The sequence below is a fragment of the Callospermophilus lateralis genome, chromosome 10, assembly GCF_048772815.1.
Source record: "Callospermophilus lateralis isolate mCalLat2 chromosome 10, mCalLat2.hap1, whole genome shotgun sequence".
Taxonomy (NCBI): Eukaryota; Metazoa; Chordata; class Mammalia; order Rodentia; family Sciuridae; genus Callospermophilus; species Callospermophilus lateralis.
In genome coordinates, this window is record NC_135314.1 from 75,822,649 (window position 1) to 75,966,827 (window position 144,179).

Here is a 144,179-nt window from a genome sequence, read left to right on the forward strand (position 1 = left end):
AGATTAGAATAAAGAAATTGTCTCTCCCCATCTGTTCTAATTAGCTTATCTCGTCTGCTTTCATAGCATGCTGGTTATTTCAGAAAAGAAGTGAGAGCTACTTTGAGAAGACACCATTTTATTCACACTAATTTATAATGATTTTGGAGTGGTTGTCCATTCTCAAACACGAACTTTTAAATCTTGGACCTTTCCTGTAACAATTTGTTACTGGAATTTTCAAGGCTTTGTATGCTCAATTAAGGATTTTGCCCTCTTTTTATTTCTTTGATTTTGGCTCAAATGATTATGTTTCCTCTTTTTGGGAAGATTTCTCTGGGTGTTTTGATATTTGTTCTGATAGAAGGAAACCTTCCATCATTAACAGGTAATTTAAAAGTCTGTTTGTTTTATCTACATAGCTGTAGTATATTTTCTTAAAAATAGCATTATTTGATGTGATTGAAATTGAATAAATAGTACTCTATTAAATAGTCTTTGATATTTCTTTATTTAAAATATTCTAAAATATCTGCAGTAACTTGAGTCTTCCTCTTGATTACTAATTCCTGGCTCAGTCCCACTTCCCCTTATTTCTTGTGTTGCAATTGGATATATACTTGATTTCAATAACAATCTTAGAGTAAAGGAATAGAAATTAAATGGAAAATATTGAAAACTTCACTTCTTTCCTTCTTAGACATGCAAGCCTGTCTATAATCTGAGTATCAATTTCAAAATCCAAATGTGGCACAAGTGTCAGTTTTGTTTTTAGTTGCCTTTTTTGCCCTATCTTATGCCTCATCAAACGCCTTGATTGTGCTTTCACTCTATAGTACAAACCTACTTGTTTTTTGAAGAGATTCAAGAAACCAAGAGTGCAGTTTCTTTTCTCCTGCCCAAAGAATCTACAGACCGTTCTCTACCTACTGAGAAGAAGCAGCTTCTGGACCACAGAGAAGCTGAAAGACCTTGGTTCCTTAGAAGGCGGCGATCTATTTTGTTTCCTAATGGAGTAAAAATCTGCCCAAATGAAAGTGTGACAGAGGCTGTGGCAAACCATGTGAAGTATTTTAGAGTTCGAGGTAAGAAAACATCCTAATCCTTGGGATCCCATAAAGAAATTCAAACATTATTCCATTACATTGATTAGTATCACATTGTAAGTCAAAACTTGTGATAATTTAGACAAAACTGAGCCAAATATTATCTATTTGCTATGAGCAAAGAACTAGCTAAGAATATAGTAGTAATATGATTTGAGAGGGAAATTTACGTCACTCTGAAATATGAAAAGTTTTAAATCTTTTAAGCACTTCAAGAATACCGGTTTGTATTGCTGGAGGAATTAATTTTGCTTCTCTCCATTACAATAATTTACCTAAATACACTCACAGATTATATTTGCCAAGGTATACTCACCTGCCTCCCTATTGATGAAAATATAATCAGTTTATTTTGTAGTTTAGACATTCCACAGATTGCTGTTTAGTTAGGACATATAAAAATTTTTATGTCTGAAATGATAGCACTTCTCATGGTCCCTAAAGCATGATAAGTTGGATTTTATTTTATTTTTTTAAAACAGTATGAGCCTTGAACTTATGCCTTTTTGTCATGTGAATTCACTCTCTTTCTTACATTTACTAACATTGCTTAGTTGACCTTACTATGTCTCTTAGTCCTTTGGAGGATTTCCATGCTCTGCTTTTTGCTGTTCAACAGCCAATAAAAAGCCATAATATGGAAGCAATGTTAGTAAGCTAAAGTGGAGATAAATGATGAAATGATAATGAAATCAGGCTTGTTCAGGCATGCATTCATTCATTTTTATAACAAATGTTTAGTAAGCATTTGCTATCTTCCAGGCACTAGGTTAGATGAGCCTCTGTCTGAGCTACTATTATCAAATTATTTTTCTCTTCTTTGTCCTTATTTTCCATACCACATTAATAAAATAAAAGAGAAATTTAGTATCAGATATTATGTATATTTGATGTTTTTGTTTGTAAATTGGTAAAATGTATAGCAGCTCTTTTTTTTAGTATATTTATATTTCTTCATTGTATTTGGGGACCATCAAAAATTAATAAGTAATATGCTTTTCTTTTACTTTGTTGTTCTTTTTTATAGAACCATATCAAACTCAGGGACTCATGCATGCTAAGCAAGCACTCTATCACTAAGCTTTATCTCCATCCCTTTTCCTTTTCCTTTTCAAATGAGATTCATTGACCTGACATTTTGTAAATAGGACATAACCAGGAATGGGAAATTTCAAAGAGAATAGAAAGAGAATAAAGGAACTGAAAGTGAATTAGAAATACAATGATTTGTGCTATCTGAATTTTTATTTTGTATTATTTTTAAATAGATTATCATATTTAGATATCTCAGCTGCTGGTTAATAGTGAAGAGAAAAGGACCAGTCACTTAAGGAACTAGTAATAGTTTGTGGTTGTTTTGCTCTTGTTTTTATAAATTCAAGAGATACTATTGAAAAAGAAGCCAACAAAAAGAAAAATAAGTCATTCTTGGAATAATAGATTTTAAAATATATATGGTAGGAATGAAGTCATTGAAAAGAGACTTCATAAAACTAAAATGATTGGCCTAGCACATCAAGATTAAAACAAGTTTATATAACTGTTACTGTCGTGATAAAAAAAAAAAAAACCCAATATTTCATTTGTTTTTCATTTGGGGAAAATGAATATTTCAACTAGGTCTTGATTTTGAAGAGATAATTTGGATTATAGCCTTAAAGTCAAATATTTGAAACTTGAAGGGAGGGATATATCTACTGTTCAATTTGTCCTAATTATTTGCCCAGTTTTTCCTTAATAGAGAATTTGGCATCAATTGCTAGTCGGTGCAACAAATTTGAACAACAACAAACTTGCATATTCCATATTAGAAAGCAATTGCATTTAGATTAATATTCAGTAAAATCAAATGAATAGGGTACTTAGAAACGAATGTCATTGTCTCCTTTTTTAAAAATCATATTTGCAGCTGAAACTTTTAAGACAGCTTTGATAGATTATAGGCATTTAAAGTAAACTTTGATTAGTTTTGACAAATATATTTACTCTTGAAGTCATCACTACAATTAAAATAAGGAATTTATCTTTTCTATTACTTCTAATGATTCTTCTTGATCCTTTCTAATTCCTCCTTCCCTTAACTGCATCTCTTCCAATACTGAGGCTATCTATCTATCTATTATCTATTATCTATGTATCTATGTATCTATCTATCTGTCTGTCTTTATGTATTAGTTTGCATTTCTATAGTTTCACATATAAATAAAATAGTATGTGCTCTTTTTGTCTTTTTTACTCAGTATAATTATTTTGAGATTAGTCCATGATTCTTTTGTGTAGCAATAGTCTATCTTTTATTTTTGAGTAGTATTCCATTTTGTGAACACACCCCAATTTGGGATATTTGGGCTGTTTTTAGTTATTAGCAATTATGAAGAAAGCTATTATGACCATTTGTATTCAAGTTTTTGTTTGAACATGTTTTCATTTCTATTGAGTAATTGTAGCATGGCTAGGTCACATGACAGGTATTTATTTAACTTTTTAAAAAATACTTATTTTTTAGTTGTAGTTGGACACAATACCTTTATTTTATTTATTTATTTTTATGTGGTGCTGAGGATCAAACCCAGGGCCTCACACATGCTAGGCAAACACTCTACTGCTGAGCCACAACCCCATCCCTATTTATTTAACTTAAAAAAAAAAAAAAAAAACTGTCAAATTGCTTTCCAGTATGACTGCGTATTCTCACAGTTTTAGATCTCTAGTTTTTCTACATCCTTTCAACACTTGGTGTGTGTCAGTCTTTTTTCTTTTTAACCTTTATTTTATATGTTTATTTATATGAGGTGCTGAGGATCCAACCTAAGGCCTCATAAGTGAGAGGCAAGTGCTCTACCACTGAGCCACAACTCCAGTCTTGTTGTCAGTCTTTTTAAATGTTAGTCATTCTAATGCATGTATTTTTTTGTGGCTTTAATTTGCATTGTCTTAATGACGAATGGTTTTGACCACGTTTTTATTTATGGGTAGAGCACATTTTTATATCTTTTTTTTGTATATGAAGAGTGCATTCAAATATGTTGTCTATTTAAGATATTGGACTGTAGATACTTGGGAGGCTAAGGCAAAAGGATCCTAGTTTTGAGGCCAGCCTCAGCAATTTAGCAAGAATCTGTCTGAAAATAAAAAATAAAAGAGACTGAGGATATATAGCTCAGTGGTAGAGCATCCCTTGTTCAATCCCAGCACCACCACCACCACCAACAAAAAGCAATGAAGGCTATTATTGAATTGTAACAATTCTTAATATATTCTGAGTACTCGTTCTTTGATATATGTTTTGCACACATTTTTCCTAATGTTTACTTTTTATTTTCTTAATGATATCTTTTGAGGAGCAGAAGTTTAATTTTGATAAAGTACCATTTATCATTTTTGGTTGGGGGAGGATTATGTTTTTGGTGTTGGATCCAAGTTTGTTTAACCCAAGATCATGAAGTTTCCTCCTATTTTTTCCTATAGAAATTTAAATTTTTAGGTCTGTATATTTAAGTCTACATTCTACTTTGAGTTAATGATGTATATGATACATATGAATCAATGCTGATTTTTTGTATATACATGTAAGTTGTTCTAGCATTATTTACTAAAAAGATCATTTGTTCTTGCTAGTATACCTATATAATCTTCTGCATAAACTTCTATATATTTCTATATTCTTCATTTTGTTCCACTGATCTATTTGTCTACTTTTGTATGGATTCCCATTATTTTTTTTTTTTCTTTTGGGTACCGGGGACTGAACTCAGGGGCATTCAACCACTGAGCCACATCCCCAGTACTAGCTTGTATTTTATTTAGAGACAGGGTCTCACTGAAGTTCTTAGCACCTTGCTGTAGCTGAGGCTGGCTTTGAACTTGTGATCCTCCTGTCTCAGCCTTCCAAGCAGCTGGGATTATAGAGTGCACCACTGTACCCAGCCAATTCCCATTATATATTACTGTAAACATTAAAATAAGGAAACCATATAGTTAAATTCTTCTATTTTATTATTTTTTAGATTTATTGGTTATGCTAGATCCTTTGTACTTTATACAAATATAAAATCCTTGTACTTTTTATAAATATAAAACCAATATTCTAATTTATACAAAAAAGGTTGCCGAGATTTTGATTGTGATTGCAAGTTTAAAGATCAATTTGGGAACCTGTCTTCTTAAGAACATTGAGTCTTCTGATGTATGAACATGATATATTTTTCAATTTATATTCATATTTTCAATTTTTCTCAACAATGCTTTATAATTATTTATATTTTCTTTTTTGTTCATTTATTTGTTAATTCACACATGCAACCTTAATTCATAATGATTCTGCCAGTTACTGTAATAACCACAATAATAAAGTCAGTGTAGAATATGCAGAAATAAAGTATGTACAAGGTGTATATGTGGGAAGGACATATGTGAGAATATACATTCATGCCTGGGTTAGTAGAAGCCAGTTGAACTGAGTTTTGAAGAATGAGTTGGTATTTTCCAGAGAAAATATGCAGGGTCTTGAAACTCAAAAGCTAGGTATAGTTCTATATATTTAAAATGTACTGTGCTAGGGGTAGAGTCCCAATGGATAAGGCCATATCTGACCCACACATAGTGTTGCCAGATTTAGCAAATAAAAATTCAGGGCACTGAGTTAAATTTGAATTTCAGGTAAATGACAATCTTTTTAGTGTATGTATGCCCCATGTAATATTTAATCTGCAGGTTTGCTGGCTCTATGTCTTTAGGAAAATTGTTCTATTTTTAAAATTCTGTTTTTTCTTTATTGAAACAGGAATAACTACTACTACTACTGCTACTACTACTAATAATAATAATAATGATAACAATAATAATAATAATAATGTCTTTAAGGATATATTGGCTAAGAGTTCTGGGGTTATTGTAGATCCTAAGTAAATGACATTGTCATTGATTAAATGGTAGGAGTATATAACTAATGTTTTATTCAGTGCATAGATCATGCACATTTTATCAGATTTTGTCTTTAAGGATTTCACATTTTTTTCCTGCTATTGTTTATGATTGCAGGAAAATTTTAATTTCTGATTGGTCCCTGCTAGTATGTAGAAATATAACTGATTTTCATATATTGATCTTTAATCCTGCAACTTTGCTAACCTCCCTTATTAGTTTTAGTACCTTCTTCATGTATTCCTTAGGGTCTTCTCCATGGATGATTATTTTATCTGAAGAGTTTTCATGTTTTCTAATATGTTTGCATTTTATTTCATTTTCTTGCCTTAATGAACCAAAATTGAATGTTCCACATGCTTTGGTCTTTACAATTCCAAAAGGAAAATATAGCAGCCCTAAAAAAATGACTGCTCCTTACTGAATTTCTAGATTTATATGTATTAGATAAGAAACCAGCCTGAGACCTAGCAGTAGTGTTGAAGACAGATTAAATGCTGGCATTTCCTTCTTCAGAATATTGTCATTACATTTTCCCTTTCTCTACTAGTCCAGGGCAGGGATTATCTCTGTCAGAGGAGAAGCGTTTTTAGATTGGTTATCTTCTCTAAGACAGAAGGTTATCATGAGCAGTAACTAAAGGCTAATGAAACTTTTTTTTTTTTTTTGGCAAGGATGGTGTTCTAAAGAGGCCTTGTTGTGATAGGTCAAATAGTGAAGTATGTGGCATTTGTTGAACCATATCCTCAGAAGTTAGGTGTATATTTAGTTATAAAAGAAACTCTTAATATTTATTCCAAAGTGGTTGTACTATTTTACATTTCTATAAAAAAATGAGGGCTATGTTTGCTCTAAATTCCTGCTAAATTTTGACATTGCCCATGTAAAAAGTTTCAACCATTCTTGTTTGTACATGGAGACTTTAATTTTCTCTGAAAGACGAATGATGGTGAACACTTTTTTTTTCTTAAATTTTTTTTAGTTGTAAATAGACACACATATCTCTGTTTATTAATTTATTTTTTAATGGGGTGCTGAGGATCAAACCCAGTGCCTCATGCATGCGAGGCAAATGCTCTACCACTGATCTACAGCCCCAGTCTGTTGAACACTTTTTAACATGCTCATTGGCTATTTTATATTTCTTCCTTTGTGCAATGACTGTTTTAGTCCTTGTCTGTTTTAAAAATTGCATTGTTTGAGGCTGGGGTTGTAGCTCAGTGGTAGAGCACTCACCTCACACGTGTGAGACCCTGGGTTTCATCCTCAGTACCACATAAAAATAAATAAGTGAAATAAAGATATTGTGTCCAACTACAACTAAAAAAATAAATACAAAAAATGCATTATTTGTTTTTTAATTAGGGAATTGTAGCAATTTTAGAAATATCCCAAATATCAATTCTGTATTAGATATATCTATTTTGAATATTATCCTCCATGTATAGCTTGCCTATTAATTTATACTAATAGCATCTTTTTTTTTTTTTTTTCAGTACTGGGGATTGAACTTGGGTTCTAAGACACTGAGCCACAACCCCAGCCCTAATAGTATCTTTTGATAAGGGGAGACTTCACAGTTTGATAAATTCTAATTTATCATTTTAAAATAATTGTTGTTTTCTGTATCCTGTGAAACTTCTGCATATCCCCAAGACATGCAGATATTCTTCCATATTTTCTTTTAGAAATTTTATAGTTTTAGCTGTCATATTTCAATATTTTTACATTTAAAGTATGAAGTAAAGGTTGAGATTAATTTTCTTCTTTCCCTATGGATATATAATTATTTCATCTAACAATTTTTTAAATAATTTCTCTGAATCACTTCATTTCAGAACCAGATGTTATAGGCATTCACTTTTTTTTGTTTTTGTTTTTACTGATCTAGATGTTTACCTTTGCATTATCTTTTGGTATATACTTAACTTTTGTTTGAATTTTTTAAAAAAATCTAATAAAACTTATTTTTATTAATTTAAATCCAGTATGGGTAAGGATACAAAATAATGAAATAATAAATATATAAATAATTTCCAATAGTAATGAATTCTCTCTCTCTCTCTCTCTCTCTCTTTTTAGATTCACTGTGGTATGTTCATATATGTACATGGGAAAGTTATATCAGAGTCATTCCACTGTCATTCCTATTCCTTCCCTTCCCTTCATTCTCCTTTGTCTAATCCACTGAACTTCTTCCCCTCACCATCCCTGGTTTTGGGTTAGCATCTATATAACAGACAGAACATTTGACCTTTGGTTTTTTGGTATTGACTTATTTCACTTAGTGTGATAGTCTCCAGATCCTCCATACATTTACTGGTGAATGTCATAAAGTCATTCTTCTTTATGGCTGAGTAATATTCCATGGTGTGGGTGTCTGTGTATGTGTGTGTATGTGTGTGTGTGTGTGTGTGTGTGTGTGTGTGTGTGTGTGTATTGTATATGGACACAATACCTTTATTTTATTTATTTACTTATTTTTTGAGGTGCTGAGGATCGAACCCAGTGCCTTACATATGCTAGGCCAGTGCTCTACCACTGAGCCAAAACCCCAGTCCTACCACAATTTCTTTATCCATCTATTGATGGGCATTTGGGTTGGTTCCATAACTTAGCTATTGTGAAATGTGCTGCTATCATATTAATGTAGCTGCATCACTGTAGCATGCTGATTTTAAATCCCTTGAATACACGCTGAGGAGTGGTATAACTGGGTTAAATGGTGATTCCATTTTTCGTTTTTTTGGAAGAATCTCTGTTCTGCTTTCCATAGTGGTTTCACCACTTTTCATTCCCACCAGCAATGTATGAGTGTACCTTTTCCCCCACATCTTTGCCAATATTTATGGTTACTTATATCCTTGATAATAGCCATTCTGGTTGGAGTGAAGTGAAATCTCAATGTAATTTTACTTTGCATTTCTCTAATTGCTAGAGATGTTGAACATTTTTTTCATGTATTTGTTGACTGTTTTAGTCAGCTTTTTCACTGCTATGACTAAAAGATCTGGCCAGAACAATTTTAGGGAAGAAAAGTTCTTTTGAGGGCTCGCGGTTTCAGAGGTCAGAGTCCATAGAAGGCTGGCTTCATTCCGTGGGACTCGAGGAGAGGCAGAACATCGTGGCAGAAGAATGTGGCAGAGGGAAACAGCTCACATGATTGTCAGGAAGCAAAGAGAGAAGTTTCTATTTGCCAGATACAAATATATAACCCGATACCATGCCCCCAATTCCCACCTCCTCCAACCACACTCTACCACTTCAGTTACCACTAAGTTAATCCATATCAGGGGATTAATTCACTGATTAGATTAATCAGGATTAATTTGCTGATTGGGTTAAGACTCACACAACCCAATCATTTGTCCTCTGAACCTTCTTCCATAGTATAACATGAGCTTTTGGGGGACACCATCTCTAAACCATAACACTGTTCATGTTTTTTCTTTTGAGAAGCATATTATTAGTACCTTCGCCCATTTATTGATTGGGTTTTTTGTTTTATTGGTGTTAAGCTTTTTGAGTTATTTGCATATCCTGGAAATTAACACCTTATTCAAGGTGTAGGTGGCAAAGATTTTCTCCTGTTCTGTAGGCTCTCACATCACACTCTTTGATTGTTTCCTTTGCTGTGAAGAAAATTTTTAATTTGATACCATTTCATTTATTGATTTTTAAATTTTACTTCTTGCACTTTAGGATTCTTGTTGAGTGGTTCCTAAACTGATATATTGGAGTGTTGAGCCTACATTTTCTTCTAGTAGGTGTAGAGTTTCTGGTCTAATAATTATGACTGTGAGCCACTTTGAGTTGAGTTTTGTGCAGGGTAAGGGAGTTAAACTTCATTCTACTACATAAGGATTTCCAGTTTTCCCAGCACCATTTTGGAAGAGACTGTCTTTTCTCCAATGTATGTTTTTGGCACCTTTGTCTAGTCTAATTTGAGATATATCCTGTTTATATGGGTTTGTGTCTCTTTTATTCTATTTCATTGATCTTGCTGCCGGTTTTAGTGCTGACCCTGCTGTTTTTGTTACTGTAGCTCTGTAGTATAATTTAAGATCTAGTGTTGTGATGCTTCCTGCTCTGCTTTTTTCACTAAGGATTGATTTGGCTATTCTGGGCCACTTAGCTTTCCAAATGAATTTCATGACTGGTTGTTCTATTTCTACAAAGGATGTCATTGGAATTTTAATATGAATTGCATTAATTCTGCATAGCGATTTTGGTACTATGGCAATTTTGAGAATTTTACTTTTGCCTATTAAAGGGCATGGGAGATTTTTCCATCTTTAAGGTCTTCTTCAATTCCTTCCTTTTAATTTTTTTAGCTTTTAAAAAATTAGTTCTAAGTAGTTATACACAACAACAGAATATATTTTGGAACATGACTTTTCATTTCTCTGATTGTATATGATGTACAGTCACACCACATGTTCAGTCCTACATGTACCTAGGGTAGTGATGTTCATCTCATTCCACCATTGTTCCTGCCTCCATGCCCCTGTGCCCCACCCCCACCATTATGGATCATCATCATCATCTTATCAGAGAGAACATTCAGATTTTGTTTTTTTGGGATTGGCTTTCTTCACTTAGCATGATAGTCTCCAACTCCATCCATTTACCTGCAAATGCCATAATTTTGTTCTCTTTAAATTCTGAGTAATATTCCATTGCATATATGTACCACAGTTTCTTTATCCATTCATCTGTTGAAGGGCATCTAGGTTGCTTCCACAATTTAGCTATTGTGAATTGAGCTATTATGAACATTGATGTGGCTGGGTCACTATAGTATACTGATTTTAAGTCCTTTGTGTATAGACCAAGAATTGGAGAGCTGGATCAAATGGTGGTTTCATTTTTTTTTTTTTTTTTTTTGGTGGTTCTGGGGATTGAACCCATGGCCTTGTGCATGTGAGGCAAGCACTTTACCAACTAAGCTAAATCCCCAGCCCTTCAATTCCTTCTTTAGTTTTCTATAGTTTTCATTGTAGATATCCTTTACCTCTTTTGTTAGATTGATTCTCAAGTTTGTTTGTTTATTTGTTTTGAGGCTATTGTTAATGAGATAGTTTTCCTAATTTCTCTTTGAGCTTTTTCATCATTGCTGTATAGGAATGCAGTTGATTTATGGGTGTTGATTCTGCTACTTTGCTAAATTCATTTATGAGTTCCCCCACATTTTCTGGATCTTCTAAATATGGGTCATGTTGTCAGCAAACAAATAGTTTGAGCTCTTCTTTTCCTATTCATATCTCTTTAATTTCTTTCTTTTGCCTAATTGCTCAGGCTAGAATTTTAAGGACTAGGTTGAATAGAAGTGGTAAAAGAGGGTATCCTGTCTTGTTCCAGGTTTTTAGAGGGAGTGCTTTCAGTTTTTTCCATTCAGAAAGATGTTGGCCTTGGTTTGTTGTTTAAGGCTTTTACAATGTCAAGATATATTCCTACTATCTCTAGTTTTTAAAACATGAACAAATGCTGTATTTTGTCAAATGCTTTTTCTGCTTTTATTGATAATCATGTGGTTCTTTTCTTTAAGTATAATTGATGTGGTCAATTATATTTATTGATTTCTGTATGTTGAACTGATCTTGCATCCCTGGGATGAACCCCGCTTAATCATGGTGCACTATCTTCTTAATGTCCTTTTCTATGCAATTTGCCAGTGTTTTATTAAGAATATTGCATCTATGTTCATCAAGATTATTGGTATATAGTTTTATTTCTTTTCTTTGTCTTTTTTTCCTCAGGGTATTAGTAGCTTCATGGAATGAATTTTGAAGGGTTCCCTCCTTTTCTACTTTGTGAAATAATTTGAGAAAGATTGGTGTTAGTTCTTCTTTGAAGGTCTGGTATAACGGCTGAGAATCTGTGTGGTTCTGGGATTTTCTTTGTTGATAGGATTTTGATGGCATCTTCAATTTCATCACTTGAAATTGATCTGTTTATATTTTCTATATCCTCCTGATTCAACTTGGATAGGTCATACCTCCTTAGAAATTTGTCAATGTCTTCTAGATGTTCTAATTTATTGAAGTATAAATTTTCAAAATAATTCCTTATTATTGTCTGTATTTCAGTAGTTTCCATGGTGATATTTTCATTTTCATCACAAATTTAATAATTTGAGTTTTTCCTCTCTTTTTTTGGGCGGGGGATTAGCTTGGTGCTAAGGGTTTATCAATTTTATTTATTTATTTTCAAAGAAACAACTTTTTGTTTGGTTGTTTTTTTCAATTTCAATTTCAATTTTGGGTCTAATTTAATTATTTCCTGTCTTTTAGTAATTTGGTATTGATTTATCCTTCTTTTTCTATAGCTTTGAGATATAATGGTAGATTATTTATTTGGTGACTTTCTGTTCTTTTAATGAATGAGCTCAAAGCTATGAACTTTCCTCTTAGAACTGCCTTCATAGTGTCCTGAGATTTTGATATGTTGTATCATTATTCTCATTTACCTCTAAGTACTTTTTTATTCCACCCCTGATTCTTCTGCTATCCATTGGTCATTCAATAGCACATTATTTAGTCTCCAGGTGTTAGAGTAATTTTTTCTTCTAATAATAGATTTCTAATTTTATTACATTGTGATCTGAAAGAATTCAGTGTATTATCTCTGTTTTTCTTGTATTTTCTTTTATATTTGATTTAGAGACAGGGTCTTATTAAATTGCTCCGGGCCTTATTACATTGCTGAGGCTGGCTTTGAACTCACACTCCTCCTGTCTCAGCCACCCCAGCCACTGGAATTACAGGTGTGTACCACTGTGCCCAGCTATTTTTTTTTTTTTTTGTATTTTCTAAGAGTTGCCTTGTGTCCTAAAATGTGGTCTATATTAGAAATTGTTCTATGTGCTGCCGAAAAGAAAGTGTATTCAGCCACTGAATGAAATATTCTATATATGTCTGTTCAGTCTAAATAATTATTAATTAATTTTTTTAGTTACGTAGCTTTTTTATTAAATTTTTGTTTAGAAGATTTACCTAGTGATGAGAGAGGTGTGTCTTGGCTTATTTGATTCTTGATATTGAGAAGGGTGTGTTTATACTCAGATATTTCATTATGATTATTATTTCTAGTTGTTGTCTGATTCTCTTATGCATTATGAAGTAACCTTCTTTGTCTCTTCTGATTAACTTTGGGTTGAAGTCAACTTTATCTGATATGAAAATAGAAACTCCTACTTGTTTATGCAATCCATATTAAGTGATGTTTTCTTCCCATCCTTTTACCTTCAGTCTGTGATATCTTTGCCTATGAGTTGAGTCTCTTGGAGACAGCATATTGTTGATTCTTGTTTGTTTTTAATCCAGTCTGCCAGCATATGTCATTTGATTAATGAGCTTAGTCTAATAACATTTAGTATTATTATCAAGAGATGGTTTTTATTCCCTGTCAATTTGATTTATTGACATATTTAAGTTGAATTAGATTTTCATTAGCTTGAATATCCTTTTAGTATATTTTTGGTGGTTTTTATTTTTATTCTCCATATCATATGTTTTGTAATACAGGCTTTTTAGTTGTGAATTCTTTTAACTTTTGTTTTTCATGGAAGGTTTTTATTTCATCTTCAAATCTGAAGCTTAATTTTGCTGGATATAGTATTCTTGGGTGGCATCCATTTTCTTTCAGAGATTGGTGTATATTTTTCCAAGACCTCCTAACTTTTAGGGTTTGGGTTCGAAAATCAGCTGAGATCCAAATTGTGACAACAATTAGAGGATTCAGATCCTCTAATAGATCATCTAATGGATTTAGATCCTCTAATTGTGACAAGTTGTTTTTCTCTAGCAGCTTTCAAAATTCTATCATTATTCTGTATGTTAGGCATTTTCATAATAATGTGCCTTGGAGTGGGTCTGTTATAATTTTGTATATTTGGAGTCCTGTATTTGATTTTCCATTTCATTCTTAAATTTTTTGAAATTTTCTGATATTATTTCATTGAAAAGATTGCACATTCCTTTAGTTTGTACTTTAGAGCCTGTAACTATTCCTACGAATCTTTTATTTGACCTTTTGATATTTTCCATATTTCTTAAAAATTCTGTTCAGGATCTCTTAACATCTTTTCTTCATGGTCAACTTTATTTTCAAGATTATAACTCAAACTAAACAACTACAGTTCATAACCCTCCTTCGGCATTTATTTCACATCTTTCTCTATCTCCTACCCACTACTCCCTTCTTTTCACTTTCTCTCTCCCTTACTCTCTCATTTCCCTTGTCCATTGAGCTATTCCTAACCACTCTGGAGTCAAGAGAAGGAATCATAATTATAGCTCCATCAAAACATGTGCGTGCGCGCGCACACACACACACTTTGTCTTCATTGCCTGAAAGTCTGTCTTCCAAGCATCCAGTCTTTTAGTAATGCTTTCCATTGACTTTTTAATTTGGTTTATTGACTCCTTTATTTTGAGGATTTCTGATTGATTCTTCCTCTGGATCTCTATCTTTTACTTCTTGTATTTTCTCTCTGATTTCACTCCTTATGTTGTCTTTTACCTCATAGATCAGTTTGTCTTGAATTTTCTAAATTTCTGATCTGATATTTCCTCCACTATGTTGTCAATGGATTCTGTAATTGAGATATTTTGGTTTGTTTGTGATGGTTTTTTTCCTTGCTTTTTCATATTGTGTAGCTACCCATCTTTTAGTATGAATCTGAGACAGCTGAATTTCTACTCTATGAAATTACAGTGTCCCATAAGGTTTCTAGTACCTCATGATTAGGGGGAGACAAATATTAACAATAACCAATGCAAACAATATACATCATTGAACTAAGTAATTAGTTCCTACTATGACATCTACAATGTGAATTGGCACAACAAACAGAAATGGTATGATAAGCAATTTCCAATAGTAAAAACAATAAGTTTGCAAAAGTGTTTGCAATTTCAAATGGTGGACAGGGAGAATGCAGAAGAGATGTAGGATGATTATGATGAAGGCATAGAGAAAATAGAAGTAAAATATTAAAGGAAGAGCGAATAGAATTTGGCTGTTAGCAAAGAAAGGAAAAAGAGAGAGAATCAAGAGAATTAGGTAAAAACAATATAAAACCAAACCAAAATACCCTAATAAAACCCCCTAGATCTGAAAAGATAGCGTCATCAAAAATAGCTGCCTTCAAAAATGCTAGAAATAAGAAAAGAGACACAAATATGTATATGTATAAATGTCCATGAAACATTCAGCATACAAACAATCCAAAAATAAATAAAGAAAGAAAGAGAAAGAAAGAAGGAAAGAAAGAAGGAAAAGAAATTAAAAAAGAAGAAAAAAATTCTTAATGAAAAATTAAGGAATTGTTTCTGTTACAGTGTTCAAAAATTGTCAATTGAGAATATATGTTCATTGTCTGTTCCCAAATGTCTTTTCATTTTTTTTCTTGAAGTATGTATTGTATGTAAGAATAGGGGCCTCAGGTTGTCAAATCCTTCCTTTGTTTGTCAAGTTGCTAGTTGGAGTTCAAAAATTCTCAGTTCCCTTCTCAGCAGTATGAGGTAGAGAGGGTTGGAGTGTGTTATCTGCTCTACTCTCAGGGTAGAATCACTGTAGACTTCTGTAAGAGGAGTTCCCAGAGACAGACCTCCTGAAGACAGGGGTTAGTTCTAGGTAGGCACAGGGTGCTTCCTGGAGTGCCGATTGGTCTGAAGATTTTAAATCAGTGTACCTCCAGGGCCCAGAAACTGCTGATCCATACTTGGAGACTGTACCCCTGGAGTCTACCCTGAGTTGCACTCATACCTCAGAGGAGCCAATCCTTTGCCCCCTTCTCCACTCAGGAATCCTGCCCTTCCTGGCCTCCTGGGCTCAGTCCCCAATCACAGTCATTCCTGGATACCCAGTCAAATCCTGACCTGCCCCAGCTGGTTCTGAGAGCTGCCAGACTCAAAGGGAGGGAGGGACCTGGGATCTCTCAGGTCTCTACTCCCCTTATTCTCTTGGTTAATACACCCTCTATGCTTAATTTTCTCCTGGTTTCCTAGGGTTCACTATGAGTTGTGTGGCAGGTGTCTGCCAGTTTTACTTTTTGGACCCAGCTTGGCTTTCCAGATATGGGCTCCTAAACTCACTCCTACAGCCACTGGTGTCCTTAGCACAGTGAAAAGATGGCTCTTCCCTTGGCTCTCCACACACAACTGGGAGATGAGTGGTGTCTTTACATGCAAGTATAGTGTAGTATGTCCTCTGGATCAGTTCACCAGTGTCCTTGATCTCTGATTTCTCCATACCAAGACACACCATAGTGCCATCTGAAATGCGAATTCTCATAGTCTTACTTTGTCCAGTGCGGATCATCTCCTGCAGGTGTGGGTGTGGGCTGAGGGCTTTCTTCTTTTATTTTATTATCTACAACCTATACAACCTTCTGAGTTCATAAGCTGTTCTGAGAGTCCAGTATTAAATCCCAGTAAAATCCTTCTTTCACCCACCCTACTGTGAAGCTGTTTATCCTCTTTTCTGGTCTCACGCCAAGGAGCAGCTTGGAAAGCAAGCTCTTCTACTCCACCATATTCCCTGGGTCATGGAAAGCCTCATTGTTGAGGTGCAGAGATCCCAGCTATGCTATGGTAGGTCCAAGTAGAGAACCCACAGCAACCTCTGCTTGGAATTTTTTTTTAAAATAGTTGCAGATGGATACAATATCCTTATTTTTATTTGTTTATTTTTATGTGGTGCTGAGGATTAAACCTGGGCCTTAGGTGTGCGAGGCAAGCACTCTATCATTGAGCTACAATTCAGCCCTGTTTGGAAGTTTTAAGAGGAGAGGAAAGACTATAATCTATAGGTTGGTTAGCTCTGCCTCATTCAGTTCCTGCTGAACTCTTCTGTGCTGATTGGTTAAAAAGTTTTAAATAGCGATAATAAGGATGCAGTTAGTTCAATGAATGATAAATTGTTTGTAGCAAAAGGTTTATATGTTTTATAATGTGTTAAAGTTGAAGAGTTGGTGGGGGGTTTTTGTGGGGGAGGATAGGGAGGGCTTAGACTGTCTTGTTCCATCAATCAACTGTCAGACAACCAGAATCTAACATAACACAGGTTAAGCATCTCTAATCTGAAAATCGGAAATCTGAAATTCTCCAAAATTTTAAACGTTTTAAGTGCTAACATTATGACACAAAAGGAAACTTCAAAACCTGACCTCATATGTCAGGTTGTAGTCAAGATGCAGGCACATTAAAAGTATCATATAAAATTAGCTTCAGTCTATGTGTATAAGGTATATAAGAAACAGAAATGATTTTTTGTGTTTAAATTTGGGTCCCATACCCAAATTATCTCATTACATATATGAAAATATTCCAAAATTTTGAAAAAAATACCAGAAATACTTTTGGTACCAAGCATTTTGGATAAGAGATATTCAAATATAATAATGTGATAACCATGTAGCACTTCTCATTTTACAAAATACTTTTACAGATAAGGTAAGGTAGTAATTATTCATTCCATTAAAAAAAAAGATGTGTATATGGATGCTTTGAATCGGTAAAAGTTACTCATGGTTATCCAACTACAGTGCATGGTGAAACTGGGGCTAGGACTCTGTGAGTCCAGAGACTTCACCTAAATATGCTGTCTGATGAGTACTCAATCTTCTTGTAATGAAAAATAATTTCCTTGATATCTGCTACATATTTTCTCCCTTTCCACTGTCCTTCTCTTCCCTCTCATTTCAGTCTGTTCATTGCCTTGAGTCACCTACACCTCTGAATGGATGCAGAATAGCAATATACCCAGTACTATACAAAATAGGCAAATGCCCTGTTTGACAGCCTTTCAGTTTCAAATCTTTGAATTAACTTAGCTGATGGATTCAATTAGTTTTTGTCTTAATACAATAATATATTTCTCCTGAATATTCTTTTTCTCTTTTGGTTCTCCTATATATTTTAAAATTAATGCACATTAATTTTTGAGTGGCTTTAGGTTTAGTGAAAAAAATGATCAGAATGCCCAGAGAGAATACCTCCTCAAACTCCCAGCATTAATATTTTATATCAGGATACTACATTTGTTAGAACTCTCTTGCCTATGTTGATACATTATTATTAAGTAAAGTTTGCAGTTTAAATTAGGGTTTATTCTTTGTGGTGTATTTTCAATGGGTTTTGACAAAATTATAGTAATATGAATGCACAATTATAGTGTTATACAGAGTAATTTCATTGTCTTAAAAAATCTTCTGTGCTCTAACTATTCATTTCTCCCTCTCCCCCAACCCCTGGCAACCACTGATTGTTTTACTGTCTTCATAGTTTTACCTTTTCCAGAATGTCATTGGAATCATATAGTATACAGCCATTTCAGATTAGCTTCTTTCACTTGGTAATATACATTTAAGTTTTTTAATTTTTATTTTTATTTAGTTGTTGATAGACCTTTATTTTATTTATTTATTTTTATGTGTTGCTGAGAATTCAACCCAATGCCTCACACATGCTGGGCAAGTGCACTACCTCTGAGCCCTAGCCCCAGCCCCAGCCCCACATTTAAGTTTTTGAATGTCTTTTCATAGCTTGAAAGTTCATTTCTTTTTAATCACAGAATAATATTCTATGAAATGGTGTACTAAACTTTGTCTACTCACTTGTTAAAGGAAATCTTCATCATCTCCAAGTTTTGACAATTATAAATGAGGCTACTTTAAACATTTGTGTGCAGGTTTTTGTGAGAGCATAAGTTTTCAGTTCATTTAGGCAAATACCAAGGAACACAACTGCTGAATTTTGTTTTACTTTTAAGTATAAATAAGGACTCATTATTATCTTTCCTTCTTAGATGTGAAATATAGTAGCTTAAGAGTAATTGGGACTGGGGTTGTAGCTCAGTAGTAGAGCACTTGCCTAGCATGTGTGAGGCAAAAGGTTTGATTCTCGGCACCGCATATAAAAGAAATAAAAATAAATGTCCATTGACAACTTAAAAAAATATTTTTTTAAAAGTGATTACTCCAGATTAACATCCCCTTTTTGATTTTATGAAATACTTTCAATTTCCTATAAGCTCTCAGGTGTTTTCATTACTCCTTATTTATTTATTAATTTATTTTTTCCCAGACACAACTTTTTTATTTTTGCTTACACTTTGACTCTCGGGCTGGGGTTGTGTCTTAGTGATAGAGTGCTTGCCTAACATGTGTGAGGCACTGGGTTCAATTCTCAGCACCACATATAAATGAATAAATAAAATAATGGTCCATCAACAACTAAAAGAAATATTTTTTTAATTTACTTTTTAAAAAATTTACTTATTTTTTGTTTGTTTTCTAATTGATTTTTTAAAAATAAATGACAGCGGAATGTACTACAATTCTTATTACACATATACAGCACAATTTTTCATATCTCTGGTTGTATATAAAGTATGTTGACATTAATTCATGTCTTCATACATGTACTTTGGATAATGATGTCTATCACATTCCACCATTTTTGCTAACCCCCTGCCCCCTCCCTTCCCTTCCCATCCCTCTGCCCGATCTAGCGTTTCTCTATTCCTCCCATGCTCCCCCTCCCTACCCCACTAGGAGTCAGTCTCCTTATATCAGAGAAAACATTTGGCATTTATTTTCTTGGCCTTGGCTAAATTCACTTAGTATTATCTTTTCTAACACCATCCAGTTACCTGCAAATGCCATGATTTTATTCTCTTTTATTGATTTTCCAGTGTGTCAGGAAGCTGTCTGGGAAGCCTTCAGGACTTTTTGGGATCGACTTCCTGGGCGTGAGGAATATCATTACTGGATGAATTTGTGTGAAGATGGAATCACAAGTGTGTTTGAAATAGGCACCAATTTTAGTCAGTCTGTGGAACACAGAAACTTAATCATGAAGGTAAGTGTCGCAAGGAGGGGAGGAATTGTTGCACCTTCATAGAAGCACACAGTGCACAGCTAAGTTCTGAGGAAGGAAGAGCGAGTGACAAAACCCCATATTATTTTGTTGTTGTTGAATTGGGCTGTCCTAATGAGCTGCCTGGGGTGTAGCTTAGTCTTTCATCCCAGTCTTTTATCTTGCCTTTATAACAAACATTGATGACTCAAATAATAGCCCCAGCTTTGTTTATAGATGTAAATAGTTGGAATAGTCAACAAAAGCTTAGTAAAAAAGTATGGATTTTTTTTTTTTAGTTGTTGATGAACCATTATTTAATTTATTTATTTATATGTGGTGCTGAGAATCGAACCCAGTGCCTCATACGTGTTAGGCAAGCACTCTACCACGGAAAAACAACCCACAAATATTTGACACAAGAGTCAAATATTATGAAATATTATGTGCATATTAGTCAGAGTGAATACCAATGATTTCAATTAAAACATAGGATATAGTCCATTGAATAAACATTTAGTGAAGCATACATATGATTCTTATTAATTATTTGCTTACTTATTTTCCTTTCTCATTGTTTTCCTTTAGTTTCTTCTTAGCAAAATATAAATAAACATGCATACTGACAAATTACCTTCCCACTTTTCCCTTTTCATATACCTATTGCACATGTATTTAGAACGAGAAAATTAAACTGCAGACAAATGTGGCAAATTGTTCATGCTCTCTAATGACTCCTATATCTCTTTGTCCAAGTCCTATATGTCCTCAGCTCAGGTATAACCTCCCCTGTGAAAAAAACAACCCTTAGTATAGCAGATTTAGCTCTTCTAGTCTCCTGAATTCCCATCATTCTTTACTTTTTCTTGATGTTGTAGTTCTTACATTTGATTATTACCAGTTGTATATTGAGTGAACTAGACTATAAATCAGAAGCCAAGGATTATGTCATATGTTAATTTTTACATTCCTATGATATAGTAATATGCAATAGATAATTTACTAAAATAAAAGTTTATAAGCAATAGCTAAAATATCTTTTTCCTGATATTATTTATACTTCATGAATATTATTTCAAATACTAGTTGTATTATGTACTTGGAAGGGCTGAAAATTATGTAAATAATAGCTATTTTTATTTGGATCTAATCAAATCATACTAGTACAACTTAGAGTGGTAAAGTAAATTATATTCTATTTTTGAACTTTTATTTCTAGTAAAGGCATTCTATTATTTTCTTTAATATTTGATCTCACAGACAGATGATCTCATTCAGTGGGCATAAGCTGGTGAGAAAAGAGTGATCTGATAAACATGGGTAAAGACACATTTTATTGTGTCATAAATATTTTGAAGGCATGCAGATTTTTGTGTTTTAAAATTATGTGTAGTTGTAACAGGGAGAATGGGTTTAATTTAAATGTGTTTATTTGAGCTGTCTGTGTGAAATTTGAATTGCTTGATATTTAGCTATGAAGCCAAGGAGAATGGTCCAGGTTTTACATATAGCTATAGGAATCACCAGACCTGAGGTAGTAATTGTAACCTCAAGAATGGCTGAGATTATTCTGGAAATCTGTAGAAGAAGGGCAAGAGTGAGTTGTTTGTTCATATCATTATAAATGTTTAGATTAATAGCCTTTCCATTTTACAGACAAGAAAACTAATGCCTGGCACCAGAAAGATTTGGAGATTTGATGTATTGCTAGGGAGGGTGAAACTGAAACTTGAAATTAAGTTAGTGTTCTGATTCTAAGTTAGTGTTCTTTTTATCATATTGGTCTCAAAATAAAACTAAATTAGAAGAAATTTGGTGACAATTTGATTTAGAAGACCCCCTGAGGAATAACCCAATTACTGATTTGTCTCTTTGTTTAGATTCTGGAGAAACAGATTTATCAGTTTTTCAATCTACATGTTTGTGATATTATAGGATGAGTATTATATATAAATTCATTAGATCACAAAATTCTTTTATTATAAGTTTATGGCAGGTTAATGTGAAACTCTACCCATCTCGAGCTGGGCATGGTGGTGCATGCCTGTAATCCCAGCATCTTGGGAGGCTGAGACAGGAGGATCGTGAGTTCAAAGCCAGCCTCAGCAATGGTGAGGAGCTAGGCAATTCAGTGAGACCCTGTCTCTAAATAAAATACAAAATAGGGCTGGGGATGTTGCTCAGTGGTCAAGTGTCCCTGAATTCAATCTATACCAAAAAAGAGAGAGAGAGAAGAGAAAGAAAGAAAGAAAGAAAGAAGGAAGGAAGGAAGGGACGGAGGGAGGGAGGGAGGGAGGGAAGGAAGGAAGGAAGGAAGGAAGAAAGAGAGAGAGAGAAAGAAAAAGAAAACTCTACCCATCTCGATAACTTACAGACATTTTTGGAATAATTAGCAGGTAAAAATTTAATCCAGGCCCATTAAGAGAGAGCACAGAAACTATTGGGCACATAAACAGAAACTGAGTATTGGGATGTTCTCACAGTCACCAGACCAATTTGGCATTATCAGTACTTGTTCTCATTGTCTGCCTAACCATGGAGCATCATAACATACATTCTACCATGTTTGGGTATTAGAGTTCATTATGGAATAAGTTTTATTTTCTGCTTTGTAACTATTGTTATCTCACTCATTTTTATATCTTTGTTTTCCTTAGAAATTATCTTACACAAAGGAAACCATAAGCAGGTGAGGATCTCCCCCCACCCGCCACCCCATACCCAAATTCATGTTTGACAATGTAGATGTGTAATTCCTACTTTAAGACCCACTTCAAATTTAATGGTTCCTTTTCTGTTTTACCAGTTCCTGCAAGGACCAGGCCTGTGGGTAAGTCTCAAATTGTTCTTCTTCATCGGAGTCTACCTCCCTTTCCAGAACACCACCATAGCCATTAATTTATTGACTGACCTGATCAAGGGGCAGACTTGTTCCTCTCTCTAGAAAATAGATTTGTGGTTTGACCTATTGAGATTGTTGTTGAGGTTTAAGGCTAACAGTGAAATTGTTCTGAATGGGAAAAAGTCTTCAGCCTATAAATATTAAAATGAAATGTTGTCCATTGTCTAATACTCTTTTTCCAGCTGAATTCTTTTTTTAAATTTTTTTATTTGTTTTAATTAGTTATATATGACAGTAGAATGTATTTATACACTTTAATATATCATACATAGATGGGATGTAATTTCTCATTTTTCTGAGTATACATGTTGCAGAATTATATTGGTCATATAGTCACATATCTACATACAGTAATAGTATCTGTTTCATTTTACTATCTTTCCTATCCCCACATCCCTTCCCCTCCCCTTCCATTTCTTCCCTCTACCTAATTTAAGGTAATACTATTCTTCCTTAGTGCCCCTGCCTTATTGTGAATTAGCATCTGCATATTAGAGAAAACATTCAGCATTTGTTTTTGTGGGATTGGCTTATTTCACTTAGCATGATATTCTCCAACTCCAACCATTTAATGCCAAATGCCATAATTTCACTATTCTTTAAAGCTGAGTAGTATTTCCAATGAGTATGTATATCACATTTTCTTTACCCATTCATCTATTGAGGGACACCTAGGTTAGTCCCTTCATAGCTATTGTGAATTGAGCTGCTATAAACATCAATGTGGCTACATTACTGTAGTATGCTGATTTTAAGTCCTTTGGGTATAAACCAAGGAGTGGGATGGCTGAGTCAAATGTTGGTTCCATTCTAAGTTTTCTGAGGAATCTCCATATGGCTTTCCATAGTGATTTGCACCAATTTGCAGTCCCATTAGCAATGTATGAGTGTATCTTTTTCACCACATCCTTGCCAACATTTATTGTTGCCTGTATTCTTGATGATTGCTATTCTGACAGGAATGAGATGATATCTTAGAGTAGTTTTGATTTGCATTTTTCTAATTGCTAGAGATGTTGAACACTTTTTCATGTATTTGTTAATCAATTGTATTTCTTCTCCTGTGAAGTGTTTGTTCAGTTCCTTATCCCATTTATTTGATTTATTGATTGGGTTATTATTATTAATTTTTGCTGTTTTTTTAATATATCCTAGAGATTAATACTTTATCAGAGGTGCATGTGATAAAGATTTCTCCCAATCTGTAGGCTCTCTCTTCACATTATTCTTGTTTCCTTTGCTAAGAAGAACCTTTTTAATTTGAATTCATCCCATCTATTGATTCTTGATTTTACTTCTTACTCTTTAGGAGTCTTATTAAGGAAGTCAGATCCTAGGCTGATGTGGTGAAGATTTGGGCCTGTTTTTTCTTTTATTAGGTGCAGGGTCTCTCACTGTTTTAGTGCCTAAGTCTTTGATCTACTTTGAGTTGATTTTTGTGCAGGGTGAGAGATAGAGGTTTAATTTCATTTTTATACATATGGATTTCCAGTTTTGCCAGCACCATTTGTTGAATAGGCTATCTTTTCTCCAGTGAATGTTTTTGGCACCCCTGTCTGGTATGAGATAATTGTATTTATGTGGATTTGTCCTCTGTGTCTTCTATTCTGTAACATTGGTCTATAAGCCTATTTTGGTGCCAATATCATGCTGTTTTTGTTACTATAGCTCTATAATATAGTTTAAGTCTGGTATTGTGATGCCTTCTGCTTCACTTTTCTTGCTAAGGATTGCTTTAGCTATGCTGAGTCTTTTACATTTCCAGATGAATTTCATGATTACTTTTTCTAGTTTTTGAAGAATGTCATTGGGGTTTGAATAGGAATTACATTAAATCTGTATAACACTTTTGGTGGTATGGCCATTTTGACAACATTAATTCTGCCTATCCAGGAGTATGGGTGATCTTTCCATCTTCTGATTCTTCAATTTCTTTCTTTAGTGTTTTGTAGTTTTCATTGTAGAGGTCTTTCACCTCTTTTGTTAGATTGATTCCCAGGTACTTTATTTTTTTGAGGCTATTATGAATGGAGTAGTTTTCCTAATTTCTTTTTCAGTGGATTCATCACTAATATATAGGAATGCATTTGATTTATGGGTGTTGATTTTATATCCTGCTACTTTGTTGAATTCATTTATCAGTTCTAGAAGTTTTTAGTGGATTTTTTTTATATTCTAAGTATAGAATCAGGTCATCATCAAATAGTGATAGTTTGAGTTCTTCTTTACCTATTTGTATCCATTTATTTTCTTTCTTTTGTCTAATTGCTCAGGCTAGAGTTTTAAGGATGATGTTGAATAGAAGTGGCAAAAGAGGGACATCCTTGTCTCGTTCCAGTTTTTAGTGGGAATGCTTTCAATTTTTCTTCATTTAGAATGATGCTGGCCTTGGATTTAGCATATATAGCTTTTACAATGTTGAGATATGTTCCTACTATCCCTGGTTTTTCTAGTGTTTTGAACATGAAGGGGTGCTGTATTTTGTCAAATGCTTTTTCTGCATATATTGAGATGATCATATGATTCTTGTTTTTAAGTCTATTAATATGATGAATTATGTTTATTGATTTCTGTATGTTGAACCAACCCTGCATCCCTGGGATGAATCCCACTTGATCATGGTGCACTATCTTTTTAATATTCACTCAGTGGTAGAAATCCCCTGGTAGGTGAGGATGGGAAGAAGAATGGATACGAGGTTTTACCTTCAAGTGGTTTAAATGTAATTTTAATAATTATGTAACTAGAGGTTTTTCAACTTAATTAAAAAATAAAAATAGCTAACACTACTATAGAAATTGTAGGCCAGCCACTGTTGCAGGTACGTCATTACTTGTATTCATTTATTTAATCCTCTAAACAGTATAATGAAGTAGGCATTGTTATTATTATCCTTTGTTGTTGTTGTAGATGGACATAACTTATTTTTTTAATATGGTGCTGAGGATTGACCCAGTGCTTCACATGTGCTAGGCAAGCACCCTACCATTGAGCCACAACCTCAGCCCTATTATCCTTTTTAAAAAAAAAAAAAAAAAAAAGAATATTAAGGCACAAAGAATTTAATGGACTTATAGAATGTTGTAAAACTACTAAATGATAGAGCCAGGGTTTAGCCCTTATATTCTATCTCTAGTCACATTATCTGAATTTTATAGATCATTTAGGAATAAAAATTTGTTTTCCTTTGTTGCATGTATATGTGTGTGAATGAGAAAGGGAAACATGAATAATGAAAATAAATTTCTACTTTAGTAGTTTTAGTGATTAAAAAATGATGTAACGAATTTTCATGCAGATCTTTGCTACAATTTCAAAATATTGTCTACTGAAGTTAAAAGAAACTAACTTCAAGTGATTTAGAAAGTAATTGTGTCATATTTAGAAAAAACTTCTCTATAATAATACTTCTTAATTAACCAATCTGTCATCATATTGAATATCCATCATATGGTCTGTCTGAGTCCATGCAGAAGGCAGAATGTGAAACAGACAGTGCTGATCTCATAGAGGTTCTGGGTCTTACCAAGAACTTGTTGCAAGCCTCAGCTGTTTCATTTTATAGATATAAAAATAAATTTGCTCCTGAGGCTTTGGGGAATCATCAAATGATCAAGGAGAAAATAATTCCTCCTAGAAGGTCAGGAATGCCTCCTTTATCTTTTTGTGTTCCTCAGGAGCACATTCATGAGTGTGAGGGCCAGATGTACTGCTCCGTGTGCTGTGCTTCTGTCAGTAAGTATTGGCTAGTGCAGGGTTACTCTTGTGGAGTGAACTGGTAGTATTCTCAGTACAAACAGTAGAGGGATGGCAGTGACATTCCCTGAACTTTAATGAAATTATATGTCCCTAAACCTACCTTCAAATCTTATATGTCAGTATGTATATATACACACAGTGCTTTATATTTTAACAAACTTTTTTGTACATTTAATCTTTACAATTATCCCATGAATTTTACAGAGTGAAATTCTCTGAATAGGAGATTTATTCAAAATTTCTTCTGTTTAGTGACAGAAAAAAATGGAACAATCAAATTAATTAGTAGGCTCTGGGATATTTAGCAATGCCAGGAAAAGGAAAGTTAACTAGTTTGGTAGTATAAACATTTTGAGTTGGAGTTTATTAGAAAGCACCCCAATCAATATTCAGCAACAATTCTATTTTTAAAAATATTTTTTTCTCTGAAAAAAGTTGAAATCATGAAAACTTTCAGACACATAGACAAGCTCCAAGTTTATTTTGACTCTGTTCATTTTGTCTCTGTGGACAAACTGTGGACAAACTTATAGAAGCAGATAATGATGGAAGAGCATTGACATTGTATGGCATTGCTTAGAAAAGTAATTTCATTTGTTTTAGGAAACCATTAGGCCCAGATTTTGAGTCTTTACTAAACATACATAGATGATGTTTGTTTGATGCCTAGACAAGATATTAATACTTTTTCCTTTTGCCATTCAGAAATTTTGGTTTTCAAAATTTGTTTATATTGAAAAATAGATCTAGATTTAGTTTTCTGGATTGAATATTAGAATTTGTTTACCAGTGCAAAATACTAATTCATCAAGGATTTATTTAAAAATGAGTATTTTTTTAATAGAAGGTAATATACTGACTGGGAAAGTTTACTAAGAATACCACTGGGAATCAGGAGACCTTTTCTTTTCTTTTAACTAGCTACATGATTTTTCCTGAATTGCCTAAGAAATCTGGATTTGAGGCTAGCAGTATATCTCAGAGTAGAGTTCTGTGTCAAGGGGAAGCTGATCAAGAAACTGATTCAGGATCCCAGCAGGTGGAAGAAGATGTAAGATGCAGTTGCGATAGTAGATATTGTTTATTCAGAGGTGGCAGCGACCCCCGCCCGCCCTCTCCCCTTGTTGTAGGGAAAGTCGAGGGAAGACACTGAAAATAGCAGGAAACAGTTTTATTTGGCTGCAGCCAGGTTCAGAGGGCACAGCTTTTGCTGTAATCAATCAATCCCCAGAACCCTGATCTGCCATGCAAGCAGTGCTGGCTTCATTTAGAAGGTTCGATTTATGAGTAAACACTAGGGAGTTTTAAATTGAAGAGACAAGACTCTAATTACCTTTAATACCAGCTCCGGGAGAGCTTCTCCTAGCTCTCGCCTCCAGCCACCTAATGCGATATCGAGGTTTACAGAAGAGACAAGAGAGAGAGAGAGAGAGAGGAGAGAGAGAGAGAGAGAGAGAGAGAGAGAGAGAGAGAGAGAGAGAGAAACACGCCAGGGAGTGGACTCTTATTGGGGAACAAAAAATTCAAGGGAAAATCCCATCCAATGAAGGTTGAAGGGGGCAGCATCCCAAGGTCAGGGGCGACAATTGGGTCTTCGGGGGCAGTAGCCAGACATGCCTCTGCACGGACAAGCCCTCGGACCTGGAAAAGGGTGGGGAAGGCTCTGACACAGCTGTGTCTAAGCGCCTCTCACCCAGCCAGGGAGGTAACTCAAATCACATGCGAGGATGGCCTCCCACACCCTGAATTCAGGTAGTTTCAGAGTTTTATACCCAGCATGTAAGGGGAGGGGCTCAGAAGTTCACAGTCTGCAGAAGTTCAATAAAAGCAACTTTTTCTTTCACTGCTTTGGGCAAGTTAACCCTTAAAGGACAGTACCTGAGAATGAGAGAGCTTCTTCTCCATTTTCTTTCCTCCCCCTGTCAGCTGTTACCATGGAGCAGGATTGGTAACTACTCTTATCTTAAAAATGTAAACATCTCTGTGAAGCCCAGCTCAAGGCCAGAGGCCTTGTTTGCACATTTCTACAAAGTACTATACTGGATTTGTTTATGAAAAACTAGTAAGGGGGTGTCCAGCACCTGGAGTGCTGGTATCTTCCCAGCCAGTGGCCAAGAAAAACAGGGCAACACGAAAATAGGAAGTTTATCTACATTGAACTCTTTTGCAGAGACTCTTTTGCTGACAGTCCCAAAATCAGCCATGGTGAAGATTTCTGGAGAAGCCCTGTTAAGACTTTTCTGTGGAAAAAGGGGGTGCCACTTCACCCTCTCTCCCAGCCTCCAGCTTCAGCCTCATTTTGCCCCACTTTCATTTAGCTTTTTTTAATATGCAGGCCAAACAAAGAAGTCTCATTGCCAACAGGTTACATAAGTGGGCACATGCTCACAAGCAAATATTTATGACCTTGAGTACATACACTGAATCAGTGTGTTCATGACCTTGGCTACATACTGAAAACATAGCCTACCAGAAAACCTTAACAAGGAAGCCTAAATACAGCCATTTGAGGCCTGCCCTACAGTTCGCCTACCTTAAAAAAGGTAAAAAATGATAGCACAGTGTACACATGCCACATAATGAAGAAATGCATAAATACCAAAATACATATAGACCTTAACCTTAAACAAGTCCTAAAGTTGGCTTGTGAAAGTAGGTCTTGGAAAGGATATTATTCATGAGGTCTTAGAAAATAAGGTATATATAAAATAACAATACATATGAACTAGAATATACATGGATTTTGAGAATTTGCAAGTTTGTTTCCTTCCCATGAAACTAAAGCAGATTACTTTGGAGTAGGATAGAGACTGGTAACTGCGGAAGTTGCTGAGAGAAAGTAACCCAGGTTTTAGGTCATCCTAGGAGTTATATGGGAGTGGCCTAAGAATGCACAAAGCCCATGTTTCTCCAACTTATTATAGTTATTCATTGCAACCCTTAATTTGCCTGCTGATTTTCTATATTCAGACTAATTTTTTTATTTCTTTGAGCTTACACTTGTATTCTTTGCCTTAAGAGATTCTTGTGTTAGTTTTCTACTGTTGTTATAACAAATTTATACAAAACTTAGCTTTGTTAAACATCAGAAATTTATTATTTTATAGTTATGTAGTTCAGAAGTTTCACATGGGTCTTAAGGTGCTAGTAGGGCTGCATTCCTTTCTGGAGACTGGAGAGACTTTATTTTCTTCTTTCCGAGCTTCTAGTTAATACCCTAATTTCTTGGCTCATGGACTCTTCCATCTTCAAAGCTAACAATGGCTGGTTAACTCTCTCTCACATTGTATCATTCTGACTTTCTTCTGACTCCATCCTCCACATTTAAAGGTCTTTGGGATTACAGTTGGGCTCACTGGATAATGCAGGATACTCTATCTATTTTAAGGTCAGCTGATTAACAACCTTACTTTTAACATGACCTCAATTCCTCTTTGCTGAACACCCTAATATATTCACAGGTTCTGGGGATTAGGAGCTGAACATCATTGTTCTGCTTTCCACAGTGATTCTTTTTTTTCCCACATGATACAATTTTATTGTTGCCTTCAAAGATACTTTGCTTCTAGATCAAAGACAAAATGCTGCTGTGTTTGTGGTCCATTAAATGTCTTGAGTATTTTTCCTGTTTTGCTAATCCATACCTCTTTATTAAATTGGGACACAATATCTGCACATATTTATAGGATACCGTACGAGAATTCAGTACATGTACATGATGTGTAATAATCAAATCAGGGTAACAAGCATTTACCTCTCCTCAAACATTAATCATTTCCATGTGTCAGGAACTTTTGTATTATTCTGTTATCTTGTAACAAATTGTAACAAATAGCTACCCTACAGATTATAACAAATAGCTACTCTACTATGCTACAGAAAATCAGAACTAATTTCTCCTAACTGTATTTTGGTGTTCCTTATTTAACTACTTTCCATGCCCACTCCCCTGCCCTTCTCAATATCTAGTGACCACTGTTCTACTCTGTTCTTCAATGAGATAAATTTTCACCATAAATTTTCTCTGTAATTTTAATAGCTTCTTCTGTGTGAACACTATGTCTTTTGGCAAATATTTCACTATATTCTATTTTAAGTTTCTACCACTATCATTTGCCAAGTCTCTTTAATCTGTATTTAAAGCCTTACATCCCCTCTTCTCTCTTAGAAACCTCTACCTGTTATTGTATCTCTTTTTCCTCTGTAGTTTTTAACTTCTCCCTTGAATAACTCCTTCCTATTGGCATTTAAATATGCTCAAATCTCTCCTGTTATCTATTTTTTAAAAGACCCTCCTCCAGCTCTTGTCTCCATTACAGTCAGACATCTTGAAAGTGCCTTTGTGTAGCTCGGGTCACTGCCCAGTTCCTTTCCATTTGGTTTTACTATCACATCCTCAGTAACCAATACAAGATGTGACCTAGGATCTGCACTCACTAAAGATCTGTTAAATGCATAGCTGAATGATTGCATTTCTACCTAGCAACCAAGTCTATTATCAGGTCTCTGGTGATGTTCTTGTATAAGAACTGGTGTATAAGAACTGGTTTGGGGGATTTATTTATTTATTTAGCTACATTTGCAGTTCATAATGTTCATCATGGATTACAAAGCCAAGTACAAATTTTTCTTTTCTTTAGCAAATGTTTTATTCTGTTTGGAATGACATGTTCCACTGATCCATTAACCGCTGTTTTCTCTTTTAGTTCTTTTCATAGTGCTTCTGCATGTCATATTTTATTTTGATTTCCTTAACACCTTTTGAGATAGGACAAGAAGGTACTCATATTTTAGAGATTAAGTTCTTGGAAGCCAGACAAACTATTTTCCTAAATCATATACAAAGCTAATCATAAACCTGGTATTGGCTGGCTCCGTAACCCTGAGCAAATTCTTAACCATTTCTATCATTAATTTCCTCATGTGTTTAAATGGGGATAAAACTATCTCCCTCTTTAGGTGGTTTCCGGAATTAAGGATTCTCAACTTCTTGCCTTGAGGGTTTTAAAATTTTCTATTAAATGCTGATTATAAAATGGAAGCAAGAGCAAAATGTAGAAAATTAAGAGAGTAGTAATTGAAATATAAACCTATGCTGTATGCTTGACTTGCTTCACTTTTGTTGGGGATTAAACCTAGGGCCTTGAGCGTACCACTGAGTGATACCCACCAACCCCACAAGTTTTTAAACTTATGTTTAAACTTATATAAGAATCTTTGGACACAATTCACCTGGATTCCACTGACATGATTAGGTGGTAGCAGTGAAGAATGAGTAATGAGCTGGATGAGCTGAGCAAATGAGGCAGTAGGGGTTGTTTGCTGCTGGTATTAAGCTAAAAGTCTTAGCTGAACAACTTCAAATTTGTGTTTTGGCCTAGAAATGAAGTAGTAGTTCTGTCTCCAAACTCAGCACACCTCTGTGTTCCAGTGCTTTGGTGAGTGACATTTTAAGGGATCCCTGCAGGAGACATAACTAATGCGAACATATGAAAGGATTTTTGTTGTCAAGTGTTCTTTAGTGTCTTCTGAAAGGAGAGTGAGTGGGAGGGTGAGGGATTAACTGTTGGAGTGTTAGACAAGTGATTTGAATTACCAAGAATTTCCTACTTTCCATCATTAAAATAATGTTATTTTGAATTCAGTAAAGTAAAATCTTGTTCCTCTAAGCAAGCTTTTCCATTCTGAATGCTTACTTAGTTAGAGAATTAGTTTAAATTTGATGTTGATGTGGGGACTTTTTGACCCACATCAGATAAGGTCTGTGTTTTCTGCCATCTCATTCCAACATCCTGTTCTGGTAACCATGCTGCGTTTCCATCCCTTTTCCTTACTCTGCTCTGACCTGGTTGCTTTCTATAGGTTTCCAACTCTGATCAGGCTCCCTTTCTTCTTTCTGGGTCATTTAGGACAACTTTTAGGTTATTTAATTTATATAGACTACTATCATTAACACCAAATGAAACTCTTCTGAAGCAAGTGTGTCCCTAAGGGCCATGCATGAAGCAGTGAACTGCGGTGGGTAAAAGTGAGGTTTCTGAAACCCAATGGCTGGCTCCATAAACCTGGGCAAATTCTTAGCCACTTCTAGCATTAATTTCCTCATGTGTGTAGATGGGGATAAAAATATCTCCCTCTTTAGGTGGTTTCCAGAATTGAGTTAATTAAGATAAAGCACTTAGTGCCGTGCTTAACACATGATGAAGGCTCAGTAAACTTAGTTGTAATATTCTTACTGTTATTATTATTGAAAGGGAATGGGATATAGTTAGAAATTTTTGTGTGACCTTGAAAACTTCCCACTTGAACCTCATTTTTTTTTTTCTATCTGTGCTGTGAAGGTACTGAAGAGGGTATTACACCTGGTGGAAAGGTGATAGACTCTATTCAGGCTGATTATGTTAATGTATATTTCAAATGTATCTGAATGCCATTTTTTTTTAGCTCCACCTCCTGCAACAATTCTCTCTTGATGCTTTCTCATCACTCAGGCCTTTTTCTGCTTATCAAAATAACCAGGAGTCATATTCCTTTAGGTTCTTCTGGATGATAGCTCACTTAGTAAGAAATTTCATGCAAGTATGTTCTAAATAACCAATAGTGATAGGTTTAGTATAGTAGTTCAATTTGTTACTTGTTAGATATTATTTTTAAAAAACAGAAGAATCTTAATGTGAAATTGTTTTTTTAACCTGAGTTTCTCAAGTTTTCTTTCTACCAAAGCTTGGGAGATGTAAGGAACATGTTAGTCAATCTTCCCAGTCTAACTCTAATCACAAAATGTCTTTGGTTTATCATATTTAATCTCAATAGTCATTTATTTTATATTACTATTTTAAATTACATATCAATTCTTTCTTAACTCTCTGTCTGCTTAAGCTTCCAATACAACTGATGTTTCAAGGATGTATGCCTTGTATTTCTAGTGGCTTTCAGTATACCTTCTAATCTAGTTTACAGCAGCAAGCTATCTAAAGGAGTGGTTCTGAAGATGGGACTTATTGATACCTGAACACATATATGAGGGAGACATTTTTGACTGTGATTAAATCACTTTAGGAAGGCGACTTGTATAACATTGAAAAGAGTTTTCAATTGGTATGAGTTGAAAACTTGGTACAGTCACCACTGACCAGCACCTTTGGAAACTCTTTCCCCTTAGGACATGTATATAAAGTTCTGAACTATCTCCAAGTTACTATAATTTAACTTTCCTACCACTGAATATGGTAGGAAATCTGGATTTGTGGAAACCTGCTTTCTTTATTGTATGGGCAGGGGCTTTCTCAGATTGTTTTCTGATCTTTGTTTATATTTGCAAGGTGACATGGTAAAAGGACAACCAGGAATCTGAAATCTGTTAGCAATGTGGTCTACAGCAAGTTTTAAAAAGTTTTATGATTATGATTTCAAATGGATTAAGATTTGTGGTTATATTCCCCACCCCAACCAGTTCTTTCCTCTCTATATACGCTTGTTGCATTGTTCATTTGGCATAATCATTTACTTGGTCACTGTACTTTTAATGCAACTGTAATCTTCATACACCATAGGTGTTTTACTCACAACTTTGTGCCAGTTACCTTCTACACTTCTTGGCACACAGCATTCATTCATTAATTTATTCCAGAAACATCTAATTAATGCCTACTAAGTGGTAGGTACTTTTATAGACATTGGTGAAATTAGCAGGAATATGGTAAAAACAAGATCCCTAATCTCACGGAATTTAAATTTGTGCCTGTCAATTCACAATATCAAGACTGTGGAACCAACCTAGAATGCCCTTCAATAGACGAATGGATAAAAAAAATGTGGCATTTATACACAATGGAGTATTACTCTGCATTAAAAAATGACAAAATCATAGAATTTGGAGGGAAATGGATGGCATTAGAGCAGATTATGCTAAGTGAAGCCAGCCAATCCCTAAAAAACAAATGCCAAATGTCTTCTTTGATATAAGGAGAGTAACTAAGAACAGAGTAGGGACGAAGAGCATGAGAAGAAGATTAGCATTAAACAGGGATGAGAGGTGGGAGGGAAAGGGAGAGAGAAGGGAAATTACATGGAAATGGAAGGAGACCCTCAGGGTTATACAAAATTACATACAAGAGGAAGCGAGGGGAAAGGGAAAAATAATACAAGGGGGAGAAATGAACTATAGTAGAGGGGGTAGAGAGAGAAGAGGGGAGGGGAGGGGAGGGGAGGGGGGATAGGAAAGGATAGGAAAGGCAGCAGAATACAACAGACACTAGTATGGCAATATATAAATCAATGGAAGTGTAACTGATGTGATTCTGCAATCTGTATACGGGGTAAAAATGGGAGTTCATAATCCACTTGAATCAAAGTGTGAAATATGATATATCAAGAACTATGTAATGTTTTGAACAACCAACAATAAAAATAAATAAATAAATAAATAAATTTGTGCCTGTGGCATTTGGGATTAAACCCTGGGCCTCATGCATGCTAGGCAAGCCCTCTACCACTAAAGCTGTACCCCCTCCACCACCTGGAGTTTAGATTCTTTTTTTTTAATTTTATTTTTTAGTTGTAGTTGGACACAATACCTTTATTTTATTTATTTATTTTTTATGTGGTGCTGAGGAACAAACCCAGGGCCTTGCACGTCCTAGAAGAGCATTCTACCACTGAGCCACAATCCCAGTCCTGGAGTTTAGATTCTTAACACAGTCTTGTTCAATAGAATTTCCTGAGATGTGGAAATGTTTTATATTGTCTTTTTCAAGATGATAGCAATTAGCCATATGTGATCACTGAATACTTGCAGTGGCTGGTGTGAATAAAGGACTGAATTTTTAACTTTTTAAAACTTTAGTTTACTTAAATTGCTAATGTTCAGTGGTTAACATATAGGATAATACCATCCTAAAGGAAGGGGATAGAGAAAGATAAAGCACATAAATAAACAAAATAATTTTATGTAGTGATTTGAATTGAAGAGTGAGAAAACACACTAATAAATGTAAAACAAATTATGAAGTTATGAATTTTTAAAACTTTGCTATTTGGTGCTTAGGTTTAGGGACCCTTATTGGTGATCTAGTGATTTACTTTTTGAAAATGAACCCCAAATCTCATAATAAACCTGCATTTTGTTTTTTTTTGCATGTTTCTATCATTTTATTAACTGCACAAATTTATTTTCTAGCCCTGAATCGTCATCCTCAGTTCCTGTTGGTGATACCTCTACATTGGGAGGTACGCTTTGGTGCCATTATTCACTTTTCTGTTTGGTATGGTTTAAGATAATCTTAAAAGCAAGTGTTGTTTTTCAGATCAATTTTTTAAAATATCAAGTTTTCTCTATGTATTGTTCAAGAGTCTCTAGAAAACATAATTTTCTCCCCACTTATTTTATGGCATTATGTTGTAGGTACTCAATACAAATCAGAATACAGCTTTAAAAAATGTATGAACTGATGAATTATTTTAAGGCAAGTACTTGGTAGTCACTACTTATATGAAAGGTAGAAGAACCTGTCTAGTGCCACTTTTTGTCATTTGTCCTACAGTTTCCCAGAGTAGGGATTTTTCTAACTGCATTCTGTAACATGTTCCTTTGACCTCTGTATTTCTTCTAAATGGGTAGTTGTTTCCTATATTTATTTATTTATTTTAGTTACAAAATGCAAACTTCTTTGTATCAGAAATTTCAAACATACAAAAATAGAATACTATGATGTGGTTTAGTTTTAGTGTTTGTTAAATCATGGCAGTCTCCAACCTTCACCCACTTCCCCTTTCTAGTACAGTTAGTTTGTTCAGTATCTGTTCAGTATCTCCTTAAGGTAGAAACTTTGTATTTCCAACATCTAGCATAGAGCCTGGATTAGAGTAGGGGGTTCAAACAATGCTTGTTGGCTGAGTGATAATCATTTCTTATTCTGGGAGGACTCTATACAAATGTGCCTGAAGATTAAAGTAGACTAAATCTCCAGTATGAAAAAGCAAAGGACTTGCAAGAATGGTTTCTGAAGTCAGTTCTTTATTTCTCAGATACCAATTTTGGGACTAAACTCATGTGTTTGGTTTTTTGCTTAGGTACTGCTCTCAATGTTCCATATCCAGGAGTGGATTCCTATGAAGGTGCCTCAGAGAGCAGCTGGGAGTCCTCAGAGGAGAGTGTGAGTCTTGCTCTGTTTTGTTACTTAGTTTCTATACATGCAGGAAGGGAGTTTAAACAAGAGTTAAGAGAGAGTTATATTTCATTGCTCTAACTACCAGGACTTCATGTGGTGTCTGCTATGAAAATATCACGAATTTTAATACCAATACATTAAAAAAGTCTAATATTGCTTGGAGAACCAAGTAACTCTTGGGAGAGTTTGGGTGAGAAAGGGCTTCAAATTGCAAATGAAATGACGTGAGGCCCGGGAACTCTCATCATGTTAAACTTAATCCTTAATAGATCATATCTTAGTATTCTCTTCTTTAGACGGAAAGAATATAGGTTTTAATAGTTTAAAATTCAAAAAGCACTGTGCTTAAAAATGTACAATTAGTATTAGCCTTTCCACTAAACAACATTAAGTCCTATAGCCAAGTATTAAAGAAGAATAAAAAATTTACACATTACCCAGGAAGATAGAAACAGTTTATTAGAAATATTGCTTAATTTTGAGGATCTGTATATCCCAGATTATTTAATATAGAGCAAATTGACTGAACATATTTCCTGGAGTGATGTAATTTAGTTACCTTGCCGGTTCCTTCTCAGTATGAACATTTTAATTTATAGGAAATCAGACTGAGTCATCCTGCTTTGGCGCTCTACCTTACCTGTCACCAAACAAGTCTGATAGTAACTTGGGATCCCTAGAGTGGATGCCCAAATCAACACTATCCCCCAATGTACAATTATGTCCAAAGTAGACGGTGCTGGAAGATTCTGGCATTCAATAAAGATTAGTAAATGAATTGATAAAAAGTGAGAGTGTAGTAGAATAGTGAAGATTTAGGTCTGGAAACAGTTATAAAATGAGATAGAATTAACTATAATAGAAATGGAGGAACTATATGGAGTCCACTGGAAGGTTAATATCCAAAAATGGAGAGGATAATTTGAGCCAATTAACAAAACCAACAGGAAAACAAAACAGTACAGCTACCCTAACAAGAATTAGACTCTCTGCACCTCTAGTTCAAAATAAACCCCAAGGTATGTCCCTATTTACTATCCCAATGCATGCCCCTATTTACTATCTTAGAAATAATATACTATGTTTCTGTTTTGTTGATAGATACCCTATAAATTATAATATGTATTTAACTTTACAGGATTTAAGGTTTTAAAAGTCTTTGTTTTTATATTGAGCCATATGAAAACATTAGAACCTTGTAACTTAAATGATCTCCCTGCTGACTTACATGATAATTTTCAGTAGTTTTGTTCTCTTTCTCTCCCTCTATCTTTTTAATTCAACAAATTGAAAGTATTGTATTTGATTTGCACAGTTAAAGTTTGTTTTACATTTATAATTTTATTTCTTAAAATTGTGTTTCTGTATTTTAGTCCTTTCTTCTGGGACAGTTTTCTTCCTGAAATATATACTTCTGACATTATTTCAGTGACTATCTGTTACTGGTACAATTTCAGTTTTTGATCACCTGAAAATTTCTTTACTACTCTTTTATTCTAGAAAGATATTTTAAATACATATTCAATTCTGGCTTGAGGTTTTTGTTTTATCGATCTTTATTTCATTATCTTCTGGCTTTTGCTGTTATTACTGATAACTTAGCTGTTAAGTTCAGCTGTCACTCCCTTTTGGGTATCCCGATTGCTTTCTCTGTTGGCTTTTGAGATCAATCTATTCATTCATGTATGTGTGTGCATGTGTACTTTTCTATTTTGGATTCTGTAGCTTCATAAAAATGAGTATAGATGTGTGTAGGCATCTATGTTGGATATACAGTTCCATACCACAGCAATAAAATGCATGTCAAAGAAAAGGAAGTAAATGGATATTTTTGTTTCCTGGTGCACATAAGTATGGTATAAATATGTTATATTTATACCATACTATAGTCTATTAAGTGTGTAATAGTATTATGTCTTAAAAATAGTGTATGTACCTTAATTGAAAATGCTTTATGTTAAAAAATGTTAGCAACCATCTGATCTTTGGTGAGTCGAAATCTTTTTGCCAGTGGAGGGTCTTGCTTTGATTTTCATGGTTACTGACTGATCAGAGTGTTGGTAGCTGTGGGGTTGGGGAGACCCCTTGATTCATGGGCTGCAGTGTGGATATTAAGATGACAGATGAAAACAACATTGTACATCTCCACTAGAGTTCTTGGATTACTGGGTATATTTTCAATGAGCAGTAATAGTCTGAAAGGAATCTTTTATCTGAGTAGCAGACTCAAAAATGGGCTTAAAACATTGAGTAAACTATGTTGTAAACAGGTGTGCTGTCTCCCAGGGTTTGTTATACCATTATAGAACATAGGCAGAATAGATTTAATATAATTCTCAAAGACCTAAGATTTTTCAGAGTGGTAAGTAAACAGAGTTAACTGCATTAGAGAACTAAAAAGAGAACCAGTCTGTCCTATAAAGTTTTGAAGTCAGACATTGACCACTCCTCTATAACCATGAATATCCCAGATGGCATCTTCTTCCAGTATAAGGCTATTCTATCTACACTGAAAATCTCTTGTTAAATGTGGCCACCTATCTCAATTACCTTAGCTAGATCTTCTAAATGCTTGCTGTAGTTTCTATATACTTGCTGCTTCACTTCTTACTTTTATTTTTATTTTTTAATGTATGTAAATTTACATATAGTATAAGTACTTATTTATAATGTGGTAAATTATGTACATACATACAATGTATAATGATTAAATTAAGATAATGGGCATTTCTGTTAGCTCAAACACTCATTTTTATGTGTTGAGAATCTTTAAATTTTTCTCATTATTTTGAAATATATTACAAATTTTTATAGACTATATTTACCCTACTGTGTTGTAGAACATTAGACTAATTTTTTCTCTCTAATTATATTTTTGTACCTGATATCCAACCTCCTTTCTCCCCACCCTCTCCCCTTTCTTGCCTATGGTGGCCACTATTCTACTCTCTGTTTCTATAAGATCAACATTTTTAGTTTACACAAATGAATGAGAACATGTGGTTTTTGCTTTCTGGGCATGGCTAATTTAATTCAATATAATTTATCCAATTACATTGACTCTGCTGCAAATGACAAGATTTAATTCTTATTTATGGCTGGATAATATTCCACTGTGATTCTAATCCACATTAAAAATTATTCATTCACTCTTGGACACCTTGGTTGATGTTATAACTTGGCCATTGTGCATAGTGTTGCAATAAACATGGACATGCAGGTGTCTTTTTGAGACAGTAATTTCATTTTCTTTGTATTTATACACATAGTGGGATGCTGGATCATCTAGTAATTTTACTTTCCCTTTTTTGAAGAACTTCCATATTGTTTTCCATAATGACTGTACTAATTTACGCTGCTTCTGATAGCACATCAGAATTCCTTTCCTCCACATCTTTGTCAGCATTTGTTATATTTTATCTTTTTGTTAATAGTTATTCTATCTGGGATCAGATGATACCTCATTGTGATTTTAACTTGAATTTCCCCAATGATTAGCGATATTGAACATTTTTTCACTTATGTGTTGGACATTTGTATGTTTCCTTTTGAGAAATATCTCTTCAGCTTCTTTGTCCATTTTAAAATAAGATTTTTTTTTTGTGTATTTTTGGCTGTTGCCTGAGTTCCTTATATATTCTGAATATTAATCCCTTGTCAGATGAATTCATTTTAAATATTTTCTCCCACTCTGTGGGTTGACTTTTCACTCTGTTGATTGTTTTCTTTGCTGCACAGAAGCTTTTTAATTTGATATAATCCCATTGTCCATTTTTGCTTTACTTGCATGTGCTTTTTGGGGTCTTATTAAAAAAATCTTTGCCTATACCAACGTCTTTAAGTGTTTTATTCTGGTAGTTTCATTGTTTTAGATCTTACATTTAGGTCTTTAATTATTTCAAACTATTTTTTTATATGAAGAGAGAGAGACAGAGAGGTTTCTAGTTTCATTCTACTACCTATGGATATCCAATTTCCCAGCACTATTTATAGAAGAAACTGTCCTTTCCCCAGTGTATGTTCTTGGGACCTTTGACCAAAATCAATTGATTTTATGTAAATAAATTAACTTCTTGGTCTCTCTTCCATTGGATTGTATTATTTTTATGCTTGTAGCATACTATTTTTTAAAAATATATTTTGAAGTCAGGTACTATGATACGCCTTCAGCTTTGTTCTTTTTACTCCACATTGCTTTGGCTATTTGGGGTCTTTTGTGGTTCCTCATGAATTTTATGATTGTCATTCTATTTCTGTGAACAGTTTCATTGGCATTTTGATGGTTATTGCACTGAATCTGAGATTATTTTGAGTAGTAAGGACATTTTAATAATATAAATTCTTCCAATCCATGAACACAGAATGTCTTTCTAATTTCCTTCTTCAGTATGACCTTTGACCAAAATCAATTGGCTTTATGTAAATAAATTAACTTCTTTTTCTTCCACACACTTGTTAAATTTAACCCTAGATATTATATTTTGGTAGTTATTGTGAATAAGATTGTTTCTTTCATTTATTTTTTAACAAGTTTATTGTTAGTATGTGAAAATACTACTTTTTTGTATGTTGTTTTTGTATACTGCAGTTTTATTGAATTGAGTTCTTGCAATAATTGGGGTGGAGTCTTTAGTTTTTCTATTTATACAATCATGTCATCTGTAAACAGGGATAATTTGACTTCCTCTTTTAATTTTTCTTCTAAGGCTTCCTCACCTCTGTCAATCAGCCTTCATAGAATTGAAGAAGTTAGAGCCTTGCTGTGGATTAAGTTTTGGTTTAAGTGAATGTTGTGGCTAGTTTGTTCTTTAATCAAGATCACTAAAATTTTCTCTACATCAGCAACAAGGCTGTTTTGCTTTTTATCATTTGTGCATTTACAGAAGTAGCATCTTAATATTTCCTTCAAGAATTTTTCTACCATTCACAACTTGGCTAAATCTTTGGTACAAGAGACTTACTGTTGAGTTCATCTTGGCTTTTGACATGCCTTCCTCACTAACCTTAATAATTTCTAGCTTTTGATTTAAAGCAAGAGATATACAATTATTCCTTTACCTGGGATGTTTTAACCTGGCTTAACTTCAATATTTTTGTGTCTCAAGGAATAGAAAGGTCTGAGGAAAGAGAGGAATATGGGGGAATGGCCAGGTAGTGGAGCAGTCAAAACATACACATTTGTTAATCAAGTTCACTGTGTTTTGTGGATGGGGTTCATGGTGCCCCCAAATAATTACAATAAAAACATAGGGATCATTGACTATAGGTCACCATAACTGATATAATAATATTGAAAGAGCTTGAAATATTGCAAGACTTACCAAATCGTAACACAGAAGCATGAAGTGAGCACATGCTGTAGTAGAAAAATTGTACCAATAGACTTGCTTAATGCAGGTTGCCACAATCTTTCAATCCATAGCAAACACAGTATCTGTTAAGCACAATAAGGCAAAGTTCTATAAAATGAGATATGTCTGTATTTCTCTTTATTTAGTTTTCTTTGGGTTTGTTGTACTGTCTTAATATGAGAGTTTATGTCTTACTTAAATTCTAAGAAATTCTAGGCTGAATACCTCTCATGATTAGATGTCTGACTTCCTTGCTGTATCCCTTCTATGTCTTCACTGCTATAACTTTCATTTCTTTGTTGAAATGAAACTCAATGTTGCATTTAATTCTTTATTTCACGAATTATTTTTGCAATCTAGCCTAATATGTTGTTTAAACTGACCATTGATTTTTTAGAATTCTTGCAATAATATGTGGTAGTTTTGATTTGACTTTGCAGAGTGTACATGCCTTCCACTTTGTGTCTTATCCCTTTTTGGAATTTTAAACTAAAGACTATATAATGAAGGAAAAGAAGGTGCTTCTTAGAAGCTGCTACCTTTAATATTATATTACCTGTCCGGATTTCTGTAAGCTATCCTTTTTGATTTCTTGGTTTTTTTTCTTTTCTTTTTTTCTACTTTCTTGCAAACAAGTTAAAAACATAAATAAACAAACAAAAAACCAAAACATCTTCTTCTTCAGCATTTTTAGGTGTTCTGCAGCAGTAAGGTCCAAGTATTTTCTTTTGTAATATTATTAGAATGGAAGTCTCTGCCCCAATTTAGTGTGAGATACAGTTTAATATAGAACATCCTGTACAACCAAAGAATTGAAATGTTGTACTCTATTTGTGTACAATGAATTGAAATACATTCTGCTATCATATATAACTAAGTAGAACAAATAAGAAAAAAGAAAAAAGTTTAATATAGAAAAATGCAAAGTCTTGTGCAAAATTCCATAAGACTATTGATCTCAGTATGCATCAACAATATGATGCAGTTAATGAAAAAAAATAAGGAAAGCTAGTTTTATTTTTTAATATTTATTTTTTAGTTGTAGGTGGACACAGTATCTTTATTTTATATTTATATGGTGCTGAGGATCGAACCCAGTGCCTCATGCATGCTAGGCGAGCACTTTACCTCTGAGCCCCAGCCCCAGCCCCAAGCTAGTGTCATTTTAGGTTACATTAATAGAAACACAGAATCTGCTATAAGTAAGGTGGTAGTCCTACCATATTTTAATTGATTAGACCTCACTTGTGGTGCCACAACTACAGAAAATAATAAGATCCTGAGTTTTGAAAGGCTCTCTGGGACTGCAGTTTGTATTTATATCCCAGGTTATAGAGCTTGGATCAATGGTGGAACTTACAAGAAGGTAATTAGGGTTAATGTTAAAAATTTCCCAACCATTAAAACTTCATGGAAGTATAAAAGTCTGCCTTTGAAAGGCAAGCTTGTTTCTTATCATAGCCATTCAAACAGATGGTGAGCAGCCATTTGCCAGGGATATTGTACAAAGAATTCAAGCACCAGAAAGGATGATGAGATCTTTGAGGTTCTTTTCCATTCTGAAGTTTCTAAGTTTTCTGATTATATGATCCACCAAGGAGGAAAAATGATACAATTTTTAAAAAGCACCTGAATTCTATTCCCAGTTGTCTTGACTGGAGTTTTCAGGTTAGTCTTATCCTGGTTTTCTAATGTATCAAAATAGAAGGACTTAGATTAAATGGACTTGTGTGTATATTGCATGCAGCAGTTATTACTATAGTGTTTTAGTAGTGAAAGCAAAATTCTATCATTTCTACATTTATTAAATAGAGTTTTCTGTAAGAAATATTGTTACTTTACTATCTTTTTTATTCATTTATTTATTTATGTCAGTGTAGATTCATGGATATTTATTTTATTCTTTGTATTATAATCTAATATTTACTTTATTGATCAATTTATTTCAGCTTTTCCCATGTGAACACCTGGATTAGGGAGAACTTAAAAAATTTGTTGAATATAGTTTTTGACTCCACAGACCAACTAACATTTAAGAAATTACCACTTTTTGACTTGGTATAGTATCAAAAAAGAATATTCCCAATTATCTCAAAAGGCTATTAATATATTCCTCCCTTCCCCAATATATATCTGTTTGGCTTGATTTTTTTTTATGTACTTCAATTAAAATGGCATATTGGAAGTAATTGAATGCAGAAGTAAAAATTCAGCTATTTTGTATTAAGTTAGGTGTTAAAATGCAATATCACTCTTTCTCATAATTTTTATTTGGTAAATATTTATAGGCATAATCCATATAAATCAAAATTTTTGATTTTCTCAATTATTTTTAAGAGTTTAAAGGGACTCCACTATTCTAGGCTATTTTAGATGATAACTAATTATAGTATGGTCAAATCTTTTTTCACCCACTTTGATGGTTTCCTACGGAAAGATTTCTGCTTTCTCTTGAACTTATTAATGTGTGTTCACATATGGGGCTGAGGTTATGGTTCAGAGATAGAGAGCTTGCCTAGAACGTGTGAGGCCCTGGGTTCAGTCCTCAGCACCACATAAAAAAAAATAAATGAAAAAAATAAAGGTATTTAAAAAAAGGAAATATATAAATGCAGTCATTTTAATGTTAGGTCATATCTTAAGGCCTACCCAGTGTATTCTAAAGTGGAATACTACATAAAGAATCATGATCAGAAGTTGGCTTTGATTTGGCAAATTTGGCTTTGATTTGGAACTTTGTGGGCAATTAATAAATATTTGTTAGCCAGGCATGGTTGTGTTTGCCTGTAATCCCAGTGGCTCTGGAGGCTGAGTCAGGAGGATTGCGAGTTCAAAGCCAACCTCAGCAAAATCGAGGTACTAAGCAACTCAATGAGACCCTGTCTCTAAATAAAAATACAAAAAATTGGGCCAGAAATGTGGCTTAGTGATCAAGCGCTGCCCCTGAATTCTATCCCCAGTACCCCAAACAAACAAACAAACAAACAAATAAATATCTGTTAATGGAATGAATAAACACTGACATTTATTGCTCTTTTCTAAAAATCCAGATTAGCAATGAAATTGAGAATGTGACAGAAGAGCCCACAAAACCAGCAGCTGAACAGGTTGCGGAATTCACTATCCACCTTCTGGGAAAGCAGTACAAGGAAGAACTACAGGATCCCTCCAGCTCCTACCACCAACACCTTGCAAAACAGTTTATTTCAGAGGTACGTAATTTGCTGTTTGTTTTTGTAAACAAGATAGTTTCTTAAGGATTAATTTTTCCACATTCACAATAATATTTATGGATAGGTTTAGTTGTCAATCTGCTTTGTTCTGGGGTGGTGGCATAGATGTTTCTTCAGAATGCTTTATGAAAGATACACAGATAAGTCCTTTACTAGAAACAGTATCCTTCCATCTGCTAATAAATAAATGCTCTTTCCAGCTTTTGCTACATAGCCAAGGAAGACAGATTTATGGCCTGGTTTCGACTTGACAATATTAGCAGAAATGAGCATCTCTGAGAAACTATGTGCACTGTAATACTTTTCTTGAGGAAACATTAAATTTGATTTCTTTGAATTTTATCTTTAGTATTCTTTTTTTTCTTAGGCTGAAATTTTTTGAGTAGTTAACACATAAATAATCTGTAGTACCAAAGTTTAGAGGCACAAAAAGGTATATAGTGAAAGAAATTTCCCTTCTTTGTTCCTTTGTAAGGTGTATTTTTTTTTAAAAGGGACTATTTAAAGAATGATGAATTAGAATCTCTCATAAATTTAGTTTCTGGAAGAATTCTGTATAGGACTTGAACTCAAGATTCTTCCAGTTAAAAATGACACATACTTGGCCCCCTTCTGGAGTGTCTTGGTTCCTATGGAGTAAGGTATTGAATCCCATACACCCCTCTCTGTCTGATGACAAGGTACATCATTCCTTCCTGTTTATCTCTTTTCCAGTCCCTCTTGATTGGGTTGTCCTTGGCTAAATTTGTCAATTCCATAACCTTGGATTAATTTCCTTCCCCAGGCACTATGTCCAGATGGGAATAAAAATATGCATCTCTCAGCCAAACAGCATCATTGTAGCCACCAGACATGGGGAGTGCAGGCCAGACAATCCATTTTCCTAGCTGTGCAGCCAAGTTGCAGGCTGTATGGTATGTGGAAGAAATGTCAGCCAGGCCGGTGGCCACCTGGCATCAGATAGTATCTTGGATTGGTGTCTGGTTCTTTTTGCCTTTGGATTAAGGAACTTTTAATAAGTCTTAGTGTTTGGGTAAATAATTACACAGAACGACTACAGATTTAGAGAAAGTCTAGTATATTCTGAAAACACCTCCAGGAGAGAATGATAGTGGTAGTTAATGGAATGAGGTGATTTGAGGATGTTGAAAGGCCTGGGCCCACCATGAAATACCTTTTCTCTGCCTCTCTCTCTCTACCACCATCCCCACCTTACCTAGAGAGAAATGTCAATCAATAGTTACTCCTGTAAAGAACAGCAGAAGCAGGGGTTGTGTCTCTGAAGAATCTTGTCATGGTATTTCCTGAAAACTGAAAGGGCTCCTCCAAGTCTTTCCTTTCAGGGTATAGTCATACTGATTTTTTTTTTTTTTTTTCTCAACCTGGCTTCGAAAACACACTAGGAGAAAGAAAGCCTGTTTGGAGGAGATAAAGTTAATGTTGAGGAGCTATTACACATTTCCTTTTCTTTCCTTTCTTCTTCTTTTTTTTTTTTTTTAAAGAGAAAGGTGAGAGGAAGAGGTGGCATGATGAACTTGGGACAACACTAAGTATGATGTCAGAGTTTAAAAAGATAGCGTGATGACTTTGGGAAGGTACCTTAAGGCAGTCACTGTATCCATGCAGTTCCCTAGCATGGCGCTTTTTATAGAAGGATACAGTGCTTCTACAAGCTGCTTCCTTTTTGTCTGTCCACAGCATCCATGTGGATAAGTATCTTCATTTAACAGACGAAGTTCAAGAGGCCCAACTTGTTCTTGGTTCTCTTAGCTTCTTTTGGAGCAGATTGTAAAATCAGGTCTGTTTCTGCTTTTCAAAGGGTTTCTTCCTTTATATTGTACAGAGCCCCCTTTGTTTTAATTCAAGGGAGAAGTTGGGGTGAATTTCACAGTTTTTCCAGTTCTGATCCTAATTCTAGAATATATTCACCATGAAGAAGAGAAAAAGGAAGATAAAAAGTTTAATTCAGCGAAAAATATATGGGCTTTAGTATTAGAGAGATTTGAGGTTAAATAAATAAACTCTGATTCAGTCACCAAATATGTGATTCTGGCCAAATTGATTGACATTTTAGTGTGTCAGTTTTCTCATCTATAAAATCAGGTTAATATATATATGTCTTGGCAGTGTTGCAAGAATCAGAAGTAATATTGCAAAGACACAGTACTCAACTCAATAAATTGTGCCTATTATTAATATTGGTATTAATAAAGTGGAATGACTTATTGTCCTGGATTCCTGTGCAGTATTAACTGGATGTGAAGAATTAGAAGACCTTTACATGTTTAGACTTAAGAGATAGCATGGCCCAGGCCTTAGATGGGTTTTATAATAATAATAATGTGTAATAGGACAGCATTTTGAGGACTTCTTGTACATTCATGGTAATATTACAAAAGCTAATATGGTAGATTTCAGTATTAGTGTTATAAAGGAAGGCTTATACATGGCCAAATCTACCAGCAAACACAGAGCTGGGCCCAACTCTCAGACTTATGATTCCTAGTTCTACAAATTCCACCTCTGTCTCCATCCTGCAAGAATTTATTCTTTCTTCTAAAAAAATAAAACAAGGTAAGTTACTATAGACAAAAAGTTTCATGAGTTTAAATTCTTTATTTTTAAGACATGATGGTCTTTAGTGAACCAAAATTTTAAAAATTTCCCCTTTTCTGATTATGTGAAAATTTGGTTAAAAGCAGATATCCAGAGACGGTCCAAAATTTGTTAACTTATTTCCCCTGTTCTACTGATGGCCCCATAGTAACCTATATGTTTAGCCATCTTCTGAAATGTTATGGATAAAGTGTTTAGTTTTGTTAAAATATGTGTTTTTTTAGTTTTGCATAATCTGATCATTTTTAGATCTTAGTCTTGTCTAGCATTCCTTTTAACATCTCCAGCCACTAAGCTCACATGGAGTTAAATGGCTAAATTTTAAAGACTTAGTATGAAAACCAGTTCCTGTGGTGTGATGCTCATAAATTGATCTTTTGACCAGTTGGGTTATCTGGCTACTACTACTTAACTACCTCCTTGACAGCCAGTTGGCAAGGCCTCTGTCCTGTGGCTAACTCAGGGCTTGTATACTCCATTTAAATGCTGAACTGTGTTCATGGTTCTCTTGTGTTGTAGGAACAGGAAGTAGATACCACCAGACACTTTCACACTTACAGAAAGCAGACACTTGACTCTTTGTCAATTTGTGTGCTGGGGCCAAATTTCTAATCCAAAACAATATTTTAAAATGCTTATATTATAGCTTCTTTTGAAATGAATGCTTTTCTTCAACATTTTACCACATGAAGGAAAAATATCAGTGCATTGCCAATAAGAAGTGTTTTTTTTTATAATTTGGAAAAATTAATATTAAAATACATTAAATCCTTAAAAGGCAAAATTAAAAAGAAAAAATATAGCAGTTTTCTGATAAATGACATTTTCTATCATTCTAACTATTGTTTTATATATAAAACAATATATATAACTTATACATAAACATAGATATGTTTATGTATACATATCTATGTTTATGTATAAGTTCCTAATAGTTGTAAACAGTATATTTTTTATTCTACTCTTATAAACCTTTTATATGTACTTTCCCATATTTCTCATAGTTATAATTTTTACTTTCAACAGGTTGAAAATGCCTTTACTGGATTACCAGGCTACAAGGATATTCATGTTCTTGAATTTAGGTAAATGGATTTACTCTAAAACTTCATGTGGTTAGTAGTAGTCTTTCTTCCAAATGGACTATCCTTTTTATTTATCACATGGACTTTACTAGGTAATGTTATAATTCAATGTTCTTATGGCAAATTAGTATTCATTTTTAATGCTAGATTTTCAAGAGTGGAAACTGAGTTAGAAATAAGTTAAAATAACATATTTAAGGAAACACCCTAGGCATGTATTTGGGTCAGGGTAAGAGTTTAGGAATTTTGGTCTGCAGCTTATTGCTGACAAGTTATACAGCTCTTATTTGGCTCTGATGGGACCCTAGGGCAGGGTTGGATGTGATCTCAGCATCCTCCTAAAGATTATCAATTTTCTACTAATATGACTATTTATGTCTTGATATAAGGCCATTCTGGAAGCATTAGTCTTCATTTCAAACATAACAGTTCCAAGTAAATCAGAGCAACCTCTTTCAAAGACATTTCTTCCCTGCTTAAGACTCATAGCATGATACTTGGGAATATTTATTGGCTAATGACTTTGTATGGGGAACTTCACATATGTGATGTGGTTTAGTCTTTAACCTTCTTAGGACAGATATTTTTAATATTCAGAGGATTAAACAAGTTTAAGAGGATGAAATAGCACAAAAAGAGCTTGTTAAGTGGGAGTGGAGGAAGAACTTTGAAACAAGGTAGCTGACATTATCGTTCTTGCTCTTAGCTTTCATCTTAGGCATAGACATAGTACTGTGAGTTGGGCAGTTGGGTGATAGCTGTGACCCAGTTACTGGATTCTGGGAGCACAGATTGGGGCACTGTGCAATATGACAACATAAATAACAGTGCAACCATCTCAACTTTGGCATGTTTTTGTCCAAACTTCTGAGTTTATGAGAAATACCACTAAGCACTTAGTGTTCCAAGCAATGTGTGTGTGTGTGTGTGTGTGTTTGTGTGTGTGTGTGTGTGTGTGTGTGTGTCTGTCTGTCTGACTGTCTGACTAGTTTGTATAGAACTTATTCTGTCTATATATCTTCACTTTTTCTTTTTCTGATAAGAAAACCAGAGCACAGGAAATTTAAATAATTTACTTAATGGCCCTCAGCTAGATAGTGGCACATGCTTAGTGAAGAGAGACCCTGCGTGCTAAATTGATCTACCTACTCTCTTACCAAGACCAGTTCTCCCAATTCAACTTTAACAGTTTTCACAGATTGCTTCCTTTGCTTGTGACTAAGCTTAAGTGGGAACCTAAGAATGTGAGGCCTTTGAAGATCTCTCTCATTTGGCAGCATGTGAAAGGCAACAGGGCCTTTGGAGTGAATTTGCCTGGCTTTGAATTCTGCCTTTGTGCTTCTGGCTGGATGGCTTGGGTATATTATTAGATGTTAACTTTTCATTTGTAAAAAAAGATAATTTATTAACTCTGCTTTGCTTAAAAATGCTTTTGAAATACTTTGGACAAATTCTTCGTTTCTTTGTTCCTTAGGTTTTTATGTGGAACATATAAATGTATCCTTAATGAATCCTGATGAGCATCCAGTGAATTAATTTTTGTTAAATGCTTAACATATTTTTGGCACATGGAAAGTTCTATTTTTTGGTGTATTTTATATAAAATAAATACTAAGGGCTGGGAAATATCCTATCAGTTAGTCTGACCTTTTCCTACTCTTAGAGCCTTATGGTATAGCACCTGATTAACTGAGTTTTCTCTTTCTTTACATTCATTTGTCATTTAAATTTAATGTCATGCCATTCCATGAATGAGTCTATTAACCACAAATGTCCCTCTAATCTGTATTTCTCAACTGGGAATATCCCATTAGAGACAAATTTGTGTTTGCCTTCTTTTACTGTTATTGCAGAGACTAGTTTGTATAGAACTTATTATGTATTTTAATGTCTCCATGCCTGGGTTTCAGGAGATGATCTGTGATTCCTTTGTTCTCTGTTATGGTCTATATAAACTTCTTTCTGGATATGCATCCTCATTTTGGTGAAGCATTAAAGAATGTATGGAAGAGAATTTCATTGCTTTTGTGCATGTGTGAAAGTATCCATAATTGACCCTTCTGTGGGGTAAAGTTTCAGTAGGCATGGAATTCTGGTTGGAAAGTAATTTTCCTTTAGAGTTTTAAAGTTATTGCTCTATTTTTTTTTGTTATTCTAGAAAATGTTCATTTCAATTTATGAGTCCCTTTCCCCCAGGGTTATAGGATCATTTATTTTTTAGTAAGGTTCTGAAATTTCTGAATGTTTTATTTTAGTACAGATCTGTACATTTGATTTTCTTTTCATTTATTATAATATATTGCATCCCAAAAAAGAAGATTCCCAATTTTAATGCCCCAAACAGAAATTCTAATGATCTACTGAAAAGTTTATTTATAAACCACATATTAATTATTCAAATATTTTAAAACAAAGTTTAAAAGACTAAAAACTATTGGTTTTAAAGTAGAATATTTTCTTCACTTTTTTTTCACTTTCTTTAATCTGTAGGAATTTGTTGATACTGCTACTATATAAGTATTTTCATTTAAGAAGGCATTTCAAAGAAAATCAGAAGAAATATATAATTAACTTGTACCTTGAGTAATTATGTGACAATTACAACTGTCTTGAACTCTGATTAACACTTGTCATCTTCATTTTCAGGTTCCCTAAGGACAATGGCAGGTAAAATACTTTTGGCACTTTTTGTGTTGTCCTTCTAATCAGGAGGTAGTTTAGAAAACATGTCAGCCATAGGTCCAGGGGAGCATGACTCAATTCTTCAGTCACTTCCAGTTTCACTGCCGTCTCCTTATAGATCAGGGGCTGGCAAGTTTTTTCTGATAGAATTGTTGGTAAACTCTTGATAAATATATAAGGCCATATAGTCTCTGAGGTAGAAGTAGACATAGGCAATATAATGTTAACTAAAGAACCTTGTTGTGTTCCAGTGAAACTTTATATATGCTAACATCTTAACTTCATGTAATTTCAAATTTCACAAAATATTCTTTTAAAAAATTATTTTCAACCATTTAAGATGTAAGATCCATTTTTTTTTTTTTATGGACAGTAGACTGAATTCCACTCACAGACTATGTAGTTCATTAACTCCTTGTATAGACTGCTGACTGCCAAGTACTTTAAATATTGAATTATGCTTAATTCAAATAGGAATAATAACTTGCATTCATGAAAATGTCACTCAATAATATAGTCAAGGGTACTTTAAGTCATAAATGAAGGTGAGAAACTGATACCTATAATAGTTCATTTGTAAAAATATCTGATCCCAGAATTTTTTAGAAGCATAATATAAAAGCACAATTAATAACCTTTTGAAGATTTTTTGTCATTTTTATTTTTGTATTCCAAATTTATTTTTTCTTGGAAGCCTAATAATTTGGGAAAGTGCATAGAAAAATGAGTGACTCTTGGTTTCTATTCTCTAGGAATGTACCATCTAATGAAAAGGGCTTTCAGACTTATGTCAAAGTGCTAGTTCTTATTTTTTTTAAATTTTATCATCTCAATATCCCTATGAGTTAGTAAAAATGAGAATAAATATTTTCTCTTTGGAGTGGAGGAAATTTTACTTCAGTAAGGCAAATTGACTTAAGGCAAATTGTTGCCCTAAGTTATATGACTAGGAGATATCAGATATTTTGACCAAGTTAATCAGAATTTGTTTTTTCAGTGTATGCAAACTGCTCTGTGTATATGTATTATAGGTATATCTGCTGAGGTCTGCACTCAGCCAAAAGGCCATATTGTTTAATTGCTGTCCTCTTGGAGTGATTAGAATGTTAAAACAAACCTAGATCTTGGCGCTAACCATATGATAAAAAGAATGGTATCCATTTATTGAGTGCCAGTAGCCCTGTATAGGGGCACAGACAACAATTCAATATGAAGCCATTAGATTTTATGATAGAATTCTTCGAACCTTTTGGTTTACTTTTAATCTGAGTTGTATATGAATGACTAAGTGATACAACAATGTTCTTTATAGGACACATACCCTTTCCTCTCTCTCCTCTAAGCATTTGTACTTGCTCATTATGTTGTTAGCAGGATCCATTTGAAGTAAATCAATAATGTAAGTATGGTAAAGACACTATAACTTCAGCTTCAGGCTTTGAAAGTGTATGCCTTCTTCCTAGAAGAACCAGGAATGTCAGAGTTTCTCTGAAATATCCTTATTTTGGTTGATCTTGATGAAATGTGATACCACTATTTTTACTTTAAGAAAATCTGCAATCAGGGCATTGAGATGAGAGAACAAGAAAGGGTGAACTTCTCCACATGACTGAGGTCTCTGGAAGTAGCTGTCAGACACAAATTCTTTTCTATATATAGCTGTTTCAGACCAGTTCAGAAGATGAAACACACTGGTATGGTGTTTGTTGGTTAACTTGGAGTTACTGAGGGCAGAGAGCCAGCACAACTGTCTTCATTCAGATAGTAGTTTACCTACCAGTATGTATTCTATGTATGGATTTCCTTGTCCTCTTGGCTTTCTTTTGATCTGTCCTTCATCCTGAGATATCTTTGTACCCTATCACTGGGTCAGAATTCAGCCTGTTCTAGGTCACAGGGAAGTTCTTGGCCTTAGCTAAGAATACATTTTGGTACTTCAAATATTTCTTTGAGTTCTCTTTCCAGGACAAAAACATGGTAGTAAATTACAGCACCTCTCTGAGTTATATTATCTTTTTTTTTTTCCTGGCACTGGGGATTTAATCCAGGGTCATTTTACCACTGAGCTACAACCCCAGCAATTTTTATTTTATTTTTTTATTTTCAGTCACTGGGATTACAGGCATGTGTTACCACACCTGGCCTCATTTTATTTTCTTTAATAAATTTATCATTAATAGACAAGTTTGATTATAATAGAAGTATTATTTTGAGATGTCCAATAGAAACAGTGGATGGCAAATAATATTTTGCCAGCAAATAATAAGGCTAGTAATGTAACCTGGATTGCCCGATTTGCATAGATTTCTGCATTTGGGGGCATTTCTTTTGATCTCTTCCTTGTAATATTTAAAATCCACATAAGGCACATGGCAAGCCTCTATAAAATGCTTGGCTTTACTTGTCTGATGCCCTACATAACTCGGGAACCAATTCAAGTACTAATTGGCATAGCCTTTCCTCCCTTCATCTCTGTTCTCTCTTCCTCCACCCCTCCTTTTCTTTCTTCTTTCTTTCTTCCTCCCTTTATTTTTTCCTTCTTTTTTCCCCTTTTCTTCCACCCCTTCATTCTGTTGTTGAGATATGTTAACACTACAAATAAATTAAATAGGTCATGCACGCATCCCAAGGAGATGCCCAAATTTTTGGATATGGTGGTATGGTCTGTCCTATTGAGCTTGGAAAGAGAATGTACATCCTCACAGAGTTGGGCTATGGCCCTAAAACGACGTCTCTAAAATGACTACCAATAAGATACACACGTCTGAAGGTAATATCCATGCTCTGTATGGTGAAAAATTATTCTTTTTATATGAAGAGAGTGAAAATGCTTCAGATTAATTACATAATACCATTTAAGTGGTACAAATCCTGTTCAATTATCTACCTGTCTTAGCAAATAAAATTTACAATTGTTTTCTTTTCAAAAGTATTTATTGAATTACTCTGAGCCAGGCATAAGTTCTAGATGTTTGGGACATAGAGATGAATAATTATTGTGCCTATATAGTTGATGGGAAAAATAGAACAGGATCATAGACTCGTATCTTCAGTGCTAGAAAGAGGGGATAGACAAGACAGTGGAATGAGATGACATCATTACCCTGAGTACATGTATGAAGACAAGAATGGTATGAATATACTTTGTATGCAACCAGAGATATGAAAAATTGTTCTCTATATGTGTAATATGAATTGCAATGTATTTTGCTGTCATATATAATAAAGTAGGATAAAAAAATAAATTAATACAAAAAGAAAGAGGTTTCCCAGGGAGGTGACATCTGAACTATGACAAATAAAGAAATACCCAGATGAAGAAGGGGTGTGTATTTTTGTCCATGTGTATGTGAAAGATATATGAGATGAGAGGTAATAATAGGTATTGCAGAGAGAAGGAAACAGGACATGCAAAGATCCAGAGACAGAGCAATGTGTGGTACCTGTGGTCAGCCAGTTCATTAGAATGACTGAAGGCTTATAAAGAACAATGGGAAGTATGGTGTGGTAAGTTCTGACCAGTAGATGTCTCTCTTACTATTTGATTCCACCTTGGAACAATCCCTTGTTTATTTTAGCATATTTTACTGTATTTCTTTCCTTATAAAGAAAGATTAGAAATTACTCATGGCTCGACATATTTTAATGTGCAAAATTAAAAGGATTTAATTGTTAAAAGGATTAAGGGACGTTCTAGATGTAAAACAAATTTTTTTGTTTTAAGCACTTAGAGCATCAGTGTCAAGAGGAATCAGCTATCATTTTTAAAATCCCTATACCACCTCTGTAGAAGAGGCAGCTTTTCAGGTCTGGAAGGAAAACAGAACTGAAGAAACTCAGTGGTCCTCCTCCCTGATTAAAAGAAACTAACTTTAAAAAAAAAGCCTTTATATGCTAACAGGGACAAATGCATCAAAGAGGTTTGATTGTTGGTATAGCAGGTGGGGTGTCACCTTCATGGCAGCTCCTGTAATCCAGAGTGTCATTGGCACCAGGCAGGTCTGGGCAAGTCCAAAATAAGTCAGTACTCTCAGGAAGGAAAAGTCTCTTAAGACCAAGCATGCTTCCCAAGCCACAAAAGACAGAGAATTCTTTAGGATGTCCATTGGCTTATCTAGAAGGAGGCATGCATTTGCCAACTGTCCAATTATAGCATTGACTGGCTCATGCATTCTCTCTCAACAGGAAAATTTATAGGGATTTACAATTGAAAGTTCACTTTGCTAATTTGAGATCAGGAAGAGGAAATTAGATGATCTTAAAGACCAGTCTCCTCAAGCTGTGAGAGCTTGTTGTATCTGTCTACAATCTAGAGTTGTACCTTATAAGGAAGCTTCAGTACTCTGGTCAGAAATTTTACACTAAACAGTAACATAAATTATTTACCAATTCTTTTTTTTTCTCTCCATGATATCACCCTCATTTTTCTGATACTTTTTCTTTAGATATGTAAATAATTTGGATAGTCTTAAGTTTTCTTTTTTTTCAGATAAGTATAGATTTCTGTTCATCTAGTAGACTGTGGTGCTTCTCACTGCCAGGACCAAGCTGCATATTAGGGATAGAATCTGAAAAAGAAAAAGGTAGTCATGTTACCTAGGCCCAGGCTAGAGGCTGCTGGAGTCCCAAATAACTGGATTTGGTTGCCTGCCTACAAATCAGAAATAAAGAAAAAGACATAAAAAGGAAAAATGAATTTAATCACAGTTTGATCAAAACAGCTGTCTTTTCCCTTTCTACAGAGAGGTTACAATTTATAGGAACAAAATTCAGAAAGTGTACGTATGAAGGTTTAACTAGACTGTGCTAGCCAGAGATAGGTTATAATTCCAGTTTTGTTGGCGCCCTCCAGGGCCAGGGGGGCACCGTCTCAGTTTCCATTCACAGGAAGCTGGGATGGAAAAAATTCAGGTTACCAGGAAATGGGGGAGGAAAAAAGAAAAACAATTTGTGGTTTTTAATTTCAAAGGGGCCCCTTTATAGTCACTGTAACAAAATCTTTTTACAAAACAATGAAGACTATAATCAAGGATATATATGAATATATAAATAAGTTAAGAGAAAGATACATTTAATTTATTCTTATGCTTTGAGAGACATTTTGCTGACATGAAATGTCTGAAGTAACAGATGGCTTCCGTTGCACATCTGTTTGGCATTGCTTACCTCTGGAAGGTACTTGTCTCCTTTGCTCTGGAGGGATCTTGGTATGGCTTGCAGGCTACTGTGTGATGGCTGTGTAAGCACAGTGGTGACTTGCAGGCTACTGTGTGATGGCTGTGCAAGCACAGTGGTGACTAGCACAGAGCCGTCCTCATAATGACTTTTTCTGATAATAGTTTTGTTAAAGCTACTGAGAGTGTAGCATAGTAGTTCAGAATTCAGGGGCTGGAGTCAGACAGATCTGTGTTTAAACCCTGACTTGACCACATCTTTATGATGAATTTTAAAAAAGTCTTTTAATTTCTTTAAAGCTCAGTTTCTTTAACAATATGCTGAAGGCAAAGCCTTTTTTCTTCAAGTTATTATGAAAATAATAATGTAAAATGCCTGTCACATTGTAAGATTTACAAAATGTTAGGTTTTAGTTAGGAGAAATTTGACTGAGAGTCAAGGAATATTCCTATTTGCTTTAAAATTTTGTATTCTGTGTTATTTCTCCCAAATGACTATTTAAGAAAATGTCAAATAACATGTTAACTCCTACTTAATTACATATGTTTTACTTTCTCTCCTTTATTCTCTTTACTTATGGAAAAGTGGATAGTAAGAAAGCCTAATTCCCAAATTTTTTTTAGCACTTATTAAGGTTTCATGTAATTAATTAATGAGAATCAGCAAAAGAAAAAGAGAGAGTTTCTAGAGCATTTGAAAAGCAGAAATTTTATATAGTTAATTGGGAAAGGATATGTAAGTTAGACACAAAGCTATTTAATGCCATGAAGGGCAGTGAAGTCATAAACTTTGGAGTTATCTTTCCTGCCAAGTTTTAATTTTTTAATTTAAAGTTTTAAACTTTTTCTTGCACAATAATTAACTATGGTTTAGTACTTAATTTTCAACAACCATAATAAAAATTTATGAGACGATTTACCATTACTGGGAGGACTTAGACTTTTTGAAATCAGGGAGGAGAAATGCTAATGGGGAAAGAGCAGAGAAGGCTGGTAGTGAAGAGAAACTAGTTGGCTTTGAAGGAGAAGATAAAAGGTAAGAATTAGGGGATAAAGAGGTTCAGGTGATTCTTCAGAGCTGATTGTGTGGCTTCATTAGAACTCTTGCTTTGTTCTTAGAGCTGTGACCTCCATTCTTTGGAAAGGAATGGATGGCAAAATGTTGCCCAGCGTCAGAATTTTGAAGGGATTCATATCTTTGAGATTCCCTTTTAGGTTTAATGTTTGCTCTTTAAGGATTCAAAGCTCCTTTCTCTGTCCTTCCTTAGCTGGACCTAATCTGTTCTCTTTTCATCCACAGTGGTTTAGACGTTCATTATGCAGTTACCTTCAATGGTGAAGCCATCAGCAATACCACATGGGACCTAATCAGCCTCCACTCCAACAAGGTGGAAAACCATGGCCTTGTGGAACTGAATGATAAGCCCACTGCTGTTTATACAATTAGTAATTTCAGAGATTATATTGCTGAGACCCTGCACCAGAATTTTTTGCTGGGGAATTCCTCCTTGAATCCAGATCCTGATTCTCTTCAGCTTATCAATGGTGAGTTTGATATCCATCATGAAGTCCTTGTATATAATTTTAGTTTGCTCTGGGAAAAACTAATTTCCCTAATTACATGCGGTTCTGAGCCTTCCTAGACTACATAAGACAGGAGCTATCTTGATACATATGGAGCTTTAGACATGCTGCAATCTTGGATAGAGTAATTAGGATTTTGGTGGGGGTGGGGGGAATATTTGTAGCTAGGAAGGTCACAAAGTGGGGAAAGTGGAAAATAGCATGGCATTTAGAAATAGTTTGGAGAGATTAGAGCAAAGTATTTTTTTTTTTTAAAAGGAAAGTAGTACCTGGAATTATGAATTGAAACAGACTATGGGTTAAAGGCAACCAAGGATGAACTCTCTAGAGGAAACTCAGCTGGTTGAAGCTTAAAAGCCAGAGAGTAGATGAGAGGAGCAGTTCAGAATAGCTGATGGGCGATCATAGTCAAAGAAGAACTGGGTTCTGGCTGTCCAGAGAATTCAATACTATGTTTAAATTCAGATGGCTGTGGTGGGCTGGCTCTGATCCATAATGAGCAGGTGGATCCAGGATCATCAAGGAGAGGGTGACTGTTCTGGATTTGGGGACTAAGAGTGACCCAGGTGACCTGGGAATACAACTTGCTTAGAGTTGGGCTGCTAGTTCTTAACATCTTAACTCAGCAGGACACAAGTCCTGTTAATCTACTTGCTACTTCATGCTTGCTTCTCATGATTTCTTCACTCATTGGTAGTTTAGCTTTTAAAACTTCAGTAGAGTATGTTTACTGAAGTGACAGCATGGGGCACATACCAACTGCCAAAGATAGAAATACATGTGTGAGAGGCAATATTAATAATAATGCATTTTTATAGCTTCTCCATCTCCCACAGAGTTTAAAGAGAAATGAACCTGTATTCTTTTTTAAGAGAAAAAAAACTTTAGACAAATTAAATTTAACAGGTTAATTAAACAAAGAGTGGTTTCTTTTTAGTTAGATAGCCCCTAGAAGACTTTGAAAAATTTTGTAAGACTCCAGGGTTTCCATATGGCTGGGTAATATTTATAGATAGAAAATGAGAAATGATATATGGCAAATGAAAGTGAGGTATAGAGATAGATGGGTTGGTTAAAAACAATGTTTACCTTATTTGATGATTTGATGGAAACTCAGTCACTGTGACTGGATGACACTTTGCTATATGTTACAAAAACAAATTCCTGAGTTAGGTTTTCATTTTGTTTGTATACTGAGTTAGATAGTAGCTCTGTATGAAAGGACTCAGGTATGTGAGTTCAGAAGCCTGCATAGGCCAAATTTAGTTTATTTAATATCTTTCAAACAGTGACTATGTAAGCCCTTGTGTGTGTATGTGTGTGCATGTAAATAAACAGACAAAAATGGACATCACAAACCAGAAAGTTTTGTTGAGTCTATATAGGAAGAACAAATAGTTATTAATAGAAGAGAATAGAATAGATTAGGGAACCAAGATTTGAATGATTGGGGTTTGAAGAAAATAATATTTAGAGAGAAAGGAAGATCTTTTCTTTCCAGGTAGTACTAATTTGTGTGTGTGTGAGTGTGTGTGTGGGTGTAGGCTTATATGAATGTATTTGTGACTGTATCAGTGAGCTTTCTGTTGCTTTGACAAAATACCTGAGAAAAAAACAACTTAAAGGAGATCAGATTTATTTTGTCTCACTGATTCAGAGGTTTCGATCCATAGTCAGCCAGCTCCATTGCTTTAGGTCTCTGGCAAGGCATAGCATCAGGGCACAGACGGTGTAGTGGTACAGAACTGCTCACTTCATGGTGGCTGGGAAGCAAAGAGAAGATGAGGCTGGGGACAAAAGATACCTTTTAAGTGCCCCAGTGCCTTCCTTCCTTGAATGAGGCCCCACTTCCCACAGTTTTTACCACCTCCCAATAGTCTAGTCAGTTATGAGCCCATCAGTGAATTAATTCACTGATGAGATCAGATTCCTCATGATCTGATCACTTTCCAAAAGCTCCACCTCTCATTGCTGCATTGGGCAACCAAACTTTCAACACATGAGCTTTTTGCAGACATTCCAGATTCAAACTGTAAGGTGTGGTGTGTGTGTGTGTGTGTGTGTGTGTGTGTGTGTGTGTGTGTGTTTGAGAGAGAGACAGAGAGAGAGAGAGAGAGAGAGAGAGAGAGAGAGAGAGAGACAAATACATTGATTTACTGTGTGTGATATGTGATATGATCCCTTAGTACCCAAGTAAGATTTTTAGAAAGTTACTTGGCTTGACTAAAACTTCAAGTTGCTTTACAACTATTTTGGCTGCCAGACTAATTTTTTTTTTTTTTAAATTTGACACACTGTGCTGAGGAAGTCCTTTTAATGAAGGACTTAGAGGCTTAAGATGGAGAAACCTTTCTCTTCAGTGGGTGATAGTGACAAAGTTATTAGTTCTAAAACATTAGAGAGTATTTGTATTTTGGAGCAGGGTGGGTACCCTGGGCTCCCTTTTTCATAAACTCCTTTTTCTTTGTTAAATCTTGTTGGAATGTTTGGGTCATATGAAATATCAAATAGAAAAGAAACTTGTAATCTGAAACTGGGGGCTAACCAAGGGGATAGCATATGGGCGAAGACTTCAGAAATGTGGATATGGGGTTGAAACAGAGAAAAGATACTTATGAAGTAAAGACGTCAGAGGGATTGAAACCTAGACTGAGCAGATAAGTGCAAATACCAAGGTCAGCAACCATGAGGTAGGAGTATGCCATGAGGATTAATGGATGCAGTAGGCTAAGTGGTTGACTAGGAAGCTAAATCTACAAACAGCATTGTAAGATCTTCCTCTTATGTGGAGCCTGGAAGTGGAACTACCTCCTAAAAGGTGTCCTAAAAAGAGTCATCAACTCTCTTAAAATTTGGAAGAAAGTTCAACAAAGGTTTAAGATATTCAGTACCAACTTATTCAAGTGCTTTGGTCTTTCATTAGATGTAGGTTTTAATTATTCAAAATTTTGTTCCTAGAATACATTTCTATTGTTATACCAATTTCAGAGTTCTATACTTTCTAGGAAACTTGAATGTGATCATCCTCTATCTTCTATTTCCCATAGAAGATGGGAAAATTATGTATACATTTGAAAAGAATTTTGGAAAATTTGTAAGCCAAATAGAATTTTTGTCTCTGCTTGATCCCTCTATGGCTGGCCAGTGGGTACAGGTGAATAAAGAAACCCTGTTCCTATTTTAACAGTATACACCAAATCTTCCTCCTTATAATCACCACTTTTTAGCTTTTATGATTCCTATTCTGCTTCAGACAAAAAGCCCAATTACTTCTTTGTCCATGTTCCCATACATTATATATTTGTATGTATATGTATATATATATATACACATATCCCTCACATTGCTTTATAATTTCCAGTTTGTATTTTTCTCTATAACAGTGCTTCCAAAAGAGAAACTCAGTTTTATTAATATTTATAGCTTTAACTTTGGCAAAGTCTATGGTAACTAGCAAGGATTCAGTAAATCTTTGTTGAAATAAATTATACAATCTACTCTTTTTTATTGCCCTTTATTATTATTACATAATAAACCTTTTTGGTTTTGAAGGCCATTTTTCAAAGTCTCTTTCTGGAAAAAAGGGAATTTTTTCATGCTTTTTCTACCATTCTTACATTGTTCTAATTAATTAAAAGGTTGGTTTAGTTTTCTTAAAATGAAAAAAAAAATCAACTTGAAAATAACTGTTTCTTAGGAATCGAAAAAGAGTGAAAGCTGTCATGAGGAAGAAAAGGAAATAATATGAGGGTCCTACATATAATAATGGGAAGAATCTTTGTTTTATGTTAGATTCTTATAATTCAGATAGATTATGCTAATATAAGTAAAATACCTAAACAATGTTGCAAACATTTTGTGAGTCTACCTCATCTGTTCTGCTAAAATCTAAACTATAAGGAGGAAGAACTTGGTTTTTAGTTGTTGCTGCACTTCAAATAAAATAGTGTCACAATTAAATGCTGTTTACTATTGTTCTTTTCTCAGTGAGAGGAGTTTTGCTTCCCCAAACTGAAGATCTAGTTTGGGACACCCAAAGTTCAAGTCTTCAGGCAACGCCTCCATCTATTCTGGTATGTGTCTATGTCTTGCCTAGACCAGGTTTTTCTCCTTTGTGTCCTCACCTGCTTACTTTGGCATCATGAGCTTCTCAAGCTGTTCCCATTGCAAATATTCTCTTGCATCATCCCTGGAACATTACTCAGAATTGTCAGATCATGGGTACTAAGTGTTGATTCAGAAAATTTAAGCTTTCCATGGTAGTTAAATGAAGTCTTACATTGCCAAACTCGACACATGGTAGAAAACTTAATATTTATGGTTCATACTTGTTTGGTGATAATTAAGCTGTATGTGTCCAGTGAGTTGTTTTCAAAGTTATCCAGACATAGTTTTTATAGATAAGACTATAAATTGATGTACAAGTTTAGAATATAGACTTTAATTTCAAGGATTGTATTGCAGAAAGTTTGGACACCATAGCATATAGAATAGTGTGTGAGTGTGTGTGGAAGGGAGAGAAGGAAGAGTAAAAATATCAACTAGCTGACAAATAACAGGGACTATAAATCAGGTCTCCTTTTCAACTGGATTGAAAACACTTCCATTTGCACATCAACAGCATGGAATGAATTTTACTTTCTGTTCTCACTACCAACTCCAGGAGGAATTCCTCTTCCATCTCTATGTCTCTAATTTCCACTTCACTTATAGGGAAGCATCTAGTAGAGAAGAAAATAACATCCTTGAGTGCAGTTAAAACATCCACAGTGCAGCCACAATGGCAGTGCCCTACCTATCTACAATGACTACAGGGATCACTTACTATCACAGATACCAGAGGGGGACTCCTCATCTATGCTCCCCACTCCTTCTACTCTCTTAAGACTTCTTTTTGTCTCGTGTCAGCTGTATGAAATACTTGTTTCTTGGCATTAAGCCAGCAATGGAAATTTGGAAAATCTGCCCCCAATTCATTTGATCATTGATCTAGGTAGACAAATCTTCTACTCAGCAATAGAAGAACTCAATTTTGAAATATGGAATCTCTGGAAAGAATCTTTTCACAGAGTTCCATTTTGGAGAAAAAAAGGATGGGAATATTGACATCAGAGTGTACATTCATTTGGTGTTTGTTTATTCATTCATTCAAATACATTTATTTTGTACTTTTAATGTGCCAAGTGCTGGGGAAACTTAGATGAATAAGGTGTGGCCCTGCCTCCCAGAATTTTCCAGTCTGGTAGTAGACAGACTTCTAAATAAACAAGTTGATGCAGATGCTATCCTGGATGTTCATCCAGAGTGCAATGGCAGAGAGAGGTGAGGGCACCACTTGTTTTCACTCCTTCTAATCACGTTCAACCTGGGACTTCTGTAACCACACGTCTGTGATGCTATTTTAGAATCATGGTGTCAAGACAGGATTCCTATAGCAGGCAGAAGTTGCTAACTGGAGACCAGCTGGCTACATCTAGCTATAGACATGCATTTTGCAATGAAGTTTTAAAAATAAGCCAACAACTAAAAATTAGATTTTTACATGAAAATACAGATTTCCAGCTTCTTTTGAAAACCAAGAAGATCTGATGTTATTAAATGCACTTTTTTTTTGTGTCAGAAATGGCTGCTACTTTAATGATGGCAAGCATTGACTAACTGGGCTTATTGCTCATTTATGTTGCTGTGGTTCCCTTTTCATTTAAGCCAAATCCTTACTTTAATGAACAGTGATAACTGCAGAGCATTCATTAACAATTTAGGAGACATTGGAATATTTAAAAAAATTTTATTGATATATAATGATTACACATAATTATGGGGTACAGTGTGATATTTTTATATATGTATGCAATGTGATCAAATGGGAGTGAATTATATCATCACCTCCAGATTTTTCATTACTTTGTGTTAGAAATATTCATATCTGTCTTCTAAGTATTTTGAAGTATACCATATTGTTAACTATCATCACACCTCTGTGCTACAGAAGACTAGATAGTTCCCTTTAACTGACTTTAACTTGGATCCTGTTAATCAACCTCTCTCCCCCTGACTACCGCCCTCAGTCCTTTCCCAACCTCTGGTAACTACTATTGTGCTCTCTGTATCTATGAGATCAACTTGTTTAGCTTCCACATTTGAGTGAGAACATGCAGAATTTGAGTCATTAGAATGTTAATGAGTGATAATAAGATATAAACAATTGTGAATTAGAAATGTCTGGTCTGTCTTCTCTCTCTCCCTCCCTCCCTCCCCCCTCCCCCTCCTTTCCTTCCTTCCTTCCTTCCTTCCTTCCTTCCTTCCTTCCTTCCTTCCTTCCTTCCTTCCTTTCCTCTTATTTTAGCAAGATTTTTACTATATTACAGAAGTGAGTTTTTTAAAATAAATTGGATTTTTAAGAATTATTTTAGAGTTAGGGATATTGCATGATTGAATTTGTCAGTTTTCTGGCATCCCACTTTGAAAATCTTCATTTGTTGTACAATAAGTATGCTTTCTGTAGTAGTAGCAACCTTTTTAGCTGGCATTAGCAGATGTGAAACTGGCCAATATAATATTAAACTTGTCAGTATACTACATTGAATTAAAAAAGAATTCATAAATTGAATTTGTTACTATGGGAACATCTATCAATATGAAAATAAATGAAGTGCTGCTATTCCTGGCATGTATAATATTCACCTTTGAAAATGTATAAGAAAGTTTCATTACCAAGCAGTTTTTTTAAAATTTTAGTTGTAAATAGACAGCATGCCTTTATTTTGTTTATTTTTATGTGATATTGAGGATCAATCCTAGTGCCTCCCATGTGCTAGGCAAGTGCTCTGCTACTATCTATAGCCCAAGCCCCCATGCAGTTTTTTTTTTTTTTTTTTTGGTGCTGGGAATTGAACTCAGCGGCACTCAACCACTGAGCCACATCCCCAGCCCTATTTTGTATTTTATTTAATGACAGGGTCTGATTGAGTTGCTTAGTGTCTCACTAAGTTGCTAAGGCTTTGAACTCATGATCCTCCCGTCTCAGCCTCCAGATCTGCTAGGATTACAGGCATGGGGCACTATGCCCAGCTCCCATGCAGTTTTTTTTTTTTAAATTTTAATGTTTATTTTTTAGTTTTCAGCAGACACACATCTTTGTTTGTACATGGTGCTGAGGATTGAACCCGGGCTGCATGCATGCCAGGCGAGCGCGCTACCGTTTGAGCCACATCCCCAGCCCCTCCCATGCAGTTTTTTAAAGTAGTATTTATTTGGAATAGATGATCTTCCTTCCTTATTTGAAAAGTCCTACTGCTTACTTTAATACTTCATGTTGCCTGTTGGTAACTTGAGTCTTATTAAAGATATTGTTCTACTTTTACTTTTTATAAAATTAAAAAGCGTTAATTTTTTATAAAAATTGTGTATTACAAGGTTCAGGGTCTTGCCCAAGTTTCCATAGCTATGAAGTAGACATGGCTACTTAGAGATGCTAAAATACTCTGCTTTGAGGACTTCTTTTTATTGAGAATTCAGCTGCTTTTCTAATAAGCATCAGGCCCTGTCTGATGGAACTCAATTCCTGAAACATGGGCTAAATGGCTTATGATATCTCATTTGGAATTTTTTTAAAAGCATATTTGGAATTTTCAAGAATGTGAATCTTCCTGACCTAGATGGAAGCATGAGTTGCTCTGACACATATCTAGAGGTAGTTTTAGAAAAGAGGACAAAAGTGAATTCCCTGATGGGCGACATCATCATCACCCTAGCTACTTTTCTGAAGAAAAGAACTTGATATTGAGCAAATGGCTTTCTTACTTTCCCCCAGAAATATATATATAATTTTTGAAACTAGAAATAGTTGGGGGTAGGGAAAGAAGAAAGGAACTTCTCTTTATATAAAAATAGCCAACCTATTCCATAGAGCAGACGTTTAAATATTAGAAAATGGCCTCTCTGTCTCCCTCACTTCTGTGTTCACCTGGGTCTTGGAAATGCTAAGCCTAAATGCCTGATTAACCAAGTCTGTTCTGGTTTCTCCTTTGGGAATCCTTTCACCATCTGGATATATGCACTCAAAGAGACCTCTGAATGAATATCCTGTGGTAGTGGGGAAATCACAGGAAAATCCAGATGCTCAGCTTCTAGTTCTGATTTTTTTTTTTTTTGCATTTTTTTGCAACATTGGGCATTTCACCTCCATGAACCTCAGTTCTTAATCTTTAATAGGCATGATAGGACTATATGATTCTGAAGTCTAACTCTAAAAATTAATTGACCTTTGTTTTGCTCACACTTGTGCATTCTCAGTTCTTCCTCCCACATAAGATTTTTATAACCCATAGAATGGCCCTGTAAAACACCTGAGCCTTTGGAAAAGACAAGTTGCTATTTTCACTTAATTTTTTTTCTCTCTCACATTCTAGACTGTATCTTCATATTTATCTGGAATTGAACTCTTCTCTCTCCATCAGGTCTATTCTTAAGGACAGAGGATAACTTAGATATGATAGACAAAAATATGAGGCAACTGTGTGTGTCTATTTGGTGCCAAGTTATGTAGGAGCACTACATCCAGGCCAGTGATTTGCAAGCTGCCTCCACTATGTGCAGTTATTTAAGGTGAATTCTGCTCCAGATGATAATATACTCTATTCTTAATATACTAAAATTTACTAGGTAAATGCTGGAAGTAGTTTCCTCATTTTAGTCACTTTTTCACTGCTGTGACTAAAAGGACCCAACCAGAACAACGTAGAGGAGGACAGGTTTATTTGAGGACACAATTTCAGAGGTTTCAGTCTGTAGACAGTAGGCTCCACTTCTTGGGGCTCAAGGTGAGGCAGGACATTATGGTGGAAGAGTGTGGAGGAGAGAAGCAGCTCATATAATGATCAGAGAGCAGAGAGAGAGACTTCACCCGCTAGATACAAAATATATACCTCAAAGCCACACCCCCAATTTCTGCCTTTTCCAGCTACACCCTACTACTTTAGTTATCACTCAGTTAATCCCTATCAACAGATTACTTAACTGATTGGGTTAAGGCTATAACCCAATCATTTCTTCTCTACACCTTCTTGCATTGTCTGACATGTGAGCTTTTGGGGGATATCTCATATCCAAAACATAACCCTCCTGGATTAGATCCTACCTATTTGTCTGACTTGGGAACCAAGTCTTACTATCCTCAGGCTCACTTCAGATGAAGGATTCCTGAAGAGTGAATTGATTATCCTGAAATCTTTCTTTATAGCTCATTTGTAGTTGCATCTGGTCATTTGAGGATGGCTTTCAGCTTCCTCTTTCTTTACAATACAGTACACTTCTCTCTAATACAGTTCATTTACTTCAACATTAGACTACAGTGTTAATGCCACTGTAGATTAAAATATATCAATTCCCACAAATGCCATGTCCATTTTGCTTTAACATCATCATGATACTTTTTAATGTAGACTTACCTTCATAAGATTAAATATTTACATGGTCAAGGGTTGTATTTCTGTTTAATTCTACTCTTGAAACTAAATGTTTAGCGGAAATCAGTTCCACATTAGTTAAAAAGCCACTAGAAAGAGAAATTTGTTATTTTGTCGGTGTGATGCCATTTCATAGGCCTGGCTGTTTATTTGAGATAGATCACACTTTAATGTGGTGACTTTTCTGATAAAAATGAAGGATCATAATTGTCTTTCAGAATAATGAATGAAATTGCTAATTGCTTCTTCCCACTGTGAGCAATGAGCTTAGGTCTTTGCTGACAAATTATAGATTAGTAATTTCTATGAATTAAAGACATTTAAGCTAAAAACATGGGGAGAAAATAACTATTAAAAGCAAAAGAAATAGTATTTTCTCCCACAAATTCACTATGTAGGTTTTTTTTTTTAAATAGATGCTCTCATCTGTGTCCCTTTTACAGGTGAGTTTTGAACAGTTACATAGTTTTTCTCTAGATTCTCCAACCCGTAAGTGGCCGAATTGGGATTTGATATCAGGTGTTTTGTTCTGGAGCCCTTATCTCTCTACCCTCTAATTTTATACTGCCTCCTTGTTCCTAGAAAATCCAGGAATCTGGATAGATTGGTGGTCTTTGAAATTATTTATATGTGTGTGTTTTATGTATGATGTGATAGAGCCTTTTTCTTCCCCCAGGACAATACCCTTCAAGCTGAATGGCCCTCAGCAGATGAATCTATCCTCATCGATGCTTCACCACTTGATTTCAATTCCAGTCCTCCCTCAGCCACTGGAAGGGAATTCTGGTCAGAAAGTCCTTTGGGCGATTTAGTGTCTACACCTAAATTAGCCGTTCCCTCGAAGGCAGTCCGTGGTTCTTCCCCGGAAGTGTTAGAGGTTAATAGCTTGACTCTTCATTCTGTCACCCCAGCAGCACTTCACACTGGCTTGTCTGTGGCTTCTGAGGAGAGGACATCTGGATCCCACTTATTAGAAGATGGTAAGGACCTTTAATCACTTTTCATGATTCTTCTTTAAAATTTTATCTATTTTTAAAAGTTTGTATTGGTGTTTACAATTACACGTTAGTGGGATTTGCTTTATATATTCATACATGCACACAAAATAATTTGGTCAATTTCATTCCCCCAGTACTTCCTGTTTCTTCATGTTTCCTTATGTGTCAGATGGCAAGGGTTTTGAAGAAAGGAAGAGACTGTGGTGAAAAGAAAAGCATAGTAGCATTCATTTAGGAGAAAATGTCTTAGGAAACCTGTGTTAGAGAGGAAACAGATTTTATTGGTTAGAGGGGGGAGGGTCCACATCTGTAAATAATAAAAAATGAACTTGAAAAGGTAGGGTAGAAATCACTTAGTAGATATGTTAAAGCTCATTGAAAACTATATAATTTAACTAAGTTACTGTTACCACTACTATTAAAGAATTACTTTGCTTGCTTGAATATTAAAGTGGTAAAAAGAAGCATCCAAGAAGATTATTCTAGTAGCTTCTAATAGGATTAATATAGGATTCTAGTCTAAAGATTTTAGTAGCTTAGAGCAATATTTGAGAAGATAAAAAGAAATAAAAATGATCTTCTGGATATTGTGGAGAAAACAAAATATCAATGTTGCTTAGGGTTGGTATATACAGGTGAAAGAGGTATGTGAACAAAGATATAAATAATGAGTGCAAGAATCTGAACACAAGGTGAGTCAGATGGTAAATATTTTAACAAAGAAAATGGGAATTCAAAGAGAAACCCAATTTCCAAGAAAATTTCTCCCTAAGTTCCTAGAGAATTTGGTTTTTGTTGAAAATATGTCTACTAGCAGTTCTTTATTTTCATGGGAAAAAGTCAAGTGTTTGAAGATTAATTATTTTAATAGTCAATCTTATCCTTAGAGAAGTAGGATATATTCATGAGTGATTGCCCCACATTACAAACAATTACTGTATCTTCTTATTTGCTAGATTTAAAAGTTAGCTATAGACCTGCTAGCTTAACTAGAAAAACAGCAGAGAACTATGAATATATTTTTACAACTTTGTAGATTAATGAATGGAAAACTTTATTTTTAGGATTAGCCAATGTTGAAGAGTCACAAGATATTCTTTCTATTGATCCATTGCCTTCAAGTTCATTCACTCAACATGTGCCAAAAGAAACAATACCGTCCATAGAAGACTCTGGTGTGTCCTTGACATCCTCACCATATCTGACATCTTCTGTTACTTCAGATCTTGATAAAGAAATACCTTTTGGCTTGGACTCCTTGGATTCTGAAGTCAAAGATCAATTAGAAGTGAGCCCTTCATTTCCAGATACATCCATGGAAAAAGAGTTCATATTTGAGAGTGGTTTAGGTTCAGGATCTGGGCAAAGGGTGGATCTGATTACTTGGCCATGGAGTGAGACTTTATTGGAGAAGAACACTGAACCACTGTCCAAGTCATGGCTTGAAGATGAAAATTCACTTTTGCCAACTGAAGGTATAGATGAGAAACTAGTTATGAATGACAAAATGGATTCCACCTACCAAATTATTGAGCATTCAAAACATAGGCCTGAGGATGGATCCACAAACTTTGCAGAAGAAGAGCCCCTTGGTGGACCTACTGTGCGCATTTTTGCAGAGTCTGCAACTCAATCTGCATCTCTGAATTTTCCCAAGCACACATCAGAGGTACCTGACATTGATTATAATTCAGTTACAAAAGCATCTGTAGCAATTTCTGCTTCTACTGATCACATAAATGCCTTCCTGAAAGAGAATATAGAGCAAACTACAGATTTATCTAGCCCTGAGCAGTTTGACAGCAAGAGTTCAGTAGTAAAACCAGATGTACAGCCTGTGTGGACCGTATTGCCAGAATCAGATACAAATGGAGCAAGAACGTCTTCCCTAGAAAAATTGTCCAGGGGCACGTTGGCAAGTACACCACAGAGTCCTGACACATTCTGGTTGAAAGCTTCCATGACACAGTCCGCCAAATTTCCTCCAACCACAAGCTCCACCCTGCTGGAAGATGAAGTAATTATGGGCGTACAGGACATTTCATTAGAACTGGACCGGGTAGGCACAGATTACTATCAGCCTGACCTAATCCAAGAGCAAAATGGCAAGGTCAGTGGTTATGTGGAAATGTCTACAAATATTAACTCCACAGAGATGGCTATTGTGGCTCAGCCCACAAAAGGAGATGACTTGAGTTACACCCCGACTGCTGGGGCTTTGGTGGTTTTCTTCAGCCTCCGAGTGACTAACATGATGTTTTCAGAGGATCTGTTTAATAAAAACTCTTTGGAGTATAAAGCACTGGAGCAAAGATTCTTAGAATTGGTAAGTTCAAAAAGTGAAACATGGGCATTAGTGAACAATCATGGTGACTCTCTCCAACCCTTGACACCCCATGTCTGAGCACAGGAAAGTGGGATCTGCTGTGTTCATTCATTTTCTGTCATCCACAGAGAGCATCATGGCCTAGGGTTGATAGAAGAATAACACAGATGCATTCAAGAGATGGAAAACACAAATGTGCCATGAGAGTGATGTGATAGGCAGAGAGTTTAGATACTGAAGATTGTATTCCTTGACTTCTAGGCCTGAAATAACATGAGAAAAAAAATCTTACTGTGAGACCAGTGTTTTGTGGGCATCTATGCCCAACTTTAGTAAAACAAAATAAACTTCCTGGATGTCTAAAGCTGTTTATGAATTCCATGGCGTTCCCAAATGTCACTGTGAAAATCTCATGACATTCTTAGTTTAGACTCTCAATTCCTAACTTATAGCTTTGTTCATTAATAGTTCAAATGCAGATAGAATACAATTAGGAAAAGAAGGAGAGGGGCTCATCTTTGTTGTTTTTGTCTTTTGTTACATATTTTTAAAAATGCAAAGCTGTGTTTATCATTTATCATTTATCACTTTTCGTGTATTGTAGCTGGTTCCCTACCTCCAGTCAAATCTCACAGGGTTCCAGAATTTAGAAATCCTGAACTTCAGAAATGGCAGTATTGTGGTGAACAGCCGAATGAAGTTTGCCGATTCTGTTCCTCCTAACGTCAACAATGCTGTGTACATGATTCTCGAAGACTTCTGTACTACTGCCTACCAAACCATGAACTTGGCTATTGATAAATATTCCCTTGATGTGGAATCAGGTAATGATAGTGCCCACCATGCTACTAGTTTCTTAATGGAATACAGTGATTATACTTGTGTTTTTGTCTGAATTGAGGGGAAACCAAGACTTGTAGGAAAGAAAAAAAATACAATTCTTCCAAGGACATCAATAACATTCACTTTTCATAAATGTTATCTTTATTGGTTCACCTCCCTCCCTTCTCTATAACTTTGCCTGGATCTCTCTTTGATTTATCTATTGCTCTTATTCTATGTTGCCAGGCCCCTTAACTCCACTGTCAATTTGAATATGTAGATACAGATATATGATATTCATTCCCATTGTTTTGTTTTATGTAAATGTCAGCTATTCTCTTCAAAGAGCAAACTTCCCTTCTGAGCTCTAGAACCATTATCTAACTACTTACTTTACAGACTCCACTTGAATGTATTTAATGTATTCTATGTGCATCAAACTTCAGATATTTAAAAGTGAACTCTTGTTTTCTGTATCTCCCTACTTTCCAGTTAAATCTACTCCTTCTCTCAGCTTCCTCATATCAATAATTAGAAGATTTATCTACTTAGCTAAACCTTGTTAGTCATTCCTGATGTCATTGTTTTCACCCCCACAACTTTTAGTTGATCACCAAACTTATTTTGATTCTAAATTCTAAATATATCTCTAATACTAGCTTTTATTTTATTTTATTTTTTTACTTTATAAATTCCTAAAATTTGTTTTAATTAGTTATACATGACAGTAGAATGCATTTATACTCTTCAATATATCATACATAAATGGGGTATAACTTCTCATTTTTCTGATTATACATGTTGTAGAATCACATTGATCATGCAATCATATATGTACATAAGGTAATAGTGTCTGTTTCATTCATCTGAAACCTTCCTATCCCCATAACCTCTCGGCTCACTTCACTCCCCTCTACCTAGTCTAATGTAACTCATTTCTTCCCTAGTGCCCCCCCACCCCTTATTGTGAATTAGCATCCACATATCATTTGGCCTGTAGTTTTTTGAGATTGGCTTATTTATGTAAGCATGATATTCTCCAACTCCATCCATTTACTGGCAATTGCCATAATTTCATTTTTCTTTAAAGATGAGTAATATTCCTTTGGTAGATATAAAATAAAATATCTATCTCACATTTTCTTTATCTATTCATCTATTGAAGGGCACCTAGGTTGGTTTCATAGTTTAGCTATTATGAATTGAGCTGATATGAACATCAATGTGGCTGCATCACTGTAGTATGCTGATTTAAAGTCCTTTGGGTATAAACCGAGGAGTTGGATAGCTGGGTCAAATGGTGGTTTTATTCTAAGTTTTCTAAGGAATCTCCATACGGCTTTCCATAGTGGTTGTACCAATTTGCAGTCCACCAGTAATGTGTACCTTTTCTCCCACATCCTTACTAACACTTATTGTTGACTGTATTCTTGATGATTGCCATTCTGACTGGAGTGAGATGAAATCTTAGAGTGATTTTGATTTGCATTTTTCTAGTTACTAGAGATGTTGAACATTTTTTCATATACTTTTTGATGGATTATATTTATTCTGGGAAGTGTCTGTTCAGTTCCTTAGCCATTTATTGATTGGGTTATTTGTTTTTTTGGTGATTTTGAGTTCTTTTTATATCCCAGAGATTAATGCTTTGTCTGAGGTGCATGTGGTAAAGATTTTCTTCCAATCTGTAGGCTCTCTTTTCACATTATTGTTTCTTTTGCTGAGAAGAAGCTTTTTAATTTGAATCCATCCCATTTATTGATTTTATTTTTTATGCTTTAGAGGTCTCACTAAGGAAGTCAGATCCTAGGCTGGCATAGAGAAGATTTGAACCTTTTTTTTTCTAGTAGTAGCAGGATCTCTGTTCTAATGGCTAATTCTTTGATCCACTTTGAAGTGGGTTTTCATGCAGCGATTTTTCCTATCACTATTTGTTGAATAGGCTCTCTTTTTTCCAGTGAATGTTTTTGGCACCTTTGTCTAGTATGAAATAACTGTATTTGCATTCATATTTTCCTTACAGATATTTTCTATTTTATTGGAGTATAAATGTTCAAAATAGTTTCTAATCACCTTCTGCATTTTAATCATGTCTGTTGTGATTTTTTCCTTTTCATCATGTATTTTAGTAATTTGAGTTTTCTTTCTTTTTTCCTTCTTTAGCCTGACTAGGGGTTTATCTATTTTATTTATTTTTTCAATGAAACAACTTTTTGATTTGTCTATTTTTTTAAATCCAGGCTTTTCTATCTCCACTGCTACTATGCAGTCTAATTCACCATTATCCCTCATTTGGATCAGTTTTCTTACTTTTCCTTTTTCTCCCTCTTCTAACCGTTCTTCAGACAGCAGCCATGGTACTCTTTTGAAAACATCCATCACATTATTTAACTTTGCAGTTTAAAACATTTCAATGACTGCCTGATTCAATAGGCATAAGACCTGGTTCCCAACTTCTCCCCCAATATCATCTAATAACACTAACCCCTCTGCTTTCCATATTCCAGTCAAACTAACTTGTTTGGTTTTCTTATATGCCAGAAATGTTTTGTGACCTAAGCCTTTGCATATAGTGTCCCCTTTGCCTGAAACTCCTTCTACTCTTGGCTGACCCCTGTGTACCCTTAATGCTTCAGTTCAAATATTGCTTCCTTAAGACTTTAGATAATCTACCCATAGTAATCTGCATTAGTTCTTTCCTTTTAGTCTATTCTTTTCTCCTATGGAGTTTAGCACTGTTTGCAATGTTAATTTATGTGCATAGTTGCTTAATGGCTATTTTTCCCAATAGAGTTTTTCACAAGGACCAAATATTAACCACTTTCTAGCCAGACTTTAGCACATAGCTTTGAATACAGGAGGTACTTAGAAATACTGTGAATGAATGAAATGAAACATTATTTTGATTTGGAAGCCTTGGATGCGGAGCGTATTGTTGGAGCCTGAAATTTTATTCTTTTTTCCCTTCTACATACCAATGGACAGTGGTTTTGAGTAGGAGTGAGATGGAATGTCTAGGTTCATATTTCTCCAGTGGTTTTTATTCTCAAACTGGTTTGAAAGTCAGCCCTATTTTTCAACTGAGAAAGAAGCAAACATTCTTTCCTTTGAAATCCTTGAAGGACCATTATTCACTGAAAGTGAAGAAAATGATTTGGCTAATCCCCTGATAGCCAAATCTTTTGCCACTTGAGTTCTCTAGGATTGCATGCAAATTCTTTGCCAAGTGGTGTAGTGGAAGAAGCAATTAATTATAATTTGGAAAGCTAGGTTTCTCTTCTCTGCCCTTAATCATTTGTGTGACTTTAGAGGAGCTATTTTATCTTTGAGATTTAGTCCCTCATGTATTGTATGGGGATAATATTACCTGACCTGTGCATTTCACAAGGCTAGTCTAAGGATTAAACAAAATATCTAAAAGCTATTGACTAGGTTTACAAATGTAAGTAGTTTTACTTATAAAATTTTTGCAAAAGTCCACCTCCCACCCCTTTTTTGGTGGCTCTGGGGATCAAAGTCAAGGCCTTACACATGCTAGACAAACACTGTACCACTGAACTATATCCCAGTCCCTAGTCCACTTCTTTTAAAAGAGAATTACAATAAATAAGCTCATTTGCTTCAATTTATTATGTAACTCACACGTATCTGCATGCCAAGTCATCCAGTTTTATAGTATCACCATTTTAAAAATTTTTTTTAGTTGTAGATGGACACAATACCTTTATTTTGTTTATTTATTTATTTTTATGTGGTGCTGAGGATCCAGAACCCAGTGCCTCACACTGGGAGGCAAGCGCTCTGCTGCAGAGCCACAACCCCAGCCCCTATAGGATCACCTTTTCCTTTAATAGTCAAATGAATGGGCAGTAATCTCTCCCACATACAGAAGAAAATATTTAATGTTTCTCCACCCCTCAATACCCATAGGCATTGTTAGGGAACTTAACTATGTCTTAATTACTTAATTACTACATCTCTGAGTTTCTTTGTTTCTTTCTTTTTGGTACTGGGGATTGAACTCAGGGGTGCTTAATTACTGAGCCACATCACCAACCCTTTTTAAAATTTCATATTTTATTAGAGATAGAGTCTAATTGCCTCTCCAAGTTTCTGACTCTGGATTTGAACTCTTGATCCTCTTTCCTCAGTCTCTGGAGCTGGGAGCCAGAGCCCCTGGGATTACAGGTGCGCACCACTGCAGCTGGCTTCCATCTCTGAGTTTCTTAAACTATGCTGAATTTTTGATCTCCCATGTGTCTTAACTCTGTGTCTGTTATTCCTGTTAATCTAACACAGTTCTTAGTCCATTTTAAAGTTTTTCCAAAGCATCTCAAATGTAAGACATTGATTCTATTAGATATTTGCTGATGATGTGAAGGTCATTAAGAAGGCTTTTTTGAAGCACAGAAAATGGTTAAAAATACTACCATTAGCATTCCTTAGCCACCCTCTCATGGGCATCTCCTATTGACCCGTTTCCCCCCAGGACCAGCCAGCTCCCATGTTGCTCTGGCCAGGAAGCTTTTTTCCAGACCATCTTCACATTCTCTCCACTCTCATTTTCCTTGGCCCATCAATCCTTTTTGTAGGCTGCTCCTGGAAAGCCAGAGTTGTGTAATTCATTGACAATTTAGATCCCTGTCTCCCATTCCAAGTTTAGCTCCAAATCTGCCTTTGTTTCTGCATATATCAAGGTACTTTCCCACAGGGGCAAGCTGTTCTCCACATCCAGCTTTAGTCTTCTGGGTCAGGAAAGAGACTCTATTTAGTCTCTTTTATAAATATTAGGCTTGACCTCTGGGAGCAAAAGGGGATAGCATTTATCCTTTCCCTCTATCTATACCTTTCTCCTAATATATAGAAAATGTAAATTGTTTTCTTTTGCCCTCTTACACACCCACAGAATGGCCACAAAATTTTTAAATTTTCAAATAGAATTTTCCTTCTACATGTATACCTTGGGTAAGAGGTCCTCAGATGATCATTCTTATGTCAAGAGTGGCTACTATAAGACTGATTTTTTCATTGGGTCCAGTGGCCCATGCCTATAATCCCAGAAATTTGGGAGGCTAAGGCAGGAAGATCACAAGTTTGAGGCCAGCCTGAGCAACTTAATGAGACCTTATCTCAAAATTTAAAAATTTAAAGAGCTGGGAATGTAGGTCAGTGGTAAGTTCTCCTCAATTCAATCGCACTGTGCAAAAACAAAACAACTGATTTGTCTCTTGTGTAACTCTCCCTCACCACATACAGTGTCTCAGAAAATTCGCTTTCATCAACAAAAGAGATCTATAAAATACCACCCTCCCTACCCACTATATACACCTCTATTCCGCACTGGCTAGCTCAAGATTAGATTATTTTAGTAACAAAATGATTAGTAGGACAAGGATGTAAAGACTGAGGAAATACGCAGTGGAATCCTGCTGTGCGATCTTCTTGTCAGTGGAGGTCAGCACATCTGTATGCTCGCCTTGTTACATGAGCTGCTTGGCAGTGTCTGCTCTATTGTTCTTCTAAGGCTGTTGAACAAGGTACCACAAACTGGGTGGCTTATCACAACAGAGTGTATCCTTTCATAGTTCTTCAGTCTAGAAGTTCAAAATGAAAGATTGACAAAGCCATGCTTCCCCCAGCAGTGTAGAGAAAAATCCTTCCTTGCTTTTTCCTAGATTCTGGTATTTTCTGGCAATCTTTGACATTTTTTTTTTTCACTCAAATCTCTGTTTATATAATGTTGTCTGTGTCCAGATTTCCCTTTTCTTATAAGGATATCTCAGTCATTAGGTCAGGGACCCTCCCAATCCACTGTTACCTCTTCTTAACTTAATTATATCTGCAAAGACTCTATTTATACATAAAGTCCCATTTTGAAGTTCTAGATGGACATAGACTTTTAACTTAATATATCCCCTCTCTTCCCACCTGGGAACTTTGGAGACTGGTTTCAGAGATCCTCCTCTAAACTTCAAGGGCATAAACTTATACAAAATTATCTTTAATTTCCAGAGCAGCAAGAAACTCATGGCTTTTCAAAACAATATTAATATCTCTGAAAACAAAGAGAGTATGCTCTTTTTATTTTTATTCTTTTCTTTTAGGTTAACTTCATACTTTTTCATATAGATGAGTCTATGGATCATTTCTACCGGTTTCCTTCTTTTCCAGTATCTCTGTCACCATTTGCCTATCTGACATTCACAGATTGAAGAGCCTATGATGAGACCATGATAGGTGGAAGACCCATTATAGTTAGTGTCTTATATCAGTTTTGATGGCTTATTGTCCTAATTAATTTTTTGGCATTTTTCTTTACCCTATCAATGAAAAATGAAGTTACTAGTTACTGAAGCCAAGATATTGTTGCGAATGGCCTGAGGAGGATGTAGGGATAGTTTATTTTTCTAATATTGGCTTCCACAAATCTAGACTGTCCTCTTAAGACTCCTCTTATGGGGCTATATCCATCCCTGAGGCTCCTCCCAGTTCTCCTCTGGGCTCTCACTTCTCACCCTGTGGTCTCAGTGTGGGGAAGGCACATAGCTGTGTGTGCACGTGACCTATAATAGGGTAGATTTGGTGAGAATGAATGGTCTCTGAAAACTGTACAATTCAGATCTATAGTTACACGACATTGATTTTAAAGCTTCTATATACTCCCTCGATAAAACACGTAGGGGCTTGCTCAGATCATGGAGTTTTATGATTTGGCTCTAAGTTTCAGAGGAACTGAGAAACTCTCAGTCCAGGATGTTTCAGAACTTTTTGTGTTATAGGTCGGGTGATGGTGTACTTTGATGGTGCAGAATGAGTGTTGTCCTGTGTTATTTGAGGGAGGAGCTTTAATGAGGGGCTTCCTATACCCCAGTTCCTGTGCTTTGTCTTTCCTTGTATCATTTTCTGGTTCATTTGACGTTTTAGGTGATGAAGCCAATCCTTGCAAGTTTCAGGCCTGCAATGAATTTTCTGAGTGTCTGGTTGACCCCTGGAGTGGAGAAGCCAAGTGCAGATGCTACCCTGGATACATGAGTGTGGATGAACTGCCTTGTCAGAGTCTCTGTGACCTACAGCCTGACTTCTGCTTGAATGACGGAAAGTGTGACATTATGCCCGGGCATGGGGCCATTTGTAGGTATGCTGTAATTAGAGATTTGGGCTTCAAAGGTTATAGATACTTTTGAAGAAAATGGGGGGTTAACACCTATGATTTTTAGGTAATCCTTATGATATTTATCATAGAAATTATTTCCAGAAAGTAGATGGTTGCTGCCTAATTCTCTTGTAAAGACTGGGTCATTTAATAGTCCTAAATTATATACCCAGTTTCGTTTATTATTTAAGTTTGGAACTTTAAAAATTTTGTCTAAATATGTGCTATTGAGGTACTTAGAGTAACTGTGTTAGGGGTTTCAGTGATGATTATAAGGCCATCAGTATTAAAATGAGCTTTATTTATTTATTTTTTAAAAGTTTTTAATTTGTTCTAATTAGTTATACATGACAGTAGAATACATTTTGACACATTGTACATAAATGGAGTGTAACTTCTCATTCTTTTGGTTGTTCATGATGTAGAATCACACCTTTTATGTAGTCATATATGTACATAGGGTAATAATATCAGATTCATTTTACTATCCTTCCTGCCCCCATACCCCTTCCCCTCTCTTCACTCTCCTCTGTCTAATCCAAAGTAATGCTAATCTTCCTTAGCTACCCTCATTGTGAATTAGCACCTGCATATCAGAGAAAACGTTCAGCCTTTGGTTTTGGGGGGATTGGCTTATTTCACTTAGCATGATATTCTCCAACTCCATCCATTTACCAGCAAATGTCATAATTTCATTCTTCTTTAAGGCTGAATAATATTTCATTCTGTATTTTACATTTTATTTTTTTATAGTGCTGGGGATCAAATCCAGGTCCTCACACATGTTAGGCTCTGAACCACTGATCTACATTCTTGGCCATATATTTGATTCTTCAGTGAAGCTTCACATGATTGGCATTTATATGTGTACCTTTCCCCAGTCCTACCAAAGGTTCTGCTGTTTTGTGCCACTTTGAACAGAGTGATTCAGAGTTTGCATTTGTTACAGATGCCGGGTGGGTGAGAACTGGTGGTACCGAGGTGAGCACTGTGAGGAGTTTGTGTCTGAGCCCTTGGTCATAGGTATCGCCATAGCCTCTGTAGTTGGACTTCTCCTCGTCTCTTCGATTATCATCTTCTTCCTTGTCAAGACTCTTCAGGCTCAGCATGTCCCAAGAGAAGGAGAGCGGCCCTTCCGGTAAATAAGGAAGAGAACTCCCTGATGGAAGAAAATGTTCTGTTTACTCATTTACTTGGCATTTACTGTGTGTCAAATATTGGACAGAGAGCTGTAAAGTTGAATAAAACTTGGTCCCTGTCCTCAAAGGAGTGTCACATTGAAAAGAAATATAAGTAACACCATCAGTGAGATGCTAAGAGGCCTAGGTGAGGAACGAACTCATTTTTGCCCCGGGGAGAGCCTTTTAAAGTTATTTAAATATTGTGGTATTTATCAGACAGAAGGGAGTAGATGAGACTTCTCAGTTAATTGAATGAGCATGATTCAAGTCAGGGAGGCATGCCTGAGCCTTCTGGAGGAAGGGCACCTGGAGTGTGGCTGGAATGCCTGTTTTGTAGTGGGGGAGATGTGGAGCGGGATCGATGGAGATGAGATGGGAAAAGTGAGTTTCCCTTGTCGAAGGTCAGCTCTGTTACATTTTGTTCTCCTTTAGCTCATACCCAGGGGTGATTAACCATATTATAAATCTGGGTAAGGATCTGACAAGAAATGAAATCTGGTTCTCTGTTTAATTAAACATGGCTTCATTAATGGGGGAAATAAAGCCTGACCCATGTGTTAGACAAGGGATCCAAAGACACTTTGGGTTGTTTTGTGGTCATAGTCCCTGATTGTAATTGATACAGTGCCAGCGCTGGAGTCTACCAGCGCTACCCAAGGGCATCCTTCCTTCCCTCTCCCTCTGCCTTGGCTAAGGAGGTACCCTTCTTGGGTCCCTAGAGCACCCAGGACATACCTCCATCATTGTTCTTATGCTTCCTGTTGACTCTGATTTTTCACCAGACTATCATCTCATTCAGGGTAAAAATTTCAGGGTTTTTTTTTTGTTTGTTTGTTTCATTAGCATCTAGAACAGTCCTAGGTGTACAATCAATGCCCGTTAAATATTTTTAGATCTGAATTGAATTTGAAGCCCAGATGCTCCCATCTCCCTATAGTTGTATTTTTGTCAGAGTCTCAGTGTGGTTATACACTAATTTTTGATATGTTTAACTCTTAGAATGATGCAGTTGTATTTGTTTAATGAAATAGTATCCACTGACAGACAGTTCCCATCAACATGCATTGAATCTCAGGCACTGTGAGAAAATAAGATGAATGAAATAGTGCCACAGGACACTTGCCATTTAGCTGAGGAGATAATAATGATGAAACTTTACAAATAATTTTTGAGATCTGGATACTTCATAGTTACCCCATTTGTGTCTATTACCTTTCCTTTTCTACCCCATCAGAAATCTTATCCCAAATAGTCTTCCAAGTAATAAAGTATCCAAAGAACTTGAATCAGTCATATCTTTTTTCTTTTGGCTCCAGCAGGCAGCCAGACAGCCTCTCATCCATTGAGAACGCTGTGAAGTACAACCCTGCGTATGAAAGCCACAAGGCCAGGCGTGATCAATATGAGGAGCCCTATACTCAGCATGCCTTCCGCAGCTCTGCTAAGGAAGCAGTGATTGGTGGTTTGAGCAGAGAAGAAATCAGACAGATGTATGAGAGCACTAACCTTTCCAAAGAGGTAGGAAACTTTTTGCATTTCTGTTGTGGAGCAGCTGCTGCTGCTGCTACTACTGAGGTATGTGTGTGTATGTGCACAGGCTTTGAGAGAGAATGAAAAATATTTCACAATTCATTCTCACCTTATGATATCTCCCAGCCAATGTGGTATGCAAAAATATTCAACTTTGAGCTGTACCTTATTTCCCACCAAGTGACTCGTTTCCATTATTAGTAAATACTCTTTCCTGCCCCACTTACTTTCTTGGGAATGTATGCTGGGGTTAGAGCAGTCCATGCAATATTTAATAGTACATATAGAACCTTCCATTTTGAGAATGTTTTCTTATAGCTCTTCCCTGGATAGCCCAGAATATCAAAATTCCTTATAATAATTAAATCTTCCAAAAGACTGATGAAGTTTTTCTAATGCAGTATGTGACTTTTTTGTTGTTTAAGGAAATTCAAGAGAGAATGAGAATTTTGGAACTGTATGCCAATGATCCTGAGTTTGCAGCTTTTGTGAGAGAGCATCAAATGTAAGCATTTACCACAGCCCCCGATCCCTGATCTTAATAGCTGATCTTAGAGTAGTACAGCCAGCATGTGCATGTAATTCCTGTTCATGTGACAGAGGTCTTGGTAATAATCAACGTTTATTGAGCTCTTTACGTATATAAATATGGATTATCTCATTACTTCTTATAATTACTGTATAAGTTGGATATTCCTTAATTGAGGAAAGGAAGTCTTGGGCAGATGAAGACATTTACTTAAGATGATAATGATAGCCAGTGACAGAGAAGATTTCAGACTAAGACCTTATCTATTTTGGCCTAGAGATTCCTGAGCTATGTTATAGTTTCTCTCTAATCTGCATAGATCTTGCCAGTAATCCATTGCCATAAAGTAGTTTTCATAGATGGTTTCTATGAAAGGCATTTGAGGAGACATAAATCCTCACATATTTCAGCACATCCTTCCATTTCCATCTCTATATACATTTCAGTATGCTTTGAATAACAATCTCATTAAAGTGTACCTCCTCCCTCTATCAAGATTATTGCAGTTTCATTCTGTCTCTTTCCATTTGCTTTATTCAGTATGAATTTTGAGCAAGTTCCTGCGAGTTTTTCTTTATTCTCCAGAATCCACAATAAGACTTAGGTTACAGAAATAAACTATCTTGAAAAGAGACCACTGTGGGCATTAGTTGACTGTAGTGGTGAGATTTTTAATTTGGTATTGATGTTTGGTCCCAATGCTGCCCTCACAGAAGTGCTTGCTCATGGATGGGTCCTAGTCAGATACCTTCACCAGAATGATCTGTGTGTAAAAGAAGTTGTCCAATGGTTAGATAATAGTCATGGCCCCGAACTGATCCTCTGCTCTTTTGCTCCAAATACTTTTTCTCCAATGGGTAGCCCCTTGACTCATGATCCCTCTCTTCTAGAAAGAACAAATGGCCATCAAAATAAACGGAGTAAGTTGCTTTTTAAATTCCATATGCATGGTGGAAACACCTCTAATAATCTAGGCATCTGGTTTGGCTCCCAGGAAGCGCTTCCAATCCTTGCTGAAAGCTGTCAGTGCAATAATCCTGGTGTTTACCTTTTAAAACTGGGATGCTCATTCATCTCTGCATCTCTAGCCAGAAAATGTCCCATGGATCTATTTCAGTAGTATGCAACAGAAAGAACATCAATGATGTTTTTGTCTTTTCTAAAACCCATTGTAAGTCCTTCAGAACCACCTGCCCAAATGTGCTACCTGAATTAAAAATACATCAGCTCTTGGCCAAGACATTCCAAGAAAGGATTCATCCTAATTAGGGATAAGCAGATGATGACATGCTTGTTTCTATGATATACTGCCTCACATTAAAATACACAAAAAAATCCATGAAACAGAGATTTAAACAAGAAGATCTTGTGAAACAAAAGAATTTCCACACAGATTCTACAGCCTTTGTGAGGATGTTCACAGGTGGAAGATGGCTTTGAAAAAATGGAGGCACATAGTCCATACAGCATTTTCAGTTTTTACTTAGTCTCACCATTCTTGTACACAAAGCAGCCCAAGAAAATGTTAATGGACTTAATTTAGGATTCTGTGAAATCATTGCATGGTCTTGTAGTGGGTTTTTTTTTTTTTTTTTAACTTAGAGGAGTACAAAAAGATGTACTCCAAAGAAGGAAAATAGAAAGCATTGGTGATTTTAGGAATGTAGATCATTGTCTTACAACAAGAACACATTTCAGTATATTCTTGTTTCTCCAACAAATTTCTGTCTCTTTCTCTTTTTTAATGACAGGGAAGAACTTTGACCCAAACACCCGTTTTGACACTAATTGGATCCTACAGAAGATGGAGACAACTTGTTATCTATGTCATATTATTAACCTGGATTTTGAACACTGTTGAGAGAAGAGTTTTCCATTAAAAAATTTAGTAAATGTGGGGCATACTTTTTTTTCCTAGCTTAAATTTTCAGAATGTAGTTGAGATGTGATGATTTTTATTTCTACAAAGACCAAGAACTGTGTTTCCAGAAATTAAAAGCTGCACTCATTCTGAAAAGTATTATGGAAAAAAAAAAAGTCGGACCTGAGACGTAAGGCTGCAATTTCTGTCTGCTTCTGTATCTTTGAAGGTGTCTCCTAAGAACTGTGCCTCAGGTTTCCCAGTAGGAAAAAAAGGTGAGCCTATTACAAGGAGTCAAGCTTAGTAAGTCAATATTTTGTATCATGTTTGTTATTTTCAGGTTGAAGGGGAAAGACATTTATTTAAATAGAATGGTTCTTTTTGTTTTTGTAAAAACTGCCGAAGAAAAGAACAATCTTTTGCTGCAAAATAGAATTAGGCGTATATTTGATGCTTCTATCAAGATTTTGAATTTCTTGGGTATATTTATCCTGGGCATATTTAACAGTATTATTTAATTTTATCAATATCCTATTTTTTAAGCTTTCCAGAATAGTACATATGTATAACATTTAGACAGTTGCTATTAGGCAGGGAGGGGGCGGGTATGGGATCAAGGCCACAGCATGGACAGCATGTTTTGCTGATGGATTGATGGACTGAGTTAGTACCAACAGGTTCCCTGACTGCTTCTGAAATCAAAAAATGTCTCAGACAAATCCTGGTTCTTCTGTAGTTGCTGGCATATTAATTTGGAAAACAGCACTTCACTACCTCATGTTAGATTAGCTCACTGGTGATGCTTCTCTTTTGTGTAATATCTCCTGTATATATCCCTACTTACACAAAACAGGATGAGACTTTCATTGCAACTAAAACATTCTTAAAATTGTATAAGTTGGAAAAGTCCACACTGTACATACATTTTGACTGAAAAGAGAAGTTTTCCTCTTCTTTGCTAGTTTGTTTGTTTTTTTTTTTTTTTGAATGGGTAGCTTCGGGAAGGGGCAAGGAGAAGGCTAAATAATTAATACAAAATTCATAGTCAGTAGGTTATTATTAATGCAAATATATTATGTTGGACACCTTCATGTTTGCCAAAAATAATCTTGAACCTTTTGATTAATTTCCTGACTGGATATAATTAACCAGAGGTAGAATAACTATAAGATAAAATACTTGCTTCACTTATTTTTCTCAATTTGATTACTGCCAATTTTACTTGTTATGCGGTCAGCATAAACTAAATATTAGGACCAGCTACATGCATTGTTAACCTAGGGAAAACCATTAAGATATCCAGGTATTTTGCAAAGTACATATGGGTAACATTGCCCTCCCCTCTCCTCCCCGTGGTGTGTGTGTGTGTGTGTGTGTGTGTGTGTGTGTGTGTGTGTAGCTTCCTAATCTCCATTTAATATTTCTTTTTGTTTCCTAATCACAAAATGGATCCTCAAGTAGTTTAACATAGATACAAGCCATTGATGGGACATTTTCTTCTAGACGAATTTGAAAATTAATTGATAATTATTTTAAAAATATTATAAGTATTATAAAGATAGTTGTCACTACTAAATGCTTGATTTTATTTGTGAAACTTCCAAAATTTTCTGCTTAAGATTTTAAAGTTTTTTCCCCAAAACTTATTTGTGTTGGATGAAATTAGATGAAAAAAAAATTTTTTTTAGTCATAAATTAACCCTAGAAGGCAACTCTTTGAATGAGTGCTTGCCACCCATTTGAATTCTAGGTGGACATAAAGGTTGTCCAGAGTAGGTCACCATGTGAAGCACTTAGGAGAAGTACAGACTGAGCCAAAGTAGGATTCATTGTTTTCCACAAGCCAAGCAGTGAAGAGGGGATTTGGGAATTCTGACACACATCACTATTTCTGATTTCCATTTGCATGACCTTGTCATGAAGAAGCAAATTACTTAGCCCTACATTAATGTCTGTTCCATACCAGTGAAATGGAAGAGTGAAGGAATTAGGAAAAAATAACAAAAAACAGAAGGCCTTAGTTTAGGAATAAAGAGTTTCATCTTACCTTTTCTGTAGCTGAACTACATTGAAAAAGACTGCAAAATGCAGTTTCCCCAGCAACAATCCTCTGTTCTGTGAGTACAAGAGCTTTCCCCAAGGCAATCTAAGTAGTTATTTTAAAATCTTAGGCCAAACTCTCATTTAGGCTGTATGAATGAGGTTTGAAATATTTTGACGATTGTCATTAACCTACCAATATAATATTTAGTAAGACTGTCACCTTATTTGAAGACAATAAAATGCAGTAAAGTACTAAAAATGTACGGTAAATAACTCAAACTTAATTTTTTTCCAGATTTATGAGGTATTATAGATTATTTAGTCTTATAGATGCAGCCTTTATCATTGAGTTACATGATGCTTTTTTCATGGGTTCTGGGTAAATGGAAATTTATTTGGTAAACAGGGCTCCATTTTCACCATTGCAATGACTGAAGGGTATTTGTTCACATTATGTGGCCTAACGTCATATTTACATATTTACATAATAAGACAAGTGCAGGTTTTACCTGATTTTATTTCCACCTCTATTTTTAATTCTTCAGTATTTAGTCACTCTGTATTGGCTTCCCATGTCCTGTTTTTTGTTTTGTTTTGTGGCTGCTTAGTGAATCGTAATGTAGGTGAATAGCGCTGACTTAATATTACCTCTGACAAAACAATGGAAACTACACAAGTATTTTTTGTAGACTCTAAAACATAAAAATATGTTCACTTATATGATACCTGAGCTAGTTATTCATTTGTGTGCTCGTTTTCTAAGTTTGCCTTCCATTTCATCCAACACAAATAAGTTGGCAGCTAGTACCTTTGTGTCATTTCATGTTTTCAACCATGGGCACCTTGACGTCTCTCAGTTCTGGAGTGGATTTCCATTTTGCAATGGGAAGGGAAGACAACATATTTATTTCATAAGGAAACAGCTGATTTAGGAGAATAACTTATATTTATTAAATTGAGATGTTTTAGCCAAGAATAATATGGGTCAGGCTTTTTCCCCCCCTAATATGTTTCTAACAATTCCCAGTAGAAACGGGTGGGGCCAATCTTCTTCATTTATAATCCAGCTGCAGTGAGTCAGGATCCTTGCTCATTCTGTTCCCAAATGTGTGATAAACGCAGAAAATCGATGTGAAGGTCACAGCCTTCAAGTCTGTTGCATTGTGTTCCATAAAGCATCCTGGCTGGAGGTGGGAAGGTGGGAGAGTACCATAATGTAATTGATGATTTAAAAAATTTGCCTGGAAATTTTTTTGACCCATGAGTTTTTAAAACCTTATACTACTACTCTTATGAGTTTAATAAGACAAAGTTAAACCACTTCACTCAGGGTAGATTAAACCTTTTCCCTCAACTACACAGCTTTTACTACAACTGAGATTAAATGATTCCTCATCCTATTTTTTCCCCTTTCTTATATTTCTTCTTTAGTGATTAAAGGCATATATAGGAAAAAATAATAATGTTATCAGAGGATATAGTTATACTTATATATAAAGACTGTGATTCTTGTGCAATAGTGTACAACCCTAGTTTATGTTCAATGTGGAGTATGGATAATGAAGGACTTTTCTTTTTCATCTTATTTATAATGATATTTTATCCTAAATGGGATCAAATAAATTCATGTTACTGTATAATTTTCTTAAAAATGTCTAGTCTTAATATTAGCTAATTAGAAACAAACATTTTCTTTACATTTATAAAAGTGTCTTTTCTTGTGTATATCAGTGTGCTATTTTCATTAGTAATAAACATGCCTTTCAAGAACTCGTGTATATCTTTTCTTGCCAATTAGAAGAAAAAGGATAGATTTAGCAACAATGGAATTGCGACGTTCAAAGGTACTATGCAGACATGGTGTGAAAATAAGAAGTGTTCTTTCCTTGATCTTGGTGGAATAAGGGTTAGGAGAATTGGAGACAAATCTGGAACCCCATTGTGGCCTCAAATTTTGTTGATAGTGATACTGAGTCATTATTTGGCCTCTCTTGGACTTTACTCTTTTAAACACTTAGAAATTTTAATTTTTTCCTCATCTGCTTAGGGAAGGAGTGGAAAGAAAACTGATGAAGATGATTAAAGAAAGTTTAGGTGGAGTGTACCAGCTGTCTTGTAAGGAGAAGAGAAATTGGTGACTGTCTAAAGAGAACAGAGAGGATATAAAGAAGGCAACGTCAATCTATAGCAATCCTGTCTGGGAGAGGCAGGAGGAAAATCAGCCAGCAACTATCTGAGCCAGCAACTTCTAATGCATTGGCATCAGAAATCTTAGTTTTTGATTTTTAAAATTATATTTGCTTGATATCTTGCTGGCATTGGGATGTGAGAAAAATCCTTAATCAGTCATAGGAAAGAGGAGGGAGGGTGGTCTTGATTTGACTCCCAAGACTATATTATAAAACATACTATGAGAGAAATGTGTCTAATAAATATCTGTTGATTGATTATTTAGTGATCTAATTTTAGGAGAACAGTGTGTAATAGCCTTGTTTTTAAGAAGTCTGGTCTGGCAAAGCCCTTGTGACTCTCAGTTCATGCCTTCATAATGCCGGTCCATTTTCTAATCCTGAATTTATGTCCCATTTGAGCTAGTCCTTGATAGGCTGTGCCCATGAACTAGCCTTTAAATTGTCTTCTCACCCAAGCACTCATATCTTGTGTCCTCCCCCTTTCAGAATGAGTGAATCCTTATTAATATGATTATAGGTATTAAGGCATCAGGGTTTTCCAAGTAACACCAAATTGTATGCAAGCTTTGGGGAAGCTTATTATCCCAAATGATTAATTTATTGTCAATTCATGACAGCAACATGGCAGGTTTGGGGAAGAATATGCTTATTTTTAACAGAAGGACTTTCAGTGAACCTCCGACAAGCAAACAAATGAACAAAACTACTTTTACGCCTTTCTGCACCAAGTACAGGCTTCTATTCTGTTATTCACCAAGACTGTACAGTAACTTTGTCTACATCACTGACTTTCCCCAAAACTGAGTTCTTTGACATTAGGACCATATCTTGTTTCTTTATGATTTGGTCTACACTAATTATTAATTCAATTGTCTTGAGATAATGGTCATATGTAGATATCTGTATTATGACTAGCAAACAAATGATTATTTTGCATTTCAGGAAGAAATTAAGTGGACCTATGAGTAGTTTATGAACCACTTTTAAGGAAATGGTTATAAAGACTTTAAAAATAACTGTTTCCAAAGATCATATTCATACATTTATTATATCTATTTTATTTCATTAAGTAATTATGGGTCAAAAACCTAACAATATATGGAACACTACATCCAGATATAGTACCTGTGTGAGTTTCTTAACCGTGGACTTAAGGAAGGAGAAGAAGAGGTAGAGAAGTGAATGGTGTGGGCAGTGCTGCCAGGATCCTGCAAGAAGCTTGCTGTGGCGCTAAGGGGTGAAAACAGATGGGTTTATAGGAACAAATATTCAACTCTGCTTTCTGTTGATGAAGTTGGAAGTATAGTATATACAGCATTTTTTCATCTTTTAAAGGTTTTTATAAAAATATGATTTCATTCCTCATTTATTTCTATATCGTGTAGGGAAGAATAAAATAGAAGCAGCAGAGAAGGCGGCATGAGTAAAGAAATCACCCAGTTCTTTCCTTTGCCGAGAAAAACACTGTCACTTGGTGGGATGCATGGTTGGCTAAACTTGTTCCTGTGTGATAAAACAAATGCTCACTATTTTCTCTAATGGATGAGGAAAACCCATTTTTTTTTTGGTTGTTGAAAAACCCATTTTTGACTGCTCACTATAAATGGCTCTTGCCTGGAAGGTACAGAAAAATATAGTAGATTAGAAAATTTTTCACAGTCTGAGGAAAAACTAAATTGTAGTTATTTGAAAACAGATATTGATGTAGCTTCTAATAGTATTTTTTAGTGACAATTGATTCATATGCACCTTTATCACCACTCTTCTAAAGATATTATATAGAAATCTTTTGAGAAAGTTTTTTTTTTCAAAAAATGTTTGACTTTCTTGTATTAGTGTCTTATTTACTACAAAATGAGAAGATTGATGTTCTAAAGAAAAAATGCTCTTAAAAATATATATATACCATTTGAACTTGGGACACCATAAGTAAAATGAGTATCTACATCTCTTTCATTCATGTAGTGCCAATTTCATTTTAGGTAAATAATCAATCAATAATCCATGTTTCATTTTCTGCCAGGAAAATTGATTTAATGGCCTATTTCCAGAATAGATGATACTCTTCAAAGGACAGAGAAAAGGAGATTAAGTGGGAGAATCACTCTCTCTATATGTGTCTCTTTTACAAATTCAATAATAAAGAGAAATTTACTTTGAGAGAAATTTATTTTCCTTCTGAAGTGATCTCCATGACACATTATGAAATGATCTTTCCTCTTCATAAAAGAAAGCACTAAAACACATGTTGAGGATTGGAAATACCTTCTGTTCAACACTGTGAGCCAGGGGAGGTTTTTCCATTGCTTCACTTTTTCTTATTTTACTTTCAGATTTGCCAGTGATGTTTCAAAGTCAGGATTTAACTTGGAATGGCAAAGTTGCAAACTTAAGTAGACTTTCCATTAATGAGCAGATTTAGATATTATTCTACTTTGAAGACAATCTTGAGTTTTGGTTTAAAATATACATTGCTGTTTTGGAAAGATCTATACAATCAGGTAATTCTTCTCAAATTTTATAAGTATAAGAATCTGATAATGTTAATGAACATGTTATAAACACTAGGTTTTCTAGCATTTCGGCAGCCTTCCAGGCAGGAACCACCCTGATTGGGATATTTAATAATTTCTTCTTCTTCCTGGCTTCTAACGCACTGTGCTGCTCTCCATGGACACATTTACATCATGACAGTCACCCCTCAAGGACTATATGTCAGCTGCACAACAGGTAATGTCCTGGCTCTCTGTTCCTGAACTCCCTGGGGGAAAAGGAGAATGTTGTAGGGCTGCCTGCAGAGACAAATGTGCTAACTTGCAATTTATTTGGTCCAGTGTTTCTATATAGTTGTCTTAGAAAATTTTGTTCCCAAAAAATGCTGTTTGGTTTAAAGTGAGGGTTAGGGTCAAATGATTACCTAAAATATTCATCATTTTTAATTTTTTTATTCCCAAGTTATGTGAAGCGAAATATGTAATGTTTTAAATCTCTCAAGTTTTGGCCTAATTTAAGGAGGAAATAATATTACTATGTATCCCCAGGTATAAAACTATTCCTCAGAAGCAGAAACAGGGAGTCAAATATCTGGAAAACTGAGCCTCTTTAAAGCTTCCTTTTATTATCTCAAAGACTGAAAAGTACAGCAATTCTAGTTAACAGAGAATGAGACTTGATTTTCTGGAACTTACCTGCTTGCCCAAACCTAAAATATGGCAGTAGAGAACTCTCAAGCCTGCCCAGGCCTGGGAACCTAACTCCTATTTTAGCACCACTGGTGAGTGATGTGCCTTTGTACTGACAGGGACATGCAGTGTACCTTACTCTTCTCCTTAAGTTGACTTCTCATTCTTCTGCATGTTATGAGTTGCTAATGGCTTCTAACTCTGGCATCCTTTTCTCTTTTGGCCATGGAGACCTGTGTGTACTCATAGTTACTATGTGAGCTCAGTGTCTGAGATTCAAAGTCATCACCTTCACAGAAGCCTCGTGTCTGAGGTTGTCCATGGTGCCAAGTGGATAGGAGGGACTGCTGGGCTGAGCAGCTGCAAACAGAGGCTGAAAGTGCAATTGTTGAAGTGGCTGGTACGAATGTGGCAGATAACACTATATCTTCCCTTCTCATCAAGAAACTAGACACTAAATAAAATCCATTGATCTACATGTGAATATGATCATTAATGTACATTCCTAGAGAATTTTTCTTTTTTTAATAAGAGCACTGTTGTTATTTTTCTTATGCTTTTTGATCTGCTGCTTGTTTGGGTGTCCTATGTGATTCTGAAATTATTGAAAAATATGACAATAGGCAATCCACATACAACCATGGTAAAATTTTAAATCTTCCTGACAGGCAAATGAATTTCCTCTCACTGTTATTTAGCCTGAGTTTGGAGAATGCGGAATAATTTTTATATTTGGCTAATACAAACATAAAAGTAGTTGTGAATAAATTTGTTTTGCTAAAAGTCACATGATTATCTCAGATTATCTAGTACATCATCTTATAATTCCTGGAAATGTTTACATCAGAGACAATGCTCTTCTAAGTCTCTAAACACCTTTGTTTCAAAGAGTTCTAGAATGACACACAGTGGCTAATAAAGACAGGAGATAAGTCATAAACTTTGACCAAACAGGGAGCAAAAACAGAAGAGGGGCAAACAGGCTATGATAAGCATATACCTTAAAAACTTATGGCCAGTATTTGAGCTAATACTCTCAAAGGAGTTACATTTAGAATCACATTTTATTGTTGGTTTGTGAAAAATCAGGAATTAGAGACTTGGTCAAGAAGAATTAAAAAAGGAACATGGTTTCCACTCAACCAGATGGGTTAGAATCTGAGACACAGTGGGTTCGTGTAAGGAGTAGTGTGGAGATGCTTCAGAAAAGCTAGTAAGTGAGCCATAGATAATGGTTTCAAGGTCAGGCTGAGCCAAGGTCAGCATGGTGCTGGCAAGTTAAAGGCAAGTGTTTCTGAAGTTAAGTCAGTGGGAGCCAGAAACTACTACAGAATGCAAGAGTCCAACACAAGAGCCCTGAGCCCAACATGGCATCTGAGATGGGAGAGTCCATGGTCAGCAGAGGGAAAATGGATCAATGAACAAAGGAGCACTCTGTCAAGAGTAGCCTCTTCATGAGGAAGTTTTTTGTCCTTGCTTCTAGGCTTACATGACTCATACTAGGCAAGAACTGCTGTCCTGGTGTGTTGAATCCTGAAGCAAAGAAAAGACCACCAACTCCAATTTTAAATCAAATTAAAGCAAGCTTGTATTTGTGTACACAAAGAGAACTCATCAGAGCCTATCTCTCCTAATATAGGCTAGAGACCAGCCCCCCAGATCTCTAGGAACAAGGTTTTATAGCACAAAAAACTGCAAAGGGGGGTGTCTTGAGAACTTACAGCTAACAGGATTTTGACAAACATAATACAAAGGCAGATAGCAGGTTAATGATCTACATGGCATGATATTTCAAGATAGGGAGTAAATTCAGATCCCAACATCAGAATTTATGAGGCACCACTGAGGTTTCAGAGAGGGTGTTATCTGGTCAGGGGGAGCCAGGCATGAGTGAGTTCAAGGCATGGGCAGGAATTCCAAACAAGTTTAGGAATTGTAGTAATTTATACTAAAAACAGAAATTTTCATGACTTTGTGACAAGATGGCTCCCAATCTTAAGATGGAATTAGGCTGGGTTCATCAGGTGCTGCTAGAGCTCTGCAGAAGCAGGCAATTGGAAGGGTGCAGCTGAAGCTGGAAGGCAAGAGCAAGAAAAGGCAGTGTGAAAACAACCCAGGGAGTGCCTGATTTCTGAAGGATAGTCCTGCAGTGCTGGCCACTGTGTTACTCAGCTAGTTTCTCAATTCTAAAGTGTATATTAAGCCATGTAGACAGTCTAAAGACTCTTCTTTGGGCTGGGAATGTAGCTCAGTGGTAGAGTGTTCTTGCTTAGCATACATAGGCCCTGGGTTCTCTTTTTGTAAATTCATCTAAATAAAACCATACCAAATGTAGCCTTTGAATGCAACAGAAAACATTTCAAATATGCACATGATTCTGCCCTATAGTAATAACCTCTGGGTATAAGACTAAAAAGTAAAGATGAATCAATCTCAAATTGATGATATAAAAAGTGAACTGTCATAGCATCTCATTCGTCCTCCCTTTTGAAAAAAAGATAGATCCAGTTTATACTTATATGCATTATATTTCTGTTGGCAGTTACTCATTTTACAAACTTATTCCTGGTTTTGCTATTACATATCTATTGTTAGGTTCAAAAAAGTAATGTAATCCTTCATTTTTAGTCCTCATTAGAGAATAAGGCATCTCTAGTCCCTATAAATTCTGAATATTTTGAAGCTACCATTTATTGACTGTCTTTGGGCTAAGTGCTTTATATGTAATTCTTCATTGCATGATTTTTACAACTGCTTTGGCATTGTTTCTAACCAGTTAATGATATTACATTAGGCAGTTTTGGAATGGTTTAAAACAGTGGGATCTCATAACCGTATACACACAACATTTTAACATGACAGATTAGAAAAATAAATAGAAGCTAATCTTTGTAAGTTGTCCCTTTTATGTGCATCACCAAATCAATGATGCAACATCAATGTTGAACCCATAGGAAGGGCTCAGCCAACACATTTTTCCTTCTTTATGCTGACTGATTCTTAATGAAGATATCAAAAACATACATTGGAGACAGGACAACCTCTTTAATAAATGGTTTAGGGGAAACTGGATGTCCACTAGAAGAGGATTGAATGTTGACCACTATTTCTCACCCTGCACAAAATGGTTCAAAGTCCTAAAAGTAAAACTATTAGAGGAAAACAGGAGAAGCACTTCAAGACACTGGTACAAGCAATGATTTTCTGAATAGGACCCCAAAGCACAAGAAACAAGCAAAAATGGTATTCTATCAAACTAAAAAGCTTCCGTATGCCAAAGGAAACAATCAACAGAATAAAGAGACAATCTATTAGAATACGAGAAAATATTTCCCAGTTATTCATCTGACAAAGGGTTAATATTGAGAATACAGAAAGAACACAAAAAGCTTAATAACAAACTCCGATAATACAATTTTAAGAATGGACAAGTGATATGAATAGACACTTTTCAAGAGAAGAAATGCAAATGGCCAATAAATATATGAAAAAAATGCTCACTATCATGAGCCATCATGAAAGTGCCAATAAAAACTACAATGAGACACCATCTTACCCCAGTTGGAATGCCTTAACAAAATAAATACAGAAATAAATGCTGATGAGTATGTGGAGAAAAAGGAACCCTATACACAGTTGTTGAGAATGTAAATTAGTAAAAACACTGTGGAGAACAGTATGGAGAAGCCTCAAAAAATTAAAAATAGATCTACTACATGATCCAGCTATCCCATTCCTGGGCATATATCCAAATGAAATGAGATCAGTGTACCAAACAGATATCTGCACACCTGTGTTTAATGCAGCACTATTCAGCTGATATTTGGAATCAGTCAAGGTGCCCATCAACTGGTGAATAGATGAAATGTGGCATATATTCACAAATGGAGTATTATTCAACCATTAAGAAGAACTAAATCTTGTCTTTTGCAGCAAAAATGGGCAAAACTAGAGGATATTATGTTAAGTAAAATAATCCAGAAGTGGAAAGGCAAGTATTGAATGTTCTCTCTCTTATGTGGAAACCAAAAGAAGTCAATCTAAAAATAGAACAGTGATTACCAGTGATTGGGGAGTATAGAAGAAGGGTGGCTAGATGTGATCACAGTATGCTTTTTTTATGTATAGATCACACTGAATACCATTAATATGTACTATTAGTATATGTTAATAAAATAAAAATACATTTAAAAATAGGGTAATAAATCCTATTTGATGAGAATTTTGAAATTGCCAAAAAGTATGAATAAAACCATCCATTATCTCCCTTCACACATGGCTATTATTTTGGTGTCTTTCCTACTAGCTGTTTTTTTTTCCTATACATATATTTTAAATAATTAGAACTATGTTCATTTTCCCTAATATTAAACAAAAGAACATTTTATTGAAAAATACTCAACAAATAATTTTCAAAAACATTTCACTACATATATCATAATAGCAAACTGGTGATGTATGGGCCACATCTGGCCCTTTGACTTATTTTATTTTGCTTTTAAAATGTTAAAAAATTTGAACTAATTGCACATATTTTAAAATCAGGTTTCCCATTACCCAGCTTGCTTTACCTTGTCTCGGTGAATGGTATGATCCTGTTGGCATGTTTTTTTTAGAATTCTGGGATGGCTGTCCTGAAATTTATACTAGTCATTCACATATTGAGATCTATTTTAGATTATTTCCAATTTCTTAATTATCAAGATACATACTGTAAGAAATGTCATATTTTCTGCATTTCTGTATGTTTGGTAGATTTATTGAGGTTTTCATGTGTTTTCTTATCACTTTCTTGACATTTACTTCACAGCATTCTCTCCATTTGACCAATCGGCTCAGAGTGTCAGCAAAGCAGACTCTCAGACTTGCTGCAGGGTGTTACCCAGACTGGGCCTTCTGTCTGCCTGGTGTGGAGGGGCTCCCGGCCTAGGTGTGAGAGCATGTCTGGGTCTGATTCTCCACTTGCCTCTTTGTACAAGTTAATTTGGCGAAGTTTTACTTTAATTTATTATTTTAAAAAATAAATATGAGTTAGTACAAGTGAGTTTTGTGATGTTTAGTCACTCTTTATTTGAATGTCAGTTTAAAAATGAATTTTTAGTCCCATTATTTATAATGCTCTTATTTTTTATTTTTTTTATTCTGAGTTATAAACTTCTGGGCGTTGTTTCAGTGTATGACTATACTTCAATGCTTAGGAAAATATTTACTTGAATGAAGTCCCTACTGAGTGAGGATTCTTCAACACTACACTAAATGAGAAGTCTGTAATAAGTATATAAAAGAATGAATACAGAAAGATGAACAGTTTTTGTTAGACCTTGATAAAGGAAAAACTGTATTTAGCTCTTCCCCTCCGTTCCTCTTTGTTAATTAATTAATTTAAATTATTTTGTGGTCCTGGCATCCAACAGAGGGCCTTTCACATTAGTAAAGCATTCCACCACTTAGCTACATCCTCAGTCCTTTGTTTTATTAATATAGATTATGTTAGTTATATATAATACATATTATATTATTTAACAGAAGACTCGTGTTCCGTTAATGTTTTTCCCCAACTTGTTTCTTCAAGAAGAGAATGTTGCGGGAAAGTCAAAGATGTATGACACACACCCTTGTTCTTAGAGAGTTTGCAATCTAGTTGGGATGATAGGACCCAAGTAATGTGAAATGATTCTGAAAATTCTGGATTGGGGCAGAAAGTCTGCTTGTGTTTAACAGCATCAGAGGGAGAGAGAATTCATTGTGACTCCAATAAGCTGAACTGGGGAGGTTAGGTCTGAATATGGCTCCCAATAAAGTTTAGGTTCTCATGGACATTATAGGGGAATAGAGAGATAATGTGAGTTGGGGGCAGGCAACTGGGCTGAAGTGTTGGGGTGGGAATTGGTGGGTCGATTTACATGGGTATGAAGAGCAGTGAAGTAACATTTTGAATTTGTTCTGATAGACTGTGAGAAGCCTTTTATGAGACCCTTTATTTTTCTCCCCAGGCACTATGGTATATAATATTAGAAAAAGTGGAAATGGAGAGCAGGAGGACAGTTAAAAGGCTGTTGTCATACTTCAGCCATGATGGGATGAAGACGTGGAAGCAAAAGATTTTAAAGAAATTAATGCATTTGAGAAATGCACCTTATACAGGTGAAAGTTGGTAAGATTTGAAGATTGTCTAAATATGGAGTAAAGGGAAAGGTAAAATTCAAATAATTCAAAAATTTCAAATTTAAAAAATTAAGAGCATCAAAGAGTTTCTAACTAGAAATAGGGAAGCCTAGACTGTGTATCACTTCATGACAGGAAGAATTTTATGTTCAACCTTATGGATTTTGCTTCTCCAAGGGCCCCTCTGTGCTGAGTTTTTATTTTGTTCTGTTGATATTAGCATGCTAGATGATAGATACTAGAGTGAGAAGAAAGTTGAATGGTGGGTGAACAATTTAGTCTCAAAAGAAGTCTCTCTCTTAACATTCATGAGCCATTGATGTTCCAGCCTAATTAACTAATTAGAATAATATTACTAAAAAATGTCATTAGTTTTATGCCCTTTTGTTTCATTCTGGACTAGTTAACTTGCTCTGCTCTTTGGTAACAGATTTTGCTTCTAGTTGTGAACTCACTGATTTACATATTCATGCTGTTGACTTCAGAGACCCTGGGAATCTTGGAGTAATCAATAAAAACTAATTTATGCTTCTAAAACATGCATATGTGTCCCAGTAGGCACACACACCTCTCCAGATCCACACGTTATTCATCATTGATTAATACTTTTTTTGATCTTCAGAGGGGATAAGAAATGACTAACAGATTAGTACATCTTACTGTTCAAAATGTTGGGTTGTCAAAGACAAGATAGGGTTAAACAAACCTTTATTGTTCACATTACTTTGGATACTAGATCCTAAAATCACTGTAGCATATTATTGCAAACACTTAAGTAGAACAAAAGTTTTAATTTTGGATTCTTTGGCAAAGAAATTATTTTCACGAACATGTCTTTTGTTGTTGTTTATCTCTCTCTCCTTTTTTTGGGTGGTGGTAGGGATTGAACCCAGGGCGTAGTGAATGCTAGGCAAGCACTCTTCCAACTGAGCTATATCCCCAGCCTAAAAGTATATGTTTTAATAAGCATGTTGGAATCCATTTTCTGTGTTGTTCCTGTGTTATCAGGTGAGTACAAAAGAGGCAGCAAGTATCTCTATTACCTTCAACAGTTGTAAGAGGACAAACAATGACATCTTTCTTCATTTCTGTGGACAGATGAACTTTTGGTTGGTGTAAGTGTAAAAGCATCACCAAACAGCAATGGTAGCCAAGTCTCCCTGGGAGGGAACGATGACTTCACAGCTTATAAACATGGCATTGCCACACACTGACCCGTCTGCAGCCTTGACCAAATGTGACATATTCCTAAATCCCTCTCCAGGAGGGCTTGGGGTCCAAAGGAATGACAAATAAAAGAGTGAATGTGGGCATACAGGACAAAGAGGACCCCTTACTTTAAAGAAGGGCAAAGGTATCAAATTGGTTAAAAGAAATTTCATCATGGAGTGATAATGGTGAGAAATTAGAAACTGCACCAAACTGGCATAGAATGGAGCAAGAGCAAGATTAGAAACCAAACAAAGTGATTCCAGGCTCACAGAGTAGGATTGCCTATGACTTCCTTTAATAGGCTGCTGGCTGAATGCTGCATTGGATTGTTCCTTTTGATTTAACAAAAGGGGTGAGCAGCCGGCCATGGTGGCTCATGCCTGTAATTCTAGCATCTTGGGAGGCTGAGGCAGGAGGATAGCAATTTCAAAGCCAGCCTTAGTAACTTAGAGGCTCTAAGCAACTTAGTGAGATCCTGTTTCAAAATTAAAAATAAAAACAGGCTGTGGATATAGCTCAGCAGCTAAGCACCCTGGAGTTTGATCTCCAGTTTAAAAAAAAAGAATGGGGTACACAACATTAGATTGAGAACCTAAATTATTACATAAGCAAAGAGCAGCAAAAACAAAACAGGGCAATGCATTTAGTTGGTGTGAAATATCTTCAGCCATATCTAGAAGAGGATTGATAACTAAGTCATCTTTTGACTCATGTTCAAAAGGAGATTAGAAGATTGGCAACTAGATTCGTGTGGCTGGTAACTCATGCATGTGAGTTTACTGAACTTGTCTCCCTGCCTTTAAATTTGTCCATAATTATCCATGATAAAAAATTAAAATAACTGGAATTCACACAAAAATCAAATAACAGTGGCATCTCACCTCCTTTCTACAATCAAATGATAATATCTCTTTTATTTCAAAGTTCAGTGATGCATTTTGTACAAGATAGAGCTAGGATTGTTCCAATCTGCTTTGAGGAATCATAGGCAATCAAAAATGTCTTCCCCTGGAATGATTTTTCCAAATCAACAGTAAATTCCTGACCATGCTTGTTTTGTCAGTTTACATGGAAAAGTGTGTTTATTTCGTGCGCTATACCGAGGGGCTTGACATATTTTTCAGCGATTTTGAGTCTTTTCCTATCAAAATCAATGTCAGGTCTCCAGATAGAGTTTGAGGCAAATACATCCACATGCACTATTCCAGAACTGGCTGAGAGTAACAGCTTTCTGAACAACATGACTTCCCAGAAGGGGTGTCCTTTATGGACAGGAGACTAATGCTCACTATTTGAGAAAACGGTAATTTTTCCACCAGTTTTTTTTTTTTCCTGCTGGAATACTTTAACCATGCTTAGCTTAAGATACAAGGCAGTCAACCAATGATTTGATCAGTTGGCAAAGATAAGTTTGATAGTTTTTCTTACACAAAATCTTTCAACTAAGGCTGTAGGTAATATAGCAACATTAGTGGCTTCAGTAAATAAATCTACCCTTCCAGTGTTATACATAAGCAGAAAGTTCTGGGCACTGAATAGAAGACTCTAGAGCAGTCTACACAGTAATAAAAATGACAGAGAAGCCTTGTTTTTTAAGAAAAATGGTCTACCAACAGCTTGATGACAGAACAAACTGTCAAGACTTGATATTAGGATAATTTTGGAAATTCTCGCTCCCATGATAACCACAAAAGCTTCTTTGTCCCTTTGAGTGTAATTCTTATTTATATGGGACATTATTTATGAATAGTAAACACAGATTGTGCTATAATAGTTGGCATCTTGTGCCTAAGCTCAGTTCCAGTGTTACCAGATGAAATGTCAGAGTAAAAAATAGAAATTTTTATTTATGCTAAAATGCTATTGCAGAATTTGAAGTAGAAAAAAAAATCACTTGACATTTTGGAAATTGTCCTCAGGCTGAGAGACTTGCCAAGGGTAGCTTTTCCCATTCGGTGATGATGACTTGGCAGTGGCACCTTTTGTGAAAGGAACATGTAGTAGAAACAAAGTAACATTAGGAAGCCCAAAAATTATTGTTTCAAAGAATGAGTACAAGTTGCATAGTTATGGTTTTCTGTTTCTTTCCCTTTCACACCTGTATTTTGAAAATACTGTAGAAATCATTCTAAATTGTTTTAAAATCTTTTCAGCATCTCATTATTGGTCAGAGGCAATATGGTATAAAGAAAAGGCCAAAGAATTTTAAGTAGACACAAGTTTAAATCTGGTGAGTTTTTCATAGTCTGTGTCATATTAGAGAAGAAAATTTACCTCTCTGAGCCTCCATATCTTTATGTGTTAATTGTGAGTTTACTGAACTTGATAATGATAATTCCAGCCTCAGAGGTATTAAATGAGAAAAGATTTATGAAAAATAATGTCATTAATTGCAAATGCTATATATTGATAATTATTACTATTAATTACATCATTGGCAGATCTGAAATCTTAGAAAACAAATTTCTACAAAGCAATGGAATATTTAAAGAGGAAAGAGAATTTTTTTCATCTTTCATACATTTGATTCAAGTGAGTTATGCACTTCCATTTTTACCCCAAATACAAATTGCAGAATCACATCAGTTACACATTCACAATGTTTACATAATGCCATATTAGTGACTGTTGTATTCTGCTGCCTTTCCTATCCCCTACTATCCCCCCTCCCCTCCCCTCCCATCTTCCCTCTCTACCTCATCTGTTGTTGTTCAGTTTTTTCCCTCCCCCCCCTTTCCCCTCACAACCTCATATATGTGATTTCGTATAACGATGAGGGCTTCCTTCCGTTTCCATGCAATTTCCCTTCTCTCTCCCTTTCCCTCCCGTCACTCATCTCAGTTTACTGTTAATCTTTTCCTCATGCTCTTTCCCCCTGCTCAGTTCTTAGTTGCTCTCCTTAAATCAAAGAGGACATTTGGCATTTGTTTTTTAAGGATTGGCTAGCTTCACTTAGCATAATCTGCTCTAATGCCATCCATTTCCCTGCAAATTCAATGATTCTGTCATTTTTTAGTGCTGCATAATACTCTATTGTGTATAGATGCCACATTTTTTTTTTATCCATTCATCTATTGAAGGGCATCTAGGTTGGTTCCACAGTCTAGCTATTGTGAATTGTGCTGCTATGATCATTGATGTGGCCGTATCCCTATAGTATGCTCTTTTAAGGTCCTCAGGGAATAGTCCGAGGAGGGTGATAGCTGGGTCAAATGGTGGTTCCATTCCCAGCTTTCCCAGGAATCTCCATACTGCTTTCCATATTGGCCACACCAATTTGCAGTCCCACCAGTAATGTACAAGTGTACCCTTTTCCCCACATCCTCGCCAGCACTTATTGTTGTTTGACTTCCTAATGGCTGCCAATCTTACTGGAGTGAGATGGTATCTTAGGGTGGTTTTGATTTGCATTTCTCTGACTGCTAGAGATGGTGAGCATTTTTTCATGTACTTATTGATTGATTGTATGTCCTCTTCTGAGAAGTGTCTGTTCAGGTCCTTGGCCCATTTGTTGATTGGGTTACTTGTTATCTTATTGTTTAATTTTTTGAGTTCTTTGTATATTCTGGAAATTAGGGCTCTATCTGAAGTGTGAGGAGTAAAGATTTGTTCCCAGGATGTAGGCTCCCTATTTACTTCTCTTATTGTTTCTCTTGCCGAGAAAAAACTTTTTAGTTTAAGTAAGTCCCATTTGTTTATTCTTGTTATTAACTCTTGGGCTATGGGCGTCCTATTAAGGAATTTGGAGCCTGACCCCACAATATGTAGATCAGAGCCAACTTTTTCTTCTATCAGGTGCAGGGTCTCTGATTTGATATCAAGCTCTTTGATCCATCTTGAGTTAACTTTTGTGCATGGCGAGAGAAAGGGATTCAGTTTCATTTTGTTGCATATGGATTTCCAATTTTCCCAGCACCATTTGTTGAAGATGCTATCCTAGGAAAGAGAATTTTTAAGTAAGGCATTATTTAACTAGGAATTCTCTTCACAGAATGAGCACTGTTTATTTATTCACTATGGTGTCCTGTATTTATTATCTACTTGGGTATTGTCAGGCTTCACAACTATTCTAAGAAGAACAATTTAGAGTTAGTACCTGGGGAATGTATTCTACACAAGGGCCTCATTCCTAGAGTGTACCTCCTTCCCTCAGAATCATTTACCACCATTATTTGTTGACTGTAGGACCAGTGTGATACCAAATACAAGCAACTGATATTTAGGAATGGCTTTAAATTTTCTTTTTTGATCATTTTTTAAAGAAAATTAAGTTAATTGGAAAGAATAAGCTTGATTCTAGTGGGCTGACAACATTTTTTTTTTCTTTTATGTGTTTGGAATTCCTTTGGGAACACCTTGGGGTATTCATTTTCTGTTCCATAATTACCACACCAGCATCTCATAATATACCCTACTGTGTGTATTATGAAATTGCTTCTTCAGGGAGTTTTGGAAACATCTTTTATAAGGAGTTTCTTCCCTCTAAAAGATACTCTATATACTCATACCCCGATTTGGGGCATATGAACAAGAAGATCTTTGTAATGGTGGAGAATGGCTGGTGATATTAATATCGTTGACATGCTGGGTCTTGTGAAAAGGGTCTTTACCACTGTGAGAGTAATTTCTACTTTACCTGTGGATATTTATGAGTCTGTTACATATTTAACTTTATGCTGGGTAGCCTGCTTGGTTGTATGCAAGACCACTCACCAACAGTTGAATGCTGTGAAAATTCTTGACATCATTTTGCTGACTGTAAAGACTGTACTTCTCTGAAGGTGGTCTTTATTTCCCACTTCCAACTTGCTTGTTGTATATGCAAGCAGAGTGATTAAGTTCACTTTGGACAGGGGCTGGTGTTTCTTAACTGGTCTTCAGATATCTCACAATTCCTCTGTTCTATCCACCCGGCTGAGTGGAACACTTTACTTGGCTCTTGTTATTGGCATTTATATTCCTTTCCCTTTAATTTCTGTGAAGTGTGAAGATAGTTCAGGCCTTTTCTTGTGTCATTTAACTAAAGCCAAGTTAGTTTAGCCAAGTGGACCTTTCTAATGTACTCTGCATACAAGATCATTCCTTAACAGTGTCATCCAAGAAAGTCTTTTAGTTCTGCAAAAAGTTAACCTAAATTCATTTCACTAGGGAACAGGGATGCCTACAAGGTTTCAATGCATGAATCACAGTAATAAGTAGTAAATAGCAACAGTCACTATATATCAGGTGGTTACCGTTATGTCTCATAATTCCTCACTCATTCTTTATTTTTATATTGGTTCTTTTTATTTATACACAACATTAGGATTAATTTTGACAAAATTACAAAAGCATGGAATATAATTTGTTATAATTCAGTCTCCATTAATTTTCCTTCCTTTCCCTCCTCCCTCCCACTATTCCCTTCCTTCTACTCTACTGATCTTCTTGCTATTTACATAGTTTTTTAAAAATTAGTATCTTGTGAATGTATGTACATGATGATAAGATTCATATATGTAGAAAAATTAGGTCAGATTTATTCCAAGTTCTTTCCTTATCCCATCTCTTGTAACTTCCTTTCAATCCCCCCATCTACTTTTTTTTATATCTTTTTTATATCCCTCACACTTATTTTGGATTAGCTTCCATATATCAGAGAGAACATTTGACCTTCAACTTCCTGGGACTGACTTAGCATGAGAGCCTCCAGTTCCATCCATTTACTGGCAAATGCAATAATCTCATTCTTCTTTATGGCTGAGTAATGGTATATATACTACAATTTCTTTATCCATTCATCTGTAGAAGGGCACCTAGGTTGGTTACATAGCTTAGGTATTGGTAATTGAGCCATTATAAATATTGATATGGCTGTGTCACTGTAGTATGCTGATTTTAAGTCCTTTGGATATATACTGAGGAGTGGGATAACTGGGTCAAATGTTGATTCTATCCAAATTTTCTGAGGAAGTTCTGTACTGCTTTCCAGAGTGGTTGCACCATTTTGTAGCAATGTCTGAGTGGACCTCTTTCCCACAAACATCTATCATTGCTTGTATTCTTGCCATTCTGACTGAAGTGAGATAAAATCTCAAAAAATGTAGGTTTAATTTGCATTTCCTTGATTTCTAGAGATCTTTAATATTTTTTTCACATAGTTGTTGGCCATTTATACTTCTTTTGAGAAGTTGCCCATTTATTAATTGGTTTATTTATTTATTTATTGGTGCTAAGATTTTTTAGTTCTTTGTATGTTATGGATGTTAATGCCCTACCTGAGGAGTAGGTGGCAAAGATTTTCTCCTATTTTGTAGGCTTTTTCCTTACAGTCTTAATTGTTTCTTTTGCTGTACAGAAGCTTTTTAATTTAATGTCATGCCACTTATTGAGGAAATTGGTTCTTGTGCTGACATGTTGGAGTGTTGGACCTACATTTACTTCTTGCAGATTCAGGGTTTCTAGTCTAATTTCTAGGTCTTTGATCTACGTTGAGTTGACTTTTGTGCAGGGTGAGAGAGAGGGGATAAATTTCATTCTGCTACATATGGATTTCTAGTTTTCTCAGCACCATTTGTTAAAAAGGCTATTGTTTCTCAAACTTAAGGTTTTGGCACCTTTGCCAGTATCAGATAACTGTATTTATGTGGATTTGTCTCTGTGTCTTCTATTCTATTTTTTCCCCATTCCCCTCACAAACTCTTATATGTAATTTTGTATAACAATGAGGGTCTCCTTCCATTTCCAAGCAATTTCCCTTTTCTCTCCCTTTCCCTCCCACTTCATGACTCTGCTTATTGTTAATCTTTTCCTCCTGCTCTTCCTCCCTGCTCTGTTCTTGGTTGCTCTCATTATATCAAAGAAGACATTTGGCATTTGTTTTTTAGGGATTGGCTAGCTTCACTTAGCATAATCTGCTCTAGTGCCATCCATTTCCCTGCAAATTCCATGATTTTGTCATTTCTTAGTGCTGCGTAGTACTCCATTGTGTATAAATGCCACATTTTTTTTATCCATTCATCTATTGAGGGGCATCGGGGTTGGTTCCACAGTCTAGCTATTGTGAATTGTGCTGCTATGAACATCGATGTGGCAGTATCCCTGTAGTACGCTCTTTTGAGGTCTTCAGGGAATAGTCCGAGAAGGGCAATAGCTGGGTCAAATGGTGGTTCCATTCCCAGCTTTCCCAGGAATCTCCATACTGATTTCCATATTGGCCTCACCATTTTGCAGTCCCACCAGCAATGTATAAGAGTACCCTTTTCCCCACATCCTCGCCAGCACTTGTTATTGTTCGACTTCATAATGGCTGCCAATCTTACTGGAGTGAGGTGGTATCTTAGGGTGGTTTTGATTTGCATTTCTCTGACTGCTAGAGATGGTGAGCATTTTTTCATGTACTTGTTGATTGATTGTATGTCCTCCTCTGAGAAGTGTCTGTTCAGGTCTTTGGCCCATTTGTTGATTGGGTTATTTGTTTTCTTATTGTTTAATTTTTTGAGTTCTTTGTATACTCTGGATATTAGGGCTCTATCTGAAGTGTGAGGAGTAAAAATTTGTTCCCATGATGTAGGCTCCCTATTTACCTCTCTTATTGTTTCTCTTACTGAGAAAAAACTTTTTAGTTTAAGTAAGTCCCATTTGTTGATTCTTGTTTTTAACTCTTGTGCTATGGGTGTCCTATTAAGGAATTTGGAGCCCGACCCCACAATATGTAGATCGGAGCCAACCTTTTCATCTATCAGACGCATAGTCTCTGATTTGATATCAAGGTCCTTGATCCATTTTGAGTTAACTTTTGTGCATGGCGAGAGGAGGGGATTCAGTTTCATTTTATTGCATATAGATTTCCAGTTTTCCCAGCACCATTTGTTGAAGATGCTATCCTTCCTCCATTGCATGCTTTTAGCCCCTTTATCGAATATAAGATAGTTGTAATTTTGTGGATTGGTTTCTGTGTCCTCTATTCTATACCATTGGTCCACCCGCCTGTTTTGGTACCAGTACCATGCTGTTTTTGTTACTATTGCTTTGTAGTACAGTTTGAAATCTGGTATCGCTACACCTCCTGATTCACACTTCCTGCTTAGAATTGCTTTTGCTATTCTGGGTCTTTTATTTTTCCATATGAATTTCATGATTGCTTTATCTATTTCTACAAGAAATGCCGTTGGGATTTTGATTGGCATTGCATTGAACCTATAGAGAACTTTTGGTAATATTGCCATTTTGATGATGTTAGTTCTGCCTATCCATGAACAGGGTATATTTTTCCATCTTCTGAGATCTTCTTCTATTTCTCTCTTTAGGGTTCTGTAGTTTTCATTGTATAAATCTTTCACCTCTTTTGTTAGGTTGATTCCCAAGTATTTTATTTTTTTTGAGGCTATTGTGAATGGGGTAGATGTCCTCATTTCCAGTTCAGAAGATTTGTCGCTGATATACAGGAATGCCTTTGATTTATGCGTGTTGATTTTATATCCAGCCACTTTGCTGAATTCATTTATTAGCTCTAGTAGTTTCTTTGTAGACCCTTTTGTGTCTTCTAGGTATAGGATCATATCATCCGCAAATAGTGATAATTTAAGTTCTTCTTTTCCTATTTTTATGCCTTTAATTTCTTTCGTCTGTCTAATTGCTCTGGCCAGTGTTTCAAGAACTATATTGAATAGAAGTGGTGAGAGAGGGCATCCCTGTCTTGTTCCAGATTTTAGAGGGAATGCCTTCAGTTTTTTTCCATTTAGAATGATGCTAGCCTGAGGCTTAGCATATATAGCTTTTATAATTTTGAGGTAAGTTCCTGTTATCCCTAGTTTTTCTAATGTTTTGAACATAAAGGGATGCTGTACTTTGTCGAATGCTTTTTCTGCGTCCACCGAGATGATCATATGGTTCTTATCTTTAAGTCTATTGATGTGGTGAATAACGTTTATTGATTTCCGTATATTGAACCAGCCTTGCATCCCAGGGATGAATCCTACTTGATCATGGTGCACAATCTTTTTGATATGTTTTTGTATACGATTTGCCAGAATTTTATTGAGGATTTTTGCATCTAAATTCATTAGGGATATTGGTCTGTAGTTTTCTTTCTTTGAGGTGTCCTTCTCTGGTTTGGGAATCAGGGTGATATTGGCCTCATAGAATGAATTTGGGAGTTCTCCCTCTTTTTCTATCTCCTGAAATAGATTATGGAGTATTGGTATTAGTTCCTCTTTAAATGTTTTGTAAAACTCTGCTGTATATCCATCCGGTCCTGGGCTTTTCTTGGTTGGTAGTCTTTTGATGGCTTCTTCTATTTCCTCTCTTGATATTGATCTGTTTAGGTTGTTTATATCTTCCTGATTCAATCTGGGTAGTTCATATGTCTCAAGGAATTTATCTATGCCTTCACTATCTTCTATTTTATTAGAGTATAGGGTTTCAAAATAATTTCTAATTATCATCTGTATTTCTGAATTGTCTGTTGTGATGTTGCCTTTTTCATCCCGTAAGCTAGTAATTTGGGTTCTCTCTCTTCTTCTCTTTGTTAGTGTGGCTAGTGGTCTATCAATCTTATTTATTTTTTCAAAGAACCAACTTTTAGTTTTGTCAATTTTTTCGATTGTTTCTTTTGTTTCGATTTCATTGATTTCTGCTCTAATTTTAATTATTTCTTGCCTTCTACTGTATTTGCTGCTGATTTGTTCTTCTTTTTCTAAGGCTTTGAGGTGTAGTATGAGGTCATTTATTTGTTGGCTTTTCCTTCTTTTAAGGAATGAACTCCACGAAATGAATTTTCCTCTTAGTACTGCTTTCATAGTGTCCCAAAGATTTCGATATGTTGTTTCTGAGTTCTCGTTTACCTCTAAGAATTTTTTAATTTCCTCTTTGATGTCTTCTGTAACCCTTTGTTCATTCAGTAGCATATTGTTTAATCTCCATGTGATGTAGGGTTTTTCCTTTCTCCTTTTATTATTGATTTCCAATTTCATTCCATTATGATCAGATAAAATGCATGGTAGTATCTCAACTCCTTTGTAATTGCTAAGCTTTGCCCTGTGACATAATATATGGTCTATTTTTGAGAAGAATCCATGTGCTGCTGAGAAGAAAGTGTATCCGCTTGATGTTGGGTGGTATATTCTGTATATATCAATTAAGTCTAAGTTATTTATTGTATTATTGAGCTCTATGGTTTCTTTATTCAATTTTTGTTTGGAAGATCTGTCCATTGGTGAGAGAGGTGTATTAAAATCTCCCATGATTATTGTGTTGTGGTCTATTAGACTCTTGAACTTGAGAAGAGTTTGTTTGATGAACGTAGCTGCACCATTGTTTGGGGCATATATATTAATAATCGTCAAGTCTTGTTGGTGTATGGTTCCCTTGAGCAGTATGTATTGTCCTTGTTTATCCCTTTTGATTAACTTTGGCTTGAAGTCTATTTTATTTGATACAAGTATGGACACCCCTGCTTGCTTCCGGGGTCCGTATGAGTGATATGATTTTTCCCAACCTTTCACCTTCAGTCTGTGTATGTCTTTTCCTATCAGATGAGTCTCCTGTAGGCAGCATATTGTTGGATCTTTTTTTTTAATCCATTCTACTAGCCTATGTCTTTTGATTGGTGCATTTAAGCCATTAACATTTAGGGTTACTATTGAGATATGGTTTGTATTTCCAGCCATATTTGGTTATGTATGACACTTAACATGATTAGTTTTTCCTCTATGCTTAGTTTTTCCTTTATTGTACTACCTCCCGTTGTTGGTTTTCATTGTTATTTTTCATTTCCTCTTCCTGTAATGTTTTGCCAAGGATGTTTTGAAGAGCTGGTTTTCTAGCTGCAAATTCTTTTAACTTTTGCTTATCGTGGAAGATTTTTATTTCATCTTCAATCCTGAAGCTTAATTTCGCTGGATACATGATTCTTGGTTGGAACCCTTTTTCTTTCAGCGTTTGAAATATGTTGTTCCAGGATCTTCTAGCTTTCAGAGTCTGTGTTGAAAGATCAGCAGTTATCCTGATTGGTTTACCCCTAAATGTAATCTGCTTCCTCTCTCTTGTGGCTTTTAAGATTCTCTCCTTATTCTGTATGTTGGGCATCTTCATTATTATATGTCTTGGTGTGGATCTCTTATGATTTTGTATATTCGGTGTCCTGTAGGCTTCTAGTATTTGGATTTCTTTTTCATTCTTTAAGTCTGGGAAGTTTTCTAGTATTATTTCATTGAATAGATTACTCATTCCCTTGGTTTGGACCTCTGTACCCTCTTGTATCCCAATAACTCTTAGGTTTGGTTTCTTGATGTTATCCCATAATTCTTGGATGTTCTGCTCATGATTTCTTAACATTCTCGCTGAGCTGTCTATGTTCTTTTCAAGTTGAAAAACTTTGTCTTCGTTGTCTGAAGTTCTATCTTCCAAGTGTTCTACTCTGCTGGTAATACTCTCATTTGAGTTTTTAATTTGGTTTATTGTTTCCTGCATTTCCAGGATTTCTGTTTGTTTGTTTTTTATATCCTCTATCTCCCTATAGAGTTGATCTTTTGCTTCTTGGATTTGTTTATGTAATTCATTGTCAAAGTGATTTTTCATTGTCTGAATTTGATGAATAATGTCTTCCTTGAGACTCCAGATCATCTGAAGCATGTATATCCTGAACTCTTTGTCTGACATTCCATCAGCTGCAGACATTACCTCATCTAATGTTGAATTGACCTGTATTGTTTGTGGTCCTTTCTTTCCTTGTCTTTTCATACTGCTCATGGTTCTTTCTAGCTTTGTGAAACTGTTGAGCTAATGTTTTTCCCCTTATATATTTGTATTGTTCTTGAATAGCTCCAATATCCCTCTTTTTTGGAGAAAGACAATGTTAACAGATCCCAATATCAACAGTACATTATCTAAGGACAAGTTTTCATTATTAATACATTTATAGTTAGATTCTAAGACTATAGATATTGGATTTAATTATTACTTAAGAATATATTCCTTAGTTTCATAAAAGGCGTACCATATCTGGTGGCATATAGAAAACTTAATTTCAGACGAAGGATGTTATACTTAAAGAGAAAGGAGTGAGGGAATGAGGTTAAACTAACTTAGCACCTTTGGAGAACTCTAACCACTCGACTGGTAATTTATGGAAGAATGTATAGATTCAACCTCCTATTTAGATAGTTACCCTATGTATAGATAGCAAAAGTTAGGAGACTGAAAGTGGTATAGAGAGAATATGAATTAAAAAAAAAAAGAAAAGAAATAACAAGGAAGAAAAGAGAAATAAGAGAAGGGAAGGGAAGTAAGATAGAAATACAGAAAAAAATGGGGGGGAGGTGGGGTATATGCAATTCCTCTATATTATATTACTTTGGTAATTCAGTTGTTCATGCTCAGTTCTTGGTTTCACATATGCTGAAGTTGTGGAAGAGAGAGAAGAAAAGAGAAAGAGAGGAAAAAAAACAAAAACAAAACAAAAAAAAAACAAAAGTCTCTCAGAACACTGTTTTCCTTGCTTCCAGTAGGTGGCGTTGTCTATTCCTAGTTTGAGCCTCTGTGTTCAGGGTGGTGGGTATAGCCAGTGTGAAGGGAAATGAGCTTCCACCTGTATCTTCCCTACTCTAGTCTCTGAGGTAGAAACCAGGTGCCTCTACAGTTGTTGTTTTGTGTTGATAGCTACAATCCCCAAAAGCTTGTGGGAAATATTTTGAGTTATCGCAGCTAAGGGTGGGGGAGTTGGAAACCGGGTACCTGGATCAGCCGCAACTGTGCTGGTAGCCACACCCACTTTGATGGATTTTAAGGGTTGATGGGCTTCCTGGAGACTAGCGCTCAGGGCGGGGACCGGACTTCCTCCTCCGGTCTGGCTGAGCGGCTGGTGCCTTCCTGCTCCGGTCTGGCTGGGCGGCTGTCGCGGCTTCCTGCTCCGGTCTGGCTGGGCGGCTTCTTCTATTCTATTCTGTTAGTCTTTGTGACTGTTTTGATGCCAGTACCATGCTATTTTTGTTACTATAAGATCTGATGTTGTGATGCCTCCTGCTTTGCTTTTCTTACTAAGCATTGCTTGACTATTCCAGTTTTCTTATATTTCCAAATGAATTGTATAAGTGCCTTTCCTAGGGCTGTGAAGAATGACATTGGCATTTTAATGGGAATTACATTGGATCTGTATAGCACTTTTGGTAGTATGGCCATTTTGAAAATATTTACTTTGCCTATCCAAGAACATAAAGGTATTTCCATCTTCTAAGATTTTCTTCAATTACTTTCTGTAGTGCTCAATAGTTTTCATTGTAGGGGTCCTTCACCTGTTTTGTTAGATTGATTTCCAAATATATTTTTTAAGGCTGTTGTGAATGAAATACTTTTCCTAATTTCTTTTTCACTTGATTGCATCATTGGTGTATAACAATGCAGTTGATTTATGGTTGTTAATTTTATATTCTGCCACTTTGCTGAATTCATTTGCGAGTTCCCTGAGTTTTCTGGTAGCATTTTTGGGTCTTCTAAATATAGAATCATGTCAATAGCAAATAGGGATATTTTGAGTTCTTCCTATTTGCATCCCTTTAATTTCTTTCTTAATTTCTGACTAGGGTTTCAAGGACTATGTTGAATAAAATGGTGAAAGAGGACATCCATGGCTTGTTCCAGTTTTTAGAGGAAATGCATTACATTTTTCTCCATTAGAATGATGTTGGCTTTGAGTTTAACATATCTAGCTTTTACAGTGTTGAGGTATGTTCCTATTATCCAATAGATTCAGAAAAGAATATTTTTAAAAATTCAGCATCCATTCATGTTCAAAACACTAGAATGTTGATCTTGTATCCTGGTAGCTGCTGAATTCATTTATTAGCTCTAGAAGTCTTCTGGATAGTACTATGATCTTGTAAATATAGGATCATGTCATCAGCAAACAGATAATTTCCTATTTGTTCCCTTTAATTTCTTTCTCTTGCCTGATTGCTCTGTTTAGAGTTTCAAGGACTATGCTGAATTGGAGTGGTGAAAGTGAACATCCTTGTCTTGTTCCTCTATTTAGAAGGAATACTTTCAGTTTTTCTCCATTAAATATAATGTTGCCCTTGGGTTTGCCGTATTTAGCCTATCATGTGATTCTTGCCCTTTAAGCCTTTTGATGTGGTGAATTACATTTGTTGATTTCCATATGTTGAAGCAATATTGCATTCTTTGGATGAAACCTACTTGATCATGAAACATGATCTTTTTAATGTGTTTCTGTATACAATTTGCCAATATTTTATTAAGCATTTTTTCATCTATGTTTATCAAGGATATTGGTCTTAAGCTTTCTTTCCTTGGTGTATCTTGGTTTGGTTTTGGTATCAAGGAGATACTGGCTTCATAAAATGAATTTGGAAGTGTTATATTTTTTTCTATTCCATTGAATAATTTGAAGAGAATTGTTATTACTTCTTCTTTAAATGTCTTATAGAACTTAGCTGGGAATCCATTCAGTCCTGATTCATTCTTTTTTGGAAGGATTTTGATAGCTGCTTCAATTTTATTACTTGAAATTGATCTGTTTAAATTTCTATATCCTCTTGCTTATTTGGGTAGGTTATATGTCCACAAAAGTTAGTCAATACCTTCAAGATTTTCTAGCTTATTGGAATATAAATTTTCAGAATACTTTTTGATGATCCATTGAGATTCAATAGTGTCTGTGATGATATTCCTTTTTCATTTCAAATTTTGTTAATTTGAGTTTTTTCCTTTTTCTTTTATTAAGCTTTACAAAGGTATATCAATTTTGTTTATGCTTTCAAAAAAGTGACTCTTTGTTTCATTGATCTTTGTATTTTTTATTTTCAATTTCATTAATTTCATCTCTGATTTTTGTTATTGACTGTCTTCTACTGAATTGGGTGTTGATTTCTTCCTTTTTAGGGCCTTGAGATGTAGATTATTTATTTGGAATCTTTATTCTTTTATTTATTTATTTGGAATCTTTATTCTTTTAATGTATGAGCTCAATGCTATGAACTTTCCTCTTAGCACTGCCTGCATACTATTCCAGCAATATTGATATGTTGTATCTCTATCATCATATACATTTTTTAACATCTCCTGATTTTTTCTGGTATTTATTCATCATTCAAAAGCGTATTATTAACTCTCCAAGTGTTAGAGTAATTTCCATTTTTAATTTTATTATTAATTTCTAATTTTATTCCATTATAATCTGATAGAATGCAAGGTATTATCTCTATTATTTTGGATTTGCTAAGATTTGTTTTGTGATCTAAAATATGGTCTATTTAGAAAATGTTCCATGTGCTACTGAGAAAAAGTAAATTCAATCATTGATAAAAGAAATATTCTATAAATGTTTGTTAGGCACATATTATTAATTATATATTTTTTAGTTCTGTAGAATCTTTACTTAGTTTATGTTTGGATGATGTATTCAGTGGTGAGAGAGGCATGTTAAAGTCACCCAATATTATTGTGGTATGTTTAATCCTTTTTCTAACTAGTTCTTTTTATTTATACACATCAGTAGAGTCATTTTGACATATTTATACAAGCATGAAGTATATCTTATTGTAATTAGGATCCCATCTTGTGGATGTACATGATGTGGAGAGTCATTGTGATATAGTCTTATATGTACATAGGAAAATTTGTCAGATTCATTCCATTGCCTTTCCTATTCCTAACCCTCTCCCTTCCCTTTCTTCTCTTTATTTAATCCATTGAACTTCTGGTCTTTTTCTCCCCCCTATTTGGTTCTTAATATTGAGAAGGGTTTGTTTTATGTATATAGATGCTTTGTTGTTTGGGGCATAAATATTTAAGATAATAATATCTTAAATGTTGATGTATGATTCCCTTAAGTAGTCTGAAAGTCCCTTTTTTGTCTCTTCTGATTAATCTTGACTTGAAGTTCACTTTATCTGAGAATAGTTACCCCTCCTTGTTTATTAGGTCCATGTGAATGTTATGTTGTTTCTCATGTTTTCATCTTCAGTCTGTGGATGTCTCTACCTATGAGGTGAATCTCCTGGGGGCAGTATACTGTTGGGTCTTGTTTTTTAATCCAATCTTCCAGTCTATGTCTTTTGATTGATGAGTTTACACCATTTATATTCAATGTTATCATTGAGAGACTTTTTTTGCTGTATTTTGATTTATTTTTAATTAGACTTGATTTTTCCTTTAATTGACTATTCTCTGGTCTAATTCCTCCCTAAACTTTTTTTATTTGTTCTTCATGAATTATTTTATTGAGTGTGTTTTTTTTAGTGGAGGGTTTCTAGTTATGAATTCTTTCAGATTCTGTTTATCATGGAAGATTTTTATTTCATTGTCAACTCTGAAGTCTAATTTTGCAGCGTATAGTATTCTTGGTTGGCATCCATTTTCTTTCAGAACTTAGTATATATTATTCCAAGGCCTCATAGCTTTTAGGGTCTGGGTTGAGAAATTAGTTGAAATCTAAATTGGTTTACTTCTAAATGTGACCAGTTGTTTTTCTCTTGAAGCTTTAAAAATCCTATCCTTATTCTATATGTTAGCCATTTTCATTATAATGTGTCTTCAAGTGGATCTATTATGGTTTTGCATATTTGGAATTGTATAGACCTCTTTTTTTGTGGGGGAGAGGTACTGGGGATTGAATTCAGGGCATTCAACAACTGAGCCATATCCCCAGTTCTATTTTGTATTTTATTTAGAGACAAGGTCTCACTGAGTTGCTTCATGCCTCACTTTTGCTGAGTCTGGTTTTGAACTTGAGATCCTCCTACCTCAATCTCCTGCACCAGGTTACAGGTATGTGCTGCCATATCCTGCTATAGGCCTCTTTTATTTGAATTTTAATCTAATTGTTATGGTTTGAAATTTTTTTGGTATTATTTCATTGAAAATTGTGTATTCTTTTAGCTTGTATTTCAGAGCCTTAATCAATCCCAGTGAATCTCAAATTTGACCTCTTAATATTATTCCAGGTTTCTTGAATAGTCTGTTCATGGTTTCTTAAAATTTTTCTCCATGGTAAATTTTATTTTCAAGATTATATAGTTTGTCTTAGGCCTGAAAATCTATCTTCATAGTGGTCTAATTTATTGGTGATCCTTTTCATTGATTTTTTTATTTGGTTTATTCAGTCATTTGAGAATCTCTATCTTTTAACTGAAGTGATCCATTAACCTCCTGTATTTCCTTTCTGATTTTACTCCTTACATCTTCTTTTAGCTCATAGAATATTTTAACTATTACCTTTCTAAATTTTTTTCTGTGATATTTTCTCCAATGTGGTGTTGATGGAGTCAGTTGTTGAAGCATTATGGGCTGTTCAGGGTGGTTTGTTCCTTGATTTTTCCTATTGCTTGTGTATCTACCCATTTATTGGTACACTTATTGTTCTTCTTTAAGTAGTAAACAAAGACTACTTTGTGAGCTTCTTTCTTTAAAGAGCCATGAGTTGAGCAAATATCCAAATATTGATACTTTAAGTCAGTGTGTGACATCTCTTGATCCTAATATCAGCACCACTTAGGAGTTGCCACTGAGCCCTCTTTTCTATAATCACTTCTGAGCTAAGTCTCCTTCTATTCGAATTTATTAGAAACAATAACTTATTGCTATTATTCTCCATGGTTCCTTAAATCAGGTATCAACTTTTAATAAATTTCTGGAACAGGTCAAAAGATTAGTTATTAAATTTAGTGAATTTACTATAACTTTAATGAGGGCAAACAATTGTGAAGAGAAAAGACTGGGTAAAAAGGAGAAGAAAAAAGAGAGACAGAAAGAGAAGAAAAGGTGTAAAAAATAATTTACATCAAGGTTTAAAGGAGAAATAGATGAATGATGGGTACTTGAAGTAGTAGCAAACAACGCAAAAGGAAGAAAGGGGGGTAAGAGGAGCAAGTATAAATCAGAGCTAGGAAAACAAAAATAGCAAGATTGATTCCAATTAATTCTTTAAACCATTAGATGGGATACATTCAAGTGAGTTGAAGATACAAAGTTGACTATTAGAGTAACAGTTATCATTCAAGTTAAAGAGTTGTTTATTTGATTAAAATTTATGTTAGAGTTATTTATAGTAAACTTGTCAAATTAAAGAAAATTCTTGTTAGATCTTGGTTTGGATTTCACTGGTGTTTGGACATTTAGCAGATGTCCATTTGTCTTTGGCTGTAGATCTCTCCAAAGTTGCAGGGGCATGAGAGTCAGTTCTAGTTGCTGTGATCCTCTTAACAGCAGCTTATGGTTTGTAAGCTCAGAGGCCTACAGCTGACTGCTCAGAGGATGCAGTATTGTGGCTTGCCTGTTTCTGTTTGGCAGGAGTTCAGAATGCAGGCTCTGAAGTGTCCCTGTATTTTCTGTGCATTACTGTGTACCTGCTTTCCTCTACTCAATCCTTTTTGTAGTGGTGAAGATCTGTGAGCACAGGAACTCTGGTTGTGTTTTTTTTTTTTTTTTTTTTTTGTGTGTGTGTGTGTGTATGGGGGGGGGGTTTCCTGTGGTTCAAAAATAATCCCCTGGCCAATGCCACTCTCTGGGGTACTGTAATAAAGGGATTCAGGTGGCTCACCTGGTCTGTATTTTCCACCACACCAGGTTGTGAGTTGCAGGTATTGATTTTCTCTGTTGACTATATTGCATGCAAAGTCCTGCAAATATCCAAACAATGTTCCTCACAGGTCAGGCTAGGCACCAGGTAAGGCTGGGAGAAGCCACTTCCTATTTTGTTGGCTCTGTAATTTTCCACCTTAATTCATCTTCTGGCTCTTTGTGAGTGCCTTTGGCTTAGATTTCCTGGGGTATTCAGAGAACTTCTCTTTGCAGCCTTCTATTCATGGATGTTAGCATCCTGGAATCCATTCTTTTTTTTTTTTTTTTTTTTTTTTTATTGTTGGTTGTTCAAAACATTACATAGTTCTTGATATATCATATTTCACACTTTGATTCAAGTGGGTTATGAACTCCCATTTTTACTCCGTTTACAAATTGCAGAATCACATCAGTTACACTTCCATTGATTTATATATTGCCATACTAGGGTCTGTTGTATTCTGCTGCCTTTCCTATCCGTTACTACCCCCCTCCCCTCCCCTCCCCTCCCCTCTTCTCTCTCTACCCACTCTACTGCAGTTCATATCTCCCCCTTGTATTATTTTTCCCTTTCCCCTCGTTACCTCTTGTATGTAATTTTGTATAACCCTGAGGGTCTCCTTCCATTTCCATGCAATTTCCCTTCTCCCTCCCTTTCCCTCCCACCTCTCGTCCCTGTTTAATGTTAATCTTCTTCTCATGCTCTTCGTCCCTACTCTGTTCTTAGTTACTCTCCTTATAGCAAAGAAGACATTTGGCATTTGTTTTTTAGGGATTGGCTGGCTTCACTCAGCATAATCTGCTCTAATGCCATCCATTTCCCTCCAAATTCTATGATTTTGTCATTTCTTAATGCAGAGTAATATTCCATTGTGTATAAATGCCACATTTTTTTTATCCATTCGTCTATTGAAGGGCATCTAGGTTGGTTCCACAGTCTTGCTATTGTGAACTGTGCTGCTATGAACATCGATGTAGCAGTGTCCCTGTAGCATGCTCTATTTAGGTCTTTAGGGAATAGACCGAGAAGGGGAATAGTTGGGTCAAATGGTGGTTCCATTCCCAACTTTCCAAGAAATCTCCATACTGCTTTCCAGATTGGCTGCACCAATTTGCAGTCCCACCAACAATGAACAAGTGTACCCTTTTCCCCACATCCTCGCCAGCACTTGTTGTTGTTTGACTTCCTAATGGCTGCCAATCTTACTGGAGTGAGATGGTATCTTAGGGTGGTTTTGATTTGCATTTCTCTGACTGCTAGGGATGGTGAGCATTTTTTCATGTACTTGTTGATTGATTGTATGTCCTCCTCTGAGAAGTGTCTGTTCATGTCTTTGGCCCATTTGTTGATTGGGTTATTTGTTATCTTGTTGTCTAATTTTTTGAGTTCTTTGTATACTCTGGATATTAGGGCTCTATCTGAAGTGTGAGGAGTAAAGATTTGTTCCCAGGATGTAGGCTCCCTATTTACCTCTCTTGTTGTTTCTTTTGCTGAGAAAAAACTTTTTAGTTTGAGTAAGTCCCATTTGTTGATTCTAGTTATTAACTGTTGTGCTATGGGTGTCCTATTGAGGAATTTGGAGCCCGACCCCACAGTATGTAGATCGTAGCCGACTTTTTCTTCTATCAGACGCCGTGTCTCTGATTTGATATCAAGCTCCTTGATCCATTTTGAGTTAACTTTAGTGCATGGCGAGAGAAAGGGATTCAGTTTCATTTTGTTGCATATGGATTTCCAGTTTTCCCAGCACCATTTGTTGAAGATGCTATCCTTCCTCCATTGCATGCTTTTAGCCCCTTTATCAAATATAAGATAGTTGTAGTTTTGTGGGTTGGTTTCTGTGTCCTCTATTCTGTACCATTGGTCCACCCGCCTGTTTTGGTACCAGTACCATGCTGTTTTTGTTACTATTGCTCTGTAGTATAGTTTGAAGTCTGGTATCGCTATACCGCCTGATTCACCCTTCCTGCTTAGCATTGTTTTTGCTATTCTGGGTCTTTTATTTTTCCATATGAATTTCATGATTACTTTCTCTATTTCTATAAGAAATGCCATTGGGATTTTGATTGGTATTGCATTAAACCTATAGAGAACTTTTGGTAATATTGTCATTTTGATGATGTTAGTTCTGCCTATCCATGAACAGGGTATATTTTTCCATCTTCTAAGATCCTCTTCTATTTCTCTCTTTAGGGTTCTGTAGTTTTCATTGTATAAGTCTTTCACCTCTTTTGTTAGGTTGATTCCTAAGTATTTTATTTTTTGGGGGGATATTGTGAATGGAGTGGTTGTCCTCATTTCCATTTCAGAGGATTTGTCGCTGATATACAGGAATGCCTTTGATTTATGTGTGTTGATTTTATATCCTGCCACTTTACTGAATTCATTTATTAGCTCTAATAGTTTCTTTGTAGACCCTTTTGGGTCTGCTAGGTATAGAATCATGTCATCTGCAAATAGTGATAATTTAAGTTCTTCTTTTCCTATTTTTATGCCTTTAATTTCTTTCGTCTGTCTAATTGCTCTGGCCAGTGATTCGATAACTATGTTGAACAGAAGTGGTGAGAGAGGGCATCCCTGTCTTGTTCCAGATTTTAGAGGGAATGCCTTCAATTTTTCTCCATTCAGAATGATGCTAGCCTGAGGTTTAGCATAGATTGCTTTTACAATGTTGAGGTAAGTTCCTGTTATCCCTAGTTTTTCTAGCGTTTTGAACATAAAGGGATGCTGTACTTTGTCGAATGCTTTTTCTGCATCTATCGAGATGATCATATGGTTCTTATTTTTAAGTCTATTGATGTGGTGAATAACATTAATTGATTTCCGTATATTGAACCAGCCTTGCATCCCAGGGATGAATCCTACTTGATCATGGTGCACAATTTTTTTGATATGTTTTTGAATCCGATTTGCCAAAATTTTATTGAGGATTTTTGCATCTAGGTTCATTAGAGATATTGGTCTGTAGTTTTCTTTCTTTGAGGTGTCTTTGTCTGGTTTAGGAATCAGGGTGATGTTGGCCTCGTAGAAAGAATTTGGAAGTTCTCCCTCTTTTTCTATTTCCTGAAATAGCTTGAAAAGTATTGGTGTTAGTTCCTCTTTAAAGGTTTTGTAAACCTCTGCTGTATACCCATCCGGTCCTGGGCTTTTCTTAGTTGGTAGTCTTTTGATGGTTTCTTCTATTTCCTCAATTGATATTGGTCTGTTTAGGTTGTCTATATCCTCCTGCCTTAATCTGGGCAGATCATATGACTTAAGAAATTTATCGATGCCTTCACTATCTTCTATTTTATTGGAGTATAAGGATTCAAAATAGTTTCTGATTATCTTCTGTATTTCTGAAGTGTCTGTTGTGATATTGCCTTTTTCATCCCGTATGCTAGTAATTTGATTTCTCTCTCTTCTTCTCTTCGTTAGCATGGCTAAGGGTCTGTCGATTTTATTTATTTTTTCAAAGAACCAACTTTTAGTTTTGTCAATCTTTTCAATTGTTTCTTTTGTTTCGATTTCATTAATTTCAGCTCTGATTTTAATAATTTCTTGCCTTCTACTTCTTTTGCTGTTGTTTTGCTCTTCTTTTTCTAGGATTTTGAGATGGAGTATGAGATTATTTATTTGTTGGTTTTTTCTTTTTTTAAGGAATGAACTCCAAGCAATGAATTTTCCTCTTAGAACTGCTTTTAATGTGTCCCATAGATTCCGATATGTTGTGTCTGTGCTTTCATTTATCTCTAAGAATTTTTTAATTTCCTCCTTGATGTCTTCTATAACCCATTGATCATTTAGTAACCAATTGTTCATTCTCCAAGTGATGCATGTTTTTTCCTTCCTTCTTTTATCGTTGATTTTCAGTTTCATTCCATTATGATCAGATAAGATGCATGGTATTATCTCCACTCCTTTATATTGTCTAAGAGTTGCCCTGTGACATAATATATGATCTATTTTTGAGAAGGATCCATGTGCTGCTGAGAAAAAAGTGTAACTGCTTGATGTTGGGTGGTATATTCTATATATATCAATTAAGTCTAGGTTATTAATTGTGTTATTGAGTTCTATAGTTTCCTTATTCAACTTTTGTTTGGAAGATCTGTCTAGTGGTGAGAGAGGTGTGTTGAAGTCTCCCATGATTATTGTATGTTGGTCTATTAGACTCTTAAACTTAAGAAGAGTTTGTTTGATGAACATAGCTGCACCATTGTTTGGGGCATATATATTTATGATAGTTATGTCTTGTTGGTGTATGGTTCCCTTGAGCAGTATGTAGTGTCCCTCTTTATCCCTTTTGATTAACTTTGGCTTGAAATCTATTTTATTTGATATGAGTATGGACACTCCTGCTTGTTTCCTAAGTCCATATGAGTGATATGATTTTTCCCAACCTTTCACCTTCAGTCTATGTATGTCTTTTCCTATCAAATGCGTCTCCTGTAGGCAGCATATTGTTGGGTCTTGTTTTGTGATCCATTCTACTAGTCTGTGTCTCTTGATTGGTGAGTTTAAGCCATTAACATTTAGGGTTATTATTGAGATATGGGTTGTTCTTCCAGCCATAATTGTTTATTTATGTTACTAAACATGGTTTGTTTTCCTTTTTTGATTATTTTCCCCCCCTTTACTCTCCTACCTCCCACTGTTGGTATTCATTGTTATTTTCCATTTCCTCTTCCTGTAATGTTTTGCCGAGGATGTTTTGAAGACATGGTTTTCTAGCTGCAAATTCTTTTAACTTTTGTTTATCGTGGAAGGTTTTAATTTCATCTTCCATCCTGAAGCTTAATTTCGCTGGATACATGATTCTTGGTTGGAACCCATTTTCTTTCAGTTTTTGAAATATGTGATTCCAGGATCTTCTAGCTTTCAGAGTCTGTGTTGAAAGATCAGCTGTTATCCTGATTGGTTTACCCCTAAATGTAATCTGCTTCCTTTCTCTTGTAGCTTTTAAAATTCTCTCCTTATTCTGTATGTTGGGCATCTTCATTATAATGTGTCTAGGTGTGGATCTCTTATGATTTTGCACATTCGGCGTCCTGTATGCTTCTAGGATTTGGGATTCTGTCTCATTCTTCAAGTCTGGGAAGTTTTCTCGTATTATTTCATTGAATAGGTGGTTCATTCCTTTGGTTTGGACCTCTATACCTTCCTGTATCCCAATGACTCTTAAGTTTGGTCTCTTTATATTATCCCATATTTCTTGGATGTTCTGCTCATGGTTTCTTAACAGTTTTGCTGAGCTATCTATGTTCTTTTCAAGTTGAAATACTTTGTCTTCATTGTCTGATGTTCTATCTTCTAAGTGTTCTACTCTGCTGGTAGTATTCTCAATTGAGTTTTTAAGTTGGTTTATTGCTTCCTGCATTTCTAGGATTTCTGTTTGTTTGTTTTTTATTACCTCTATCTCCCTGTATAGTTGATCTTTTGCTTCTTGGATTTGTTTATGTAATACATTGTCGAAGTGGTCGAAATGATCTTTCATTGTCTGATTTTGCTGTCTAATGTCTTCCTTGAGACTCCAGATCATTTGCAGCATGTATATCCTGAATTCTTTATCTGACATTCCATCTGCTGCAGCTATAACCTCTTCTAAAGTTGAGTTGACCTGCATTGCTTGTGGTCCTTTCTTTCCTTGTCTTTTCATATTGCTCGTGTTTCTTTCTGCTTAGTGAAACTATTGTGTTTTTGAAATTTTTCCCCCTATATATTTATATTGCTCTTGTATAGTTGAAAAGTCTCCCTTGCAGGGGCGGGCGGCAGCTCTGCTCCTCCTCCAATTGGGGTGATCTGTCTACCACGCTGGTGGGCCGCTGGGACTGTTCTGCCGGTCGGTCGCAGGTCTGCCTACCTTGGAGGCGCGGGCAGCGGCTCTGCTCTGCCCTTCCTCCTATTGGTGTGACGTGTCTACCACGTCACCACGTCCGTGAACCCCTGGGCCTGTTCCACCAGTTAGTCGCGGATCTGACTACCTTGCAGGCGTGGGCGGCGGCTCTGCTCTGCCCCTTCTCCAATTGGGTTGTCGTGACTACCACCCCGGCAGGTCGCTGTGCCTGTTCTGGGCGCGGGCTGCGGCTCTGCTCTGCCCCTACTCCAAATGGAGTGATGTGACTGCCACGCTGGCGGGCCGCTGGGCCTGATCCAGGCTCGGGGAACGGCTCTGCTCTGCCCCTCCCCCAAGTGGTGTGAAGTGTCTACCACGCCGGCAGGCCGCTGGGGCTGTTCTGCCAGACTGTCACAGGCCTGCCTACCTTGCGGACGCGGGTGGAGGATCTGCTTTCCCCCTACTCCAATTGGGGATTCTTGACAACCACGCCGGCGGGTCGCTGGGCCTATTCCGGGCTCTGGCAGCGGCTCTGTTCGGCCCCTGCTCGAGCCGGAGCGATGCGACACCACGCCGGCGGGTCTCTGGACCTGCTCCGGGCGCAGGCGGCGGCTCTGTTCGGCCCCCGCTCTAGCCGGAGCGACGCGACACCACGCCGGCGGGTCGCTGTGCCTGTTCCGGGCTCTGGCGGCGGCTCTGTTCGGCCCCTGCTCTAGCCGGAGCGACGCGACACCACGCCGGCGGGTCGCTGTGCCTGTTCCGGGCTCTGGCGGTGGCTCTGTTCGGCCCCTGCTCTAGCCGGAGCGACGCGACACCATGCCGGCGGGTCGCTGTGCCTGTTCCGGGCTCTGGCGGCGGCTCTGCTCCGCCCCTCTGGCCTTCACAGTATTCAGCAGGACCCGGACCGAGAGACAGTTTCCGCGGGTTCTTTATCCCTGGGCCAGAGCAGTTCCGGGAGCCAGAATTCGGCCTCTCCGGACTTGGTGCATGCTCCGACAGGAGCAGGCTCCAAGAAGCAGTTTCCGCGGGTTCTATAGCCCTGGGCCAGAGCAGCTCCGGTAGCCGGAGCTCCGCCGCTCCGGGCTCGGTGCGTGTTCTGATAGGAGCAGGCTCCAAGAAGCAGTTTCCGCGTGTTATTTAGCACTAAGTCTGAGCAATTTGTCTGCGAGACGCAGACAATTGTCAGCCTGAATTTACCTGTTCTATAGCTGAAAGAGCTGCAATCAGTCAAAAACAAGGATGGTGACGTCAGCTCTCCAAGATGGTGGCCGCTGGCTTCCTCCGTGGTCTGACCGGTGTGGAGAACCGAACTGGACCGTTTCCTTCCCCGTCTCCAACCCAGAATTCAGCTCCAAGCTCAGCAAATGCCTAGCTGGCAGGAGCCCGCAGAATCAGCATCGCTGTATCTCTGCGCCACCAGCCCGTCGTTTCCCAGTGCGCTCCGCAGACTCCAGCCGCAGGGCGATCTGCCGAACAATAAGCGCTCCGTACGGACAAATCGCTCGCTTTTGAGCCCCTGAAGCTGATCCTCGTGCGATGAAAATCCTTCCACTAGGTTTTGGAGCACCCCAATTTTGCTGGAAATTCCTAACCAGATAGCTTTTAGCCGTTCTAACTCATCATTTTCCCTCACAGTGATGCAGTACTCGGAGTTACTGCACTCCCTTCGCGGCCATCTTCCCTTTCCTGGAATCCATTCTTGATGACCCTGGATATTTAGGCAGCTTCCCTCAGTTATGGCCCTGCCATCCTGGGCATAGTGCCTAGAATTCCCATGGTGCCTCCCTGCAATGTCACTGGTCAGGGCTGGTGTAGTCCTGAAGAATCATCTTTTCTCTGTTTGAGGCCTAAGCTGTTGTGTTGCTCTGTCTCTGAGTGAAGTGGATGCTGTGCAGAGATTTCTTCCCTTGCTTCTTAATTCTGCTTTTTGTCACTGTGTCCTTTCTATGTTGTGAGGAGATTGAGACTTGTTGTCTAGCTCCCTTCTGCATTGTTTCTAACCCTCCTCGCTCATTTTTTTAAAACTGTCATAAATGCATGTAAAATACAGTCATTTTGATCATCCCTGGCCAAACATAGTAGACTGTATATAGCTGTCTGAACCCATGGAGGGTAGACAGCATTCCAATCAGCAAGAAAATCACAGAAAGAATAGAATAAATGATTGAAATGACCAGGAAGTTTTATGGATCAACATTGTCTTATAAGTTTCTTTTATTCTAGCCAAAATCTCTCACACACTTAATATAAGAAGAATGGGCTTTAAGAATATCATAAAGAAATAACAGATTATTACTGAAGAAATTAGTCCTGATGGAAAAACATGTGCTTTCTTGTTTCTGCAGCTGGGATAGGTTCTGTGTTCTCAGTGCTGCACGTACTGGTTAAAGCACAAGGGAAATTGTTCTGAAGTTTGTACAAGTCATATTTAGTCCAAGGTTGAGAATTTGAGTGGAGTCTCACATCTTTGGAATATGTGAAAGAACAAAAGAGTTTTTTGCCAAGATTGGCTTTCCTTTCAGACTTTCTTTCCCTTTGCTGCATTCCAAAGCAGAGAGCTGTGGTGTTGAAACAGATCCACTGTTGGTTTGTTTAGAATTACATGGCAGTATGTGGTAGGTTACGAGGACTGGCAGTAATCTGCTACTTTTATTCACATTCCATTCTAAGTATTTTTATAGGTTGAATTTTGGTTCTTCAAGAGTAGATTTAATTCAGAGTATAAAGTATTAAAACCTTTTTCTGCATTGAATTATGATTGAACCACTTTCTCTCAATGTCTAAGCTACTCCACAGTTATAATTTTAGGTAGGTTGCTAATGGAAAGTGTCTTATTAACCTCTGTCATGCCATTATGATGTTCATTTAATTGCTCATCAAGTATTTATTTAGTGACCAAAGGAACATTCATGTTTTGGTAAGTACTTGAACAAACATATTAAAGATTAATAAGTCTGGGGAACTAAAAGATGTCTCAGTTTTAGCCAGGGAATAATTTGGGCACTGGAAGAATCAGCTGATCATTTTACAAACATATTTTTCTGGCACATGAGCACGTATGTTTTTGGTTTTGAATACCATGACTGGACTGTGATATGCCTCTTGTCACTTTTAGAAACTTCTGTTATAGAAAAAGAAATGTATGCATAAGGATTTCCACAAGTATGAGCTAAACCACTTCAACAGTTGGATAACAGAACTGTGCAGTGTTTCAAGAGAGCTATAGCCTGTGGCTAAGAGGCAAGTTCACATGTTAGGAATCAGGAATTTATTCAAACTTCACAAGGTGACACTTCACTTGAAACTCTGATGTTAAATGCTTTGTTCACCCAGAAAATTATTGACTACCAAATTATATTTCCAGCATAATCACAAGAATTTTAAAACTTCTGAGAGAAGCATAACAGTATTTTCCTTCATTCACAAGTGTTTATTGAGAGTCTGCTGTATGCTAGGCACTGGGTAAGGTTCATAGGAAACAAAGATGGATGAGGTCTGGTTTGACTCTGAAGAGGTCAGAGACTAGGTGGAAGACAGATATGTTTATAACTAATGATAAGAAAGTGTTTACAAAGCCTGAAATAGTGGTATGAACTAAGTGTTGGAAGCATAGGGCATAAAACTAAGTGTTAACAATAGTAAAGTTTTTTTAAGTTGGTAGGATCTTACAGGTTTTCTAGTTTTTCTACATAATGCAGGGATATTTATCACAATATTCTGGAAGATGATAATTTACTCTGTACTAAAACAAACAAACCAACCAACCAACCAATGAAAAACCCTATAGAGGCAGCTCATTGCATTTATAAGCATCTCTATTAAATTGATTAAGAATAAAATTATTTCAGCAATTGTAAGAATTTCTTCTGAGTCAATTCTGTCATCTCACTTAATGCTTACCTAAGAGTAGGTACTTCTAATTTTCCTCTTTTCAGATGAATAACTATAATTAACAGAAGTTAGTTTGCCCAAGTTTACATATCCAGCAATGATTGGAATCAAAGTTTGAATCCATTGTCTGACTTCAAAATTGTGTTATTAATTTCCCTATGTTATTAATTTCCTATGATGCTCTCATAGGTTCTGACTTTGCAAAGAAAAAGAAAGTTAATTTCTCTCAGCTTTTGGAGTATTTCAAGAAAACATTCTTGTGTCTATATACCCCTCTCCTTCAACATCCAACTCTTCTCCAGCCATTCACTCCAAGTTCCTTCAAATGTCCCACAAAAGAGTATTTTTTTTAAACCATTCACTATTCTGACCATTTCTCTGGTTTGCTGATGACTCTCTGTTTTGAGATGCCCCCCCCCAAAACTTATGTGTGAGATAATGCAAGGAAGTTCAGAGAAGAAATGGATGGGTTGTGAGAACCTTAACCCAATCCGCGAATTAGTCCCCTGATGGAATTAACTGAGTGGTAACCGGAGGCAGGTGGGTGTGGCTGAAGGAGGTAGGTCTTGGGGGCATGGCACCCCCTGAGAAGGTAATGTATGCAGATGTGAGGAAGAAGCCAAAGCTATAGTGGAGACCCCTGAGATTAAGAAATGCCAGTAACGTGGGGGATCCAAAATGGTGAATAGAGGGAGGCTGCATTCTGTGTCACTGCATGACCTGGGATTGTAGTAGTGGGAATACTGTTTATCTTGATTTAGAGGACCCCCAACAGCTGCTTCCAAGCAGGAATTCTAGGTGCTGTGCCTGCACAGGTCTCCAGACCTCAGTGTTATCGCAGGATTTCTGGCTGCTTGCCCATGTAGGACCACTGACTGCCATGCTTGAGCAGGACCACCGGCATCAGCACCCATGCAGGGCCCCTATCTACCCACCCACGCAGGATACCCAGTCACTGCCCACATGTAGGACCTCTGGTCACCAGACCCGTATGAACCCCCATTTATTCACGTGGGGGTTCCCTAGCTTGCCTCCATCTTGCTACAGTGCAAATACTGCCATAATCCCTTACATGTGGTAGCTTGTACCTGGGGACACAGGACAGGGTCTGGAGACCTGATCCACGTGTGAGCCACTTCCCTCTGCTACACTCTTCCACCATGATGTTCTGCCTTACCTCAAGCCCCGAAGAATATAGCCAGCCTTCAGTGGACAAAAAAAAAAAAAAAAACCCCTCTGAAACTGTGAGTCCTCAAATAACCTTTTCTCCTCTATAATTGTTCTGGTTGAGTCCTTTAGTCACAGTAAAGAAAAAGCTGACTAAAACACTCTCTAAGATGCAAAGGCAGAATCAATAAGTCATGGCATTCCAGAAGTAGTCTGTCTTCTACTGAGTAACTCCTGTGTGGCACCTCCTTACCCAAAGAGTTTTAATTTTTAGTGGCAGCCACATCACATTCTTGGCTTAGCTTAGTGTGTTATAAATAAAGTTCATAAATTTATTTTTCTTCCCAAATTTGTTTTCTGCCTTTACTAAATCTATGCCATATTTGTAGCTTTTTAAAAATGTGCTCAGTTCACATAATTATTAAGTCTTATCTTAAAGTAGATAACCATCAGAAAAATTTCATTATCACATAGCTAGAAGCTGGGTAGGTTCACCCTGAAGAAGGAGGTGGCTTGGCTAAGCAGAGTTTCCAAGGCTTTCTTCCCTTGACCCTGGCTATAGTTTGGATCATGAATGTCCCTTAAAGGCCCATATGTTGAAGGCTTGGTGCCCAACCTGTAGCCCCTTGGAGGTGAAGGCTAGAGGAAGTAAGTTAGGTCAGTGGGGGCATGCCTTGAAGGGTATGTTGGGACTTTGTCTCTCCTCTTCGCTCTCTTTACTTCCTGGCTGACTTGAGGTGGCCAGTATCTTTTGCCATACAATCCTGCCATTGCTTCAGATACAAAAGCAATAGATCAACTGACCATGGACAGAAACCTCTGAAACAAAATAATTCTTTCCTCATTATTAGTTGATCATCTCAGGTATTTTGTTACAGTAATTAAAAACTAACAACTTAATCAAAGGCAGAATCAATAAGTCACTGGCATCAATAAGACATTGACATTCCAGAAGTAGTCTGTCTTCTACTGAGTAACTCATGTGTGGCACCTCCTTACCCAAAGAGTTTTAATTTTTAGTGGCAGCCACATCACATTCTTGGCTTAGCTTTTGCCTTTGCATTAAGTTTTTCTCACGTAAATGAGGCATTAAGAGAGTTCCTTGTGTTATAGGTCTTCAACTTCAGGGAGGAAAAGCTATGTTCTCTCCAGAGACTTCATTCCGTTCCCTTTGATTTAGTCTTCTTGGCATTCTGTGAGAATAGGGAAGCTGGAGGGTGAGTGTGATTTTCTGGCAGAACTTTGCCATATATTCTGAAAGCCATGTTTTAAATATCATTTTAGGAAGTTTGCTTAAATCTTAATTAGCCATTATTTGGTGATATTAGTCACCTTAAGTATTCATTAGTGGCCTGTGTAAATGTTTTAGTGGTAATTAATTTGAAAACTTGAATATTCAGGCTTATAAAAGTTGTAATTCCTAAATTACAAGTCCCAAGTCTTTTTTTAAAACTTTTTTAGTTGCAGATGGACAAATACCTTTATTTTATTTATTTATTTTTATGTGGTACTGAGGATTGAACTTAGTGCCTCACACGTGCTAAGCAAGCACTCTACCACTGAGCAACAACCCCACAAAGTCCAAAGTCTTATACATGTTACAAGTCCTAGTTCTAAGGATCATTGAAAAATCTAGATAACTTAGAAAAGGATTGGATTTTTAAGGTGAACCAGATTTTAGATATAAATCTTAGGTGCACTTCATAGAATTACAAAATTGTTTTCTTATTGTGACTTGAAGTTAACTGTATTAAGCCTAAAATATATATCTGATGAGAACAAAAAGTACCACTGAATTATGAAATGGGAATTTCTTTTCATGATGATTAAAATTGAGTAATACATTTCATTTTTCCAGGGCTTTCCCTGCTGGAAATGATCACCATGGACAATGGTTATATTTCAACACAAATGTTATGCTCAACATTTGCAATTTAATAATTTAATCAGGCATAGAAAAACCACCTCTCTGACCATGTTAAGCCCTTGGGCTTAATATTTTGCAAAATGGCCTCAATAAGTTGTTTGAAAAAGTTTTCAGAGGAGAAAACTCAACCTGAATCCTGAGAGAACAGCTCTTGCTCATATTTATGTCTGCAATTCCTTGTTAGAATAATCTGTATCTAAATCAGTGGCTCTTCTAGTGTAGTCTCTGGGCCAACAGCATCAGCATTGTCTAGGTCCATGCCAAAAATGTAGATTTCCAGAACTCACCCCAGACCTGCTGGTTGGAAACTACAGGGATGAGGTCCAACACTATTGTCTTCTGAGCAATTAAAATACTTGCTGAAGTTGAGAACTACTGAGCTAAATTATTTCAGGTTACATGTAATTATTTGATAGTTCGTGGGCAAATTCTGATGAATGGTATGGTAGAAACAATTCTACTTTTTTTTTTTTTGGTATGGGGATTAAACCCAGGGGCACTCAACAACTGAGCCACATCCCCAGTTTTATTTTGTATTTTATTTAGAGACAGGGTCTTACTGAGTTGCTTAGCACCTTGCTGTTGCTGAAGCTGGCTTTGAACTCACCATCCTCCTGCCTCAGCCTCCTGAGCTGCTGGGATTACAGGCATGTGCCAGCCCACCCTGCTATTTTTCCTTTTGAGACAGGGTTTCACCAAGTTGCTGAGGGCCTAGGTAAATTGTTGAGGCTGACTCCTGCCTCAGCCTCTTGAGCTGCCAGGATTTCAGGTGTGCAGCTCCACTCCCAGCACAATTCTATTTCTATTGTGATCAGAAGTTGTCAGAGCCCTTGGTCCATAAAGGAGACAGGTATTGGCAAAGAGAAAACTCACTGCTATGTTCTTCCACCCATAGAAAAGATGATTTGTTTTTCTTTAGGGAATCAAACTAGATTTTCTACAATGCCTAGAATTTGTACTGATAGAACAATGCTTATCTCAGTATTTCATAGTCTCCATCCTAAAAAAATAGAAATACCCTTAAGAATGAGGGTAAGAAAACTCTCACTCCATATAGGGCTGCATGAAATAGCTCAATGACTTAAATTGTATATGGGAAAGGAATTTAGAGTACTTGTTTATCTCATTGTCCTCAAAAGGGTTTAGAGTACTTATTTTATCTCAGTGTCCTCTTAAAAGCCTTTAAGGACAACCTCAATCAGTTGTCCTTACTTCCTTACTAAGTTCAAAGTTTAATAGCTGTGAAGGTCAGGAAGTGTATTTTTTATATTTCCTATGCTATTTGCTATGTTAGGATTACATGGCAATTCAAACATTGCCTAAATGCAATTTTGGACACATCAGTTATCAAATTCTGTTATTCTAAATAGTCCTGACTTAGCCAGAGCCTGGGCCCATCATGGTTCATGAAGAGGCGGCAGATCTGACCCCAAATCTCTTTAGTCTGAATACTGGAGCAGAGGAAATCCTTGGAGTTGGTTCATTATCCTGCGGTGGTGGGGGGCATTGGGGTGGGCAGTAGAGCTCTAAGATTGGTTGGAGTCGCTCATGAAGCTTGCATGCATTCATGGCTGGGAATAAAATGCGTGAAGGGAATTGATTTCATGTTTAGCTTACTGTCTCAGGACTGTTCAACAAACCAGTTAAAAAGGCTTGGACTTTTACAATACAGGTATGATGTCAAGTGCTACTCCAAAGGATTTTTAAGAATAGAATTATCACTGTATAACTTAAGGATTATACTTGTCCTAAATATCATAGGCATCTTTAATTCAAGATTTACTTGTTGATCTATGTAAGCCTAACAAAACGCTTTTAAATGATTAGTTAAGATTTATTGTTTTGGCTATCAGGGAGCTTCTGAGAGAAAGTCTTCCTTTCGTATTTTTAGCTGTGACGATTCTTCAAATATCCTAAGCTGTAGGGTTTGTCTGCATCTGGAGGCAGTGTCATGTCCATTTCCAAGCTGAGGCAGCTCTGCCTGCATACTGTCTCCAGAAAAACAGGAGTCTATCGTGAGGAGAGGCTCATAGCAAGTCTACTACTCCCTGTGCAGATAGAGAGAAGGAGAAAATATTATTTATGTTTCACAGCCACAGGAACCAACACAGATATAAGTACCACAAAAGAATAGAACCCAAATTATAAAATAAGGATTTGGATGGATTTCTACCCTTTTAAAAGACTAGATTTTTTTCAAATCTGTGTCTCCTAAAGACATTACATTTGTTCTGCTTAATTGAGAGAAAGATAAAATGTGTCCTCTAAAACAGTGCTGACCAAGAGAAAGGCTATGTGAGTTATATGAGTACTTTAAAATATTCTAATAGACACATTGAAAAGGTTAAAAGAAACAGGTGTGATTAACTTTAATGATCTATTTTCTTTAACTCAATTGATGCAAGATATTATGACTTCATCATGTAATCATTATAAAAATTAATGAGATATTTTATATCCTTTTAATTTTCATATTAAGTCTTTAAAAATCACAGTACATATCAACTTGGACTAGGTACATTTTTTAAAAATATCTTTTTTTAGTTGTAGATGGACACAATACCTTTATTTTTTTAAATTTATTTTTATATGGTGCTGAGGATCAAACCCAGTGCCTCACACATGCCAGACAAGTGCTCTACAACTGAGCCACAACCCCAGCCCCTTGGACTAGCCACATTTTAAGTGCTCGTAGCCACTGGTGGCCTGGTGGCACCTATTGACCAGCACAACTCTGGAACCTCCCTTTTCTACCCTTACCTACTGTTCCAACTTCCTCTCTCCAACAAAACCACAAATGTCTTTGCAGATGTAGAATTCCCTGTGTCTGGAATTATTTGACTAGATGTGGGTGACCATTACTTGATGGAAATATTGTGAAACTCTGAATAAAGATGATAAAGATGGATGTTTGGACAAGAAAAGACAAAAAAATTCTTTTCAATTACTAAATTCTGTAATGCTATAATACTAAAAAAATATTAAAAAGTACTGAAATAGAAGATAGAATTATGCTTTTGGATAGAAGCTCTTTCCTTATTAAATATATAATTTCCTGCCAATCTCTTGATTTGGAATTTACCTCCTCACCACTTCTAATATGAATAAAATGACCATTTATAAAATGTTATATAGCTTGGTTAACCACTTTAATAAATATTAATTTTTAATTCATTTATTTCCTCATCATTTATAAAAGCACACTGAGTCTTAGTCTCTGTGTCGGGAACTGGGATGTGTTAACCACCATGGGTAAGACAGGCAGAGCCCTGGGCTCATCAACTATTCAAACATCTCATTTGTGCCTACTCTTCCTTATCCCTGGTTTCTGGAATCCCTCATCTTGTTGGTATGAGTCATCAGGACCACAGACCTTTTGAGGCATTGTCTGACCATGCCTCTTATTTGAAATATCACTCTAACTTTGAAGGGCCTTTTCAGTGATGAGAAAGCTGGAGTCGAGGTTTTCTACTTCTCTGTAGTGGTTAAAACATTAAAAAAAAAGAATTTTTTTTTTCAGTACTAAAGAGAAGTAAGATCTGCTGATGTTCAGTTGTATGCATCACTTGGAAATGTAATTTGCATTATAAACTCCTTTGCTGTCAGCCAACTGCCAGGTAGACACTTAATCTCTATCGATTCTCTGTTGTATCTTTTTGTGCCAGAAGTTGTGGAAGAATTAAAGTGAATTTTTTTTTTTGAGCCATGGTTCATCAGCTTTTATGCTTCTGCTTAGAGGTGGGGGGGGGAACCCCCAAAACACAGGAATTTCAAGTGTCAGAAAAACTGATGCTTGGATCTTTATGAAAAATAAAAATGAGGATTTACAATATGAGAAACTGTTTAGAGAAGCACTTCAGGGATTCAACTATCTTTCTGCCCCCTAAATTTGAAAGTACTCCAACTCACTCTTATTTAGTTCTTTTGTCTCCCCAAATATTTTGTGAATTCTACTGTATATAACATATCTGAAATCTCTTCTTAAAATGGCTTCATGTTACCACGAGAGAGCAGCAGAGATTTACAGATAGAGAATACTTTAAAGATCATTATGCAGGAAATCTTGGTCATTTAACTTGATTTTATTAATTAAATGGCTAAGAACAAAAGAGGCAGCTGATTAATAACCAGAATGCTTATTCATTTCCCGTTTCCCCACTCTTTCATCCTTTCACCCTTCCTCTCTTTGGTGTTGTACATGTGGTTTTAATGATATATGACATAAGTTGGGAAGGGTTTTCTGACTTTTCTAGAAGGTCTGGAAACATGGATCAAAACACATGGGATAGCCTGAACAATGAAACCAAAGACAGTGAACTAGAAGTTTAAGAAAGTACAGTACTGTTTCTCTAAGTCAGAAGTCTGGAAACTATTGTCCACAGGCAAAATCAAGTTTGCTGCCTGGTTTTGTAAATAAAGTTTTATTGAAACATAGACACAACCATTTGTTCATGTTTTCTTTATGTTCATACAAAAATGGCAGCATTGAGTAGTTTTGACCATAGGACACCCTATGGCTTTCAAAGTCTGAAAATTTTACTGTTTTGCCATTTACAAAAAAAAAAAAAAAAAAAAAAAAAAATTGATCCCTGTTCTATACCATATCAGTATTTTAAATTTAAATTAGGGAAAGTATGGGGAAGCAGAAAGAGTCCTGGATTGGGATTTCACTGACTATTGTGTAATCCTAAATCTGCTTCTTACTAGTTGTACATCCCTGGGCAGGTCCCTCAACATCTCTAGCCCTAGGAACACTCTTCAATAAAAGGTTTAGGCTTAAATGTAGGGGCTTGTTGAACTTAGGAGTACCTATGCTATGATCCTTTCCAGATCCATAGTTCTGTAACTTTTTGACTATCTTTGTTTTTGACATAATATGATATACAATTACTTAATGGCCATACCATTTTTCTGTGTCATCGAGGCTTCAATCTTTCCTTGGGTAATCTCTTCAATGGACAACTTGTAGGTTGACATGAATACCTTACCTTAACTTATACAAGATCTTTCCTTATTAACTAGTGCCAGTTTTCCTGATTCCTTGACTAGGTTTTTACTCTATCATGATTTCTATTTTTGGGGGGAGGGGTTTCTGGGGGTCGATAAGCCACATCCCCAGTCCTATTTTGTATTTTATTTACAGACAGGTTCTCACTCTGTTGCATAGTTCCTCACCATTGCTTATAGTGGCTTTGAACTTGTGATCCTCTGTTTCAGCCTTCTGAGCTGCTGGGATTATAGGCCTGAGCCACCATACCTGGCATGATTTTTATTCTTTACCTTGAGCCTTTGTTTGAACACTCTACTTTGATTCTCAATGAATCTGGAAGCCCAATTTTAAAAATCTTTTCTCCTGCTGACTATACCCAGCCTAAGAGAAAAAGACATTCTCCCTCCATGTCTCTTCCCCCTTCCTATTGTCCATACTCTATATTTAATGCTATAGAATTTGACAGCTGGGTCAGCTTATATTAAACATCAGGGAAGGCCAGTGTCATAATTACATATTCTTGGAAATTATCTTATTTCACTTAGCAGAACAGACAAATGGGTTAGGTCAGTGCTTAGATTTCTTACCTTACCTAAGCAGGACTCTCCTTTTTTGAAATCTTAATTTTTCAACATTATTTTATGTACAGTGCTGGGAATTGAACCCAAGGTCTTGCAGATGGTAGGCAAGTTATCTATCACTGAGCTGACCCCTCAGTCCCTGAAGTCTATGGTTGGAGATCTAAAACTTGCATTTCCTAACTACTTTTTTTGTTATTTTTACAACCTGCCGCAGTCTCTGGCTGGGCACAAATCAACAACCTCTTTGTTTTTAGAGTACAAGTGTTAAATGTCACATTAAGTATAAATGCAACATTTTCAATTATTTTGCTTTTAAATTTCTTGTTATAAAGTCATAATCTGAATCAGTATTGATTTCCAAAATGGAAACACAAAGAAAGTTTGTGAAATTAAAACGTAATACCATACATTATTTGACTTTGCATTTTTAGTTTATTGTTCTATTTTTGATTTACGTAATGGTTTACTAACTTAAATGTTCACTTGTTAATCTCATTAGTATTGAAAATACAGCAGTGAAAAAACAGATAATTAAATAGAAAATGCTTACTGTGAAAATTTTAGAAAACACAAAAAATTGTAAACAGAGCCTGGTCTAAGCATACATACCTATGCATGCTTTTTTCCCCCAAAATGTAAATATTTATGTACTGAAGACCCTTTACTATCAAGCCTAATGTTTTACATTTCTTGATTTATTCATCCTTAATTGGAAAAATGCCTTTCAATTCTTCTGTAAATCACTGATCAGGTTTGTATGCTCCACATTTATGATGTCTAGGAGCATTTATGATAAAGTTGTGTTATTGCAAATATTATCTGAAGGGCCTAGGTCTGTGTTGCTAAGATGGTAACCAAATTCTGTGTCAGGCAGGGACTTGGAGAAGTAGACATTATGTATTATGTAAACATATGGTCCTTCATAGATGCAGATGATGCTGTTAACACCATTAACCACTCATATCCATTTTGGAACAACTGCTGGGTGAATTATCTTACAGACACAGTCCTTTCCTGACTCTTTGTAGGCTCAGAGATATCAGGAAGTTTAGAGTCAGAGTTCAAATCTCCATCACCACCTAACTAGGTGATTTTGGCCAAATACCTCAACTGTCTGAATGCCAATGTCTTCATCCAGAAGACAGGTTTTCAAATGTTTACCTTGCCTATCCCATGGGACTGCTGAGAAGGTAAACAATCATTTTGATGGCGTTAATAAAAACCCTAGTCCTCTAACGCAAATACAAGCTCAAGCTGGGGTTAAAATGAAACCCTGGGGTCAGCATATGACCACAGCCCATATTGTTGGACCAATGACCATTGGGTCTTAGGACTAGTTGAGTCAGTTGGAGTAGATGGCTTTGCTGTTTACTAATTCACTAACATGGATTAATGAGCTCTTACATTAGTCAAACCAACAAATATTTGTTGGGTATTAACTATGTACATGCCAGTAGGATTGTGTTGTGAAAGATGTAAAGAAACTGCTTGCTGGTTGGGTACAGTGGTGCATGCTTGTAATCCCAGTGACTCAGGAGGGTGAGGCAGCAGGATCACAAGTTTGAGGCCAGTCTTGACAACTTAGAAAGATCCTGTATCAAAATAAAAAAGTTAAAAAGGATGGCAGAGTATCTCAGTGTAGAGGACCAATGGATCCAATCCCCAGTAGTGCAATACAATAAACAAATAAAAAGAAGCTGCCTGCCCACAGAATTTATTATCTAGAAGATAAAGATATCAGTCATATGTTAAGAGGAAAACAAACCACTTAATTTTCAAGAAAGAGATTTAAACAATTTCTCAATTATCACAAACTTTTTATACTAGAGTATTATAGTTATACATAGTAGTTGAGTTTGTTTTGACAAAATCATACATGCATGAAATTTAGTTTCCTGCCTTTTCCTCCTCTCCTTTCTTCCTCTATTTTCCTCTCTCTATTCTACTGATCTTCCATTTGCTTGTTTGCTTATTTATTTTTTGATAGGTACTTTCTAATTATACATAAAGGTGAAATCTTCTATGGTGTATTTTTATGTCATATAACATAATTTTGTTAAACTCATTCCATATATTCCCCCTTTTGCATCACTCCTCCCTCCCTCTTGATTTCTTCTTCCACTGATCTTCCCTTATCTTTATGAAATCTGATTTCCTCCCACCCACTTTCTTTCCCTTAGTTTTCTCTGGCTTTCACATATGCAACCCTTGATTTTCTGATTCTGACTTATTTCACTTAGCTTGATGTTCCCCATTTCCATCCATTTACTGGAAAATGCCACAATTTTATTTATCTTTATGGCTAAGTAAAACTCCATTGTGTAACCACATTTTCTTGATCTGTTCATCTGTTGATAGGCATCTGGGTTGATTCCATAATTTTACTATTGTCAATTGTGCTGCTATGAACACATGGTGGCTGTTTTGTTATAGTATGTAGATTTTAATTCTTTTGGATAAATACTGAAAGGTGAAATAGCTGGATCATTTGGTAGTTCCATTCCTACTTTTTTGAGGGCTATCCATACTGCTTTCCAGAGTTATTGTACTAATTTGCAGTCCCACCAACAATGCATGAATGTACCTTTTCCCCTACATCCTTACCATAATTTATTATTATTTGTGTTCTTGATAATTGCCATTCTCATGGAATGAGATGGAACATAAATGTAATTTTGATTTGTATTTTCCCTGATTGCTAGCAATGTTTAACATTTTTTTCATATATTTATTGGCCATTTGTGTTTCTTCTTTATTTTTTGATGTTTTTAAAAATATATTATAGATATTAATGCCCTATCAGAAGAGTGGCTAGCCCAGGATTTTTTCTCATTCCATAGGCTCTCTCTCCACCTTCTGAATTATTTCCTTTGATGTGCAAATCTTTCTTATGCCATCCCACTTATTTATTTTTTATTTTATTTCTTGAGTTTTAGGGATTTGGCTGAGGAAGTTGGTATCTGCACTTGTGTGATGAAGTGCTGATCTTATGCTTTGTTTTAGCAGTTACATAGATTGTGGTCTAAATCTTTGATCCATTTCAATTTGACTTTTGTGCAAGGTGGGGGATAAGTTTCTCATTTCATTCTTCTACATGTAAATATCCAGTTTTCCTAGCACCATTTGTTCAAAAGGCTGTCTTTCCTTCAACATGTATTTTTGGCATCTTTGTCAAGTATCAGATGGCTGTAAGTATTTAGGTTTGTCTTAGTGTCTTCTATTTCATTCCACCGGTTTTCATGTCTACTTTAATGCAAATACCATGCTGTTTTTGTTACTATGGCTCTCTAGTATGATTTGAGGTCAGGTATTGTGATGCCCCCTGCATTGCTCTTCTTGCTCAGTACTGCTTTAGCTATACTATAAGAAGGCTTTCCTGATTTCTCAGAAGAATTGCTTTTGGAGTATAGGAAAGCTGTTGATTTGTAGTGTTGATCTTGTATTTTGCTCTTTTTCTGAGTTCGTTTATCAGTTCTAAAAGTCCTCTTGTGGAGGTTTTTTGGGGTCTTCTAGAAATAGAATCTTGTCATGAGTGAACAGTGATAGTTTGACTTCTTTTCCTATTTGTATGCTTTTAATTTCCTTCTCTTGCCTGATTGCTCTGGCTAGAGTTATGAGAACTATATTGAATAGAAGTGGGGAGAGTGGACATTCTTGTTTGTTCATGATTTTAGAGAAAATACATTCAGTCTTTCTCTGTTGTATATGATGATGGATTTGGGTTTGTCATATATAACCTCATAATGTTGAGAATTTATCAAAGGTCATTTCTGCATTTATTGAGATGATCATGTAATTCTCGTCCTTAATTCTATTTAAGTGATGAATTACATTTATTGATTTGTGTATGTTGGGCCAATCTTGCATCCCGGGATGAAACCCACTTGATCATGGCATATAAATTTCTTGATTTTTTAAATGTGATTTGATAATATTTACTTTAGGATTTTTACATCCATGTTCAGTAGGGATATTGGTCTGTATTCTTTCCTTGATATGTCTTTGTCTGGTTTTGATATAATGGTTGTACTAGCTTCACATAATATATTTGAGAGTGTTCCTTCTGTTTCAATTTCATGGAATAATTTGAGAAAGACTGGTGTTAGTTCTTCTGTAAAGGTCTGGTAGCTCAGCTGAGAATCCATCTGGTCCTGAACTTTTCTTTGTTGGTAGGCTTTTAATTGCTGTTTAAATTTTGTTACTTGATATTGGTCTTAGTTTTCTATATCTTCCTGGTTCAGTTTGTGCAGTTTATATGTGTCTAGAAATTTGTCAATGTCTTCTAGATTTTCCAGTTTATTAGAGTATAAATTTTAATATCCTCTGGAATTCAGAAGTGTCTGCATTGTTATCTTCATCTTTTATTGTACTTATTTGGGTCTTCTCTCTTTCTTTTGGTTTGGGTAAGGGTTTATCAATTTTATTTATCTTTTCAAAGATCCAACTCTTTGTTGCATTGATCCTGCACATTTTTTATTCTATATTTCATTAATTTTAGCTCTGATCTTTATTACTTCTTATCTTCTACTGATTTTGAAATTAGTTTTTTCTTCCTTCTCTAAGGTGTCAAGGAAGAAAGCTTTGGAATCTATTTTTTAAATGTAGGTACTCAAAACTATAAATTTTCCTCTAAGAATTGCTTCTAGAAATTTTGATATATTGTATCTGTGCTCTCATTTATTTATAAAAAAATTAATGATTTATTCTCTCATTTATTATATGATCTACTTTTCATTTAAGAGAGTATTGTTCAATCTTCATAAGTTTGCATTGTGACTTTTATTATTTTTCTTCCTGTTGAATTCCAGTTTCATTTCATTATGAACCTATGTAAATATCCTGTTGCTCATCAGACTAACTTCTTTCTCTCCCTCCCTTCTTCCTTCCTTCCTTCCTTTCCCTTTTCACCCTCTTTTCCCTCTCAGTGCCAGGATTAAACCCAGGCCTTCACACATTATGATCTGGTAGGATGCATGGAATTTTATCAATTTGTTTGTGTTTTCTAAGACTTACATTGTGACCTAGAATGTGGTCTAGAATTATCACAAAATAGTTTCCTTATATAGAAAATGCACATATGATACAGAGAGCAAGTAATTGGCCTAATGCCTCTTCCTCCTTTTAGTGTGTATTTTCTATAAACAAGTATGCTGTCCTACATAGGGTAATACAATCATTTAGAATCAGAAATCAGCATTTCTATGCCACTACCATAGGCTCAATTCAGCTGCACAATAACCAACTTGTAGCAAAAGGATCCAAGGACCCAGCTTGGAATCAAGTATTAGATTCAGGTTATGCCTGTTTAGAGGAATATCACAGAAATGATCTGTGTTTGTTTCAATGCATCCTATTTAGTGGAATGCACTTACTTTTTTAAGAGTATTTAATTTAATTTTATTTATTATTTTTGGTACCAGGAATTGAATCCAGGCACACTTAACCTCTGAGCCACATCCCCAGCCCTTTTTATATTTTATTTTGAGACAGGGTCTCGCTAAGTTTCTTAGGCCCTTGCTAAGTTGCTGGGACTGGCTTTGAACTCACAAGCCTCAGCCTCCTAAGCTTCTGGGATGAAATATGCTTTTGATTTGTCCCATTCTTGATAATTTTCAGTTTGATCACTTTCTTAAGGTAATATCTACTAGGTTTCTCCACTGTAAAGTTAATCTCTCTCCCTTTGTAGTTAATAAGTAATTGAGGGAGAGTTATATGTAAACATCCTGTTCCTCATTAAACTTTCAATTCATATATTTATTCATATCAGTACAACTCTTGTTTTTGTTTTTATTTTGTTTTTCTCTTTTGCTATGCTGAGATTGACCCCTGGACCTCACACATTTAGACAAGTGTTCTACCACTGAGCCACAAACTCAGCCCACATCTTTCAGTTTCTTAATTTGTTTAATTGGTTATATCTATTACTGTCATTATTATGTAATTAAATTGTACCTACTTTGGCCCTATGGGAACCAACGCTGGCTTTTGTGTCCTTTTGACATGTCCTTCATGATTCTTTGAATGTTTCTTTACATACTAGACTCAAAAGATATTCCAGGTTTATCCTGTACCTTCTATATCCCTGGAATCAGCCATATATATATTTCTTTTAGTGGAGCAGATTCTAACAGGGGGCATTTAATTCAGGGAATTGGTAAACTGGTAATAGGGAAGCTGGATACAAATAGAGGTCAGTGAAGCAGTCCAGAGAAATCACTAATGCTATTTGGCTGGAAGGACAAAGGAGGGATATTAGTACACTCAGAGGCTAAAGTCACCTACAAGAAGTTCGACTTGTCCACAGGAAACTTGAATCATGTAGGTGATACAGCTACTACAAGTGAAGCCAACTAAGGAGGAGTGAGGAAGGCTTCTCTCTTTCTCCAACCCTTTCATCTCTTCCATGTCCTCTCAATATGTTCCATTGGCCTGACTCTGCAAGAATCCAGTTGACATATGAGCCTGAGACACAAAGCCAGCAGTCAGCCTCCTGAAATAAAAAGCAGAACAGGAAAAGAGTGAAGGACAGAAATGAGAAAAATAGGTCCAGGAGTAGCATAAAAATTATACATATCCTTGCTAGTAATTGCAATAAAAAATAAAATGCTTTGGTAATCGCAATTTTAAAAAAATATAAAGTGTTTTTTTGTGATTTGAAATGGGCAATATCTTCTCTAATGTTGTCATTTAAATTTAGTGCATTTCCAAGAATGTTCACATACCTGAGGCATTGGTTAGGCTATGTATTACCAGACAGCCAATAATTGTACCTTAAAGAACCAACACTCTGACTGGGTAGAGTGTTGCATGCCTATAATCACAGTGGTTCAGGAGGCTGAAGCAAGTTCAAAGCGGTTCAGAAGGATTGCAAGTTCAAAGTGAGTAAAAGTGAGGCACAAATAAAATTCAAAATAGTGCTGGGGATGTGACTCAGTGGTTAAGAAACCCTGAATTTAATCCCTGTTACTAAAAGAAGAACCAATGCTCTAACCCCTTCTCTCCTTCTTTTTTCTTAGGGTTTGCCTCTGAGGGAAAACCTCCTTCTCTTCATTTTTTTCTTTCTTCTCTATGAAGGTCCATGTTGATTGGACTAAGGATCCTTCTTGGACTTTAGCAATTTATATTTTGTAAAAAGGGAATGCTTAGATTCTAAATTGAGTCATTGCAGCTTTGTTCTAGAGATATTTCTACCCTGAATATTTGGGGTTGAATTGAGTCGTGTCCTTCCAGAAAATGTGGAAGTTTTGACTGCCAGTACCTGTGAATGTGATCTTATTTGGAAATAGGGTCTTTGTAGATGATAAAGTTAAGGTGAAGTTATTTGGGTAGGACCCTAATCCAATAGTACCAATGTCCCTACACCAAGGGGAACTCTGGATAGACACATGCAGAGAGAGCATCATGTGATGACGAAGGAAAAGATCTGGGTGATACACCAATGAGCCAAGGAATGCTAACTACCAGAAACCAGGAAAGAGGTATAGAAGAGATGTCTGCTCATATTTGCAGGCTCCAAAACAATGTGACAATAAATTTCTGTGTTTTAGTCTACTAGGTTATGGTATTTTGTTGTGATAGCTCTTGAAAACTAATATGGCACATTAGAGGTGGACATGAGGGACATAAGGGACTGATGTGGTCAGTCCATGTCTCCCTGTTCTTCCTCCTCTGTCCTTCCTGGTGTCAGACTTGCCTTTGGTCATTTTGACAATGGCATGAGTGCCTGGGGAAAGCCAATGGCAAGCTTGCTTTGTTATGGTGTTCAGGATTGGCCTATGCAGTTGGTCGAGGGCTGAGAGCAGGTTTTCTACAAGCCAGTTTACTTTCCTCTTACATGAGTAAGGTTGACTTCTTCCTTTTAGCCTCAGATTTATAAAACATCTGACATTGGCTCACCTCTTGCATAGAAGAACAGAGTATATAAAATGGTATGATGCTAACATGCCAGTTAAAACAGTGTTCATATGATAACATTCCTACACTCTTGAATACAGAATAAGGAAAGAAGTTCCTATTCTGATTAGTCAGTTGATTGATTATTTTGTGTTTAGAACATCATTTGCCAAAGCTGAGTAAAAGTAAGCTTTCAGGTTTTATACTTTTATTGGCCAAATTTTCCACATATAATATGTCGAGGGTTAATATACATTTTAGAACATCACT

The 144,179-nt window shown here is 35.9% G+C and overlaps 1 protein-coding gene across 1 annotated transcript; it reads left to right on the forward strand.

Annotated features, from left to right (window-relative positions):
* Positions 1 to 282: 282 nt before the first annotated feature.
* Positions 283 to 82,414, forward strand: Impg2 (interphotoreceptor matrix proteoglycan 2). Its single transcript, XM_076867031.2, has 18 exons — positions 283 to 367; positions 816 to 1,064; positions 19,710 to 19,876; positions 22,531 to 22,562; positions 35,713 to 35,762; positions 36,606 to 36,688; positions 45,105 to 45,266; positions 48,930 to 48,988; positions 51,635 to 51,655; positions 58,145 to 58,389; positions 62,416 to 62,501; positions 68,572 to 68,875; positions 69,958 to 71,219; positions 71,824 to 72,043; positions 78,966 to 79,176; positions 80,144 to 80,332; positions 81,683 to 81,893; positions 82,331 to 82,414. The coding sequence occupies exons 1-18, from the start codon at positions 283 to 285 to the stop codon at positions 82,412 to 82,414; spliced, it is 3,720 nt and encodes a 1,239-aa protein (XP_076723146.2).
* Positions 82,415 to 144,179: the final 61,765 nt, after the last annotated feature.

What these genes read in the sequence shown, in the direction of transcription:
- Impg2 (XM_076867031.2), top strand. Translation starts at nt 283, where the DNA reads ATGATTATGTTTCCTCTTTTTGGGAAGATTTCTCTGGGTGTTTTGATA. An exon ending in GAAGTATTTTAGAGTTCGAG is followed by an intron (nt 1,065 to 19,709) that starts GTAAGAAAACAT and finishes TTGATTTTCCAG; the next exon opens with TGTGTCAGGAAGCTGTCTGG. An exon ending in ATCCCACTTATTAGAAGATG is followed by an intron (nt 68,876 to 69,957) that starts GTAAGGACCTTT and finishes CTTTATTTTTAG; the next exon opens with GATTAGCCAATGTTGAAGAG.